This window comes from Oncorhynchus kisutch, linkage group LG15 (genome assembly GCF_002021735.2).
Source record: "Oncorhynchus kisutch isolate 150728-3 linkage group LG15, Okis_V2, whole genome shotgun sequence".
NCBI classification, from domain to species: domain Eukaryota; kingdom Metazoa; phylum Chordata; class Actinopteri; order Salmoniformes; family Salmonidae; genus Oncorhynchus; species Oncorhynchus kisutch.
Window position 1 is genome coordinate 39169343 of NC_034188.2, and position 121896 is coordinate 39291238.

General features: G+C 41.7%; 1 protein-coding gene and 1 long non-coding RNA gene across 2 annotated transcripts; one reads left to right on the plus strand and one right to left on the minus strand.

Annotated features, from left to right (window-relative positions):
- Positions 1 to 28834: 28834 nt before the first annotated feature.
- LOC116353603 (uncharacterized) lies at positions 28835 to 49691 on the minus strand. The gene is made up of 3 exons (XR_004203049.1): positions 49533 to 49691; positions 31304 to 31407; positions 28835 to 29417 (listed from the first exon to the last, which is right to left on the minus strand). It is a non-coding gene; the product is annotated as an uncharacterized LOC116353603 (long non-coding RNA).
- On the plus strand, positions 48887 to 104426 carry LOC109905283 (relaxin receptor 1). The gene is made up of 17 exons (XM_020502564.2): positions 48887 to 49000; positions 57006 to 57089; positions 73743 to 73848; positions 74461 to 74532; positions 80500 to 80571; positions 80932 to 81003; positions 81212 to 81283; positions 81686 to 81754; positions 81854 to 81925; positions 82178 to 82249; positions 83365 to 83436; positions 83619 to 83690; positions 87787 to 87858; positions 93304 to 93533; positions 101212 to 101622; positions 102951 to 103169; positions 103793 to 104426. Exons 1-17 carry the CDS (start codon positions 48976 to 48978, stop codon positions 104095 to 104097), a joined length of 2097 nt encoding a protein of 698 aa, XP_020358153.1. The 5' UTR covers positions 48887 to 48975; the 3' UTR covers positions 104098 to 104426.
- Positions 104427 to 121896: the final 17470 nt, after the last annotated feature.

Genomic DNA, 121896 nt, shown 5'->3' on the forward strand with positions numbered 1-121896 from the left:
TGGTGTGAGGCCATGCAGTCATGGTTATACAGTACAGGAAACACAGTTGGGGAATGATGATGCACCCCTGTGGGGCACCCGTGTTGAGAATCAGTGTCGAGGAGGTAATGTTGCTTACTTTGCCATCTGGGTGCAGCCCGACAGGAAGTCCAGGACCCAGTTGCCTGTTTGGGCTAGGCGTCCCGCTAGCGGGACAACTTCCGGTGAACCTGGAGGGCCTGCAATTCAAATAAATAATTTATGTACATACAAGTGTCTTATATCGGTTGAAGGTTTAAATTCTTGTTAATCTAACTGCACTGTCCGATTTACAGTAGCCATTGCAGTGAAAGCATGCCATGCGATTGTTTGAGGACGGCGCCCCACGTGTAACATGCAGTGTCGTTTTGTTAGATAAAATCCTTCTTTATATCCCAAAAAGTCTGTTTAGTTGGCACCATCGATTTGAGTAATCCACTCGTTCAACATGCAAAGAAAGGAATCCAAAGATCTACATCTAAACTTTAAAACAAGTCAAAATATTTCCAAGACTGTGTCCCCGTAGTAAAACGTATAATTCTTACTCGTTTTGGAAAAAACAAGTCTGAAACCTTGAACATTGAGTGCTGAGACCCAGTGGAAGCCATAGGAATTGCATACTGGGAGCGAGATTTAATTATTTCCCTATACTTTGCATTGTAAGAGCATGGGCTCTCAACAACAACAACAAAAATATATTTGGGGGGGATTTTCTCCTACCATATCTATTGTGTTATAGTCTCCAACATTATTTTAACATTTCTACGAACTTCAAAGGGTCTTCTTTCCAATGGTACCAATTATATGCATATCCTGGCTTCAGGGCCTGAACAACAGGCAGTTTACTTTGGGCACGTCAGTCAGGCGGAAATTGAGAAAAAAGGCCCCTTGCCTGAAGCAGGAAGTCCAAGACCCAGTTGCACAGGGAAGAGTTCAGACCCAGGGCCGTGAGCTTGGTAATGAGTTTATAGGGCACTATGGTATTAAAGGCCACACTGTAGTCGATGAACAGCATCCTCACATATGCATCCTTGTGACGGTTAAAACGTTCTAATGACTTGTATACGTCCTCAGTGGAGTCTGTGAGTATGTAGCCCACGTTGTCATCAGGGGCTCTCCTCGGCAGCTCGGGGTCATTGTATGGAAATCTGAAGTGCACATTTGGGCCCACGGGCATTTGGTTTGCTTATATGACATCAAAGCAGTTGGCCTATTTATTATAATCTTCAACACCTCATCTTTCAAAATAGATAGAGTCATTTTAACTTACAGCATTTCCCAGTCACACTTTATTTTGTGGAAACCCGTTGCCTAGAACCATTCAAGTAATTGTACATCAATTAGCCACAAAATCCCTAGCTTGAAAGCGACTTTTTCTGGAAGCTGTGCTGCTCCAAGCCCCCTAGCTTTTTGAGTTCTAGCCAATGACCTTCAGCCCCTTGCCATTTGACTGACAGCTGGCAAGATCAACACATAGCAGAGTGAAAGAGAGTGAGCAATGAGGTGCTGCACATATCTGCAATTTTCGGTGACCACTTTTGGCTCATGAGTGCTACTTTTAGAACTACTGGATCAAAAGTATACAAAAGTACCGGAGAATCTCATTAATGGGCACTTGCTTTCAGAAATGTTTTTAAAGTTGAACATGTGCTTTTATTGTCAGGTAAGAAGGTAATCATTAAATTGCTGGTTGTGTCAAAATACAACTCTATAAGCAAACTTATTTTAAGCAATATACGGCTAAACTGCATTCATTTTGAGTACAAGGCACAGTATGATTTCCAACCTAAGCAACTTTTCCATTTGAATAAAATCATGTATTTTCTTTAAAAAAAAATCCCTGTCCAATTTCATGCAGGTCTGGGAGCCACTTAATAAAAGGGAAGGAATATTGAAAGTGCAGTCAAAATTCTGTTTTTCCTGTGTTTTATATCATGTAGTACAACAGCACTGTAAAAGTGTAAAATAAATGTGTTTTTTCCTGATCGTTTCTGGTTGAAAATACAATCTACACAGGAGCTTTTAACCTGTTGGGTTGACTGACAACCTGATCCGGGTTGTAGGCACTGGTTACAGTATGAATTTTTTTTCCTGAGCTTGATGATAGCCAGTCAATATTTAAATCACCCAGAAAATATACTTCTCTGTTGATATCATATACGTTATCAAGCATTTCACACAAATTATCCAGATACTGACTGTTAGAACTTGGTGGTCTATAGCAGCTTCCCACAAGAATGGGCTTTAAGTGAGGCAGATAAACCTGTAGCCATATTACTTCAACACTATTCAACATTAGATCGTCTCTAAGCTTTACAGGAATGTGGTTCTGAAAATAGACCGCAACACCGACTCCGTTGGCATTTCTTTTCGGTAGATGTTATAATCATGTATTGCTACCACTGTATCATCAAAGGTATTATCTAAGTGAGTTTCAGAAATAGTCAGACTATGAATGTAATCTGTTATACGAAAGTTATTGACTTCATGGACCTTGTTTCTTAGGCTACAAATGTTCATATGGGCTATTTTTAGCACTTTTCTGGGTTGCTTGATTGTTTTTAATGCTTTACTGGAAAACTTATCAGAGGTAGACTTACTCATGTTATTTACATTGGAGCTGAAAGTGCAGGGTGAGCTGCAAAAAGTGGTCTTACTACTATTGCACACTGCCTCAGTGCTAACAGTGTAAATCTGGTTTATAGGCTCATCATTACTGCTTCCAATAGCTGTAGGACAAACAGATGTATTCGGCGCAGATGGGGGTACATACATTAATCTTGGAACTACCCATCCCGGATCTTGGAGAATTGTCATCAACTGACACTAATTAGCATAGTTGATGATTACGTGTAACGGATGTGAAACGGCTAGCTTAGTTAGCGGTGGTTTGCGCTAAAATAGCGTTTCAATCGGTGACGTCACTTGCTCTGAGACCTTGAAGTAGTGGTTCCCCTTGCTCTGCAAGGGCCACGACTTTTGTGGAGCGATGGGTAACAATGCTTCGTGGGTGACTGTTGTTGATGTGTGCAGAGGGTCCCTGGTTTGCGCCCGGGTATGGGCAAAATCAAAATCAAATCAATCAAATCAAATCAAATTTTATTTGTCACATACACATGGTTAGCAGATGTTAATGCGAGTGTAGCGAAATGCTTGTGCTTCTAGTTCCGACAATGCAGTAATAACGAACAAGTAATCTAACTAACAATTCCAAAACTACTGTTTTATACACAGTGTAAGGGGATAAAGAATATGTACATAAGGATATATGAATGAGTGATGGTACAGAGCAGCATAGGCAAGATACAGTAGATGGTATCGAGTACAGTATATACATATGAGATGAGTATGTAAACAAAGTGGCATAGTTAAAGTGGCTAGTGATACATGTATTACATAAGGATGCAGTCGATGATATAGAGTACAGTATATACGTATGCATATGAGATGAATAATGTAGGGTAAGTAACATTATATAAGGTAGCATTGTTTAAAGTGGCTAGTGATATATTTACATCATTTCCCATCAATTCCCATTATTAAAGTGGCTGGAGTTGAGTCAGTGTCAGTGTCAGTGTGTTGGCAGCAGCCACTCAATGTTAGTGGTGGCTGTTTAACAGTCTGATGGCCTTGAGATAGAAGCTGTTTTTCAGTCTCTCGGTCCCAGCTTTGATGCACCTGTACTGACCTCGCCTTCTGGATGATAGCGGGGTGAACAGGCAGTGGCTCGGGTGGTTGATGTCCTTGATGATCTTTATGGCCTTCCTGTAACATCGGGTGGTGTAGGTGTCCTGGAGGGCAGGTAGTTTGCCCCCGGTGATGCGTTGTGCAGACCTCACTACCCTCTGGAGAGCCTTACGGTTGAGGGCGGAGCAGTTGCCGTATCAGGCGGTGATACAGCCCGCCAGGATGCTCTCGATTGTGCATCTGTAGAAGTTTGTGAGTGCTTTTGGTGACAAGCCGAATTTCTTCAGCCTCCTGAGGTTGAAGAGGCGCTGCTGCGCCTTCTTCACGATGCTGTCTGTGTGAGTGGACCAATTCAGTTTGTCTGTGATGTGTATGCCGAGGAACTTAAAACTTGCTACCCTCTCCACTACTGTTCCATCGATGTGGATAGGGGGGTGTTCCCTCTGCTGTTTCCTGAAGTCCACAATCATCTCCTTAGTTTTGTTGATGTTGAGTGTGAGGTTATTTTCCTGACACCACACTCCGAGGGCCCTCACCTCCTCCCTGTAGGCCGTCTCGTCGTTGTTGGTAATCAAGCCTACCACTGTTGTGTCGTCCGCAAACTTGATGATTGAGTTGGAGGCGTGCGTGGCCACGCAGTCGTGGGTGAACAGGGAGTACAGGAGAGGGCTCAGAACGCACCCTTGTGGGGCCCCAGTGTTGAGGATCAGCGGGGAGGAGATGTTATTGCCTACCCTCACCACCTGGGGGCGGCCCATCAGGAAGTCCAGTACCCAGGGCGGGGTCGAGACCCAGGGTCTCGAGCTTGATGACGAGCTTGGAGGGTACTATGGTGTTGAATGCCGAGCTGTAGTCGATGAACAGCATTCTCACATAGGTATTCCTCTTGTCCAGATGGGTTAGGGCAGTGTGCAGTGTGGTTGAGATTGCATCGTCTGTGGACCTGTTTGGGCGGTAAGCAAATTGGAGTGGGTCTAGGGTGTCAGGTAGGGTGGAGGTGATATGGTCCTTGACTAGTCTCTCAAAGCACTTCATGATGACGGAAGTGAGTGCTACGGGGCGGTAGTCGTTTAGCTCAGTTACCTTAGCTTTCTTGGGAACAGGAACAATGGTGGCCCTCTTGAAGCATGTGGGAACAGCAGACTGGTATAGGGATTGATTGAATATGTCCGTAAACACATCGGCCAGCTGGTCTGCGCATGCTCTGAGGGCGCGGCTGGGGATGCCGTCTGGGCCTGCAGCCTTGCGAGGGTTAACACGTTTAAATGTCTTACTCGCCTCGGCTGCAGTGAAGGAGAGACCGCATGTTTTCGTTGCAGGCCGTGTCAGTGGCACTGTATTGTCCTCAAAGCGGGCAAAAAAGTTATTTAGTCTGCCTGGGAGCAAGACATCCTGGTCCGTGACTGGGCTGGATTTCTTCCTGTAGTCCGTGATTGACTGTAGACCCTGCCACATGCCTCTTGTGTCTGAGCCGTTGAATTGAGATTCTACTTTGTCTCTGTACTGATGCTTAGCTTGTTTGATAGCCTTGCGGAGGGAATAGCTGCACTGTTTGTATTCGGTCATGTTACCAGACACCTTGCCCTGATTAAAAGCAGTGGTTCGCGCTTTCAGTTTCACGCGAATGCTGCCATCAATCCAAGGTTTCTGGTTAGGGAATGTTTTAATCGTTGCTATGGGAACGACATCTTCAACGCACGTTCTAATGAACTCGCACACCGAATCAGCGTATTCGTCAATATTGTTATCTGACGCAATACGAAACATATCCCAGTCCACGTGATGGAAGCAGTCTTGGAGTGTGGAGTCAGCTTGGACGGACCAGCGCTGGACAGACCTCAGCGTGGGAGCCTCTTGTTTTAGTTTCTGTCTGTAGGCAGGGATCAACAAAATGGAGTCGTGGTCAGCTTTTCCGAAAGGGGGGCGGGGCAGGGCCTTATATGCGTCGCGGAAGTTAGAGTTACAATGATCCAAGGTCTTTCCATCCCTGGTTGCACAATCGATATGCTGATAAAATTTAGGGAGTCTTGTTTTCAGATTAGCCTTGTTAAAATCCCCAGCTACAATGAATGCAGCCTCCGGATAAATGGTTTCCAGTTTGCAAAGAGTTAAATAAAGTTCGTTCAGAGCCATCGATGTGTCTGCTTGGGGGGGGATATATACGGCTGTGATTATAATGGAAGAGAATTCTCTTGGTAGATAATGCGGTCTACATTTGATTGTGAGGAATTCTAAATCAGGTGAACAGAAGGATTTGAGTTCCTGTATGTTTCTTTCATCACACCATGTCTCGTTAGCCATAAGGCATACGCCCCCGCCCCTCTTCTTACCAGAAAGATGTTTGTTTCTGTCGGCGCGATGCGTGGAGAAACCCGTTGGCTGCACCGCCTCGGATAGCGTCTCTCCGGTGAGCCATGTTTCCGTGAAGCAAAGAACGTTACAGTCTCTGATGTCCCTCTGGAATGCCACCCTTGCTCGGATTTCATCAACCTTGTTGTCAAGAGACTGGACATTGGCAAGAAGAATGCTAGGGAGTGGTGCACGGTGTGCCCGTCTCCGGAGTCTGACCAGAAGACCGCCTCGTTTCCCTCTTTTTCGGAGTCGTTTTTTGGGGTCGCTGCATGGGATCCACTCCGTTGTCCTGTTTGTAAGGCAGAACACAGGATCCGCGTCGCGAAAAACATATTCTTGGTCGTACTGATGGTGAGTTGACGCTGATCTTATATTCAGTAGTTCTTCTCGACTGTATGTAATGAAACCTAAGATGACCTGGGGTACTAATGTAAGAAATAACACGTAAAAAAACAAAAAACTGCATAGTTTCCTAGGAACGCGAAGCGAGGCGGCCATCTCTGTCGGCGCCGGACGTTATACTGTTACATACGCACCCGGACCCAGGATGGGTAGTATCAAGAGGTTAATCAGCAGTTTTGAAAGGGCGAGAGTTTTGACATCACCACGCGGTAAATTGGTTAATAGACCATGCTGCATTGGAACTTTAAGATGCAAATACTGCCAATTTAATCTATGTCAAGACTTCAGCAATGAATTCCTGACAGAAAAGTATATTAGAAAGTCAGTGGTTGGCTATACGTATACAACGAGCCGAAGGACAGGGACTCAGTGGTGGGGACTGTGACTGTGTGGATAAAATTCTAGAATTGAATCAACATAGGTTTATCAGAAAGAAAATAAACCTTTTCAGTGTATTCTTAACATACTCTCAATGCAGTGCAGCCATATGGAGTCCAAATGGCAATGGAAATAAATTCATTGTATTGCAGCTAGGCTACATAAGAGAAGTAGAGAATTCAAGTGACCTCAAATGTACAGTACTCAATGTTGTGTGAGAGGAGAGATACCGCGGAAAAGTTCACGACCCCAATCAGTAATGAGGCGAGCTCAAAAAGAAGACGATTGTGTTGGCAAGTTTGGCAGCGCCCATGCCGTGGCATGTGACACTGCCCTCATGGCCCACATAAGAGAGTTAGAGAATTCAAGTGACCTCAGATGAGATACGGCACAAAAGTTCACGACCCCAATCAGTAATGAGGCGAGCTAAAAAGAAGACAATTGTGTTGGCAAGGTTGGCAGCGGGTGACACTGCCTTCATGGCCCAGCGCCATTGTCATAGCACAAAGACCAACCAGTATTTACTGTCATACTCTAAGCCTCCCCTATGTCAACTGTTATCAAAACTCTTCAATTCAAATATGTTCCTATGAATTCATATGTACTTCATATCACAATCTGTAATCACACTTTTATCTACTAAGACAGCGTGAGAGGCAACTTTTCTCATTCGATTTCCTATGTTTAATGTTTGACGCTGAGCGAGACAATACCCACACTTTTAGCTTGAGCTGAAGCTGAATTTGGAATTTACAAAATAGGAGCTATGGAATCCTTGCAATTAAAAAAAAATGTGGACATTTTTTATCTCACAGGATTTACAGTAAGTTGCACTGTGAATACACTCCAAATTCCTATTTCCTTAGGTCAAAAAATCCCACTTGCCTGGTTACACTGCCTGATAGTGACACCTGAAAAATATTGGGTTCACACCATTCACATTGTAGCCTACTGTTTGTTTCTGTCGATTACATAACAAGCATGTTGATAATGTATGTCTGATGGACCATATCAACATTCGACTTCAATCAATCTTACCACACACAATCTTGATGACACTTTCTGGTTGTACTTTACTTCCTGTTACCCCAAATGTTCCTAACAAGTTAAACATAGCAAAAGGTTGACACAAGGACACACGTGATGGTCACGTGAAATTACATGTAAATTCATAGCAACGAGACTCATTTCACAGGTACCTTTGAAGCTGCTGGAGAGAGGGTGATAAGATGGACACACAAGCTGCATGGCAGATAGCAGGCATAGTTCACTCTGTCCTGCCAAAACCCCTAGGCCAGGAGTAAGCAACTAGATTTAGTTGAGGGCTGATTTTTGTCGGAGAGGATAGTCGTCAGGCCGGAACGTAAATGTAATACATTTGGATACTGCTAATTGACCACAACTAAGCTCAAAAATAGATTGTATTTGAACATAAAAATAATTGTATATCTTGATTACATTGAGACACGATCACATGCACTGAGTCGACAAAACATTAAGAACATCTGCTCTTTCCATGACACAGACTGACCAGGTGAATCTAGGTGAAAACTATGATCCCTTATCGATGTCCCTTGTTACATCCACTTCAAATCGGTGTAGATGATGGGGAGGAGACAGGTTAAAGTAGGATTTTTAAGCCTTCAGACAATTGAGAGATGGATTGTTTATGTATGTCATTCAGAAGGTGGATGGGCAAGACAAAATATTTATGTGCATTTTAACGGGGCACGGTAGTATGTGCCAGGCGCAACGGTTTTGGTGAAGAACTGCAACGCTGTTGGTTTTTTTTCACGTTCAACAGTTTCCCATGTGTGTCAAGAATGGTCCACCACCCAAAGGACATCCAGCCAACTTGATACAACTGTGGGAAGCATTGGAGTCAAAATGGGCTAGCATCCCTGTGGAACGCTTTGACAGCTTGTAGAGCCCATGCCCTGACAAAGTGAGGCTGTTCTGAGGGCAAAAGTGGTTGTGCAACTCAATATTAGGAAGTTGTTCCTCATGTTTGGTATACTCAGTATATGTCTCTTTTTTTATGCGTGGGAATACTTGGTGAACAGATTTCCCCCCCCAAAAAAATATAAATCTTAATTCCTTGTGATGTTAGTATTTTTTTATTTCCAAAAACTCAATCTCCCCCCAAGCAAAAAAAGTATTAACTATATATATATTTTTCTTTATCTGAAAAATGTTGGAGTAAAAAACAAACACTTGCAGGATGGTTTTCGAGGAGCGGGCCACCTGTTGCCGACCCCTGCCCTAGGCCATAGCAGAACACAGGCCCCAAGGAATGAATGGTAATGCTTAGTCACAGAAACCCTTACTGACAATAATACATGTTTTGCTGTCACACCTTGATCTGTTTCACCTGTCCTTGTGCTTGTCTCTACCCCCCTCCAGGTGTCACCCATCTTCCCCACTCATCCCCTGGGTATTTATACCTGTGTTTTCTGTCTGTCTGTGCCGGTTTGTCTTGTTTGCCAAGTCAACCAGTGGTTTTCTCTCAGCTCCTGCTTTTCCCAGTCTCTCTTTTTCTCATCCTCCTGGTTTTGACCCTTGCCTGTCCTGACTCTGAGCCCGCTTGCCTGACCATTCTGCCTGCCCCTGGCCTCGAGCCTGCCTGCCACCCTGTACCGTTTTGGACTCTGCCCTGGCTATGAACGCTTGACTGTATAATAAAAACCAGAGCTCAAACCATCTGCCTCCTGTGTCTGCATCTGGGTCTCGCCTAGTGTCGTGATAATAGCAATCCTCCTTCCCTATGTGAGCCCAATACATTGACGTAATTCAACGTTGTTTTGAGGATTCCATGCCCTACTTAAGCAATATAATTAAGGCTTGAGAACCAGATAACTGCCGACTATGAGGCCTGTTCCTTAGGCCCAATGCAAAGAGGGCAGCGGAAACAGCACTTAGGAGGGTGTTATTATCGATCATTTCCAGGTTTGAGGGCCTTATTGCGTTTTTATACAACGGCGGGGTCTCATCCTGAATGCTGATTGGTTAAAACCGCATTCCAGCCAGTGTCTATTCCACAAGCTACCACCAGCTAAATCTATGATGTTAAAATGCCTATTTGCTCTGTTCCATCTGATTGTGCAATCCACGGTCTCATCAGCCCAGCACTTTATAAACTTGATCTCCTCTAGAAAAAGCATCTAGAAATGATCTCACATTTCTTTTAGACTAACTGTCACGATCGTTTAGAGAGGGATTGGACCAAGGTACAGTGTGGTAGGCTTTCATTACTTTTATTACTTTTATTTAAATGACACCAAAAAAACTACAAAGTACAAACACGAACGTAACTCTACATGCAGTGCAGAAAGCAACTACACACAAACAAGATCCCACAAATCTAAAGTGGGGAAAAGGGCTGCCTAAGTATGATCCCCAATCAGAGACAATGATAAACAGCTGCCTCTGATTGGGAACCATACCAGGCCAACAAAGAAATAGAAACATAGATTTGCTCACCCAAGTCACACCCTGCCCTAACCAAATAGAGAATAAAAAAGGCTCTCTAAGGCTCTCGCTAGTAAAACCAAATGCATGCTTTTCAACCGTTCGCTGCCTGCACCCGCACGCCTGACCAGCATCACCACCCTGGATGGTTCCGACCTTGAATATGTGGACATCTATAAGTACCTAGGTGTCTGGCTAGACTGTAAACTCTCCTTCCAGACTCATATCAAACATCTCCAATCGAAAATCAAATCAAGAGTCGGCTTTCTATTCCGCAACAAAGCCTCCTTCACTCACGACGCCAAACTTACCCTGGTAAAACTGACTATCCTACCGATCCTCGACTTCGGCGATGTCATCTACAAAATTGCTTCCAACACTCTACTCAGCAAACTGGATGCAGTTTATCACAGTGCCATCCGTTTTGTCACTAAAGCACCTTATACCACCCACCACTGCGACTTGTATGCTCTAGTCGGCTGGCCCTCGCTACATATTCGGCGCCAGACCCACTGGCTCCAGGTCATCTACAAGTCCATTCTAGGTAAAGCTCCACCTTATCTCAGTTCACTCAGTTCACTCAGTTCACACACCCATCCGTAGCACGCGCTCCAGCAGGTGTATCTCACTGATCATCCCTAAAGCCAACACCTCATTTGGCCGCCTTTCGTTCCAGTTCTCTGCTGCCTGTGACTGGAACGAATTGCAAAAATCGCTGAAGTTGGAGACTTTTATCTCCCTCACCAACTTCAAACATCTGCTATCTGAGCAGCTAACCGATCGCTGCAGCTGTACATAGTCTATCGGTAAATAGCCCACCCATTTTTACCTACCTCATCCCCATACTGCTTTTATTTATTTACTTTTCTGCTCTTTGGCACACCAATATCTCTACCTGTACATGACCATCTGATCATTTATCACTCCAGTGTTAATCTGCAAAATTGTAATCATTCGCCTACCTCCTCATGCCTTTTGCACACAATGTATATAGTGTATGTGCACTTTCATTTGTTTTACCTTTGTTTATATTGCCATTTCTTTTGGACTTCACCTAGTTCCCACAGCCACAAAGTCAAAATTGTCTATATTGTAAAAATTCATGAAAATTAAATGTTGCTTTATGGTCTTAATTAAATTTAGGGTTAAGCATAAGGTTAGCAGTGTGGTTAAGGCTAGGGTTAGGGACAGGGTTAGGGTTGAAATAATAAGAGAGATTGTAGATATGGGCGGGGTTGATAACTTTGTGGCTGCAGTAACTAATAATGACCATTATAATGATCCTGATAAAATTATTTTCCTGGCTCAGAGAAGCTGTCAGTCTCATCAAGTTATATATGCATGCCATGGTGGTGATGTAAAAAAAAATGCAACATTGTTTCACAGTTTGGAGGGGCTGACAGCAAGGTTTAGAGTTTAGACAAACCCCGACTGTTGTAAACCAAATGTTAGCCTAGTTGCATGGGGAATATTTATCGAGACGCTTTTTTCCCGGGAAGATTAAGTTTATAAATTGACTGACTGGGCTGTGGGACAGTGGATGCGCATTGATAAATCTAATGGAGCTATTAACAGGCTTTACCCGTATAATGCGGGGATTGCTGGGATATAGCTCCCTGCTATCAACCATTCAGCATCCAGAATACAAACAACACATTTTACAATTCAGCATTAGAACGTCATTGTGCCACTCTATACAGCTAATTGACTCTGCTCTCATGACTTGGTAACAAGCAGTCCTTTAGTTGTCAATACAGTACAGGTTTGATGTATTGGAGTGATGGACTGAAGCTTTGTTGAGAATACAAATAAGGTGGAAGGGGAGTAAGTAGCCTTCATTCGATCGCACGTCAGCCTCCCACGCTCTAGGCTAGCACTGTCAGTAAAGACAAAAACAGGTATATCTAGTTTTGCTCCAATGTTCAGCAGATTCTGTTTTGAAGATTGAAGGTGCTGTCCACATATATTTCTAACTCTTGTTCTACATGAACACAGCAAGAAAAGAAACATACTCTCACTGTCAACTGCATTTATTTTCAGCAAACTTAACATGTGTAAATATTTGCCAGATTTGCCTGTTCTTGCTGTGAGATGTTACCCCACTCTTCCACCAAGGCACCTGCAAGTTGCCAGACATTTCTGGTGGGAATGGCCCTAGCCCTCACCCTCTGATCCAACAGGTCCCAGACGTGCTCAATGGGATTGAGATCCGGGCTCTACGCTGGCCATGGCAGAACACTGACATTCCTGTCTTACACGAAATAACGCACAGAACGAGCAGTATGGCTGGTAGCACTGTCATGCTGGTAGCACTGTCATCGTCGTCATTCCTTCGACGATAAACGCGAATCTGACCCTCACCCCTAGTGAGACAAAACTGTAACTCATCAGTGAAGATTTTACTTTTTGCCAGTCCTGTCCGGTCCAGCACTGATGGAGGGATTGTGCATTCATGGTGTAACTCAGGCAGTTGTTGTTGCCATCCTGTACCTGTCCCGCAGGTATGATGTTCGGATGTACCGATCCTGTTGCAGTTGTTGTTACACATGGTCTGCCATTGCGAGGATGATCAGCTGTCCGTCCTGTCTCCCTGTAGCACTGTCTTAGGGGTCTCACAGTACGGACATTGCAATTTATTGCCCTGGAGTCCTGCAGTCCTCATGCCTCCTTGAAGCATGCCTAAGGCACATTCATGCAGATGAGCAAGGGACCATGGACATCTTTCATTTGGTGTTTCTTCAGAGTCAGTAGAAAGGTCTCTTTAGTGTTCTAAGTTTTCACAACTGTGACCTTAATTGTCTACCGTCTGTAAGCTGTTAGTGTCTTAATGACCGTTCCACAGGTGCATGTTCTTTAAATGTTTATGGTTCATTGAACAAGCATGGGAAACAGTGTTTAAACCCTTTACAATGAAGATCTGTGAAGTTATTTGGATTTTTACGAATTATCTTTGAAAGACAGGTCCCTTTTTATTTTCAGAGTTAATCTACGGTGTAATGTATATCCTTGTGTGCAAATGTAGGCCTACTGTACTGTATCTACCTTTAACACCCCCTAGCAACCTTATCAAGAGGTCCAGACCTCCTGGTGCCATTTCTAAGGGGTTGGACCGGATCTGAGTCTAAGGCCCAGTTGGTCTACCCCCCCCCCTCCCATATTCGCTACAGGTCATTGCTGAGTCAGTTTTCCGTGCACCATCAATGCCACTCAACAAGTATGTTACTGAACAAAAAAATTACAGAAATGAACTGGAGCAAGCTTATCAATGTCAGAGTGTGAAGTGTGAGAAATGGCATAATTGAAAACCATAGCTCAGCACTGTTTCTGATGTTAATCAAATAATTGTTTGGTTCTAAATGAATTGTGTCTGACCTGAAGCTATTTCAGTATTATTGCCTTATCAGCATTTTCTACACAATGGGTTGAAATATTAAACTCATGGCCCAGGAAAAAGGTTTGTACCTGTTCTATACTGTTTTTCTCTCTACCATATAACACAGGAGGAAGAACAAATAAGGAAAATAAGAAGGCATTGTAGACAAGTGTAAATTAAACCCGTTTGTGGGTTTTAACCCCTGCTGTAAAAACCAGGCACCACCTGGTGCAAATATTTTGTAAATCTGCAATTATGTTTTCATCTGTCAGCAAACAGCTTTCCAGCTGAGACAAAAAATTGCCACGTTTTTGGTTAGAGCATGGTAGGTAATCGACCAAAACAGCTAAGAAGTTCATTCTCATGCTTCAACGCTTAGTTATTGTGGAAATTGACCCACTATGCTGTTTACTTTGTGCACCTACATCATATCGCTGAGTCTACCCTTAGTAAGGAACTTTTTTTTTACATCAAACATCTTCATTGCTGTGGTAAAAATGCATTTATGGAAACTGTTTTCATCGTTTTACCTGCAGACACAAACTACAGTATGGCCACAGCCTGTAATCTTCCTCTCTGTCTCACACGCGCTCTCTCTCTCTCTGTATATGTATATATATATATTTATGTATGTCTCTCTCTCACTCTCCCCTGTCTCCCTCTTCCTCTGTCGATGACAAACGGTTCGCACTCGCCCTAGAGTAGCAGTGGAGATTTCAGCGCTCCAGTTGATGGCAATTGATTCTCTGGAGCAGTTGCGAATCGTTTTCTCTCCTGCTGGCACAAGACACGCCACTTACCTTGCTTGCCAACCTCATCTTGATTGACATTATTTCTCAACTACCAAGTAGCCTAGCCCATCATGGTAACAGCAGTTCTTGGTCTACCGTTTTTACGCATTGGGGGCTTGCAAGAAAACTAAAACTTCTTTTTTTCTCGTGTTTGCTGTTACAGTTAAATATGCAAGCTTATGTCGCTTGGATCCTCATGTATGGAGTGACAGGTATGTTTATTCTAATTATATGTTGCACATAAGTTTGTTAAATGTGAAATGTATCAATATTGATTGATACTATGGTTTCTAGTATAGTCTCTGTTTTCCCCTCCAATTCTGACATTGTTTGCATTTAATTTTGATAGGCTTTCTGGAAGTTTGCTTAGATCCAATTTCTTAGACTTGCAATAAGTGCAGCCTATATTGCAATAGAAGCAGCTAAATGCATCATATACTATATACCTTGCTATCGGAAATACTGTGGGACACTTGACAGATGAAATGACTTGTAAATGCCCTATTATGACATTGACGGACGAAATAAGAAAACTTGCTGTGCATATGGTCCAATCCAGACTCCAGACTTAGCACACACCCCCACGAGTTTTGTGAAACCCCAACCCCCAGATAGCATACGAACATGTCATAAACCATTCATGGAAATTAGCTTTAAAACGGTAACACTTTCTCAGTCTCATAACAACAATAATTATAATATATTCAGCTTCTATAGTGCTTTTCAGTACAGAAAGAATCTCAAAGCACTTGAAAATAATAATAAATAAGCCTAAAAAAAAATATATATATATATGTATGTATGTAGCTTCATAACAGAGAGTAGGTCTGGACTACAAACATTTTCAGCTAGAGAGTGAGATGATTTTCAGACGGAAACAAATATAGGTGATCAATATTTATTTCTAGGCAGTGTAATGAGTGTGTTTGAATAATGTGACAAAGGTGTGCTCTTAATACAATAGATAGGTTAACGCATACAAAGCAGATCAAATATTTTCTGCCCAAAATTGCCTGTCTGACCCCCACTCTCCACCGTAGCATGAAAAGTGCTTTTTGGCATGGGTACGGTTTTGGTTTAGATTATTTAAAACATAATCACGGTTTTCGGTTTCAATTCTTTAAAAAAAAAACATTAAACCCATTACGAAATAATGACCGTAACATGATTAGAGCTTTTTAAATGCAATGCCAAAACATTGAAAATACGAAATTTTCTCTCTAAGGTTCACATAGAAAAATAGGAAAGTACTATTAAATAATAAAATATATTCCACTATTTAGTTTTATATGACGACTTTTATAATGTTTTATTCCTTCAAGTCATCATCTCATCTCTGCTCAGGCAGTAACAGCCAGCCAGACAACCATATAATGTTATTTCGGTTCTCCACATACTGTACATCCTATTTATCTAGACTAGCCTGCCTAAGTATACTGCAGCGCTGTCTGAATTTTTTTTCTTCTCTTTCTTCAAAGTAGAGAAGGCATTCTTTCATAAACTCTCTATCCCTCTTCTCATCGTTGTGTTGTGTACCTTCCTCTCTTATGTGGTATCGTATGCAGTCTGTGTGTATCTAATCTAACATAGCAGGCTAAACGTCTATCCATCTGTGTCCCAGCCGGAAAAGAACAGGCGCAATAGAATATGGTCATTGTAGTTTATTACCACGTTTCTGCACTGAACTAGGTTGAATATTTGCTTAATGAAAATTACAACTCCCTTCAGCCCAGCGTCCCAATATAGATCTTGACTTCATTTATCTGGTGAATGATTTGATTTCTCTCTAGAGAAACGACATGTTTGGCTTACAAAAAAACACAGAACTAAATAAATAGAATTCAAGTAAATGTTGGTCAGTTAGTTATTATATAACCAAAACAATGCATTTAATCTCTCAGTACTACAGGAATGCAGCCCTCTAGACCAAACTCTTTGGTCCTTTAAAAACCTGCTGCATGTTGTGTGCTTTAGCTTGGAAAATAAGTAACTGTGACTCTAGATGACAACATAATGACGTTTGTTTCCAACATTAGGACTGTTTTCCTATAGAAGTAAAAATCCGCTTTGTGTTTTGTTTCCTTGACACGATACTAGCGAGTCCCATCCCTAATAATTGTCATGTTGTTTTATATGTTGACTTGTAAAAAACAATGTAAAACCTATAAAGGAAACCATTTCTTTTGTAGAGGTTACATTGTCAAAACATAAATGTTTCTCATAATATTATATACTGTATCTTTGTAGTAAATGGCCACAAGCATGTTTTCAATTGTGTATGTCATATAAGGCATATAAATTAACACATACTGTATACCACAGGCATACCATAGGCATATAAGGAAAACCAGACAAAACTTTATATTAGGAGGGACGTCTACCGTGCATCGCTAAAATAATGATTATATTCACATTTCCTCAATTTAAGTATTAGGCCTATGGGGACACCTATACATTTTTTGGCAAGCACAAGTGATCAGTGTAGCCCTTCTTACAGTGCATTCGGAAAGTATTCAGACCCCTTGACCTTTTCCACATTTTGTTCTGTTACAGCCTTATTCTAAAATGGATGAAACTGTATCCCCCCTCATCAATGTACACACAATGCCCCACAATGACAAAGCAAAAACAGGTTTCAGAAAAAAATACATAAGTATTCAGACCCTTTACTCGGTACTTTGTTGAAGCAACTTTGGCAGCGGTTACAGCCTTGAGTCTTCTTGGGTATGAAGCTACAAGCTTGGAACACCTGTATTTGGGGAGTTTCTCCAATTCTTCTCTGCAGATCTGTCAGGTTGGATGGGGAGCATAGCTGCACAGCTATTTTTAAGTCTCTCCAGAGATGTTCGATCATGTTCAAGTCCAGACTGGGCCACTCAAGGACATTCAGAGACTTGTCACAAAGCCACTCCTGCATTGTGTGCTTAGGGTTGTTGTTCTGTTGGAAGGATCACCCCAGTCTGAGGGCCTGAATGCTCTGGAGCAGATTTTCATCAAGGATCTCTCTGTTCTTGGCTCCGTTCATCTTTCCCTCGATCCTGACGAGCATCCCAGTCCCTGTCGCTGAAAAACATCCCCACAGCATGATGCTGCCACCACCATGCTTCACCAGAGGGATGGTGCCAGGTTTCCTCCAGAGGTGAAGCTTGGTATTCAGGCCAAAGATTTAAATCTTGGTTTTATCAGACCAGAGAATCTTGTTTCTCACTGTCTGAGAGTTCTTTAGGTGCTTTTTAGCAAACTACAAGCTGGCTGTCATGTGCCTTTTACTAAGGAGTGGCTTCCATCTGGCCACTGCAGAGATGGTTGTCCTTCTGGAAACTCTGGAGCTCTGTCAGAGTGACCATTGGGTTCTTGGTCAAGGTCTGACCAAGGCCCTTCTCCCCGATTGCTCAGTTTGGCGGGCGGCCAGCTCTAGGAAGAGTCTTGGTGGTTCCAAACTTCTTCCAATTAAGAATGATAGAGGTGTTCTTTGGGACCTTCAATGCTAATATTTGGTACCCTTCCAGAGATCTGTGCCTCGGCACAATCCTGTCTCTGAGATCTACGGACAATTTTTTCAACATCAAGGCTTAAAAAAAAAAAACACACCCTGTTAAGAACTCTTTTTATTTATTTAAATATTTTGATATATATTGACTTTCAATGTAGCAAGTGTGCCTTTCCAAATCATGTCCAATCAATTGAATTTACCACATGTGGACTCCAAGTTGTAGCAACATCTCAATGATGATCAATGGAAACAAGATGCACCTGAGCTCAATTTTGAGTATCTTAGCAAAGGGTCTGGACACTTATGCAAGGTGTAAAGTATTTCTGTTTTGTATTTTTAATACATTTGCAAACATTTCTAATATCTTGTTTTTGATTTGCCATTATGGGGTATTGTGTGTAGATTAATGAGGGAATATGTATTTAATCAATTTTAGAATGAGGTTGTAACGTAGCAAAATGTGTGAAACGTCAAGGGGTCTGAATACTTTCTGAATGCACTGTCATTGGTGTAGCCTTGTATCACCTAGACATGATGTTGTAATATCTTCACATCTAGAATAAAGAACATCAGGCCTCCGTCATAAACTCAATTTAATGAAAAAATAAAGGTGGCAATTTGGAAAAACGAAGGTCCATTCAGAAGGTATCCTAAAGTATCCTGTCTGGACTCCATCTTTAAATAAGAGAGGAGGGACAAATAGTATAACCGAAAAGAGCATAAACAAATCATTGTGATCAGTAAGTGCGGGAAATAATGACAGGTGCCAGTTTTGCGTTTCTTTCCTCTCATTAATGGAATGCAACTGAAGCAAACGTAGCACGATTATTTCTAAATAAAAATGTCTAGGTTGGATCCATTCCAGTGCCCACATGCATACATGGCACCGGAGGAGGAGGAGATGGCTGCCGTTTTACGGTCCCTTATCCATTTGCGCTATTGTGTGTGTTTTTAAAAAGGTTATTTGTAACTTATTTTGTATATAATGTTTATGACCGAAAAGAGCTTCTAGATATCAGGACAGTGATTACTCACCCCATTACTGGAAGAAGATTTTTTCTTTAATGAGTCGGATGCAAAGGATTTACTTTGGACATCCGACAAGGCCCTCATCCCCGTCATTCGCAGGAGAAAGAGACGGAAATGTCGGGGAAGTAGGTCTGGGTACCTTGTAAGGATCCGGGGGCGAGTGGGTAATCTGCCTTTACCATCGGTTCTATTAACCAACGTACAATCATTGGATAATAAAATAGATCAACTACGAGCACGCAAATCCTACCAACGGGACATTAAAACTGTAATATCTATTTCCCTGAGATGTGGCAGAATGACGACATGAATAACATACAGCTGCTGGTTTCACACTTTTTCGTCAGGATAGAACAGTTGTCCCCGGTAAGACAAGGGGTGACAGTCTGTGTAAATTTATAAACTACAGCTGTTGCACAAAATCTAAGGAAGTCTCAAGGTTTTGCTCACCTATCTCATGACAAGCTGTAGACCACACTATTTACCAAGAAAGCTTTCATCTACATTCTTCGTAGCTGTCTGTTTACCACCACAAACCGATGTTGGCACTAGGACCGCACTCAATGAGCTTTATACGGCCATAAGCAAACAGGAAAATGCTCATCCAGAGGTGGCGCTCCTGGTGGCTGGGGACCTTAATGCAGGGAAAATGTAATCAGTTTTACCTACTTTCTACCAGCATGTTAAATGTGCAACCAGAGAGAAAAAAACTCTTGACCACCTTTACTCCACACACAGAGACGTGTAGAAAGCTCTCCTACGCCCTCCATTTGGCAAATCTAACCATAATTCTATCCTCCTGCTTACAAGCAAAAACTAAAGCAGGAAGCACCAGTGACTCGGTCAATAAAAAAGTGGTCAGATGAAGCAGATGCTAAACTACAGAACTATTTTGCTTGCACAGACTGGAATATGTTCTGGGATTCTTCTGATGGCATTGAGAAGTACACCACATCAGTCACTGGCTTCATCAATAAGTGCATCAATGACGTTGTCCCCATAGTGACTGTATGTACATACCCCAACCAGAAGCCATGGATTACAGGCAACATTCGTATTGAGCTAAAGGGTAGAGCTGCCGCTTTCAAGGAGTGGAACTCTAACTCGGAAGCTTATAAGAAATTCCGCTATGCCCTCAGACGAAAATGTGCAAACAGGCAAAGTGTCAATACAGGACTAAGATTGAATCCTACTACACCAGCTTAGACGCTCGTCGGATGTGGAAGGGCTTGCAAACTATTACAGACTACAAAGGGAAGCACAGCCGCGAGCTTCCCAGTGACACGAGCCTACCAGACGAGCTAATTTACTTCTATGCTTGCTTCGAGGCAAGTAACACTGAAACATGCATGAGAGCATCAGCTGTTCCGGATGACTGTGTGGTCACGCTCTCTGTAGCCGGAACCGCCTGGTGCTACCACACAGCAAGCGATACCGGAACGCCAAGTCTAGGTTCAAAAGGCTTCTTAACAGATAACAGCTTCTACCACCAAGCCATAAGACTCCTGAACAGCTAATCAAATGGCTACCCAGACTATTTGCATTGCCCCCACCCCCTCTTGTACACTGCTGCTACTCTATGTTTATTATCTATGCATAGTCATTTTAACTCTACCTACATGTACATATTACCTCAATTACCTCGACTAACCAGTGTCCCCGCACATTGACTCTGTACCAGCACCCCCTGTATATAGCCTCGCTATTGTTATTTTATTGCTGCTCTTTAATTATATGTTTTATTTTTTTTAAATATACTTATCTATTTTGACTTTAAACATTTTTTTAAACCGCATTGTTGGTTAAGGGCTTGTGAGTAAGCATTTCAGTCTGTAAGGTCTACTACACCTATTGTATTCGGCACGTGACATAATTTGATATGATTTGCCCATTCAACATAAGCTACCATGAAATTGAATCATCTGGTGGGAATTGTTGTGCTCTATTATCCAACTATTATGGACAGGCATACTGAGCAGTGAGCACATAAAGTGAAAGATAACATTGCTTCAGTATAACCCTTTAAAAATACATATAATAACCTAGTTAAATCAAGTAACCTTTAAAATACATATCACCTAGTTAAGTCAAGTAAGGTTAAACAACACACACTGTGCAGATGTTGATTTGCTATCCCTCCTGCATATAGATATGGGGGCAAAGGGAATTTGTATTGCCTTAATGACTGCTGGCTGCTTGTAACGGGTTTCCTCCTCTTCTTCTGAGGAGTATGAAGGATCGGACCAATATGCAGCGTGGTATGTGTCCATGTTAATATTTATTTAAACTGAACACAAAACAAAATAACAAGAGAACGAACGAAAACGAAACAGTTCTGTCTGGTGCAGACACAGAGACAGAAAACAACTACCCACAAATCATAGTGGGAACACAGGCTGCCTAAGTATGGTTCTCAATCAGAGACAACGATTGACAGCTGCCTCTGATTGGGAACCGTAGCAGGCCAAAAGCAGAAAAACAAAACATAGAAGAAAAACATAGAATGCCCACCCCAACTCACGCCCTGACCAAACTATAATAGAGACATAAAAATGAAACTAAGGTCAGGACGTGACAGTACCCCACCCCAGAAAGGTGCGGACTCCGGCCGCAAAACCTAAACCCTCTGGGGAGGGTCTGGGTGGGCATCTGTCCGTGGTGGCGGCTCTGGCGCGGGACGTGGACCCCACTCCACCATAGTCTTAGCCCACTTAAGTGGCACCTTTGGAGCGGTGACCCTCGCCGCCGACCTCGGACTGGGGAGCCTTGCAGCGGGCCCCGAATATACGGGAGACTCTGGCAGCGCCGGACAGGCGGGAGACTCCGGCTGCACTCCGGCGGCTCCTGACTGACGGGCGGTTCCGGCAGCTCCTGACTTACGGCGGCTCCGGCAGCTCCTGACTGACGGGCGGCTCCGGCAGCTCCTGACTTACGGGCGGCTCCGGCAGCTCCTGACTGACGGGCGGTTCCGGGAGCTCCTGACTTACGGGCGGCTCCGGCAGCTCCTGACTGACGGGCGGCTCCGGCAGCTCCTGACTAACGGGCGGCTCCGGCAGCTCCTGACTGACGGGAGGCTCCGGCAGCTCCTGACTTACGGGCGGCTCCGGCAGCTCCTGACTGACGGGCGGCTCCGGCAGCTCCTGACTGACGGGAGGCTCCGGCAGCTCCTGACTTACGGGCGGCTCCGGCAGCGGGCCCCGAATAGACGGGAGACTCCGGCAGCGCCTTAGTGAAGGGCGACTCCGGCAGCTCCTGACTGACGGGCATCTCCGGCAGCTCCTGACTGACGGGCGGCTCCGGCAGCTCCTGACTGGCGGGCGGCTCCGGCAGCTCCTGACAGACGGGCGGCTCCGGCAGCTCCTGACAGACAGGCTTCTCCGGCAGCTCCTGACAGACAGGCTTCTCCGGCAGCTCCTGACAGACAGGCTTCTCCGACAGACGGGCGGCTCTGGCAGCTCTGGACAGACGGGAGAACCTGGAGGGAGGAGACGTAAAGACAGCCTGGTGTGTGGGGCTGCCACAGGCTGGGGAGACCTACAGGAGACCTGGTGCGTGGAGGAGGCACCGGATGGACCAGGCTGTGGGGGAGCACTGGAGCTCTGAACATCAGTAGAGAGTCAATGATATAGAAATCATCTCCTTCATGATGCTCATACCATAGAGATACATATATGTTGCTCATACATTAAATCTAACATGTTTTAGTCTTGCACTGTGCTTTCCTCAAATTGGCAAGAGTCATGCTTAAATAACATTGTCAACACTTTCAGATATCAAACATATATTGACTAGAAAAATCAATAATTTAACATACTGTATTAGCATTACACATATTGTAAGACACATCCAAGAAAATGTTTGGCAGAGCACAAGGTTGCTCTGCGGCTCGGTGCTGGAAAGGGTCCACATTGACAGATGGACTGAGAAACGGATCAACATCAGTCTTAGTCAACATCAGCAGACCAAAATAACTTTCATTTGCATGGATTTTGTACACAGATCAAGAGATGTTTTTTGTATTGATTCAGATTTATTTGGCATTGTTAGGTTCTGAACAAACAGAGTAAAAACTCAAACGGACGACTAGGAAAAGCTCAAAGTAAGTTTCCTCACCCACTAGGTCATACAGCTGCAAAGACTAAAAAAATTATGCTCTGTCCCTTTACACAACACATATATTTATAACCTCCTACTAGGCAGGGTCAACTCCTTACACATCTAGACAGCCAATACATCTCTGTTGCTAGGAAGGAACTTAATTGGTTCATCTCACTGGTGTAGTCATGGCCCTGTCTGATGCTCGAACCTCCGTGTGGCTTGGAAGTGTATCCATGTGAAATAGGACTGAAGTGGGAGGGTCATTGGGTTGGGCCCCTCCGGCCCCCCCTTCCAGAGGTTTCTTGTCACTTCAAGTGTTGACTTGAATTCCTCGCTTCTCCCTAGTTCCGCAGCTGGCCTGCGTTATCAGAAACTGAAACCAGACAGTTGACCTTTGCCTCCCTCCTTCGTAACAAAATAACATGTTCAAACAGAATATTAACTTTCTGCACTTCCCCTACCTCAAGCTTCTATCCACCCTTCATTGTCCCCAATATATACATTCCTTATACATGTGAAGTAATCAATAAGTCCTAGTATTGTAACATGAATAAGTATATTTCAAGCTAGAATCCAACAGCATGAAAAAGTCATTGAGCACACAGGCTACATGAAAGGAAAATGTATTTTAAAGTGTCCCATGCAAACTAATTTAAAGTGCTACTTCATTCCAAAATCATTGTGGCAGATGTTTCTTCTTTCTTCAAACGTTATCAAATGTCACCATGAGTCAGCTTTCCCATTCATTTGGGGCTGATCTGGAACTTTATTGTAACAGATGGCATGGAAGGTGGACTCATCTCAGCATCGGGCCACTTTAAATATTGGAAAATGCCTGACAAACCTTGATTTCTGGAGTGGACTAGGACTTTAGTTGGGAAGCTGTCCTAATTTGGACACCATAGGGGTAAGAAGGGGCAAGTGAAGGTACACATGATTATGTGGTATTTATGTGATTGATATCGATTGCAGATGTCAGAGAGGATTAAACGCCAAATGCTATCAAATAGTCAGCCACCAACTAAAAAGTGAAAATTGTAGCAATTGCATCCCATGACATTTACAAATAGAACTTGGCTTCTATGATATACTGTATCGGGAATGTACTGCATCTGGAATGACACGGCTCTGTAAATGCGGTGGATATTTTATGTCAATTACCCTAACTTGAAATGGAAACAATATGCGGATCTCCCTTTTGACCCTTGTAGAGACACTGATTGATCGCTCTTTCCCTTCAACTTTTCAGAGCAACTACTGTATATGACATGCTTACGTCTCGGAGGGAGAATGTTGGAAAAAGGTTGTCAGTGTTACCAATTCCATCTTGACTGGCATTTACCTTTATCCCTGGTGAAGAGGACTTTTAATGTGCTGAGGTCAAATGCAATTATCTGGGATGGTCAGCCAGTATGACTAGACTGGAGCGAGGCTTTTGAGGTTGTAGTTGATGACATAGCCCACGTGCAACCATGCAATTTAACTGACATGATTGTGTGGCTTTACAACATTGGCATAGGCCGTTCACTGCATCACCTGCTATGGTGGGAACAGATGTTCGATAAATAGCTTTGCAAATATCTTTTGAAAGATGTTACACAAGAGAGATGGTTTAAAGATTTGTTAAGGAAACACACACGCAGCTCTTATTAGGATGGATGAGCAAGGACTTCTGAAAGATAATTGATGTATCTCTTCTCTACATCTGGTAATCCTTGGTGGTAAAATATGAACGTTCAGAACCAGTGAGGCATGCAGATCATTTTTTAAGGTCTTCGGGAAAGGTGTTCGTTCTGTCTTCGAAAAGATGAGAGATGAGTTTTGAAAGATAATCCATACATTTTATACCAGTGACAATCTAAGAAGGTTAAGTGCTCCTTTGGTCTGAAAAATAAAACTTAACTGAATGATGTAATCCCACTGTGAAAGGAGAAAATGAGAAAATGTTTCACTGATGTCTTATCAGGCATAAGTGTTACATTGACAACCACTTGGTATAATATAATACAGTATATCAGGAAAAATAAGAAATCTTTATTCATACCCTTTGGTTATCATGAGAGATGTATAGTAACTAGATTCCACAAGCTGTGCTCATTAGCTTAAAGGTGAACTATGTCAACACCTAAGGAGAAATCTCAATTATTTTCTAAACAGCAAAGCATTCTGTATAATGATGCAGGTCAATCAATGTTGTACACATATACCATTGCGTATAAAGTTTGGAATGACACAATTTCGTGTGTACAACATCTTAAGACCTGCAACGCTATATTGAGAGCTTTGCCATTTCTAAAAGGACGTACTTGGGTGTTTTTGGAGCCTTGGTTAATGTTTTTCCAGTGCCACCATACTGCAGAACAAGTATGAGAAAGTGATTTGCTCTTTGGGGTAAATGATATCACAAAAAGGTATCTGGATCCTTCTATAACATGCCATTTACATAAAAATATTTAGTTGTAAGAAAAACGTATCCTTTAAATTAAAGCAATATGACATCATACTTTATAGCTGGGCAATTTCCTTCTTACAGAATTTGACCACAGCAGAATAGAAATTTGCCAAGACTGCCATTGGCTCTTCCTAATGTAGCCACGCCTCTAGGGAAGGTACAAATACAGTAGATCAGCCTCTCCATTGGATACCAAGCAGTTAGACTTGCTAATGCTACCCAGCATTAATGCTCCATTAATCCCTAGAAACTGTGGGATGTGGAACGAGCATTCATCAGAACAGCCATTGGCGAGGGGTTGACCAAGTGCCATGGAACTGCTGCTACCAGTAATTGCGGTTTTTCACTTTGGCCGCTGATGCTAATTCATCCTGTCAATAACTGCCTGAGACAACCATTTTACCAAATTAGCATTGTCTGGGAAACCCTGTTCTAGAGCATCAAATAATGACAGAAGAGAAGCTGCTTGTATCTAATTATATGACAAGTTGACTAACAAATAGCCTATCAAATGTTGGAACGTATAAGCAGAATAATATCTAATTGAGGCTTAAAAACGTTCAGAGTTTTCCGGTGCTACATTTCCTAATCGGTTTGTTGATCGGTTTTAAGGAAATTAAAAACTGTGAAAACGATCCACCACTCTTCTGATAGTATTTCAATAAATTTTGGATGCATATTTTATGTGGTTAAAAGTCAAAAAACTGTCAAACTTTATGTTGCCTGAATTTTTTTCTATTTTAGGCTACACAGAACTTTTTATTGTCAGTGCACATTCGCACATCCTCAAGATGAAATTCATTTATATTTTTTTCACTTCTGCTTCCGAGACAAATGTATATTTGGTTTATAGTTTTACTGCAAGAAACACAGTTCTTATAATAGCATTTGTACATGTGAGTCCTACAGTCAGTTACCATTCCAACCATTACTGTTCCCATCTGAACTTCAAAGGTGATACTAAGCGAAACTGAGCCTGCACAGACTGCGAAAAACAACAGTAAGTAGCATAAGATGTTTACGTTCCACAGTATCTCGTCTAAGATCAGCAGATCCAAGGATCTGCAGTTCTTCTTGGTTTCTTGGTGGCTATAGTTTACAGCCGGCAGACTGGTTTTCCTTAGGTGAGCTTGTGTATAAGCTCAGATGGATGGTTGGAATCATCCTTCTCCTGATACTGTATTACACAACATCAGAACCTGCGTGGTTGAGAGGTTAATTTTTTAGAGCGATTGTGACTCTAGGTCCCTCACTCATGTCACATTTGTGATTGAGTGCATGGCTGTGATTTGTCAAAGCCCTTAGGTCCTTAGGTTTGCAAATGACTTACCATGGCCCTTAACCATGTTCATCTTTACAATAAGCACGGCATTGTCACTATCAGCTGTTACACACCCTTAGTCTTCATAATCTCAGTGAGAAAATGTGTCATTTTAATTTTCTGATTGGAGAGGCATTGGATAACCAGGTAAAGATGTCTTTTCATGATGACATCAAGACAACTGGGAAATATGTCCTATTGTTTATTGTAATCTAGTCAGTAAACCATGATGACCATGTGTCAACTAGGGCCAGGAATTCCCAGGGACCTCACAATACAATATTATCATGATACTTAGGTGCCGATACGATATGTATTGCAATTCTCTCAATTCTATATGTATTGTAACTCGAAAACCGCATTTTTTTTGCGATTCAATGTTCAAAACATACTGCTAACCAGGGTCAAGCGATAGACATGAGAAAATGAGTTTTGATCAGTTATGGAAATAAAAGTGCTCATCTCCAAGTGATTTTAATTTTGGAAATCTGTACCAAAGAGAGAGATATATGTGATCGTATACAAATTTAAGCAAGATAAGAAGTTGATATTTTAGTCAATATTTTATCTGTTTGGGATTAATTCTTGTCATCACTAAGTAGTCTAAAAATTATTTGTAATTATCTTCCAGCCCCATGACCATCCTCTCAAGAAAAAAATGGTCCAAGGCTGAATCTGGTTGATGACGCCAGGCCTAGAGGTTAGAGACAGACCAGCAGCCCCGGGCCGGGCGACACAAAACATGGTAATGGAACTGAACTGGCAGCTGCTGGTCTCTGTCCCATGTGCCCTTGACCAAGGCACTTAACCCCCCACAATTGCTCTCCATCCGGGGGTGCTTTACCATGGCTGACCCTGTGCCTCTCAGTGTGTATGTGCGCATGCGTGTATGTGGGGGTGTTGGGAAAGGTAGAAGACACATTTCTGTTCTAACCAATGGACAATTAAGTATATGGTCCATTGGTTGAATATGGATTAATATTCCATACTCAACCAGTCAGCAGCTTTGCATTGGTTTTTGATTATTTTGTGGAAGTTGGGATGGAAACTGAGGTTCAATCCCGTAAGCAGTCAGACCTGTGTGCTTCAGAAACAGATAACCAACTACAGTATGATATGTAGGTATATTTCAGGAACATATAGGCAGTGGGTGGCCTTTGTATGTGAATGTACACCCGTTTAGTTTGATATCATGAAAGCAGATGCAATTAACCTATCCTCCAGAGAGCACATAAACACTCTGAACGGTGAATAAATCAACTCTGTGAACGGTACACCATGGGAGTCCTGTTAATACTTCATGTTTCACAAATTTTCATAATTGACTGCTAATTGAAACATTGCTAGAAAAACGCTGAAGTGTTTTGGATAAACACATCCAGAGCTCACTGACTGATTTATGTACAGCTAGCTCCCCTTGAGTGGACGATACTGTGAGATGTTTACGTGTATAATTTTTAGAGGGGCCCTTTAATATTTAAATGTGCTCCCACTCAGGAAATACACCCATTTTAAAATGGTCAACCACTCTTTAATTTTCTGTGGTGTTATGGGTTCCTACTCCTCACTTATATACTGAACAAAAATATGAACACAATATGCCACAATTTAAACATTTTTTCTGATTTACAGTTCATATAAGGAAATAAGTAAAATGAAAGAAATGAATTAGGCCCTAATCAATGGATTTCACATCTGGGCAGGGGTGTAGCCATGGGTTGGCCTTGGGGGCATAGGCCCACCCACTTGGCACCCGAGCCCACCCACTGGGGAGTCAGGCCCAGCCAATCAGAATTATTTTTTTTCCCCACAAAAGGGCTTTATTACAGACAGAAATACTCTTCAGCACTCCCCCCACACCCACCCACCCACATCTCCCCCTCAGACGATCCCGCAGGTGAAGAAGCCGGATTTGAAGGTCCTGGGCTGGCATGGTTAAACGTGGTCTGCGGTTGTGAGGCTGGTTGGACGTACTGCCAATTTCTCTAAAATGACTTTGGAGGCAGTTTATCATAGAGAAATTAACATAAAATTCTCTAGCTACAGCTCTGTTGGACATTCATGCAGTCAGCGTGCCAATTGCAGGCTCCCTCAAAACTATACACATCTGTGGCATTGTCCCCAGCACAAGATGCACCTGTGTAATGATCATGCTGTGCAATCAGCTTCTTGATATTCCATACCTGTCAGGTGGATGGATTATCTTGGCAAAGGAGAAATGCTCACTAACAGGGATGTAAACAAATGTGTTCACAAAGTTTGAAAGAAATAAGTAGGGAAAATCCCTGAGATTTTTATTTCAGCTCATAAAACATTTCAGCTCATAAAACACAACATGTACTTAACATGTTGTGTTTATATTTTTGTTCAGTATAGTATGTGTTCACCCTCATCGAGAGACACCAACTTTGATATTGAAACACAGCTCTTGAATTTTCAGCAGGAACTTCGTTCAACGTCTCAGAGGAGAAGACGAACTGCCCCCTAGGATATTTTCCTTGTGGCAACCTGAGCATGTGCCTGCCCCAGCTCATGCACTGCAACGGTGTCGATGACTGTGGAAATGAAGCAGATGAGGAGAACTGTGGTGAGTTGTCAGTTTATTCATTTATATATTTAGTTATTGCACGTGTCAAACTCCAGTCCTGGAAAGACGAGTGTCTGGGGGTTTTATTCCTCCTTTATAGTTGATTAATTGATTCGGTAGGAACGACCCTAACCTGGTTGTCTAGGTCTTAATTGGCCACCAATTAAAAGGAAATAGCCAAAACCAGTAGACACACAGCCCTCCAGGAATTGAGTTTGACACCCCTGATTTACTTGCTCATTTATTATGTTCGCAAGTATTCTGACTGTGCAGGAACATACCCCACCAGGATACATTTTTTGTAGCACTGTGGAAAAGTCAGTTGTTTATTTAATCAACTGTTTTATTATACAGTATGTTCAAAAAGTAGGCTGAATAAATCATTAGACAACTAATAATTAGATTGTCAATGCACAGAAGGTCAGTTCTGTTGATTTTTTTAAAAGGACATTCTACTCTAAAATGCAGACAGTAACGGAGTGTAGTCCGTGGCTGTGGTGATCGGGGTCCTTGGTGATGTCTCCAGCGATGCACTGGGCAGTCTTCACCACACTCTGAAGGGCCTTGTGGTCATGAACAGAGCAGTTTCCATACCAGGCCATGATGCAGCTGGTCAGGACACTTTTGACCAGGGCAGTGGTGTCAGTCCATGTGTGGTGATGTGTACACCAAGGAACCTGAAGCTGTTGACTCTTTCCACCGAAGTCCCGTTGATGTAAATCAGGGCATGTCCTCCTCCCTGCTTCCTGAAGTCAACAATCAACTCAACTTCATTTTGCTGACATTGAGGGAGAGGCTGTTGTTTTGGCACCACATTGCCTGGTCTCTGACTTCCTCCCTTTAGGCTGACTTGTTGTTGTCAGTGATCAGGCCTACCACCGCGGTGTCATCTGCAAACTTGATGATGGGGTTGGTGTCATGCTTCACACACAGTCATGTTACAGGGAGTAGAGCAGTGGGCTGAGGACACATCCCTGGTGGGCCCCTGTGTTGAGAGTCAGAGTAGGGGAGGTGCTGTTGCCAATCATCACAGCCTGTGGCCTGCCCGTCAGGTAGTCCAGGATCCAGTTGCAGAAGGTGAGAGTAGTTTGGAGATCCAGGGTCCTGAGCTTGGTGACAAGCTTGGAGGGAACAATGGTGTTGAATGTTGACCTTTTGTCAATGAACAACATTCTTACATAGGTGTTACTTTTGTCCAGGTGTGATAAAGCCATGTGGATAGCAATGGAAATGGCATCTTCCATGGATCTGCTGGAATGGTAGGTGAATTGGAGTGGGTCCAGTGGGTCTGGCATGCTGGCTTTGAAGTGGGTCTTGACTAACGTTGGCCATAACCAGCCTCTCGAAGCACTTCATGTTGAAAAAACGCCTCAAACAATTTTTTTTTATTACATCCACCCGAGACATGAACTGTTCTCCATGTTCCCGTCCGGCAGGTGGTACTGGTGCATCATGGCTCAGACCAATATAATCTGTTTAAGAGTCTATCACCTGGCTGCTGCTATACTGTTTACTATTATTATTATTTATCCTTCTACCAGTCACTTTCTCCTAATCCCTGCCTATATGTACATATCTACCTCAATACTCCAGTATCCCTGCACATTGTCATTTTGGTACTGGCACTGACCCAGTATATAGTTTCCTCTCTTATTTATTATTTCTCGTGATTTAAAACAAATGTATATTTTTTTCTTATTAGTTATACTTTTTCAATATCAGATACTGCACTTTTGCAAAGGTAATCTGAGTTAAGCATTTCACTGTACTTGTGCATGTGATAAAACAAAACTTGAACTTGAATTTGAACTTGACGGTGAGTACAATGGGGTGATAGTCATGTAAGCATGTCACCTTGGTGTTCTTCGACACTGGAACGATGGTGGTTGTAGCATGTGGGGACTACAGCCTGGGATAGGGACATGTTGACGCCTGCCAGCTAGTAAGGAAACACCCCCCTGAAATGGACAAAAATTAATGGGAAGTCATTGGCACTGGACAAACCATATACACGGTGTCCAATACCACTCAATTCGGCGTCGTTTCGTTCAAAGTTGATTGCAAATGCAATATGGCAAATGCCAGTTGTAACACTTTGAAAATCCAACAGGTGGCGAGTGAGCTCCACCATGGTTTTTCATATTGCAAATGCAACACAAGTCAACATCCAAAAGCAAAATTTTGAAAAAGTGAAAAAATGTTTAAAAAAACCTAGTAACCCCTTTAAAAAAGTGCTTTCTGGACCGTTTTCCGGAATTCTTTCGATTTTTTTTGTCAATTACACATGTGTAAGAACTATATGAATATACTTTTGTCCAATTTTATTATCATAATTTTTTTACATTTTTTTAACTTGTGCATAAGGCTATGTTTTCTCCATTTGCAATATGATTTCATAGGAAGTCAAAAGTTAAAAGACAAAAATAGCAACAATTTTGAAAAAGCTTCACACACCCTTAATGCCACACGGTCATTGTTAGGCTTGCACAGATCGGGAGGTCGAATTGTGCTTCTCACCCTAACAGTTCTCTCACTGTCACCCAAAAGCAAATGACATTTAGGGCCAGGCTTAATTTTGGGCCTACTTTTTTTCACGGTCGCTGCACTCTGAGCGAGCTACGGTCAAGCGGGGCATCTCGTTGAACTCGGCACAGCCTAGAGAATATGGAAATGCCATTGCAGGCTCTGTGTGTCTTTAAGCACCGCACTTTGTCACTCCATCCTTGCTGTGTGTGTGTGAGAGAACTTTTCTTTGACATCTGTTGGGACATTGTACGATTTCTCAAAAATGACGATAGATAAATGGCTGGTTCTTTTTTTATTGACACCAGAGGCTCCTTGACTTTGACGTGAAGCGGAAAAATTATTGCTCTATTTTCGTTTTGGACCTTTAATCCCAGAAAAATGGCCATAACTCAAAAACCGTTGAGGCCGAGATGCCATCTTGTTCGGGGCCAACTGCCCATTGTGCCAAACCTACGCTCACCAAGTTTCGGGCTTCGAAATATTTTCCGTTTAGGAGATAAGGCCACGTCGTGATTCGTGATGTTTTGTACATTTGCAATATGATTGCTTATGTGGGATTTACCGGGACATTTTCTAAAATGGAAACCGAATGTCCGAGAGAGTTTGTTTGATGACTTCCTAGTAGATCCGGCCCTGCCGCACGGCCCGACGCGGTCTGAGAATTTTAAAAACGTTTTCGGATCTGGTAAGGGACCGTACATTTGCAATATGGACTTTCTCACTAACCATATGGCGAATGGCAAAATGTTCCCTTAAGGTATGTTGAGGTATGTTGAGGACAAAGCCAGGGATGCCATCTAGGCCGGCAGCATTGTGATTATTCACTCTCTTGAGAATATTCGTCAGAGTCAGCCTTGGAGAGCAGTGGGAACCCTACTGAATGGCTCGGTGTTGGTCACCTCAAAGCGAGCATAGAATGTGTTGAGCCCATCTGGGAGGGAGGACTCCAAGGCTGACTAGAGTTAGCCTACAAGTTTGATTTGTAAGTTAGTTCGTAGCTCATACAAATGTATTTTGTATTGTTTAGGGCAAAACTAAATAATGGATGCAGCTATGGTGGTAGCTAACTCCTGTCTGAGTTGGACTAATACAGTGAACTAGGAGCAACAAACTGTAATGGCATCACCAGCCTGAATCTAATCCAATCTGGAACTACAGTCAGTCTACATCTGTAAAGTATAGAATTAGGGGTTTCCACTAGTTACCACAGCCACAAAATCCAAATGGGCTATATTGTCAAAATTCATGAAAACAAAAATGTGCTTTTTGGTCTTAATTTAAGGTTAGGGTTAGGCATAATGTTAGCAGTGTGGTTTAGGTTAAGGTTAGGTTTAAAATCACAAGCTTTTTCTTTCTTTATAACAAATTGCAATTTACCACCTGGCTGTATCACCCTGTCACAGGCCCTCCCAGTTAACACCACCTCAGAAGATGAAGAAGTGCATTGTTTTTGAGGATTGCCTGCCGCAGGTGTTCGAGAGATAGTCCAGTTTTCAGCCAAACATGCAACATAGTGAAGGCCAGCAAGGGGACCCTCAGGATCAAACAAACATGAACCCGCTGTGAGCATTCCTATAAATGGAACAGGGAGAATCCTTGAATCAGGTTGGTGATACCTGACCAAAACAGTTTTGCGTTTTACCGCAATTCACCTTAACCTACGTAGCCTGGTGGAACCAGCCTGATCATTACGTTTACCTTTTCATCAGTTGGCCTGCCTAGGCTATCTGGACAGAGTAGGCCGTAGTGTTGTCGAATAATGCAAACTTTGTAACGGCAGTTAAACTAAAGTCGAATGGCCAAAGTTGCTAAACTTGCTAGATAACCACCAACAAATGACAGAATTTCTCCCATTTGGCTAAATTGAGTTGATAATTATACATATAGCAGATCAGCTCATGAATAACAAGGAGATGAAGAGAGGAAATTGTTTAAATATCAAGGTATCTTATCGGGGGGCCAACTCTGTTTAAAAAAATATCCATATCTACCCTCATACCATTTGTTGATCACAGATTCTCTACCGAAGCTCAATGCAAGACGGCACAGAGAAGCGGGTGACATGTCTCGCCTATGCATGTCAAAATACCGCGATGACGTGCTTTGATCATGACAGAATGACAGAATAAAGTTAGGAATTTTCATACAAGACAGGAGTCCGGATTTTGGGTATCAGTGGGATTGGGATGATGGGAAAGTAGCCTTAGCTTTATATAAGGCTATATAAGGCTACTACGTGAGTCATTAGAAAAATAATACACTTTATTTAGGCTACAAAGCGAGTGATGAGCAACATCCACTTGTATAGCATGCTAGCAAAATGGTATGATCAGCTAATATATGAGTAAAGATGATAATTAGCACTCACCTCAACTTAGCTAACATTTCCCCAGCCTAATTGATACCAAACATCCAAACTGAGATTTTGTGAAATCAAAGATCTGACATTGATTGATTTGATATATCCCAAAGGAGTGCGATGGCACTGTCCCAACCGAAACAGTGATGTAAATATATATGTTGCTTTAACAGTTGTATATGACTTTGGGAGTTTCAATATAAGCAACAATTTGATACATGCATTACATTGCATTAGCCTACTTTATTCCAATATTTTCTTCATTCAGTTGATCAGAACTAATATGAGTTTCTCTCTTTGCATTTTTTTATTTATTTTTTATTTTAAATTCACTCCGCTGCCGCCACATTGTTCTCAACACCAATTTAAATCAATCATTTTCTGTGATGTCGGACTAGGCCGTGGCTCAGGCTTCAGCTCACCGGGCTTGGGTCAGACCGGGATTGAATTTTGATGAAAACTCTTAACTGCATTTTGTTCTCGGGTGCAATCTGGCAGTGTCAATTATGTGTGTGCTTTGAATTTATGCCGACTTTGTATAAAGTAAATAAATACTAAAAACTAGGAGAAAAGGCTGTTGGCAGCCTGCTGTGGTGCTGTGGCACATGTTTTCACGGGAAAACTTTCAAGGAACCAGAGTCAAATGTTCTCAACCTCCCTGAAACCTAAAGATAAACATTCCAACAATTTTCACTTCAGTTCTCAGAAAAAAAACGTTATATGTATGACTCGTTTTCCCAACCATTGTGATACCAAAAACATACATCCCACAACATCCAAGAAACCAAATGTGCTAGCTAGGTCATGAAAGAGGGGCATGGGAGTTTTAACCTTAATGTCAAGCTTGTAGTAAACATATTTACAGACGTACAGGCAAACTCCACTTGCTTGTATACAGAGCCCTTTATTGCAACCTGATAGTATAGTAGGCTATGTGGCATTGTTTAGACACCGCAGTAAGAGGTTGTAGGGGCCATGCTGAACAGACCTCCCATAATGGTATGACTGTGTGGCTGGTAGCCTAGTGGTTAGAGTGTTGGTCCAGTAACTGAAAGGTTGCTAGAGCAAATCCCTGAACTGACAAGGTAAAAATCGGTTGTTTTTCCCCCTTACTAGGCTGTCATTGTAAATAAAAAAATTTTAAATGAACTGTCTTGCCTAGTAAAATAAAAGTTATTTAAAAAAAAACTCCCACCGTTCTTTAATTCCCCATTAAGTTAATATCAGTAATGAAACCATATTTGTATGTGTAATGTCCAATAGAAAGGGCTGTCCAGTTGCAGTGACATGTGGCTGGCTTCTTCGCTCACCTGTGCTAGCTAGTTAATCCATTAGGCTATTGTTAACATTTGATATAAAAAAGCAGGCAGCAGGCTACAAGGCAAAGAAGCATTTTAGAAATGCTGAAGCGAGGAGGCGGTGATGGCCCATCATCATCCTCAAACAAAAGATCCAGAGCGCAGCATGAAGAGGCAACCACCAGCGGAGAGACAGCGGGACTGTTATTGGCCACGGTGGGGATGGAGCAGGGGAGGAGCGGGCTGCTGTTTTGGTGGGAAACACGTCTAGGGCAACTAGCAGTGTGGATGCTGTAAATAGTAGACACAGAGGGAACCACTGAAAATGGCATGGGGATGAACAGTACCCAGGTATTCCCGTCTGGTTGGTCATGTACCCAATATGAGCAGTTCAAGAAAGAAAAAAAACACATGGCTCTCTGCGTCGGAGGGGGAAAATGGGCTGCGCGACCTGCCTTGAGCTGCAGGTGTAACGGATGTGAAACGGCTAGCTTAGTTAGTGTGCGCTAAATAGCGTTTCAATCGGTGACGTCACTTGCTCTGAGACCTTGAAGTAGTGGTTCCCCTTGCTCTGCAAGGGCCGCGGCTTTTGTGGAGCGATGGGTAACGATGCTTCGAGGGTGACTGTTGATGTGTGCAGAGAGTCCCTGGTTCGCGCCCGGGTATGGGCGAGGGAACGGTTTAAAATTATACTGTTACATTGATGCACTGTTACACAGGCTCCAAATTGTTTTCTGCCAGGGGTGTCAACATTACAGTGCAGTGGGCTGACTGCAAAATAGCACCCTGTGGTAAAACGAAAGAGACCCACATAGAATCGACGAGCACAAAAACAGCATTGAACACTAGGAGACCACTAGGCTTTTAGGTACAGCCAAAAAAGTACTCTTTAACGTAAACACCAACAGTGAGGAGGCAACATTTCAGTCAACTTCCAATGTTTTTCGGCACGGCATATTGCGTTGCAAAACAGAATACACAGATTTCGAAAGTCTTCTTGGCATGCAGGCTGCAAATGGGGTAGATATAGGGTGACTGCTACACGGCAAAACTGTGTGCGGGGAAATAATTGATCATCGCCGCTGACATGCGGGAAAAAAACTTGCTTGTTGATGAGTCCACCATCTTGTTTAAAAAAAAAAAATCAACCCTCATAATTGTCCTGAGAGTGTTGATGGTATCATGGAGCTCCTTACTTTCCCCCTGGACCTCGTAGAGCTCCAAAGCATGAGTGGAGCCCACTTAAAATAACAGATTACTATCCTGTCTCATGCGTAACGACTTCACTGAGTTCTTGGGGGAATTGCTCATTGGCTTGGTGGCTACAGGGGGAACTAATGACTAAGTCATTCCTCGACTCGCTTTACACGCAATAAAAATAACAGGGAGATAGGTGCAATAGCTAGACACCTTGCTTAATAAAATAGGGAGGGTATTTAGTGTGAGGTGGGTTGCATCATCTTGGAGAGCTGTTAGGGCAGTATGGAGATTCTTCCCTGCTCTCGCCAAGCACTTCGAAGAGGCTTCCCAGGATCAACAGCAAGACCGCAAAGACAGAGCCAAGTTCCAAGGTATGCTCTCCAAACTGTGCTCCGTGAACTTTGTGAATGACCCTTGGTCAGTGGTGGAAAAAGTGCCCAACTGTCATACTTGAGTAAAAGTAAAGAAGCTTGAATAGAAAATGACTCAAGTAAAAGTTAAGTATCAAAAGTAAAAGTATAAATCATTTCAAATTCCTTATATTAAGCAAACCAGATTTTGAAATTTTATTTACAGGGGCACACTCCAACACTCAGACATCATTTATGAAAAAAGCATTTTGGTTTAGTGAGTCTGCCAGATCAGAGGCAGAGGCATGGATGATCCTAGATGTGTGTGAATTGGACTATTTTCCTGTCCTGCTAAGCATTCAAAATGTAATGAGTACTTTTGGGTGTCAATGAAAATTTATGGAGCAAAAAGTAGAATATTTTCTTAAGGAATGTAGTAAAGTAAAAGTAGTCAAAAATATAAATAGTAAAGTACAGATAACACAAAACGACTTAAGTAGTATTTTAAAGTATTTTTACTTAAGTACTTTACACCACTGCCTTTGGTTGATGCTATATGTGCTGACCGAACTTAAGAACCTGCCTGAACTTCCACAGCAGAGGCAGATGATCATCCCCAGGGCAGACCGCCTGATGAACACGTACATACGGAGAATACATAGTGTAGACAGATATCCTGGGTCAAACAAAGAGGAGGCCCAACGAACCACAGCAAAAACACAGAGTTGCAAGGAAAAGGAAGGAGTCCCATCATCAATTCGGCCCAGTCCATCCAGGCATTGGTGGGAAACATGAACTGCAAACTGTTTACCACCACATCCAACAAAGCTGACCGTAGGATGACTGAAAGCAGGGAAGAAGAGTACCGCACTCGGATACACCAGCTGACTGTGCTGGACCCTGAGAGCTGGCATGAACAAACCAAAAACCCATGATTTGGAATGGGAGAGACCAGTGCGATTTGCGAGAGGCTATTGGTAGATCACCTGTATGCACAACTGGAGTTTGTGGAGTTCAAGTCCTGCGCAGGGCGAAATGTGCCTGAAAAGTTGAAAAAAACTCCTTGCAGTGGGCACACTTTCTGCAAGCAACACCGACTGTGAGCGTGGGTTCAGTACAATGAACATTATTGTCACTGACCTACGAAGCCAACTGACCATCCCACACGTCTCTGACCTTCTGTTGATCTCAACCGTTGGTACTCCCTGCCAAAAATGGAACCCATCACCCCACGTTAGGTCCCGGTTGGGTAAGCTCATTCAATTGCTGGCATGGAGAAAAAGAAGAAGAAAAAATATGTAAAAAGTCTGCTAAACTTAATATTTGGAATGGGGGAGGTGTTATCTGTTTGATAGGCTATGTTGATGCCATTAATAATGGCATAATGGCTACGTGAAGTGGATCGAACTAATGAGAAGTTATACGATTAACTAATTTAGGAGTTTTTTCTTTGAGTTTTAAAGGTTACATATACACATATATATATATATACATATATATATATACATATATATATATATATATACATATATATATATATATATATATATATATATATATATATGTGTGTGTGTTTTTTGACTGGTACTGTATGTATATATATATACACAGTACCAGTCAAAAGTTTGGACACACGTACTCAGTCAAGGGTTGTTCTTTAATTTTACTATTTTCTAAATTGTAGAATAATAGTGAAGAAATCAAAACTAATAAATAACACATATTGAATCATGTAGTAACCAAAACAATGTTATTATATTAAAATAGATTTATATTAAAATGGCTTGATGACAGCTTTGCCCTATTTGGTAAAATGCCATCTTCTGTATATCACTCCTACCATGTCACAACACAACTGATTGGCTCAAACGCATTAAGAAGGAAAGAAATTCCACAAATTAACAAGGCACACCGGTTAATTGAAATGTATTCCAATGAAGCTGGTTGAGAGAATGCCAAGATTGCGCAAAGCTGTCATCAAGGCACCTTTTTTACAATGACCCCCTACACCGGCCAAACCTGGACAACATTGGGCCAATTGTGCACCGCCCAATGAGACTCCCAATCACAGCTGGTTGTGATACAGCCTGGAATCAAACCAGGGTATGTGGTGACGCTAGTACTGACATGCAGTGACTTAGACCGCTGCGCCACTCGGGAGCCCAAAGGGTGGCTACTTTGAACAATCTAAAATATGAAATATATATTTGTTGAAAATTTTTTGGGTTACTACATGATTCCATATGTGTTATTTCATAGTTTTGATGTCTTCGCCATTATTCTACAATGTAGAAAATAGTCAAACTAAAGAAAAACCCTTGAATGAGTAGGTGTGTCCACACTTTTGACTGGTACTGTAAATATATTGAAAGATGATATTTTGAATGTTTCCAATGTTCAAAACGATTCATCTTTGAATGTGATGTAATGGTGAGCACCACAGCGCTCTCCACCTCTTTCCTCTGGCCACAGCGCTCTCCACCTCTTTCCTCTGGCCACAGCGCTCTCCACCTCTTTCCTCTGGCCACAGCGCTCTCCACCTCTTTCCTCTGGCCACAGCGCTCTCCACCTCTTTCCTCTGGCCACAGCGCTCTCCACCTCTTTCCTCTGGCCACAGCGCTCTCCACCTCTTTCCTCTGGCCACAGCGCTCTCCACCTCTTTCCTCTGGCCACAGCGCTCTCCACCTCTTTCCTTTGGCCACAGCGCTCTCCACCTCTTTCCTCTGGCCACAGCGCTCTCCACCTCTTTCCTCTGGCCACAGCGCTCTCCACCTCTTTCCTCTGGCCACAGCGCTCTCCACCTCTTTCCTCTGGCCACAGCGCTCTCCACCTCTTTCCTCTGGCCACAGCGCTCTCCACCTCTTTCCTCTGGCCACAGCGCCAGGCCGCCGCCCACACACAAAGTTCTATAGGAAATACCTTTTGTTAAATAGTTGGCCTATTTGTTATGTTGACAGGACTTGAGGTACTCTGTGTCCGTTAAACATTTGCTTGATAAAGTCTATTCCCGTCTTAATTTTCTATTGGCTTATTGTGTGTGTGTGGGGGGGGGTACTTGCTATTGTGTGTGAGACTAGAGTTCACTGAAATATTGACAAAGCAGAGACGACCGGCCGAGACCAAGACTCAAGAGGATGCATCAACCTGAACACAATCCAGGTTACCAGAAGTGTATCAAAAACGCTACGCTACGACTGGTTCTGCTAAGCGGTATATTAAAAGGTAATACATTTTCAAAATGAAAAGACAGACCATCAAAAATGCTTGTGCACTCGCAAGTGCGTGCGTAGATAGGAGAATTTGTGTCTACTTTCACCCCTGTCCATTCCATTGATTCCATTACCAGCCATTACAATGAGCCCATCCTCCTATAGCCTCTCCTATAGCCACCAGCCTCCACTGGTATAAGTATGGTGTTAGCAGAAGTAGAGTGTTTAGTCTCATCTGTAAAACGTTGTGCTGACAAATGGTAGCCATGCACTGTGAGCTGTCATGTACCATCTCTGTGGTTCTGCTACTGCTAAATCAGAGTCTCACATTTCACTGCAACATCGTAGCAGAATTCCAGAAATGCGTCCTGTTTAAACTAGTGGCAATATTGGAGGAGCTGCGGGGGACAGGCCGACTCACGGACCTGGACAACTCAACCTTCTGTTTCAGGAGACTAGAAACTCTGGAGGACTATCTGGAGGAGTATTTGAGCCTCCCGAGTGGTGCAACGGTCTAAGGCACTGCATCGCAGTGCTTTAGGTGTCACTACAGACACCCTGGTTCGATTCCAGGCTGTATCACAACCAGACGTGATTAAGAGTCCCATAGGGAGGCGCACAATTGGCCCGCCGTCGTCTGGGTTTGGCCGGTGTAGGCCGTCATTGGCCTGCCGGGCTAGGGTGAGGATCCAGCCAGGGCAGATGGTGCCAGCCCTGCTCTCCAGACAGCCAGTGTGTCTCCTCGGGCCAGGATATCCTGCGCCGGCGTTGCGCACTGTGTCTCCCGTATGTCTGCACAACCCAGTGCGTCCTGTGCCTGCGCCCCGCACGTGCCGGGCTAGTCTCACCATCCAGCCAGGACGGGTTGTGCAGGCCATTAGCTCGAGACCTCCAGTGCGTCTTCACGGTCCGGTCTATCCAGTACCACCAGTGCGCCTCCAGGGTCCAGTACTCCCTGTTCCTCCTCCCCGCACTCGCCCTGAGGTGCGTGTCCTCGGCCCAGTGCCAGCACCGCGCACCAGGCCACTAGTGCGCCTCCAGGGTCCAGTACTCCCTGTTCCTGCTCCTCGCACTCGCCCTGAGGTGCGTGTCCCCAGCCCGGCACCACGCACCAGGACCATAGTGCGCCTCGGCAGTCCAGTACGCCCTGTTCCTCCTCCCCGCACTCGCCCTGAGGTGCGTGTCCTCGGCCCTGTACCACCAGTACCGGCACCACGCACCATGCCTACAGTGTGTCTCGCCAGTCCAGAGTGTCCGGCAACGGTACCCAGTCCAGAGCGTCTGCCTACAGTACCCAGTCCAGAGCGTCCGGCTACAGTCTACAGACCGGAACCTCCTACGATGGGTGGCAGACCGGAACCTCCAGCCAGGACGGGCCGCAGTCCGGAACCTATCACGACGGGTCGCAGTCCGGAACCTACCACGACGGGTCGCAGTCCGGAACCTACCACGACAGGCCGCAGTCCGGAACCTACCACAACGGGTCGCAGTCCGGAACCTACCACGACGGGTCACAGTGCGGAACCTTCCAGTCCGGATCCGCCAGAGTCTCCCTCCAGTCCGGATCCGCCAGAGTCTCCCTCCAGTCCGGATCCGCCAGAGTCTCCCTCCAGTCCGGTTCCGCCAGAATCTCCCTCCAATCCAGAGGTTCAACTCACTCCAGACTCGACCATCAGTCCAGTGGCGTCCTCTAGTCCGTGGTCGGCGGTGAGGGTTCCCGCTCCAGAGACATTAATTAAGGGTGAAGTGGAGTGGGGTCTACGTCCTGAGCCAGAACCGCCACCTCGGAGTCATGCCCACCCACACCCTCCCATATAGGTTTAGGTGTGCGGCCAGGAGTCCACATCTTTGGGGGGGTACTGTCACGCCCTGACCTTAGTATTCTTTGTTTTCTTTATTGTTTTGGTTAGGTCAGGGTGTGACATGGGTGATGTATGTGTATTTTTACTGTCTAGGGGTTTTGTAGGTTTATGGGGTCGTTTACTATCTAGGTGTTTGTATGTCTATGGTTGCCTAGATTGGTTCTCAATTAGATACAACGATAAACAGCTGCCTCTAATTATCTAATTGGGAACCATATTTAGGCAGCCATCTTCTTTGGGTATTTTGTGGGTTATTGTCTATGTCTAGTTGCCTGTCTCTGCACTAGTATTATTATAACGGCACGTTTGTTGTTTTTGTAGTTTGTTTAGTGTCCGTCTTTATTAAAATATATAACATGTATTCTAATCACGCTGCGCTTTGGTCTCCTCACTTCGACGAACGTGACACCCGACACAAACTATTGCCGCATAAATACTGGAGGCTGAGACAGGAGGGGTCGGGAGACACTGTAGCCCCGGCCGACGATACCCCCGGACAGGGTGAAGTGTTGTCCTATATTTACATATATATATATATTTATTTATTTATCCCAGCCCCAGTCCCCACAGGAGGCCTTTTGCCTTTTGGTAGGCCGTCATTGTAAATAAATTGTTCTTAACTGAATTGCCTAGTTAAATAAAAGTTAAAAATTAAAAATACAAAAAACAAGTATAGTTTCCTCATCTTTTCTATTCATTTTCAGGAATCTGTCCAAAGTACCCTTCTTAAACACCATCTGCTCTGTAGTGAACAAAAACTACCACCATTTTCCATTGTTTTGTGAAATGACACTTGCATTGATTGCATTCTTATCAAGATATGTTTTACAGCTACGATGTGTCTTGCTACATTTATGGTGATGTTACTTTGCAATAGAACCGTGGGATCTATTACGCACTTCTCCTTTATGGTAGCAATAATTCAAGCCATTGTTTTAGCCATTTCCGTACTCATGAGTGCATATTTCCCTGTTAATGTGGCAGGTGCAGTAAAGAAGTGGGACCTGAAGGCCCTTGAGGTAGAAATCAATGGTGTCATGGCAGAGCACTTAAAACTGGTCTGCTCTATTAACATTTTTTTGTATGTATCAACGACATGATTTAACATTTGATTATTAGTTATCAAATACTTGAATACTTTGTTTATTTTAGCATATTAAATTAAAGTGGCCAGTATCAACTACTTCTACTGTTAAGTGATTCCCTTAAAAAGCCCACACATTTGAAAGTATTTTCAAATGGTTAATTCCAAGTACATTATTTCACTTCCACCCCAGTAGTAAATTGAGGAGCTTGCTGTCTATCATATTTGAGATTTAGCACTAAGTTCCGATATTCTTTTTTTGAAACAATTTTACGAGAAGTCAGTACCTCCTCTCTATCACACTGAATCTGATCACCAAACATTTCGCTCCCTACTTTTACATGACCATCCATTGTGGTCTGGATTGTAGCAATTTTTATTACCGTTCTGGTTAATGATTATACCACCTTCATGGTTTTGTTTTCGCCCAACGGTTATTTTATCATTCTACAGTGGTTCCTCAATTAAAAGTTTTAAAATGAGGATTTAGAGGTAATTTGTGGTTTAGTACATTACCCTGCATCATTGCTTCATTGCTCCAGACCACCGCAAGGGGGAGTTACGCTTCGAACACACCGACAGTGTCATTGCATATTGATACCAATAAAACAGACAGTTGCAGCATGTTCAGTGTGGAGAATACATTGGATTTATCGAACGTATGCTTCAAACTGTATGCTTAGACGTTTGGACAGAAATGGTAGCAGAAGGTGAATGTTGAACTTTTGTTGCATACATACCCAGATGATGCTGCTTACTATTTTGTGCAATGGCACTGTCAGTGTGTTCGAAGTGTTCGAGCACTGATAATGCTTCTGGGTCCTAAGGCGCTAATGTGTCTCTATCTCAACGAATGCTGTCAATGGATGGACGATATAAACCAAATAGAAAAGGATAATGGTGCACGACTTCAAAATGAGAATTTCAATGAACTGAATGATGATGGTGATTTAATTTAGAACAAGGGTGTAAGAATTACTATTCCTCTGTCCTGCACGCACACCCGAAACAAATACACTTATTCTTTTGTTTCTACTTGGTCTGAAGAAGCTGAAACCGGACTGTAGAGTATTACTTACTAAAACTGTTGTTTATGCTAAGGTTTTTATTCTAAGAGAAATTAAAATGTTCAATTATATTCCACGATATTCTTAAAATATACAGTTGAAGTTGGAAGTTTGCACACGCCTTAACCAAATACACTTAAACTCAGTTTTTTAAAAACATTTCCTGACATTTGATCCTAGTAAAAAATTCCCTGTCTTAGGTCAGTTAGCATCACCACTTTATTTTTAAAATGTGAAGTGTCAGAATAATAGTAGAGAGAATGATTTATTTATTTCATTTCACATTCCCAGTGGGTCAGAAGTTTACATAAACAATTTAAAGACAATTTGAGTGTAACTTGGGTCAAACATTTCGGGTAGCCTTGCACAAGCTTCCCACAATAAGTTGGGTGAATTTTGGCCCATTCGTCCTGACAGAGCTGGTGTAACTGAGTCAGGTTTGTAGGCCTCCTTGCACGCATGCACATTTTCAGTTCTGCCCACAAGTGTTCTATAGGATTGCGGTTAGGGCTTTGTGATGGCCACTTCAACACCTTGATTTTGTTGTCCTTAAGCCATTTTGCCACAACTTTGGACGTATGCTTGGGGTCATTGTCTATTTGGAGGACCCATTTGCGACCAATCTTTAACTTCCTGACTGATGTCTTAAGATATTGCTTCAAAATATGCACATCATTTTCCTCCCTCGTGATGTCATCTATTTTGTGAAGTGCACCAGTCCCTCCTGCAGCAAAGCAACCCCACAACATGATGCTGCCACCCCCGTGCTTCATGGTTGGGATGGTGTTCTTCGGCTTGCAAGCCTCCCCCTTTTCCTCCAAACATAACGATGGTCATTATGGCCAAACAGTACTATTTTTTGTTTCATCAGACCAGAGGATATTTCTCCAAAAAGTACGATCTTTGTCCCCATGTGCAGTTGCAAACCGTAGTCTGGCTTTTTTTTATGGCGGTTTTGGAGAAGTGGCTTCTTCCTTGCTGAGCGGCCTTTCAGGTTATGTCGACATAGGACGCGTTTTACTGTGGATATAGATACTCTTGTACCTGTTTCCTCCAGCATCTTCACAAGGTCCTTTGCTGTTGTTCTGGGATTGATTTGCACTTTTCGCACCAAAGTACGTTCATCTCTAGGAGAAAGAATGCGTCTCCTTCCTGAGTGGTATGATGGCTGTGTGGTCCCATGGTGTTTATACTTGTGTACTATTGTTTGTACAGATGAACGTGGCACCTTAAGACATTTGGAAATTGTTCCCAAGGATGAACCAGACTTGTGGAGGTCTACAATTTTTTTTCTGAGGTCTTAGCTGATTTCTTTTGATTCTTTGAGACTTTCCAAGCTGTTTAAAGGCACAGTCAACATAGTGTATGTAAACTTCTGACTCACTGGAATTGTGATACAGCGAATTACAAGTGAAATAATATGTTGTTAGAAAAATTACTTGTGTGATGCACAAAGTAGATGTCCTAACCGACTTGCCAAAACTATAGTTTGTTCACAAGAAATTTGTGGAGTGTTTGAAAAATGAGTTTTAATGACTCCAACCTAAGTGTATGTAAACTTCCAACTTCAACTGTATCTGGCCAGACTCAAGCAGGTTTTCCTTTAGGATTTTGCCCGTACTTAGCTCCATACTGTTTCATCCTGAAAGTCTCCCCGGTCTTTGCCGATATCAAGCATACCCGTACCATGATGCAGCTACCACCATGCTTGAAAATCAGGAGTGATGTGTTGTGTTGGATTTGCCCCAAACACAAGGTATTCCTTTGCCATTTAGATTTTTTGCAGTATTACTTGTTGCATACAGGATGCATGTTTAGAAATATTTTGTATTCGGTATAATTGTATTTTTTTTACTGTCATTTACAGTAGATTATTAGTGTGGAGTCACTACAATGTTATTGATCCATCCTCAGTTTCCTTCCTGCCCTGCAGCTCAGTTCTAAAGGATGTCTCAGCCTCCAGTATTTATGCTGCAGTAGTTTATGTGTCGGGGGGCTGGGGTCAGTTTGTTATATCTGGAGTACTTCTCCTGTCCTATTCGGTGTCCTGTGTGAATCTAAGTGTGCGTTCTCTAATTCTCTCCTTCTCTCTTTCTTTCTCTCTCTCGGAGGACCTGAGCCCTAGGACCATGCCCCAGGACTACCTGACATGATGACTCCTTGCTGTCCCCAGTCCACCTGGCCATGCTGCTGTTCCAGTTTCAACTGACCTGAGCCCTAGGACCATGCCCCAGGACTACCTGACATGATGACTCCTTGCTGTCCCCAGTCTACCTGGCCATGCTGCTGCTCCAGTTTCAACTTCCACCTGACTGTGCTGCTGCTCTAGTTTCAACTGTTCTGCCTTATTATTATTCGACCATGCTGGTCATTTATGAACATTGAACATCTTGACCATGTTCTGTTATAATCTCCACCCGGCACAGCCAGAAGAGGACTGGCCACCCCACATAGCCTGGTTCCTCTCTAGGTTTCTTCCTAGGTATTGGCCTTTCTAGGGAGTTTTTCCTAGCCACCGTGCTTCTCCACCTGCATTGCTTGCTGTTTGGGGTTTTAGGCTGGGTTTCTGTACAGCACTTTGAGATATCAGCTGATGTACGAAGGGCTATATAAATAAATTTGATTTGATTTGACTATCTTTGATGTGTCTGGGTGGTTTAATACGTCATCCACAGCATAATTATTAACTTGACCATGCTTAATGTGATATTCAATGTCTAATTTGTTCTTGTTACTCATCTACCAATCATTGTCCTTCTTTATGAGGCTTCGAAATGCTCCCTGGTCTTTGCAGTTGAATATGTTCTTTAAATTCAATACTTCACTGAACAAATCATTCAAAATTCACGTCAAGCCCAAATGATTTAACACAGTGAGCCCATGTATCTTATGTCATTTGTTATGCCAAACCTTACTCCTAAACTAATTTTGGCTTGCCTAAACATAAAGTGGTGAATACTTGTACTTATGAAACTACTATTTTAGGACACATTTGTATAATGTTCTTTTCACTTTGACAAAAAAAAAATCACAATGAAATCTATTTCAATCCCATTTTGTAATGCAACAAAATCCAAGGGAGGTGAATATTTATGATACCAACTGTAAGCAGCTATTTTCGGGCTTCTAGGGAGATTCAGTTTGGTAAATGAGAGGGAAGGCTGCTGAGCCTGGTACACCCCTAACCTGGTCTCTTTGGAATAGACAGGTTTGCTTGCTACTAAGTATTGTGAGAAATTTGTAAATATACATTTTTTGACCAGTGGGTCAATATTGCTCATTGGACCATCTGATTCATCTGCAAATAAAAAGCACTATGAATTCTACAAGGTCCCTATTTTACGGACCAACAAAAACGGCTATCTAGATCCGCTGTCATTGCACCATTCCCACCTGCTCTCAAATCCACTTCTCTAACTCCCCTCCTCCATATTCTAAGCCCCTCTCACTCCCCCCTTTCAGAGAAGTAGTGTTCCTCCAGCTCTACAGAATCCTAATGGGCAGTGGAAGGGGTGTCCCAATTGTTTGCAACATCTGGAGATACTGTATAGAGTAAGTTAACACCAGAAGCCACGTTTGTTTTAGAAGCTGACCACCTGGGCCTACCTTTCAGCTAAGTAGCTGAGCCTCCTGGGCTGATCCAGCTTCTATTGCTAGTCTGCCAGACTTATCACCATCTGGTCCAGGTAGAGTGGGATTGTTGGCAAACCTAGACCCTAGACCCTGCCATACTGAATGAGCCAAGATGTCCGACAATCGTTTCGACCTAAGAATTTGCACGCAACGTGGAAATGTTGTCTGGGAAGGCAAAATCGTGGCATAAGATGACTCATACAGTCTACGCGAACCTTTATCTCCCAAACAAGATGGGATTGATTTGAGATCGGCGCATGATTGTCGAAATTCCTCCCCTTTGCTCATTGATGAGTCCGAACCAAATTGGAAGAAGGCAGGCAGGGGAGCCTTCTTTCTATATTTTGCGAACATACTCCTGCATAATTGCAAAGCTGAATCACCCTTTTCCCTTGAACCTCATCCTCTTCTTTCAAGTTGTTTTCATCTCCCCTTTCTTCTCTGTGCTGTACTCTCTCATCCTAGCCGCCAGAGAGCCTCTCATCCTAGCCGCCAGAGAGCCTCAAGGAGGTAGAGTGCATATAATCATAATTTGTCAAATGGTGGCTCGCATCGGCGGATAGATACTAGATCATTATGGTTCACGTCTGGTGGCTATTTGTCTCTGCAAGTATCATAAAAATATTTCGGTTTTGCTTAATGCATGCTGGTATTCTTTGACAAATGTGCTTGGGAAATGTCTCGTCAGTGCAGAGGACTATGAGGCTTAGGAGGCGACCATCTGCGCGACACAGATAGATGGTCTTGTTCCTAACAGTTGGGGAAAGTAGATAAGTCATCGCCATTGCGGTTGGGTGTATACGTGTACGTGTTCATGAAAGTGTGTGTGTGTGTGTGTGAGTGTGATTGAGTGTGTGTATCCTGTGTTTGTTTGCAAGAGGCAGACACCTTGAGGGTGACAACATTTTTTGAGCTTTTTCAGACCTGAACAGTTATTCATGTTGGACTTCAGCCATCGAAATGGTAAGAGGCCATCTGCAATCTTAAAAGAGCCATTAACCCTCTAGAATCTAAGCCCTATCTAAGCGGCGGGGGGGTTCTACATAAATATCTTTCCCTGGACTTTGCGCTCTCGCTCTCTCTGCAAACTTAATAGGACACAATAATACAGTCGCTGTTTGTAGGGCCCCATAAATTCTGAGATACGGAGAGCACGGACGGAATCACGGAATCCAGACATTCAAACAGAATTAACAATATAAAAACAACTTTTGGAACTTTGTAGGAAATCAACTAAATTGAACTTATTGGAACATTTATAAATGTGCCCAAGATAAACATGACATGAACGAAATGGATCAGTGATTTGTATTTTCCCTCAACTTTCTGAAGAAGCAATGGCACAGGAATGCCCCTGTCTGTGTAAGCGCATTTGCCTACCAATTTGTGTAATCCGTAGCGATGATGCTAATAACAACCATCTTCTGATAGATGGAAACACTTTCCCAAAAACATTCTCAATTAAAATGTTAACTACAAAGTAGTCTATGCCTACCTGGCAGAATATCATGAGTATCTGTATCAATCCATTGTTTAGCATACCAATTCCATTTACTCGTCAATCAGGTGCAATCCTTTTGAGATATGAATTTCCATGACCTCTGTTACTAATAACTTGGTCTGAGTGCTTAAGCGTTAACAACTACCGTATGCAATGTGAAATATAAGTAAACATACTACTCCCATCAGTCAAATGATTCATAACCTGTGGGTAGCAACCAAATATTTACTTGATAATAGATAATAGATACTTCTATTTACTTGATAATAGATAATAGATAATAGATAATAGATACTTTGGTCACAAATTTGGTCACAAATTTGTCACAAATTTGTGGAGAATTGGAAAGTCTGAAAATCCATTTTTGGAGTGGATTTTATTATATGCAAATGAACCCAACTTGACACTACTCTAGACAACATCAAAGCAACCGGGATAATCTCGCTTTTCTAAAGAGAAGAGCATAAAAAAGTGGATTTTTACAGGATTAAATTAAACAGTACTATAAAACAGTTATTGAATAGTGGCCTTTGTCTGCCATTAAAGCATTACGGCAAAAGTTCATATCATTACCTTGTCAATTGATTATTTCAAGAAACACATGATCTGCATGCTAATATGTTCGATAGTTTTGCCCGGCACCATACAGGAGAATGTCAGGAGAACAAAATGTGTTGTTGGCCCATTTTATGTGGGCCAGATGTAGCCAACTACTGTTTTTGCCGAAATGAAAGAGGACCCAAACCAACTCATTTTGGGTCTGGTTGGGTTCCGCATTGTCTGCCTGTAGTTAATGTACTGTATTTTACTCATAAACAGCTCCTATGAGCATTGTAATAGCCTAGTCTGAGCAAAGGAAGTGTGTGTGTGTGTGTGTGTGTGTGGAATTGTTTTCCTACCTTATCAGGACCCCAATGCCCTAACAATTCACCCAAATGTCCTGACAAGTAAGGAAAAAAACAATGTGTATATCTGTGCATCCAAGATATGAGTCACATTCATATTTCACCCAAAATAGAATGCAGATAAAACTTTGAAATGACAAAGAGAATTACCCGCAAACTCTTCTTGGGGCCATTTGTTATGCTCTTAATATATAAACTAGGTTGGAAAAGTTTGGGGTCATTTAGAAATGTCCTTGCAATAACATCAAATTGATCAGAAATACAGTGCAGACATTGTTAATGTTGAAAATGAATTATGTAGCTGTCAACTGCTGTTTTTTGTTATTTTAATTACATTTTTTAATGGAATATCTACATAGGTGTACAGTGGGGTGGCAGCATCATGTTGTTGGGGTGCTTTGCTGCAGGAGGGACTGGTGCACTTTACAAAATAGATGGCATCATGAGGATGGACAATTATGTGGATATATTGAAGCAACATCTCAAGACATCAGTCAGGAAGTTAAAGCTTGGGACTTCCAAATGGACAACGACCCCAAGCATACTTCCAAAGTTGTGGAAAAATGGCTTAAGGACAACAAAGTCGAGGTATTGGATTGGCCATCACAAAGCCCTAACCTCAATCCTATAGAAAAGTTGTGGGCAGGAACTGAAAAAGTGTGTGTGAGCAAGGAGGTCTACAAACCTGACTCAGTTACACTTAGCTCTGTCATGGAGGAATGGGCCAAAATTCAACCAACTTATTGTGGGAAGCTTAATGATGGCCACCCGAAACATTTGACCCAAGTTAAACAATTTAAAGGCAATACTTAATACTAATTGAGTGTATGTAAACTTCTGACCCACTGGGAATGTGATGAAATAAATAAAAGCGGTAATAAATCATTATACTATTATTCTGACATTTCATATTTTTTAAATAAAGTGGTGACCCTAACTGACCTAAGACAGGGACTTTTGACTAGGATTAAATGTCAGGAATTGTGAAAAACTGAGTTTCAATGTATTTGGGCTATAGTGTATGTAAACTTCCGACTTGTATTTACATGTTGGCAGGGATAAGGAGAAAGTGACTGGTAGCAGGATTAATAATAAAGCAACTGGTAGCAGGATTCCTGCTGCAGGAATGTATAAATACTCATGGTAATATACTAATGATAAAATATGCATTTAAACAGAAGTAATAGTGACAAATAAATGGATACTCATGGTAATGGATATCAATAATAATTTAACAGCATCGTAGTGGTAGTAATACATCTAAACAATAATAATTTTAGCAGCAGCGTAGGTGTGTGTGGATGGGCATAGTCAGTGAGGATAGTCTGTGGGAGAGGTAGAGCAGTAGTTGTTAGCCATTTAACAGTCTTATGGCCAGGGAATAGAGTCTTCTGCAAATGCTTTGGCATTTCTCAGACATTGCCTGGCATGCATCTTGGATGGCTGGAAGCTCACTCCCAGTGATGTGCTGGGCCGTCCTCACCACCCTTTGTTGTGTCTTCTGAGCGAGTGCGGTGCAGTTGCCATACCAGATGGTGATACATCCAGTCAGCTCAGCTCAGCTCTCAATGATGCAGCTGTAAACGTTCCTGAGGATCTGAGCGGCCATGTCAAATGGTTTCCGCTTCATGAGGGAGAAGAGGCGCTGCCATGCTTTCTTCACGGCGCAGAGGAACTTGAAGCTTTTGAACCTCTCCATTGCAGCCATAATTGCTTCCCGTGGCATATAATATTAAAACAACGCAGATTATGGAGAGTCTTACACACATCCAAACTTTTCACATTAGCTGGACAAAGATCCAATATAAAAATAAAGGGAGAATATCCACTCAATGGCCTCCCAAGTGGCGGTCTAAGGTACTGTACTGCTAGAGGCTGTCGCATCCCAGGCTATCGCAGCCGTTCGCGACCGGGAGACCCATGAGGCGGTGCACAATTTTCCCAGAATTGTCCGGGTTAGTGGAGGGTTTGGCCGGCCGGGATGTATTTGTCCCATCAACCTCTAGCGACTCCTTGTGGCAGGCCGGGCGCATGCATGCTGACTTCGGTTGCCAGTTGTATGGTGTTTCCCCTGACACATTGGTGCGGCTGGCTTCCGGGTTAAGCGAGCAGTGTGTCGAAGCAGTGTGGCTTGGCAGGGTCGTGTTTTCGAGGACGAGTGGCTCTCGAACTTCACCTCTCCCGAGTCCATATGGGAGTTGCAGTGATGGGACAAGACTAACTACCGATTGGATATCACAAAATAGGGGAAAACCATCTTACAGATCACATTCACACTTCTCCCGAAGTTGCATGGTATGCGTGCCATGGATGTTCTCACCACAAAACCAGGACAGTGATTCATACTAGTAAATTTGGTTTTAATAAGAAGAAATCTGTTTTATTAACAATAAAAACATGTGAAATGTAATGATATCATTAAATCGCCAGCATAAAAAAGACAATGCATTGCCTTCATTATAGTAGGCCTAGCGTAAGGGTAGCCTACAGAGGGTTTGGGTTTTAAAAATATGAAACGGAAATCAAACAATTGTTACAGGAGAATACGAGGTTCACCGGTATTCACTGATGTTCTCATCTCTTGTTTCATGATGGGCATGGACACATTTAGCCTACATCATGGAGGGGTTTGACGCATGTCCAAGGCATGGCTAAAATAATGTAGGCCTGCCTACAATACATAGATAAAAAGGGAATGTCAGCTCACTGTTTTGCTCCTCTCAAATGTTATATTTTAATATAGCTTGACCCAAACACTTTATCAACCGTCTTGACTAGCCTACTTGATTACATTGGGCAGGACAAAAAAGGAAGACTTCATTGAGAGAAGGGGAAGCTATGCTTGGTTTTAATCAAATAAAACGAAAATACTAGCACTGCCTGACATTAGCACTTTGGATCATGTTTTTAAGTACACGCTTAAAATATTTCTACCCTTCCCATCAGAGCGCGAGCTTGCTGATTTTACACAGGTAAATTGCCGAACATGGCATTAGGGCTGGAAATTGCCAGTGCGACAGTTTTTACGTGACAGAATTGCAAACTAACGTGCGTTTGACACTAGTGTCGCCTTAACGCCAGACGAAAATAGAGTCCCCAAAGTCATATCAAACTATTATGCCAATTTAAACCAATAGTGGTGTGTGGTCACCGAGATTATCATTTCAGCACCATTAGATTGGGACAGCGCCATCGCACAGCTTTGAGACAATCGATGTCCGATTTTAATTTTCACTGAATTTCCGTTTGGATATTTGGAAACAATATGGCTAAGTTAAAGTGAGTGCTCATGATCATCTTTATTCCCTAGTGGCACAGCAGTCTAAGGTGCTACATCTCAGTGCAAGAGGTGTCACTGCAGTCCCTGGTTCAAATCCAGGCTGCATCACATCCAGCCTTGATTGGGAGTCCCATAGGGCGGCGCACAATTGGCCCAGCATCGTCCGGGTTTGGCCGGGGTAGGCTGTCATTGTAAATAAGAATTTGTTCTTAACTGACTTGCCGAGTTAAATAAAAAAAAAATATAGTTTACTCATATATTAGCCTATCAGAACATTTTGTTAGCATGTTATGTAGCTTAACAACTGAATGTTGCTCTTCACTCACATAGTAGCCTGTCCTACTCCTGACCAAAAGCCTGTGACATGTCTGAATCAATGTGATTTTGTTTCACTGAATCGGTCTGTATATTTGGTTAATTGATCTCTGGCTGGGCAAATGGAGGTGGTAGCTCATTTATTTGTGTGCTCATCTATCACTGACCAGAAACATTTAGCTTGCAATAATGTAGCCTAAATCAAGTGTATTATTTTGATCTGGACTCTAGTTGCCTAATACAATCTGTCCATCATCAAGCTGTGAGTGTGTGTCCTGTTTTATCTATAACGTAACTTTGCCTTCTTTAATATAATCAAACACTCATTCATTCATGTCATGATGCAACACGAGTCATTCATGCCTTTAAGTAAAATCAAGCAGAGAGAGAGCCGTAGTAGGCTAAAAGGTGCGCAGACACATAGTTCATGTTTTATTCACATAGCACGGCAAGCCCGAGTCCCGCCCTGCGCGACTCAATTCACAGAATTGTGTTTGGGCTGAAAATGAGAACTCTAGTGGGGATTACAGACTGGGACAAGAACAAGTTGAAAGTGACTGTGGAGATGAGTGTCTGTGCGTGTGTGTTTGGTCTTAAACCAGAAGTCCTCACAAGGATGATAAAACAAGGAACATTTGGACAAGCGGCTACATTTCGCAGGTCAGCACAAGGCTATTTTAAGGCTTAGAGGTTAGGTTAAGGGTTACAACTGGAGTTAGGGGTTAGGGAAAACAAGACTTTGAATAGGAATAAATCAGGTCCGCGCAGGGATAGTAAAACAAACGTGTGTGTGTGTGTATACTGTATGTTTTGGTGTATGTATGTTTGGGTATGTGCCTGGGGCTGTGAGTATGTGTGTTTGCACTATATGGTGTTAAAAGGCCCTAACTTCTACAGAAGTAGAATCTTAATTTGATCACCCTGTTGGAAATGTTTTACTTTGAAATGTCAGACTTAATTTACTGAAAATGTATCAACCCCTACAAAAATGTCCATTAATTATAATGCGCATAATAATTCACATTTCCTGTTCTTGAAGGATTATTTTCCTGCTGTAGCAAACTGGCTCAAATTACGATCCCACATCCATGCTATACTTTTGAAATATGTGACAGTCGTGACTGATGATGCTGCAGTAGGTTGAAGGGCAGCAAAAACAGCATAACCATTTGCACTAGTAATAGGGGAGCTGTTAGAAAGGACAATTTATTCCTTGTTAACATAATAACTTCTTTTTGTGTCTAAGGAAGTAAAAAATGTTTTACAAAAATTAATCTATTGAGATGGTTTGTCCTAAAAGCTTGTAGTATTTATACTGAACAAAGATAGAAATGCAACAATTTCTAAGATTTTACAGAGTTACAGTTCATATAAGGAAATCAGTCAATGGAAATAAATAAATTAGGCCCTGATCTATGGGTTTCACATGACTGGGAATACAGATATGCATCTGTTGGTCACAGATACCATAAAAAGAAAAGGTTGAGGCGTGGATCAGAAAACCAGTCAGTATTTGATGTGACCACCATTTGCCTCATGCAGCTTCGACACATCTTCTTCACATAGAGTTGATCACGCTGTTGATTGTGGCCTGTGGAATTTTGTCCCACTCCTCTTCAATGGCTGTGCAAAGTTGATAGATATTTTGGCGGGAACTGGAATGCACTGTCGTACACGTTGATCCAGAGCATCCCAAACATGCTCAATGGGTGACATGTATGGTGAGTATGCAGACCATGGGAGAATTGGAACATTTTCAGCTTCCAGGAATTGTGTACATATCCTTGCGACATGGGGTCGTGCATTATCATGCTGAAACTTGAGGTGATGGCGGTGGATGAATGGCACAACAATGTGCCTTAGGTTCTCGTCATGGATTCTCTGTGCATTCAAATTGCCACCGATAAAATCCAATTGTGCTCGTTGTGTGTAGTTTATGCATGCCCATACCATAACCCCACCGCCACCATGGGGCACTCTGTTTACTATGTTGACATCAGCAAACTGCTCGCCCACACAAAGCCATACATGTGGTCTGCGGCTTGAGGCCAGGTGGACATACTGCCAAATTGTCTAAAATGACATTGGAAGTGGCTTATGGTAGAGAAATTAACATTCAGTTCTCTGGCAACCGCTCTGGAGGACATTTCTACCGTCTGCATGCCAATTCCACACTCCCTCAAAACTTGAGACATCTGTGGCATTGTGTTGTGTGGCAAAACGGCTCATTTTAGAGGGGCTTTTTATCCCCAGCACAAGGTTCACCTGTGTAATGATCATGCTGTTTAATCCTCTTCTTGGTATGCCACACCTGTCAGGTGGATGGATTATCTTGGCAAAGGAGAAATGCTCACTGACAGGAATGAAAGCACATTTGTGCACAACATTTTTGAGAAATAAGCTTTTTGTGCGTATGGAAAATGTCTGGGATTTTTTATTTCAGCTCATGAAACAAGGGACATACACTTTATATGTTGCGTTTCAATTTTTTTTCAGTGTATATTGGCAAACCCAAACTTAATTCCAGATTGATCTACCAAAAATAGGCAATCTATTTATCTTTTCATGGTTCAAAGAATGAGCCCTAGAAAGCCTGGTCCCATATCTTGTAGTGCTCCTGCCAACTCCATTGCTGTTATTGTCAAGCCAAACATAATAATTCCATAAGGAGTTGGCAAGAGAGCAGAAACCGATTGGCACCTAGTCTAAGCCCTAGACTTCTTGAGTAAGAATCTGCCGTGTCAAAACTTGAGGCCTACTGGCTGGTTAATGGATGTCAAGCTGATGTCAGGCAAAAAAAAATAGATTGTTCCTGCTGTGTTGTAGAAGGTATTAATTGACACCTTGGCATGTATCTAAATTATTAATAAAGTATGATAGAATGTTGATGTTTGCTCTGTGGAAGATGGACATAAGGATGTACTATTTCTGACCAGTAAAATAATATGTTTATATTTTGTTTCCTAGGAGATAACAATGGATGGCCCCATCTTTTTGACAAGTATTTTGGGATGCCCAACATCGACATCGGGACCAAGTCCGATAAATGTTGTAAGTACTGTATATGAAATTTCATAAATGTACTGTCTCCCCTTTCTCCAATAACTATTATGCTTATTACAGGTAAGTTGAGTCAAATGTTTTCAAAGAACCAATAAGCAAGTGCATTAGTGCAGAAAGACAACCATTCTGCCTACTGGATCAGTACTTTGAATTCTTTTTTTTAATCCATCCTTTTTGGCAGTTCTATAACTTCGCTACTCACAAGCAGTAATAGGGGAAAATTTCTTCAAGTCTTCTTGAGAGAAATACACCAAGCAAATGCAGTGCCTTCAGAAACTTTTCATACCCCTTGACTTATTCAACATTTTGATTTGTTACAACCTGAATTCAAAATTGGTGAAATTGATTGCTTTTCGCACCCATCTATCTACACACAATACCTACGCCCAATCCACAATGGCACAAAAGCCAAAACACAGGTACTCACACGCACCAACAAACATAGTAACAATAATGGACAGCCCAATGGAAAATAAAGGGCACATATATACAAATACTAATCAGTGGGAATAGGGGACAGGTGTGCGTGATGAAAGTTCCGTAGGGATCATGACAACAGCCTTATTGTCACGCCTTGGTCTTAGGTTTTTGTGTTTTCGTTATATATTTTGGTCAGGCCAGGGTGTGACATGGGTTTACGTGTTGTATTTCGTATTGGGGTTTGTAGTATTTGGGATCGCGGCTGATTAGGGGTGTTGTATAGGCTTGGCTGCCTGAGGCGGTTCTCAATCAGCTGTCAGGTGATTCTCGTTGCCTCTGATTGGGAACCGTATTTAGGTAGCCTGAGTTCGCTTTGTCTTTCGTGGGTGATTGTTCCTGTCTCTGTGTAGTTTCACCAGATAGGCTGTAATTAGGTTTCACGTTCCGTTTGTTGTTTTTGTATTTATTAGTTATTTCATGTATCGTCACCATTTCCTCATTAAAGATCATGATTAACCACCACGCTGCATTTCGGTCCGACTCTCTTTCGACAAACGAAGAACGCCGTTACACTTATTCTAAAATGTATTAAATCATATTTTTCCCTCGTCAATCAACACACAATACCACATAATGAAATTGTAGCAAATGTATACAAAAAAATAATATTATGACATTTACATAAGTATTCAGACCTTTTACTCAGAACTTTGTTGAAGCACCTTCGTCAGCGATTACAGCCTTGAGTCTTCTTGGGTATGACGCTACAAGCTTGGCACACCTGTATTTGGGAATTTCCCCCATTCTTCTCTGCCGTTCCACTTAAGCTCTGTGAAGTTGGATGGGGAGCGTTGCAGCACAACTATTTTTAGGTCTCTCCAGAAATGTTCAATCAGTTTCAAGTCCGGGCTCTGGCCGGGCCACTCAAGGACATTCAGAGACTTGTCCCGAAGCCAGTCCTGCGTTGACTTGGCTGTGTGCTTAGGGTTGTTGTCCTGTTGGAAGGTGAATATTCGCCCCAGTCGGAGGTCCTGAGCGCTCTGGAGCAGGTTTTCGTCAAGGATCTCGATGTACTTTGCTCCGTTCATCTTTCACACGATCTTGACTAGTCTCCGGTCCCTGCTTCTGAAAAACATCCCCACAACATGATGCTGCCACCACCATGCTTAACCGTAGGGATGATGGCACGCATGGCATTCAGGTCAAAGAGTTCAATCGTGGTTTCATCAGACCAGAGAATCTTGCTTCTCATGGTCTGAGAGTCCTTTAGGTGTCTTTTGGCAAACTCCAAGCGGGCTGTCATGTGCATTTCACTGAGGAGTGACTTCCGTCTGGCCACTCTACCGTAAAGGCCTGATTGGTGGAGTGCTGCAGAGATGGTTGTCCTTTTGGACGGTTCTCCCATCTCTACGGAGGAACTCTGGAGCTCTGTCAGAATAACCATCGGGTTCTTGGTCACCTCCCTGACCAAGGACCTTCTCCCCTGATTGCTCAATTTGGCCAGGCAGCCAGCTCTAGGAAGAATGTTGGTGGTTCCTAACCTATTCAATTTAAGAATGATGTAGGCCACTGTGTTCTTGGGGACCTTCAATGTTGCAGAAATGGTATCCTTTCCTAGATCTGTGCCCCGACACAATCCTCTCATAGCTTGGTTACTGCACTGACATGCACAATCAACTTTTGGACCTTATATAGGCATGTGCCTTTCCAAATCATGCCCAATTAATTGAACTTACCACAGGTGGACTCCAATCAAGTTGCAGAATCATCTCAAGAATGGTCAATGGAAAAATACAAACCTCCAAACTAGCTTCAATGCCATACAACACTCTTTCAATGGCCTCCAAATGTTCTTAAATGCTAGTAAAACTAAATGCATGCTCTTCAACCGATCGCTGCCCGCACATCCACCCGCCCGACTAGCATTACTACTCTGGACAGTTCTGACTTAGAAAATGTGGACAACTACAATTATCTAGGTGTCTGGTTAGACACTAGTTAATGTGAGTCCTTCCAGACTCACATTAAGCATCTCCAATCCGAAATGATGTCTAGAATCTGCTTCCTATTTCGCAACAAAGCCTCCTTCACTCATGCTGCCAAACATACCCTCTAAAACTGACTATCCTACCGATCCTGACTTCGGCGATGTCATTTACAAAATAGCCTCCAACACTCTACTCAGCAAATTGGATGTAGTCTATCACAGTGCCATCCGTTTTGTCACTAAGGCCCCATATACTACCCACCACTGCGACCTGTATGCTCTCGTTGGCTGGCCCTCGCTACATATCCGTCGCCAAACTCACTGGCTCCAGGTTATCTATAAGTCTTTGCTAGGTAAAGCCCCACCTTATCTCAGCTCACCGGTCACCATAGCAACACCCACCCGTAGCACGCACTCCAGCAGGTATATTTCACTGGTCATCCCCAAAGCCTTTCCTTCCAGTTCTCTGCTGCCAATGACTGTAACGAATTGTGAAAGTCACTGAAACTGGAGACTTATATCTCCCTCACTAACTATAAGCATCAGCTGTCAGAGCAGATTACCTTTCACTACACCTGTACACAGCCCATCTGTAAATAGCCCACCCAACTACCTCATCCCCATATATATATTTTTGTTGTTGCTCTTTTGCACCCCAGTATCTCTACTTACACATCATAATCTGCACATCTATCACTCCAGTGTTAACGCTAAATTGTAATTATTTCGCCACTATGGCCTATTTATCACCTTACCTCCTTAATCTTACTACATTTTCACAGACTGTATATAGATTTTTCTATTGCCTTATAGACTGTACGTCTGTTTATCCCATGTGTAACTCTGTTGTTTTTGTCGCACTGCTTTGCTTTATCTTGGCCAGGTCGTAGTTGTAAATTAGAACTTGTTCTCAACTGGCCTACCTGGTTATATAAAGGTGAAATAATAAAAAATGGAAAGAAACAGGATGCACCTGAGCTTGAATCCATTTTAGAATAAGGCTAACAAAATGTGGGAAAAGTAAATGTTAGATGTCCGAATGTTAGAATAAACTTTGACAGCAATTACAGCTTTATGTCTTTCTGGGTAAGTCTCTAAGAGAGATCTGGATTGTACACTTATTTAACTAGGCAAGTCAGTTAAGAACAAATTCCTATTTATAATGACATCCTAGGAACAGTGGGTTAACTGCCTTGTTCAGGGGCAGAACAACAGATTGTTTGTTATCTTGTCAGGTAAGGGATTTGATCTTGCAACCTTTCGGTTACTGGCCCAACGCTCTAATCACTAGGCTACCTGCAGCCCCAATATTTGCACCTTATTATTTTTTTAATTCTTCGAGCTCTGTCAAGTTGGTTGTTGATCATTGGTAGACAGCTATTTAAGTTTTCCCATAGATTTAAAAGCCGATTTAAGACACAACAAACTTGGCCACTCGGGAACATTCAATGTCGTCTTGGTAGTCTAGGAGGAAGGCCATAAAAGGTAGGCCAGCCGATAGAGATTTGTCTTAAGGTCTGTTTTAATAGCAACCTGAGTTTATCAGGAAATTAGTTCCATGGGCGTGGGAGGAAAAAGCACGGCCCCCCGTTATTCGGAGCTTGGTCCTGGGGGCATGGAGCAGTTTTGCATGGCTTGAACGGAGGGTGCGTGGAGGTTCATAGGGGGAGAGTAGGTCTGACAGGTAGGTGGGGCTGACGCCATTTAGGGCTTTGTAGACAAGGAGGATAATTTTATAGTCAATTATTTGAGGAACAGGTAGCCAATGGAGAACAGCAAGGATAGGGGTGATGTGAGTAGACTTTTTAGTTTGTGTCAGAATCCAAGAGGCACTGTTTTGGATGAGCTGTAGTTTATGAATTGAATTTGAAGGCAGGCCCCCCAAGTACTGTGTTCCCATAATTCTGGAGAAAATGAATGCATGGCTTAGCCTTTCTGCGTCAGATGTGGTGAGAGATTTAGGTGGGAGATGTTCTTCAAGTGAAAGAATGACGTTTTAAAGACGTGACTACTGTGGGCATTGAAATAGAGTGTGGGGTCAAATTTCATACCCAAATTAGTGATGGCTGAGGAGAGGGGGATGATGTGTCCATGTAGTGGGGTAATAATTATCATATATGCATATTATATACACCTCACATGCGACTCGTAATGAGACTATGCAATTAATGTTAACAAAGTCTATTAAATGAGGTATGATTGGGGGTTGGAGAGACAATACAGAGATGGCTGAATTCCTGAGAAGAAAACAACTTTTTTTATAAGTGCTGATAAGAAGAGTCACTTTTGGGGCTGCCCTACAGCCATCCATGACAGGCGGATGCTGCAGGAGTTGGTGGTCTGCTGGGTGGTGCCTATCAGCCTCTGTCGTGCTGCTGCTGAGTTGGAGGAAGCTGTTCTGAATCCAATATTTTACTTCTTCCAGTCAGTTGGACAATGTTGACAGAGCAGATGTTGTGTCAGGCTTTGTTTCAACGTACACCTGTGTGTCGTCTGCATAGCAGTGGAATTGGACACTGTGCTGTCTGAAGATCTGGATAAGTGGGAGCAAGTAAAGCAGGAAGAGGACAGGTCCCAATACCGACCCCTTGTGGGACACTGCAGGTTAAGGTGGACTCCTCTGATTTTGCCTCACCTAGGGTGATGTACTGCTTGCGGTTTGAGAGGTAGGAGGTGAACCAGTTAAGTGCAGTCCCACAAATGGCAGTGTGCTCTCTGATGCACCGAGGTCCAGAATAATCAAGATGGTGGAGGATCCTGTATCTGCAGCATTGAGCATTTCATTTACAACCTTCACCAGGGCTGTCTCAGTACTGAACATGAGTGTAAAGCCAGATGGGAGAGCCTGATAAAGCTTGTAAGCACTGAGGTGCAAGTGAAGCCGTGGGTTATGAGCCAGCGTGGGGTTGGGGGATACAATGTTTTGTTGAATTGCGTTGATTTTAGCCTTGAATAACTGCATTGTTCGGTACTTGTTCTGGGAGGGCGTCTGTAGGGTGGAGGAGGCGACTGATGGTAGAAAACAAGGTCCTGGGATTTCCTCAGTCATAGTCTTTAATGGCAGAGTGGTCTTCTTTTAGTGATTTGAAATACATGACATGTTATCTCATTTAGCAGACACCCTTATCCAGAGCAACTTATAGTAGTGAGTGCATACATATTCATACTGATCCCCTGTGGGAATCAAACCCACAATCCTGTCGTTGCAAGCGCGATGCTCAACCAACTGAGCCACACAGGAAATAGCATGCTTGGTGGTCATTATAGGCCAGTAGGTGGACAGTAAGGCCAGTACTTCTCAACAGACGTTCTAAACTGAGGCCGTGGGTCTTCATGCTGCGCAGCTCTTCTGGGAACCATGGGGAGGACCATTGGAAGGGTGCTTTACATGTTTTTTCAGGGGCAAGGCTGTTGCTTTGAGTGCTATTATATAGGTAGACCATTTCATCAGGGGTGGAGTCAAGGCAGTCAGTCAGCCAGTCTCCTGGAAGAGGGATGTGTCAAGGGACTTGATGTTTCTGAATTTAATATTGTGCTTGGGGCTGAAGTGAAGGAGTACTCACAGACATCGTCACGGCCCTTTGGTCAGATACACCTAGCTCATGTACATCTAGGACTTCTCCAGTGATGAGGTTTAGTTGTATAACTGTTGGGTTCACCTTGGGGCCATGGTAGGGGCTGTACCAAATGTTGCTGTATTATAATAATTGATTATGCTTATGTTGTATTAATAGAAGGGGGAGAGTTATAAGACCCCTCCCTCTTTAAATTTATCGGGTCCTAGACTACAGATGAACAGAATATATATATATATATATATATATATATATATATATATATATATATATATATATATATATTCATTATAAGGTTTAATATTGTTCCACAATTATTTTCTAGTCTCTTCTTCTTATGAAGAAATGGTCTGGGGGATGTGTGAATTATGGCAGTCAATACAGGGTGTCTGTGACGAAAGAACCCTGCAGGGGAGTGAAAGAGAAAGGAGACTAGTCAGACATTCCACTATAAATCAACTTGGGGAGTGGACATTTACTGCTGAGCCTTTAGATAACACTGAATTGTGTGTATGGATGGGATTGGTCTCATGAGTAGAAGGTAATGATGTAGGCATTGACATCACTAAGGCTGGGCTTTGGGATTAATAAAATAACTTGGACCCTTGACTATTTTCCAGAACTTACTCGGAAACATGCGTGCTATGTTCCTGTTGTCAACTTCTGTCTGTAATTGCATTAATAAAGATGATTGATTTAATTGATTGATTTAATTAAAGATATTGTCTGAATGCTAATTTCACCAATGAGCCAATAATTGACAAGGAACAAGGAACAAACCCCAACATAACCACGATTGTGTGTGGGGACATTGACATGCTGTACCAGTCAAACACGTTCAGGAAGTCAGTAGCAGAGGAGCATTTTGTTGAATCAATGTGAACGAAATCACCTAGGATTACAACATTGGAGAGGGAAGGACACAGAGGTGATCAGCTCAGAAAACTCTGTTACAAGATAAGTATCACAGTGAGAGAACTGGGAGTCTTCATTCTAAAAGCCATGTACTCACTTAATAAAGGCTGCAGGGGCAGGCAACATTTTCAGATCAAAACAGTTGGTGGACAACAGCAAGACCACCACCCCTGCCATGGGCACAAGCTGTTTCAAGATATTTAGTTTCATTGAGTAGGTTTAAATGACCATTTCTGTGCCATGTTTTCCCGTCAAACATATTAGTCCCAGGTCATTGTCAGTGATAAACTATTGTACTAGTAGAGACTTATTTGTTAGAGACTATACATTCAACAGTGCCTAGTCTTAAAAGGGCCTCCGATAGAGGTGGTACATGGACTTTTTTAACAGGCCGCAGAGTCAGAATCTATGCTGTATAGAGAAAGGGAGACATACAGTTCTGTGTGGACTGTTTTATGGATGGATTCGTACCAGCCTGTGAGCTTTTCTGTACTATAGAAATTGAAAAAGTCACTTTTTTTTGCTACATACTCAGGGTTTGTTTAATCCTCTTGAGTAAAATATGCGAGTGAGTGTCCCCCATTTCTGTACTTTGTAGTCCTCAGGAGATAGTAGGTGAGACACTTCAATGCAGGTATTAAAAATAAAACAAAAAATATATACTTTGTTGGTGGCAGGAAAGTCCAATTGCTTAACTGATTTTAACATTGAGGTTCATAATTACTACATTAAAATGATCAGTACTTGATTAGCTACTCAAAAACAAAAGGTTATTCAGGAAAAAAATTCACATTTTAAATTGTGTTAGTTTAAATTTAAACTAAATTGCAACTAAAATAGCAGAGCAATACTGCCCTACAAAGGCAAAACGCAGTAACTACTAATTTGGTTAAAAGTATTTCATCTGTTCTAATAGCCAGGTATATTATCTGATTAATGTGGTATTCCTGACACTAGAACAAGCCAGGTGATAAGAATATATCATTAAGTATCAGAAATTGCTGTCTGCCTAGACAGAAAAAGACTTTGAAGTCAGATTTTGCTTAAAAGAAAATTACGCAGTGCTGCATTTTCCCTTTGTACGGCAGAATAAGCCTAAATTGCCATAAAGGCACCATGGCAACCATGGAATCAAATGGACAATAAGAGTATCACATTTATATAGTCCCAGTCGGTATTAGATACGGTGCCTTCAGAAAGTATTCATACCCCTTGACTTATTCTACATTTTGTTGTTGTGTTGTTATGTGTTAATAACATTTAGACTACGTTACCCAGCAGGCTATGTGTGCGCGGGAGTTGGTTAAAGAATGCCTTGCATGGCTAAACATGGACTTTTCTAGCTGAAGTACATGTTCATTAAACGTAGTTAAACCTACGCCCCTGTTTGTCATTATATAAGGAACAAACATAACAGTTGTGACAGCCTGAATTTAAAATGGATTAAATCATTTTTTTCTCTCACCCATCTACACATAATACTCTATAATGATAAAGTGAAAATATGTTTTTAGAAATGTTTGCAAATCTATAAAAATGTAATGGATATATATCTAATTTACATAAGTATTCACACCACTGAGTCAATACATGTTAGAATCACCTTAGCACACCTGGATTATACAATATTTGCACATTATACTTAAAACAAATTAGTCTAGCTCTGTCGAGGTGTTTGTTGTTCATTTCTAGTCAACCATTTTCAAGTCTTGCCATAGATTTTCAAGCAAATTTAAGACAAAACTAACTCGGCCAATGGGGAACATTCAATGCCGTCTTGGTAAGCAACTGTATAGTTTGCCTTGTGTTTTAAGTTATTGTTTGTACTGAAAGGTGAATTTGTCTTCCACTGCAGACTGAACCAGGTTTTTGCATGTGCTTAGCTCTAGTCCATTTCATTTTTATCCTAAAATAGTCCCTAGTCCTTGCTGATGACAAGCATACCCATAACATGATGCAGCCACCACTAGGCTTGAAAATATGATGTAGAACTTGGCGTGTGTTGGATTTGCCCCAAACATAATGCTTTGTATTCAGCTTTTTTTCAGTTTTACTTAATGCCTTAATGCAAACAGGATGTATGTTTTGGAATATTTTTTATTTTGTACAGGCTTCCTTCTTTTCACTAAATAATTTAGGTTAGTATTGTGGAGCAACTAAAATGTTGTTGATCCATCCTCTCCTATCACATACATTAAACTCAAACTGTTTTAAAGTCACCAGTGGCCTCATGGTGAAATCCCTGAGCGTTTTCCTTCCTCTCCGGCAAATGAGTTAGGAAGGACACCTGTATCTTTGCAGTGACTGGGTGTATTGATACACCATCCGAAGTATAATTACAAACTTCACTATGCTCAAAGGGATATTCAATGTCTGCATTTTTTTTTACCCATCTACCAATAAGTGCCCTTCTCTGCAAGGCTTCGGAAAACCTCCCTGGCCTTTGTGGTTGACTCTGTGTTTGAAATGTACTGCTCGACTGAGGGACCTTACAGATAATTGTATGTGTGGGGTACAGAGATGAGGTAGTTATTCAAAAATCATGTTAAACACTATTATTGCACACATAGTGAGTCCATGTAACGTGTGACATTTTTACTCATTAACTGATTTAGGTTTGCCACAACAAAGGGGTTGAATACTTATTAGTTCAAGACAGCTTTTCATTTTTTCTTAAAATTGTAAAAAATCCTTAACATCAATTCCACATTATGGGGTATTGTGTATTGTGTGACACAAAATCTAAATTTAATCAATTTTAAATTCACACTAAACACCAAACTGTGGAAAAGGTCTAGAGGTTTGAATACTTTCAGAAGGCACTGTAGAACGCCGCGTCCCGCCTGCCTGTGGCTCAAAAGCAAATACTTGACCTTTTTCAAACAATATTTTTGTTGACTTTTATTTTTTATTTAGTTACAAAACTACATTTACGGAAAGTACACATCTAAAGATTAGTTTTCAACATTGCCTGCTCCTGAGCATTCTCACTACTTCGAAAAAAACGTAATTCGAAAAAAGTAATATTGTAGGGCTTCTCTCATGGCCCTTCTCATGACAGTGCTGGCAGCCACGTGAATGAGTGCTAGCTAGCTACTGACCGGAACATTAAGCAAGCCAAGACCAACACCACAAAAAAACTGAATATATACAGTAGCTACAAGTAGTGAGTGGAGTTACAAACAGACTATACTAAACAAGTTAAATGTCTTACCTGTATTTAATGTTTTCCACACACATAGCTACTTGTAGCCTACTTGGACACATTTCACACTCTCTCATGCCGAATAGACTGAAGCCACAGGGCTCTTCTTGCATGCTCTATTTCCTTTCGTGGGAGCATTGAGAAACTGTGGGTCCGGATTTTTTACCTGGTTACATGTACAGTCGTGGCCAAAAGTTTTGAGAATGACACAAATATTAATTTCCACAAAGTTTGCTGCTTCAGTGTCTTTAGATATTTTTTGTCAGATGTTACTATGGAATACTGAAGTATAATTACAAGCATTTCATAAGTGTCAAAGGGTTTTATTGACAATTACATGAAGTTGATGCAAAGAGTCAATATTTGCAGTGTTGACCCTTCTTTTTCAAGACCTCTGCAATCCGCCCTGGCATGCTGTCAATTAACTTCTAAACCACATCCTGACTGATGGCAGCCCATTCTTGCATAATCAATGCTTGGAGTTTGTCAGAATTTGTGGGGTTTTGTTTGTCCACCCACCTCTTGAGGATTGACCAAAAGTTCTCAATTGGATTAAGGTATGGGGAGTATCCTTGACCTTGGACCCCAAAAAAATCTATATTTTGTTCCACGAGCCACTTAGTTATCATTTTCTTCCTTATGGCAAGGTGCTCCATCATGCTGGAAATGGCATTGTTCGTCACCAAACTGTTCCTAGAGGGTTGGAAGAAGTTGCTCTCGGAGGATGTGTTGGTACCATTCTTTATTCATGTCTGTGTTCTTAGGAAAGATTGTGAGTGGGCCCACTCCCTTGGCTGAGAAGCAACCCCACACATGAGTAGTCTCAGGATGCTGTACTGTTGGCATGACACAGGACTGATGGTAGGGATCACCTAGTCTTCTCCGGACAAGCTTTTTTCCAGATGCCCCAAACAATCGGAAAGGGGGTTCATCAGAGAAAATGACTTTACCCCAGTCCTCAGCAGTCCAATCCCTGTACCTTTTGCAGAATATCAGTCTGTCCCTGATGTTTTTCCTGGAGAGAAGTGGCTTCTTTGCTGCCCTTCTTGACACCAGGCCATACTCCAAATGTCTTCGCCTCACTGTGCGTGCAGATGGACTCACAACTGCCTGCTGCCATTCCTGAGCAAGCTCTGTACTTGTGGTGCCCCTATTCCGCAGCTGAATAAACTTTAGGAGACTGTCCTGGCACTTGCTGGACTTCCTTGGGTGCCCTGAAGCCTTCTTCCCAACAATTGAACCACTCTCCTTGAAGTTCTTGAAGATCCGATAAATGGTTGATTTAGGTGCAATCTTACTGGCAGCGATATCCTTGCCTGTGTAGCCCTTTTGTCCAAACCAATGATGACGGAACGTGTTTCTTTGCAGGTAACCATGGTTGACAGAGGAAGAACAATGATTCCAAGCACCATCCTCCTTTTGAAGCTTCCAGTCTGTTATTCAAACTCAATCAGCATGACAGAGTGATCTCCAGCCTTGTCCTCGTCAACACTCACACCTGTGTTAATGAGAGAATCACTGACATGATGTCAGCTGGTCCTTTTTTAGCAGGGCTGAAATGCTGTGGAAATGTTTTTGGGGGATTCAGTTCATTTGCATGGCAAAGAGGGACTTTGTAATTAATTGCAATTCAACAATTACCCTTCATAACATTCTGGAGTATATGCAAATTGCCATCATACAAACTGAGTCAGCAGACTTTGTGAAAATTAATATTTGTGTAATTCTCAACACTTTTGGCCACGTCTGTACATTGAACAACATCAGCTTTTCTGAAAATATTATATTATTACAAAAATGTACGAAGTTTGCTCTTTAACAATGGGGTTCAATAGGAAAGAATGTTTCTTTTCTCTAATTTGTGGGCGTGGTCGAGGGGAATTACGTGAATATCGCCTTGGAGTATTGGACCTTTCATCGAATGTGCATATAGCACTCTGTGTAGGATGTGGGTCGTGCTTATGCTCAATTGGTACTCTTCAAAAGTATTGGACCCAAAAACACAATCCCAGTCCATTTGCTATCATTAACGTTTAGATTAAAAAAATGAATAGATTTGGTGGATAGTTATTTTGACCTCCCCACATTAGAATTGGAAGAGGAAGTGTAAACTAACATAGCCTATTAGATAGAAAGCTAACTCCATTTTCACTAAGAGCAGCTGATTAGATGGTTAAACAAAGGTTAGCCATGTGTTGGCAAAAATGAATGTCCAAGCCAGTGCTTGTCTATTCATGGGTGCTTTTTCAAAGCCTACAGTGCAGTCGAGAAGTATTCAGACCTCTTGACTTTTTTTGTTACGTTACAGCCTTATTCTAAAATTGATTTTTTTTTTAAATTCCCCTCAATCTACACACAATACCCCATAATGACAAAGCAAAAACTGTTTACATTTTTTTGCTAATTTATTTAAATTACAAACAGAAATACCTTACATACAGTACCAGTCAAATGTTTGGACACACCTACTTATTCCAGGGTTTCTTTACTATTGTATAATAATAGTGAAGACATCAACACTAGGAAATAACACATATGAAATAATTTAGTAATGAAAAAAGTGTTAAACAAATCTAAACATATTTTATATTTGAGATTCTTCAAAGTAGCCACGATGAGAGCATTGCACACTCTTGGTATTCTCTCAACCAGCTTCCTGAGGTAGTCACCTGGAATGCATTTTAATTAACAGGTGTGCCTTGTTAAAAGTTAATTTGGGGAATTTATTGTTCTTAACGCATTTGAGCCAATCAGTTGCGTTGTGACATTTTTTGGGTTGTATAGAGAAGATAGCCCTATTTGGTAAAAGACCAAGGCCATATTATGGCAAGAACAGCTCAAATAAGCAAAGAGAAACAACATTCTATCATTACTTTAAGACGTGAAGGTCAGTCAATCCGGAAAATGTCAAGAACTTTGAAAGTTTCTTCAAGTGCAGTTGCAAAAATCATCAAGCACTATGATGAAACTGGCTCTCCTGAGGACCGCCACAGGAAAGAACGACCCAAAGTTACCTCTGCTGCAGAGGATAAATTCATTAGAGTTAGCAGCCCAAATAAATGCTTCACAGAATTCAAGTAACAGACAGATCTCAACATCAACTGTTCATGGGAGATTGCGTGAAATCAGGCCTTCATGGTTGAATTGCAGCAAAGAAGCCACCACTAAAGAACACCAATAAGAAGAAGAGACTTGTTTGGGCCATGAAACGCGAGCAATGGACATTAGATCGGTGGAAATCTGTCCTTTAGTCTGATGAGTCCAAATCTGAGATTTATGGTTCCAACCTCTGTCTTTGTGAGATGCAGAGTAGGTGAACGGATGATCTCTGCATGTGTGGTTCCTTATTTCATAGTTTGTCTAAACTATTATTCTACAATAAAAATAAAGAAAACCCCTTGAATGAGTAGGTGTGTCCAAACTTTTGACTGGAAATGTAAGTATTCAGACCCTTTGCTATGAGACTTGAAATTGAGCTCAGGTGCATCCTGTTTCCATTGCTCATCCTTGAGATGTTTCTACAACTTGATTTGAGTCCACCTGTGGTAAATTCAATTGATTGGACATGATTTGGAAAGGCACACACCTATTTATACGTATAAGGTCCCAGAGTTGACAGTGTATGGCATAGCCAAAACCAAGACATGAGATTGAAGGAATTGTCTGGGAAAATTCTGCAGCATTGAAGGTCCACAAGAACACAGTGGACTCCATCATTCTTAAATGGAAGAAGCTTGGAACCACTAAAACTCTTCCAAGAGCTGGTCACCCAGCCAAACTGAGCAATTGGGGAACAAGGGTCTTGGTCAGGGAGATGACCAAGAACCCGATGGTCACTCTGACAGAACTCCAGAGTTCCTCTGTGGAAATGGGAGAACCTTCCAGAAGGACAACCATATCTGCAGCCCTCCACCAATCAGGCATTTATGGTAGAGTGGCCAGACGGAAGCCACTCATCAGTAAAAAGGCACATGATAGCCCGCTTGGAGTTTGCCAAACGACACCTACAGTAAAGGGCTCTCAGACCATGAGAAACAAGATTCTTTGGTGTGATGTGATAAAACCAAGATTGAACTCTTTGGCCTGAATGCCAAGCATCACATCTACAGGAAAACTGGCACCATGGTGGTGGGAGCAGCATCATGCTGTGGGGATGATTTTCAGTGGCAGAGACTGGGAGACTAATCTGGATTGAAGGAAAGATGAACGGAGCAAAGTACAGAGAGATTCTTGATGAAAAACCTCCTCCAGAGCGCTCACGACCTCAGACTGGGGCGAAGGTTCAACTTCAGGCCTTCCAAGTGGCGCAGTGGTCTAAGGCCCTGTATCGCAGTGCTAGCTGTGCCACTAGAGATTCTGGGCTCGAGTCCAGGCTCTGTCGCAGCCAGTCTAGACCGGGAGACCCATGGGGTGGCGCACAATTGGCCCAGGATCGTCCAGGTGAGAGGAGGGATTGGCCGGCAGGGATATCCTAGTCCTATCGTGCACTAGCGACTCCTGTGCCGGGTGCAGTGCACGCTGACACGGTTGCCAGGTGTACGGTGTTTCCTCAAACACATTGGTGCGCCTGGCTTCCGGGTTAAGTGGGCATTGTGTCAAGAAGCAGTGCGGCTTGGTTGGGTTTCGGAGGACGCACGGCTCTCGACCTTCGCCTCTCCTGAGTCCGTATGGGAGTTGCAGCAATGAGACAAGACTAACTACCAATTGGATACAACTGGCCCTAAGCACACAGCCATGACAATGCACTGTATGTCAGCTACTACAGTGAGTATAATTGGCTCAATATTAGGAGTTGATCATTAAAATTGACATTATTAGAAAGAAGATACTCTCCTCTCTTCGACTGTGGGTATGTAATTTAGCAATATTCATAAAAACATTGCGGGGAAAATATGCGGACCCCCGGTTGAATACCCCTGCAGTAGATGCATATTAGCATATACGCTAATATGCTCAATTATATCCACTCAACACTGATTGCACATAAAGGAAGAGAATTACATAGGAACAGAGTGTTTGCTTTGTTATCCAACTGATCTTGTGTCCTTCGGTCAGCCTGTTCATTGCTGCTCGCAGCTATGTTTTAAGTTTGTGGATCTGAATTAAACAGACCAGATGGAAATCGAGTGGTTTTGAACAGTCCATTTGTGCTGCCTCCCCCGAGGCATTAAAGGAAAACTCTGCCCCAAAACAATCTTTTTGTATTTGTTTCATTAGTCCATTGTTGATATACACTGAGTATACCACACATTGGGAACACCTTCCTAATATTGAGTTGCAACTTTCCCTATTTGGAGTTTCTAAATAACGCATCTTCATATTAAACCACGACTGACATGGTATCAAATGACAAGCAATAAACAATTCCTTATTGAATAAACAGGTTTCTTTTCTTCCACGTTTGTGCATATAATCCTTTGATTATGTCCAATGTTTTCTCAATTGTCCTTGGCAGAATCAGATGTTTTCAATTCATTAGTAACTTTATTCTGAGTACAACAGAGGTCACTGACAAGGATATTCAAATTGCAAATTACCCATCTTTCAAAAACACTTTTGAAATGAGTGACGAGTATAGGATTTCACACTTTAGGTCAAATACAAATCTTGGATTCAATTTAGTCATTAGACATGCATTGCATTAGATGTCAGATGTACAGAAGATGATTCTTTCTTCATATATTTCATTCTTTGAATATCAGCACGATTCAAATTTGTCCTCAAATATGTCCCCATCAGAACATCGATATTCAAAACCAGATTGCTGATTTCCATTCTTCCCCTTTAGTCAGGACCCAATGAGTGTATTCGATGATCAATTAACTTGCAAGGAAAATGGAAATCAACACTACAGAACTTTGAATACCATTGATATTTTAGTATTTCCATGGAGTCTTATCATTTCCTTTATGCCTGATTATAAATCCCCTCAGATACAGCATAAAGGAATTATTTCTGATGCCCACTTTACTGAATGCTATTATCATTTTACACATTTCCTGTCGGAACCTGGACTTATTGAATTTGAAAAGAATAATTGTCTTTTCCTCTGGCATGAGGCCCCAATTCAATAGATTGCTGCTTCAATTAAATTCTCTGTGGTCGTGTGCAACAGTGTTGAGATTGTGCAGTAACCTCATTTCACATCTTGAAATGTCTCCACTCCTGCTAACGAAATGGTCACTTTCGGTGTCGTAACGGGCAACGACGTTGTCAAGCGGGTGGTAACGTGTTTGCGAAGCAGAGGGTACCTGGAGCCTTTGCAAGGACATTGTGCCGAGACAGGGAAGAAAGCAAAACTGCAAAGCAGTCACATCCGTCACGTGTGGCGCCACTGTACATATGCAGTGATTGAGGTTGGTCCCTGACACTCTCCTATGTCTCCGTGTAATCTTAAGTAAAGCTTGTTCTACAACAACAGTGTTGTCCAAAGACCTTGTTGACATTTATTTTCATAGCTATTTTTTTTTTGTCCAGCTCCTACGTGGATCTGCGTCAGTCATTGATATCCTCTTTCCCTCCCTCTCTTCCTCATCCAGTGCTGGTGGCTGTTCCAGAGCTGTGTCAGTGCAGAGATCTGGAGCTGGACTGTGACGGTGCCCAGTTTCACCATGTCCCAGCCGTGTCCGTTAACGTCACCATGATGTGAGTTGCCGCACACATTTCGAATAGATACATTTGCATCTGACTGGAAGTGTGCAGATACTTTTTCCTGTTTCTCCTATGAATTGGAAGAGAAAAACAACTAAAACAAAGTGTGTTTCTCGCGCTTAGCTAATGAGTCCCTCGATGGAGGTTTCATTGAGGTCCTGTAGACTGCTGCGGCACGCTCCGCATTGCTAACTTTCAATTAAATTACTTTCTTCACTAATTCAAACCTTATCTCCATAACCTCAGGTAACATGGCCACCGTGGTAATCGAGGTGGAATGAGCTTAGATAATGACTAAAATGGCAAAATTATGCATTCTCTGTCACAATATAAAGAAAGATGCTCCTTCTGTTTGGAATAATGATATGTTCCATCACCAATTCTATTTCCAATGTAATTGGAAGATTTTCCCGAATACACACAATGTGGTCACATAGAAATGTGATTAGTTCCAACCTCAAACAGACAATGAGCCGAGAACCTAGTAATTCAAATGAAAAGGTTTTTACTTTTTTAAATTCACACAGTATTGTTTGGTGGCACAATGTTGTGTTTGTTGTTTTTTTATTTATCTGGTCGACCTTATGAACTAATCACATCCCATAGGTCCCTGCAAAGGAACCGACTTCGGATATTGAACGGTGACATATTCTATAAGTACCAGAGTCTTCAGAAACTGTAAGTTGTCGTTGAATTATTGATTGCATTTTTTTAAATGTCTTCAGGCGAGAGAAGTCACTTGATTAAGTTGTAGTCGGCAAGTAAATATTTTGATAGCACTTCAAAAACACTCTCTAATAGACTAACCACTCAAGGCCTCTGTGACAGCCACAGACAATATCAAAGCATTTCCCGTCCCACTTTGATGGTTGTGATGGCCAAAACAAGCTTACATTGGCTGTGTTTAACATTCATTCAGCAAGACTTACCTTCAGATGATGGTTGTTAGGAAAAACAAACTTTCAAGATTGTCATTCAGTCTTGTTGTGCTATCACATTTGAGGCCAGATTACTAGATTATTCTTTTTTTTTGGTCGGGGGCCACATCGATAACATATGAACACGTCATAAGCAATGCCAAAATGTGTAGAATTGCAGGGAATTCGCTTTAAAACAGCTACTTTTTTTGGCAAAATGTATTAAGTCATTCAAAAGGACTCTGTTATGGACTTTATGCAGCTTGTCAGACCGTGTAATGGTTGCTGCAGGCATTAATTCACTGACTCCATCATCAATATGATTATTAATTGAAAGATCTTTTGATATAGGGGCTTCCCGAGTGGATCAGCGGTCTAAGGCACTGCATTGCAGTGTTAGAGGCATCACTACAGACCAGTTCAATCCCGGGTTGTATCACAACAGGCTGTGATTGGGAGTCCCATAGGGTGGCTCACGATTGGCCCAGCATCATCTGGTTTAGGAGAGGGTTTGCCCGGGGAGGCTTTCCTTGACTCATTGCGCTCTAGCAGCTCCTTGTGGTGGGCCGGGCGCCTGCAGGCTGACCTCAGTCATCAGGTGAATGGTGTTTCGTCAGACACATTGGTGCGTCTGGCTTTCGGGTTAAGAGGGCGGGTGTTAAGAAGCGCGGTTTGGCAGGGAATGTTTCGGAGGACACATGACTCGACCTTCACCTCCTGAGCCCGTTGGGGAGTTGCAGCGATGTAACAAGATCAAAATTGGGGAGGAAAAAGGTGGTAAAAAATAATATATAAAGCAGGGCTGCTTTTGAATGCCAGAGACTGTAAGTTGGCGAGTGTGGAGCAGATTTAAAGAATTGTCTTCTCTTCCACTCTGGTACTGCTCTGCCTAGCAATTTTTATTTCCTGTATCACAATTTTTTAAATTAGGCCTATTCTGTAATAATTATTTAGCCTACCCCACCCACAGTAGCCTATACAGTGCATTCGGAAAGTATTCAGACACCTTTACTTTTTCCACATTTTGTTATGTTGCTTCCTTATTCTAAAATGGATTAAATTGTTTTTTCCCCCTCATCAATCTACACACAATACACCATAACTACAAAGTGGAAAACTTTATAAAAACAGATCCCTTCAATCCCTTCACAGCACGTTCGTATTGATAAGTGAGTGTTAATATCCAGTTCTCTCTTTTAAGTTCAGTTTTATACAACTCCTCAACAATTTGAAACATAGTTTTTCTACCATGGAATGGCGGTAGCTCTTCATGTTCCTTTTAAGCTTTTATTTTTAGCATGTTGGCGCCAACTGGTGTATAACGTGAGGTTAGGACAGAGACTAAGAGAATATTGAGTTTTGATTGGCTCAAAATAAACTGCTCGTCATGCAGCTTCTAACAGCTGATTTGTAATAGCTGTCAATTTAAACATATCACTAGCAATATAGTATAATATGATTGGTTACTGGAATCTCACTGATAAGTACTGATAAGTATTCAACATTAGTTGACCTGCGTTACATGTGCAATCAATGTAGGGAGGTAAACATGATACATGAAGGGGATTGCTTAGACCACACTTACCGATAAGACTAGTTATCTCACATAATCTGGCAGAGAAGTAGCCTATGTGAGTGCTTTAATAACAGTAACCTAAACGCACAGTTAAAGTATCCATCACTAATACATGAATGACCTTCAGAAATAACAATAGTTTATGCTGCGAACAACATGCTTTTATTAGCCTACCAGAATCACCTACAAAAAGAGGATTGTGATAGGCCTTTACTTCAAAAGGTAACAGGAAAAAATACATGTAATTACTGAAATAAAATGAAGAGAAAGTAAACGTTCATGATGACACTGTTAAATGTTTGAAGTGTTGGCTAATGGTTTACAGAAACATAAGTAATCTATACGATTTTCAGTCGCACCCATGACAACAATCTTTTCATTTGATGATAAGGCAAAGAAAAAGTCATGTTTTGAAAGCATCCTGAAATGGAGTACTTCATCGGGAGAACCTTGCGTAATGGATAGATTTGGAGAAAGGGTTTCAAAATAAATCTTTGCATTGCAGGGATCAACTTCCTGTTGCAGTTTTATAGCCTCATGCATTAATAGCAGTAATAATAATAATCAATTACTACCTTACTATTCTGCGCAGGCTGACGTAGACCGATTTAAGCTATTTCAGACACTTCAAGCTACCAGGAGTCAAAAGCCACCTACTGGGCAAAACATGTCTGGTTATTTGGACAACAATGTTGTGGGAAGTTGTTTTTATTCGCAGAAAGAAGTTTAACTAATGCCTAATTGTGGGGTCTTTGGTAAACAAAATTGTCACAATTACATAGTGGCATTTTTATCAATCAGGGCATTTGAAGCAGAGCAGTGATCTTCATGCCTTCTGCCACACCTGGTCTGAAATCACAAAGAAGATTTGTCCCTTTGGTGATTTAGATAATTCATTTGTATTTTAAGGGCTGAAGGTTACCAGCACGGATTTGATTTAACGCATCAATAAGCTGTCCTCTTTTGGTGATATCACCATTGCGCATGCCCTCGGTGACTAAAACACCAGTCTCAAGGTCAACAGTGAAGAGGCGAGTCCGGGATGCTGGCCTTCTAGGCAGAGTTCCTCTGTCCAGTGTCTGTGTTCTTTTTCCCATCTTAATCTTTTCTTTTTATTGGCCAGTCTGAGATATGGCTTTTCCCTTGCAACTCTGCCTAGAAGGCCAGCATCCCAGAGTCGCCTCTTCACTATTGACGATGAGACTGGTGTTTTAGCAGGTACTATTTAATGAATCTGCCAGTTGAGGACTTGTGAGGCGTCTGTTTCTCAAACTAGACACTCTAATGTACTTGTCCTCTTGCTCAGTTGTACACTGGGGCCTCCCACTCCTCTTTCTATTCTGGATAGAGCCGTTTGCGCTGTTCTGTAAAGGGAGTAGCACACAGCGTTGTACGAGATCTTCAGTTTCTTGGCAATTTGTTGCATGGAATAGAATCACTTCTCAGAACAAGAATAGACTGACGAGTTTCAGAAGAAAGTTCTTTGTTTCTGGCCATTTTGAGCCTGTAATCGAACCCACAAATGCTGATGCTCCAAATACTCAACTAGTCTAAAGAAGGCCAGTTATATGGCTTCTTTAATCAGCTCAACAGTTTTCAGCTGTGCTAACATAATTGCAAAAGTGTTTTCTAAAGATCAATTAGCCTTTTAAAATTATAAACTTAGGTTAGCTAACACAGCGTGCCATTGGAACACAGGAGTGATGGTTGCGGATAATGGGCCTCTGTATGCCTATGTAGATATTCCATTAAAAATCTGCCATTTCCAGCTACAATAATCATTTACAACATTAACATTGTCTACACTGTATTTCTGATCAATTTGATGTTATTTCAATGTACAAAAACTGTGGTTTTCTTTCAAAAACAAGGAAATGTCTAAGTGACTGTAATGTTTTAATACCCAATTAAAATTAAACACTCTGTCAATTCCTAAGAATTTGTAAGACTCTTATTTGCATAAAATGGACAGAGACCAGTCTCAAAATAAACCAGCAGCGTTTATTCTCGAGAGTACTGAACACCACAGATTATAAACTGAAAATGGCGTCATTAGTTTTCGTACTACCCCGGCTCATCAACCAGCAGTACAATGGCTGTATAGTTCTCAAGCCTTCCCACATCGTCTCTCCCTACTATGATAATTTACGACCCAAGCCATGGTCTGCCTGTGTAGATAAGCATTCTAGCCTGGCTAGTCTGGCTAAAAGTTCATTCATTTATACCAAGGAACAGACAGTCATTGTTCTAATTCTTAATTATATTTACACATATTATATTCAGTACTAAGGTTAAAAGAAAATTCATACATCTATACAGTAACATAATAGTTTTCTGATTAGTCAGTCCTGATTGAAATGTATACATAATTAGTCATTATTGATAAAAAATCCCTTAACAGTGACCCCAAACTTTTGAATGGTAGTGTATATATATATATATTTAAATAGCATACAGGGTGGCTTCATCTCAATGTATTTTAAAATGTTAGGCTTTTCAAATATATTCCATTCTCCTTTCTCTTGTTTATATTGGGACAATATTCCCACTAATATTCCTACATGTACAGTTGAAGTCGGAAGTTTACATACACCTTAGCCAAGTACATTTAAACTCAGTTTTTCACAATTCTTGACATTTAATCCCAGCAAAAAATCCCTGTCTTAGGTCAGTTAGGAAAACCACTTTATTTAAAAAACGTGAAATGTCAGAATAATAGTAGAGAATTATTTATTTCAGCTATCATTTCTTTCATCACATTCCCAGTGGGTCAGACGTTTACATACACTCATTGCCTTTAAATTATTTAACTTGGGTCAAACGTTTCAGGTAGCCTTCCACAAGCTTCCCACAATAAGTTGGGTGAATTTTGGCCCATTCCTCCTGACAGAGCTGGTGTAACGGAGTCAGGTTTGTAGACCTCCTTGCTCGCACATGCTTTTTAAGTTCTGCCCACAAATTTTCTATAGGATTGAGGTCAGGGCTTTGTGATGGCCACTTCAATTCCTTGACTTTGTTGTCCCATTTTTTCACAACTTTGGAAGTATGTTTGGGGTCATTGTCCATTTGGAAGACCCATTTGCGACCAAGCTTTAACTCAAGACTGATGTCTTGAGATGTTGCTTCAATATATCCACATAATTGTCCTCCTTGTGATGTCATCTACTTTGTGAAGCGCATCAGTTCCTCCTGCAGCAAAGCACCCCCACAACATGATGCTGCCACCCCCGTGCTTCACGGTTGGGATGGTGTGCTTCACGGTTGGGATGGTGTTCTTCGGCTTGCACGCCTTCCCCTTTTTCCTCCAAACATAACGATGGTCATTATGGCCAAACAGTTCTATTTTTGTTTCATCAGACCAGAGGACATTTTCCAAAAAGTATGATCTTTCACCTCATGTACAGTTGCAAACCGTAGTCTGGATTTTTTATGTAGGTTTTGAGTGACCTTTCAGGTTATGTCAATATAGGACTCATTTTACTGTGGATATAGATACTTTTGTACCTTTTGTAACAAGTATCTTGTTTGAATTACTTAATATCTATTTTGAATGACTTAACGAAATTAACTATAAAACAGCACAGGGGTGGGGGGGGGGCTCTGGAGGTAGGAACAGCACAGGAAGGAGGAGGGGGTGGGGGGCTCTGGAGGTAGGTGCCCCGGGGACCCAAATGCAGTAGTCTGGATCACATTGGCCTTGAAACATATTGGCAGCATGGAAGTAGTAGCAAGATGAGGAGACTAAAAACATGCCTCATTGACTGCCAAGAACTATCTCTCGAATAAAGTAAACTATGCAAATATTGTTTGGGTAATTTTCTTCTTCTAAAAAACTAATCAAGCCACATACTATGAAAGTATCTACCAATTGGTGTTTTTATTTTGTTCTACAGGGACCCGTTTATATTTAGGTCTTTAATGTATAAATGTGAGGCTTCTATACTTGTTATAAATCATTTTCACTTGTTAGTCATCGTGGCAATTGTTCTCCTGAACACACAAATTAATGTAAGACTAAAAATAGTATTTTGAACACAATGTACTATTAGTACACAATGTTTAGTTTTAGTAAGTAGTACATATTTTGGACACAGCAAATGTTAAATTAAACAAGATATTTTTTTAACATACTTCTAACATACTACTTTTCAGATATCTACAACATAACAGAATTCGAGCTGTGAGTCCTAACGCATTCAGAGGACTATACAATCTAACAAGACTGTAAGTTCATAATATTCATACATCGATGCGTGCACTTGACAGAGTTAAGTTGGACTTTATAATGAAAAGGAAAAGGGGGATAAAAAGTCAGTTGTAGAACTGAATGCCTTCAACTGAAATGTGTCTTTCGCATTTAACCCAACCCCTCTGAATCAGGGAGGTGAGGGGGGCTGCCTTAACCGACATCCACATCTTCGGCACCCGGGGAACAGTGGGTTAACTGCCTTGCTCAGGGGCAGAACGACAGATTTTTTACCTTGCATGTTGTTGATTTAAGTTTTCCTTATCAAGTTGCTTATGTTTGAAATAAATGGTAAATAATTCAATGTGCATATTTAAAATCTGAATTTTCTGCTTCAGATATTTAAGCTATAACAAGATATCCATCCTGATGCCCGGGGTGTTCCAAGATCTACACAAGCTGGAGTGGTTGTAGGTTATCCTTACTGACACAGTCTGTATATCCTGTTTGCATATATAGACATACTGTTAACACAATGGGTACAAAGACGACATTTTTAGACAGCCTTCAGAACTATCGCACAAAGCTTGTATCGCTGCAGTTTCCTTTCAACCAACATTCAACCAAACACTTAATTCAATAAGAGAGCTGAAAATAAACTCTACCCTTTGGTTGTAGGATCCTTGAAAACAACAGTATCCATCAGATATCCCCCATGACCTTTTCAGGCTTGCGTTCCTTGGTACTCCTGTGAGTTTCATTTCTACCTTTACCTTCTTGAGTTGGGCTTGTTTAGCTTTTTCCATCAAATAAGTTATTTCATACGTAGCAGTGGGAAGTAGTGGTGCTGAGGGTGCTGCACTGAAAAAATCTGAATAAAAAATAATACTATAATTTGTATTTATTTTTTTATTTTTTAAGAAATAAATAATTCACAAAAGTATTGCACTGGACCTTTAATACTGCTGTAGTACTGCAGCACCCCCACCCCCAAACTACTTCCCAAGTCTATGCTTTCATATGCACTTTATTGAAGTGCTCTGGTATTATTAAAGGGCCAATGTGATATGCTAAAGTATTTTGGCAGTGAGTGTTGTTTTCTTTGAATGGCACACAAATCAGACCGCTCTTGTTTTGTTTTTTTGTTCGCAGGGTTTTGTTGAACAACGCTCTGACAAAGCTGGATGACATCTGCCTGGAAATGCCAAGACTAAACTGGCTGTACGTTTGGAAGTCAACAAATCAAAGAGCTGTGTTATCAGCATGATATTACTTTCAAAATATTTCAAAATATTTTTGTGCGCTTGTGTGTCTCTCCAGGGACATGGAGGGAAATCAAATTGAAAGTGTTGGAAACGTAACATTCTGGTCGTGCAACATGATGACTGTGCTGTAAGTGTGACTTAATTTGTTTCGTTTTCCTCATTTTTATTGTTGTGTCCTTGGCTTTCTCACTAGGCTATAACCATTACAATTCCAAATATCAACATCTATTTGTTTCCCTAAGGGATTCTAAATAGTGGAGGCCAAAACAACAATCTTGTTAAATTGCTTTTAGAACCAACAGAGAAGATAATAAAGTGAGAAAATGTCTGTCTGTTTTATAATTCTTGTTTTGACAGTCCTTCCTGAACTCTTTCTTAGTGTCCTACAGAAGAACAGAATCAGTCGCATACATGAACAGGCGTTCTCATTTCTAAAGAAACTTGGGGAATTGTAAGTTGTGTTTTGTATGCCTCAAGACATGAAATTGCTTGACATTTTCCTCTGTCATACCCAGACACAGTTAATTTTGAGTCCCAGACACAGCAATATCTTCACCTATTCCACTGACTTTTAAAAAAATTATTCAGATAATACCATATAAATCAGTACAGACTGCACTATAAATATACAACATGTTCCCAGGCCAAGATGTTGATTATGATTGATATTTTATGAGTTTTGGTGAATCCAAACAATTATTCTGACATGCATTTACACTTGTTTCTGGATTTGCAGAACAGGTGGTCATGTAAACCTTGTGTAAGTTTCATCCACCGCATAAGTACTGGATAAATGCCTCCGTTCTGTACATTACCTTTGAAAAATTGACTCCATTATTTCAAAGGTAATGTACAGAATGGGGGTGTCTATCCTGCTTATACAACAGTTGCCAAAGAAAACAGTACTAAAGCACACATTTACCGGTAGAAATAACTTCTTTAAAAAAATATATATATATTTTTTAGAAACAAATTCATACTTTATTATTGCATCCACGACAGTGCGTGTGCTTGGCCGGTGAGCGCGTTCCTGTAAGACGTAGAGTCCCAAGCAAGCGCGAGGACGCGCTCTTTGAAAGGAGGGAGCAGTGTAACGACCCTGGGTTTATATGCGCGGAAATCGACCCTGCCGCACGAGCATGCTTTTGCAGCACAGTCGATAGCGCGCCGGACCTCGGGCTCGGAGGTCGATGGTTTGAGACCTGATCCCTGCTGTTTCATTACAGTATGTTCATCACTCACCATTTTAGGTCATCAGATGCTCAAAAAAAACATGTCCAGCTAGCTACGTTTGTCGTTGGACCTGCGTTTACAATGTATCCAATGTTGGTTTGTGTAGTTGTTGGTTTAGCTTTCTGTAGCTTTGTAGCAAGTATGGTCTGCATGTGTCGCCTTATATTGCGTCATGATTGCATGATCTCCCGATACCTTTTCCAACTGTCCCGTTATCTGGTTTTAATGCTCATTCTAGAATGCCCTTCTGGCCAGTCATAAATGAGTATTCAACAATGCTGTGGTATATTGGTTCTTGTAGTTTGTTTCCAGTAAATAGCTTTGTCTCCACAGAGATCTGTCCAGCAACAGACTCGTGGCAATCCCTCCCAATCTCTTTGTTCATCTGGGAGATTTACTACAGCTGTGAGTTAGAGCCACACTCGGATCTATGCACAAACATTCTTTGAATATGTTATGTGTTTGTTGCTCTAACGTTGAAAGACATTGTTATACGGCTATGGTGCTATAGTTCTTGTTAAATATTATGTCTCATAATTGATGCTGTTACTGGAGCTCTGATGTCAATGCTTTTACATGTTTTTTAGGAACATCTCGTGTAACCCTATCGTGGATCTCCAAGTTGACCACTTTGATAACTTGCATAAATTGAAATCCTTGTAAGTAGCCATTGTTTGTTTTACTGCTCACTTTGTGCATGCATGTTACACTTGAAAGGGAAAAGCATCAGTAGAGTAGTTTGTTTATCATTTATGAATCATTACTCCCACGTGTTAATGTTAGTAATCTAGTTATTCACACATAAATAAAACACTTTTAAAGTATGTAATAATAATTTGAGAGATCATTCATAGTGCCCGGACTGGATTTCTACTAAGCTAACATATGAAAATGTTTTAAGATTTTCTTACCAAGGATCCTATTGTTAATATTAGGACCCCTGTAGGTATAAAACATATATATATACACACACACACATACATATATATATATACACACACACATATACACACACATACATATATATATATACACACACACATATACACACACATACATACATACATACATACATACATACATACATACATACATACATACATACATACATACATACATACATACATATATATATATATATAAATATGTAAAATATGTAGTGAATTTGGCCTTACTGCCATTAGCCCATAAACAATCATTGAATAATATACAGTCGAAGTCGGAAGTTTACATACACTTAGGTTGGAGTCATTACAACTCGTTTTTCAACCACTCCACAAATTTTTTGTTAACAAACTATAGTTTTGGTAAGTCGGTTAGGACATCTACTTTGTGCATGACACAAGTCATTTTCCCACAATTGTTTACAGACAGATTATTTCACTTATAATTCACTGCTTCACAATTCCAGTGGGTCAGAAGTTTACATACACTAAATTGACTGTGCCTTTAAACAGCTTGGAAAATTCCAGAAAATGATGTCATGGCTTTAGAAGCTTCTGATAGGCTAATTGACATCATTTGAGTCAATTGGCGGTGTACCTGTGGATGTATTTCAAGGCCTACCTTCAACCTCAGTGCCTCTTTCCTTGAAATCATGGGAAAATCAAAAGAAATCAGCCAAGGTCTCTGAAAAAAAATGGTAGACCTCCACAAGTCTGGTTCATCCTTGGAAGCAATTTCCAAACGCCTGAAGGTACCATGTTCATATGCACAAACAATAGTACGCAAGTATAAACACCATGGGACCACGCAGCTTTCATAACGCTCAGGAAGGAAACGCGTTCTGTCTCCTGGAGATAAACGTACTTTGGTGCGAAAAGTGCAATTCAATCCCAGAACAACAGCAAAGGACCTTGTGAAGATTCTGGAGGAAACAGATACAAAAGTATCCATATCCACAGTAAAACGAGTCCTATATCATTATAACCTGAAAGGCCGCTCAGCAAGGAAGAAGCCACTGTTCCAAAACTGACATAAAAAAAGCCAGACTACGGTTTGCAACTGCAGATGGGGACAAAGATCATACTTTTTGGAGAAATGTCCTCTGGTCTGATGAAACAAAAGTAGAATTGTTTGGCCATAATGACCATCGTTATGTTTGGAGGAAAAGGGGGAGGCTTGCAAGCCAAAGAACACCATCCCAACCGTGAAGCACGGGGGTGGCAGCATCATGTTGTGGAGGTGCTTTGATGCAGGAGGGACTGGTGCACTTTACAAAATAGATGGCATCATAAAGATGGAAAATTATGTGGATATATTGAAGCAACATCTCAAGACATCAGTCAGAAAGTTAAAGCTTGGTTGCAAATGGGTCTTCCAAAAGGACAATGACCCCAAGCATACTTCCAAAGTTGTGGCAAAATGGCTCAAGGTCAACAAAGTCAAGGTATTGGAGTGGCCATCACAAAGCCCTGACCTCAATCCCATAGAACATTTGTTAGCAGAACAGAAAAAGCATGTGCGAGCAAGGAGGCCTACAAACCTGGCTCAGTTAACCCAGCTCTGTCAGGAGGATTGGGCCAAAATTCACCCAACTTACTGTGGGAAGCTTGTGAAAGGCTACCCGAAACATTTGACTCAAGTTCAAGAATATAAAAGCAATGCTACCAAATACTAATTGAGTGTATGTAAACTTCTGACCTACTGGGAATGTAATGAAAGAAATACAAGCTGAAATAAATAATTCTCTCTACTCTTATTCTGACATTTCACATTCTTAAAATAAAGTTGTGATCCTAACTGACCTAAAAACAAGGATTTTTTTTTATACAAGGATTAAATGTCAGGAATTGTGAAAAACTGAGTTTAAATGTATTTGGCTTCCAACTTCAACTGTATATACAAAAGTACGTAGACTTCTGCCCTGCTAGAGCTGCCCCGATCAACTGTAAGTGCTGTTATTGGGAAGTGGAAACATCTACGTCAACAACGGCTTAGCCGTGAAGTGGTAGGCAACACAAGCTGACAGAACCGGACTTTTAGTGCTGAAGCTCAGAAAATAAATCTGTCCTCGGTTGCAACGCTCTCTACCGAGAGTTCCAAACTGCATCTGGAGGCAACGTCAGCACAAGAACTGTTCTTTGGGAGCTTCATGAAGCCTAAGATCACCATGCGCAATGCTAAGCGATGGCTGGAGTGGAGTAAAGCTCACCACCATTGGACTCTGGAGCTGTGGAAACACGTTCTCTGGAGTGATGAATCACGCTTCACCATCTGGCAGATGCAAGGAGAATGCTACCATACCGAAAGCATAGTGCTAACTGTAAAGTTTGGAGGAACAATGGTCTGGGGCTGTTTTTTATGATTCGGGCTAGGCCCCTTAGTTCCATTGAAGGGAACAGTTTGGGGAAGGCATGACACGGCCCCTTGCACAAAGCTAGTTCCACACAGAATTGGTTGGTCGAGATCGGTGTGGAAGAACTTGACTGGCCTGCACAGAGCCCTGACCTCAACCCCATCGAACACCTTTGGGATGAATTGGAACGCTGACTGCAAGCCAGGCCTAAATCACCCAAAGTCCCCACAGCAATGTTCCGACATCTAGTGGAAAGCCTTCCAAGAAGAGTGGAGGCAGTTATAGCAGCGAAAGGGGACCAACTCCATATTAATGCTCATGATTTTGGAATAAGATGTTTGACGAGCAGGTGTCCACATACTTTTGGTGATGTAGTGTTTTTTTTTCCTTACCTCTTAAGCAGTCAATGGACTGCTCTAAACCATGAAATGGCAATGCTCCTCAGTGGCCGACAACTATACTTAAAGCCAATCAGAGAGCAAGGTGACAGGAGTGACAACAAAAGGGAGAAAATATGTTGTGCAAGCAAGCAAATAATATATATATATATATATATATATATAATTAAATGGGATTATGAAGATTGAATTAAATTGTTCCTTTGTCTGGCTAGTAACAACAAGGGTTTTCTATAACAATAGCAACATTATCACAGCTAGCTAGTTAGCTAACATTGGATACCTACAAATCAAAATACACAGGGACTAGCATTGCCAAACTAAACTTAAAAATGCCATTCTACTAATGTTAGCACTTCACTCAGCATAGTCACACATCATACTCTTACAACAGTTTGGCTGTTTTTGGAATAAAATGCTCAATATATGTTCTTAACTTTTACTGCAGTGGGCTAAATCAGGGTCACACAGTTGCTTGGTAGTTTTAAACAAATGTACTTTTAAACAAAAGTATGGTTATGGACTTAAATAAAGAAGACAACTGTACCATGTCAGATATAGAGTTGAAATATTGTTATATTGGGATGCAAACTCAAAATGTATGTTGTGTAGAGTTAGTACATCTTCTCTATACATCCATTTCTGTGGCCCTTTCAGACTTACGAGAAACCCATGATCTATTCCATGCAATTTCACATATAATCATAGCTTGCATCATGCCCAGACCAAAAGGCACGTGAACTTACAATGTGCACCCTTTTATCATACAATACAATTATGTGGCTACATAACATGCTATGTGTTTTATGTGTTATCCTATTGGAACAGAGTGCACTCACTGGCCCACACATGAGGAATACCCTAATTCACACATATCAGGAAAGAAAACAAATAGCATTTTAGGTCATACATCAAAGCTTTCCCCCCAAAAAAGGTGTAAAATACCAACAATTTTGGGGGAAAGAGTGTTACAAAGAGGGTCTCTGAAATTCAAATATTTTGTTTAGTTTGTTTTTCTGTGAGCTCCTAAGGGAAAGAACGTTTGTTTGTGTTTTTTAGGAGCATAGAGGGAATCGAGATTGGGAACATACAGAGAAGGATGTTTGAACCACTCAAACAATTGACCCACATGTGAGTAGTTTGTTCATTTTGTTTTGTCAAATTCATTTGATGATCAAACCCGAAATTACACTTTGAACAAAATCTTTTGCACCTGGCAAAAAAATATTTGAGTTTAATGATTTTTATTTAAAAAGTTCTTATCCCTCATCCCAACATTTACTTTAACTTTTGCTCTTCCTTTTATCTTTTAAACCATTGCAGTTGCAAACTTTACCACCACTATTGTAAAAGATTCCTAGTCAATCTGGCCCCAGGTCCTTATCTGAAGCTTCAAGATGTTCACTCCCAACTGTGTGATCACTAGCTGTGCAATACATAATTGATCTGACTGTGAGTAAGGTCATCCCAAAACACTGTTGGTCCATGATGAGATGAATTTGAAACCAAATACTTGTCCTCTCACTATATGCTGCACAACTTTGTATCTCGCTTCTATGCAACCTTTGGATGTGCATCCTATCCAGATAGGTGCCCTGAAACAATTCCTTACCCCTACACACTAGGGACTTGAGTAGATCTGAAAGGACATAATAGATGTAAGCAATATGGCAGAAATACCACCTAGCCTATCAGAGGTAAAGGTAGAGCTTACTCACATATTGCTTCAGATCATGAACTGCCTAGAGCAGTGGTCACCAACCGGTCGAATCCGATCGAGAGGTCGATCTCCAAGCCATTCCTCCTCGATCACCAAACATTTCTGTAAAAAACCCGATGATAAAGCCTTTGCGTTCCTATTTTATTTATTCGTTTCGCAGTGTTGCCTGTAGGTGCACTTAATTCAGCAGCCCCCAGTGCCAGAAGTCCAAAAGTTTTCAGATTTTGATCGGTTTCATGTGTCTGAAGATGGAACTCTATCTATCCGGCAGGCCCAGAGAGCAAATCAAGTACACCTATAGGCAATGTTCCCTCTAAACTGTGCTCGTGGGAACTTCCTCCAGGACTGCTGCAGAGAATAAATGCAATTCTGCACAGAGATGCAAGAGATTGAAATTCCACGAGTTTGCCCCATTAGTTTGCACTATATATTTAAAAAAATTCTGTGAGCGAATCAACATCATATCAGGCCCTTTTCAATGCAACAAACCAAAACAAATTTAACTTTGCAAGACTGAGTCTGTGATTTTGGTATAGGCAGAGCAAGAGTGCAACGGAATTCTATTGGAGCGCGTGCAACTGGCGGTAGCCCACGAGCGAAGCTTTCAATCCCTGCGAGTAAATGGACTTTTCAGATCAGTTTAGATCAGAGCCAAATGTGCACATTTGTTGATATTCATTGCAGGTTAGCGAGTTATTAGCCCAGTTATATAAGTACAGGTCAACAATGCTTCCTATAAGAGCACAAAACGTGTAGGCTACATTTCAAATCAAATCAAACTTTGTCACATGCACCGAATACAAGAAGTGGAGACCTTACCGCTTTCTTACAAGCGCTTAACCAACAGTGCAGTTCAAGGAGAGTTCAGAAAAGATTTACCAAATAAACTAAAGTAAAAAATAATAAAAAAGTAACACAATAAATACAGCCTTTTCCTGTAGTCCACGATCAGCTCCTTTGTCTTGCTCACATTGAGGGAGAGGCTGTTGTCCTGGCACCACACTGACAGGTCTCTGACCTCCTCCCTATAGGCTGTCTCATCATTGTCGGTGATCAGGCCTACCACTGTTGTGTCGTCAGCAAACTTAATGGTGTTGGAGTTGTGTTTGGCCACGCAGTCGTGGGTGAACAGGGAGTACAGGAGGAGACTAAGTACACACTCCTCAGGGGCCCCAGTATTGAGGATCAGCGTGGCAGACGTGTTGTTGCCTACCCTTACCACCTGGGGGCGGCCCGTCAGAAATTCCAAGATCCAGTTGCAGAGGGAGGTGTTTAGTCCCAGAGTCCTTAGAAATGGCAGTATGGTGTTGAACGCTGAGTTGTAGTCAATGAACAGCATTCTCACATAGGTGTTCCTTTTGTCCAGGTGTGAAAGGGCAGTGTGGAGTGCGATTGAGATTGCGTCATCTGTGGATTTGTTGGGGCGGTATGGGAACTGGATTGGATCTAGGGTATGCGGGAGGATGCTGTTGATGTGAGCCATGACCAGCCTTTCATGGCTATCAATGTGAGTGCTACAGGGTGGTAATCACTTAGGCAGGTTACCTTCGCTTCCTTGGGAACAGGACTCGGTCAGGGAGAAGTTGAAAATGTCAGTGAAGACACTTGTCAGTTGGTCCGCGCATGCTTTGAGTACACGTCCTGGTAATCCGACTGGCCCCACGGCTTTGACCTGTTTAAAGGTCTTGCTCACATTGGCTACCGAGAGTGTTATCACACAGTCATCCAGAACAGCTGGTACTCTCGTGCATGCTTCAGTGTTGCTTGCCTCGAAGCAAGCATACAAGGTATTTCAAATCAAAATCAAATCAAATTTATTTGTCACATACACATGGTTAGCAGATGTTAATGCGAGTGTAGCGAAATGCTTGTGCTTCTAGTTCCGACAATGCAGTAATAACCAATGAGTAATCTAACCTAACACTTCCAAAACTACTACCTTATACACACAAGTGTAAAGGGATAAAGAATATGTACATAAAGATATATGAATGAGTGATGGTAGGCTAGCGTCACTGGGCAGCTCGCGTCTGGGTTTCCCTTTGCAGTCCATAATAGTTTTCGGAGCTGGTGTGGTAGGATTCAATTTTAATCCTGTAATGACGCTTTGCTTGTTTCATGGTTCATCTGAGGGCATAGTGTCCCTCTCCTTGAAAGCGGCAGCTCTAGCCTTTAGCTCAATGCAGATGTTGCCTGTAATCCCTGGCTTCTGTTTGGGATATGTACGTGCGGTCATTGTGGGGACGACGTCGTCGATGCAATTATTGATGAAGCCGGTGACTGAGGTGGTATACTCCTCAATGCCATTGGATGAATCCCGGAATATATTCCAGTCTGTGCTAGCAAAACAGTCCTGTAGCGTAGCATCTGCGTCATCTGACCACTTCCGTATTGAGCGAGTCACTGGTACTTCCTGCATTCGTTTTTCCTTTTAAGCAGGAATCAGGAGGATGGAACGATGGTCAGATTTGCCAAATGGAATGTGAGGGAGAGCTTTGTATGTATCTGTGTGTGGAGAAAAGGTGGTCTAGAGATGTTTTGCCTCTGGTTGCACATATGACATGCTGGTAGAAATTAGGTAAAAAGGATTTAAGTTTGCCTGCATTAAAGTCCCCAGGCCACTAGAAGCGCAGCTTCTAGATTAGCATTTTCTTGTTTGCTTATGGCCTTATAGAGTTGGTTGAGTGCAGTCTTAGTGCCAGCATTGGTCTGTGGTGGTTAATAGACGGCTACGAATAATATAGATGAGAACGCTCTTGGTAGATAGTGTGGTCTACAGATTCTCATAAGGTATTCTACCTCTGGCGAGCAATACCTCGAGACTTCTTTAATATTAGACATCGCGCACCAGCTGTTATTGACAAAATAGACACATACCCCCAACCCTCGTCTTATCAGACATAGCTTCTCTGTTCTGCCGGTGCACGGAAAAACCCTCCAGCTCTATATTATCCGTGTCGTCGTTCAGCCATGACTCTGTGAAACATAAGATATTACAGTTTTTAATGTCTTGTTTTCTCCGTCTTTTCTTCATAAGAGACGGTAGCAGCAACATTACATTAAAAAAAAGTTGGTTAGGAGGATGTAAAACGTCGCCCATCCTCTCCGGCGCCATTTTCAAGCTGTCTTTGAAAAACCAGTCCAGTAAATCTTAGCTTATGTCTTAATTAAAGGGGCAGTGTTGTATTTTGAGACAGGCTTGAATATGTAACTAAGCCAATAGGAAAGGGGTATCCTACATTGTCTAATTCTCTGTATGGCAATAATAATTTATTTTATTTTGTAAAGTGGTTTCTTGCATCATACAATACAATTTACAGTCACCTACTTGACCCATGATTTTACAGAAAATCATTAATTCATGTCAACCCCTTCATAATGTAGAAACTTTAAAAGTCGCAATGTAGGCCTGCATTGAACACCACATATACAGTAGGCTACTGTAGGCCCTAGAAATCAAAAGCTATTCCCATGTGAAAATGTTATGGGATTTGCTCCATTGGTTTTGTTGGTAGACCTACATTATGCACAAATAGCTTCCTGAGTGGCGCAGCGGTCTAAGGCACTGCATCTCAGTGCTTGAGGCGTCACTACCGCTGCACTGGTTCGAATCCAGGCTGTATCACAACCGTCCATGATTGGGAGTCCCATAGGGCGATGCACAATTGGCCCAGTGTCACCCGGGTTTGGCCTGTGTAGGCCGTCATTGTAAATAAGAATGTGTTCTTAACTGATTTGCCTAGTTAAATAAAAATATAATAATTGGCTACTGCCTAAAACTGTAAATGCACACCAGAAGTTGCACAAAATTCTCACAATGTTCAAGTTCCCACTCACAAGACCTACAATTTGCTCAGTGCCCCCAAAAATTTAAGGGAACATTGCCTATAGACCTACCGCTGACCAATAGTTCAGATCACAGTGTCTGCACAGTTTCCTTGCGCCACAGTCTGTAAAAAGAAGCCTCAAGCGCACAGCAGTTTATAATGTGAGATTTCCTTTTTCCAATTTTGTATTTATTTTTTAAACATGACTAGAGAGAGACTCAATGAATACAGCATAGAGCTGCTGTTTATATGAGTAAGTTCATGTTTAAGTTGTTATTCAGAACTGTCAACCATTTTATAAGCCATAAAATGTGTGTTACCAGCACTGCAGCTGTAATGAATGAGTAGCCTTTAGCAAACTATTTCGATAAACTTACGTTATTATTTGCGTCTTGTGTCTTTTTTTTTTAATATCGAGGAAGATATCACTTTTTCTGGTCATGGAGTAACACCATGAATTGATGTATGAGGCAGAAATAAGGCAGTGCAGTGCGACTTAAGTTTCACCATCAGCTGGAAGACTGTGTACCCTTTTCACAGTGCAGGGATGGTTAGTTGGGTGAGCAGGATCCTCACTGCTGCTCCCTGCCCCCAGACTGACCATCAGATGCAGGCCATCAGTCCAGTAAAAAACAAATAAATTATTACACTCCCTCAGCTGTGCCTCACAAGTAATACAACAAATTATATATTACCAGTGTGATCAAATAGGCTACCTACAATTTTGAAATATAATTTCTAAATGGTCTGAGAACAACATTGGCAGGGCAATTCAAGCTGAGCCAATATGCAGTGCTAATGTATGGGGCCTATAACCTACTGGACAAACCTCAGTTTTAGAGAACTGTTTCGAACTGGTTAATGATGAATATGCTTACGTTTTCTTAACAGTAGATCTCGGCTTGCATTTTGACTCAAAATGAACTTGACTCAGAAAAGGTTGGTGACCACTGGCCTAGAGGCTAGGGATGGTATCTGGAGTCTCCTGCTTCCATCCTGGTAATTGATTTCCCTCCTCTTTGTGTTTAGTTACTTTAAGAAGTTCCAGTACTGCGGCTACGCCCCTCACGTGCGCAGCTGCAAGCCCAACACGGACGGCATCTCGTCCTTCGAGGACCTCCTGGCCAACATCGTCCTGAGGGTTTTCGTCTGGGTGGTGTCGGCCACCACGTGCTTCGGCAACATCTTCGTCATCTGCATGCGCTCCTACATCCGATCGGAGAACAAGCTCCATGCCATGTGTATCATCTCCCTATGTTGTAAGAGACATCTTTCATATCAATTCAACTCAGGTCCCGATTCAATTGATTTAGGGCTGGCCCCAAATATTCGACAGGTCGAATATTCGGCTGTTGGTCGACCGAATGTTTTTTTTGTTGTCAAGCAGTAGCAAATAAATAAATAAACAAATATAGTAGCAGTCAAAAGATTGGACACACTTACTCGTTCCAGGGTTTTTCTTTATTTTTTATTATTTTCTACATTGTAGAATAATAGTTAAGACATCAAAACTAAGAAATAACACATATGGAATCATGTAGTAACAAAAAAAGTGTTAAAAAAATCCAAATATATTTTATCTTTGAGATTCTTCAAAGTAGCCACCCATTGCCTTAACGACAGCTTTGCACACTTTTGACATTCTCTCAACCAGCTTCATGAGGTAGTCACCTGGAATGCATTTTAACAGGTGTGCCTTGTTAAAAGTTAATTTGCTGCAAAAGAAACCACTACTAAAGGACACAAATGAAAAAGAAGAGACTTTCTTGGACAAAGAAACACGAGGAATGGACGTTGGACCGGTGAAAATCTGTTCATTGGTCTGATGAGTCCAAATTTGAGATTTTTGGGTTCCAACCTCCTTGTCTTTGTGAGACGCAGAGTAGGTGAACGGATGATCTCTGCATGTGTGGTTCCCACCGTGAAGCATGGAGGAGGAGGAGGTATGATGGTGCTCTGCTGGTGACACTGTCAGTGATTTATTTAGAATTCAAGGGACACTTAACCAGCATGGCTACCACAGCATTCTGCAGCGATACGCCATCCCATCTGGTTTAAGTTTAGTGGGAATATAATTTGTTTTTCAACAGGACAATGACCCAAAACCCACCTCCAGGCTGTGTAAGGGCTATTTGACCAAGGAGAGTGATAGAGTGCTGCATCAGATGACCTGCCATCCACAATCACTTGACCTTAACCCAATTGAGATGGTTTGGGATGAGTTGGACTGCAGAGTGAAGAAAAAGCAGCCAATAAGTGCTCAGCATGTGTGGGAACTCCTTCAAGACTGTTGGAAAAGCATTTCTCATGAAGCTGGTTGAGAGAATGCCAAGAGTGTGCAAAGCTGTCATCAAAAGCAAAGGGTGGCTACTTTGACTCTCAAATATAAAATATATTTTGATTTGTTAAAAAAAAAAATTGGCTACTATATGATTCCATATGTATTATTTCATAGTTTTGATGTCATCACTATTATTCTACAATGTAGAAAACAGTAAAAATAAAGAAAAACTGTAATGAGTAGTTGTGCTCAAAATTTTCACTGGTACTACAGTATATATATAATTTATTGTTTTGATACACAAGATACCTTGCGTATTCACACCCATCTTAGTGAACTAATTCATTGCAGAGGCCGCAGGGATGGCACAGTCCAAGAAGAGGAGTGCAGCTGCACAATGCACGTCTCTCTCCAGAATGTGCTCTCTCCCACCAATTTGTGCACATTCAATTGTTTGCATTTGATTGTTAGTGTCTACCAAGTTCCCATTACATATATCACCAGCAGTACATTTACCGTTAATTCCTAATCTACAATGTTTGTTCGGTTACGGTAATGTCTGTTAATGCATTCAATATATTATTTTAATATATACCTGATTACGCATAGAAGTAGGCCTATAAATGTGCCCATTTGGGGATCTGATAGTATTTCGGATTGGCTTAATGGACTACCACTAATAAGCTGTGGAGCTTATCAAAGTAATGTTTTCTTCACCTTAAAAAGCAAGAAAACAACGTCCGTTTTTACATCCATTGAGAATGATAATAATTCCTCAATGTATTTGAAAAATCTTTCCAGCTCTCTCCCTATCGATAGCCACTCAGTATGAAAGGAAAAATGTAATGCTCTGATACAGTGGAAACGTCATTAAATAGACCTACCTAATTACTTACCTTGCGAAAATAGCTTACAGCTGTGTCTGTCCCGAGCTCACTGGTACAGGAAACTCTGAGGGGCCAGAATATTTTATACAATTCTGCAATGATCTATAGCCTGGACCCAAAGCTGATATAATGTTTCAAGTCTGTTGCACACAGTCCATGCGTAGCCAATGTGATTTATAGGATTTTTTCATATCAGGATATTTTCTACCTGCAGGCTACACTTTTTTGTTGTTGTTGGCTTTATGGGGCTATTTTTACATAGTTGGCAATGACAATAGAAGTGACTTTTTAGGTTTGTATAATTTTCATTTAGATTTGGATCTAATTTTAATTAACCACATGACAATGATTTAGAGATGGGAAGACGTTATTAGAAATGAAATAGTTTAATGAAAATGTGCATATGAAAACCGCAACTGGCACGCAGATCTGTAGAAATGGTAAGATAAATTGGCATTCCACATAAGAAAGTTAGCTGACTCCTCGTGTAGCCTATTACCGGCAACTTCAGGAGAGTAACTGCAGAATCTGTGAAAGCCAGTAGGAGTGGGTGGATGATGGTTGGGACAGGTTAAGATTTTTGTTCTTCTGGTTATCTCGATCTCTGGCTCCCTTTTGAGTAATGTGTGTCTTATTTCATTAAACAGTGAGGTTAAAGCATCAGACAAGCTTAATAAATATATAGATGATTTTCCTAAAACACATACAGTGCATTCGGAAAGTACTCAGACCCCTTAACTTTTACCACTTTTTTTACATTACAGCCTTATTCTAAAATGTATAACATTTCTTTTTTTCCTCATCAATCTACAAACAATACCCCATAATGACAAAGCAAAAAACAGGTTTTTGAAATTAAATTTATTTACAAAATTAAAAAAAAACTGAAATACCTTATTTACATAAGTATTCTGACTCTCTGCCATGAGCCTTGAAATTGATCTCAGGTGTATCCTGTTTCAATTGATCATTCTTGAGATGTTTCTACAACTTGGAGTTCACCTGTAGTAAATTAAATTTGATTGGACATCCGTTGGAAAGGCGCACACACTCCTGTCTATATAAGGTCCCACAATTGACAGTGCATGTCAGAGCAAAAACCAGGCGGAATTGTCCGTAGAGCTCCGAGATAGGATTGTGTCGAGGCACAGATCTGGGGAAGGGTACCAAAAATGTCTGCAGCATTGAAGGTCCCCAAGAACACAGTGGCCTCCAACATTCTTAAATGAAAGTGGTTTGGAACCACTAAGCTGAGCAATCAGGAGAGAAGAGCCTTGGTCAGGGAAGTGACCAAGCACCCAATTGTCTCTGACAAAGCTCCAGAGTTCCTCTGTGGAGATGGGAGAACATTCCAGAAGGACAACCATATCTGCAGCACTCCAGCAATCAGGCCTTTATGGTAGAGTGGCCAGACGGAAGCCACGTCTCAGTAAAAAAGCACATGACAGCCCACTTGGAGTTTGCCAAAAGGCCCCCGAAAGGACTCAGACGATGAGAAACAAGATTCTTTGGTCTGATGAATCCAGAGAAAAACCAAGTACGGAGCCAAGTACAGAGAGAGATCCTTGATGAAAGCCTGCTCCAGAGTGCTCAGGATCCAACACTGGGGTGAAGGTTCACCTTCCAACATGACAACAACCCTAAGCACACAGCCAAGACAATGCAAGAGTGGCTTCAGGACAAGTCTCCAAATGTCTTTGAGTGGCCCAGCCAGAGCCCAGACTTGAACCTGATCGAACATCTCTGGAAAGACCTGAAAAAAGCTGTGCAGAGACGCTCCCCATGCAACCTGACAGGTCACAAAGACATGAATCTGCAGAGAAGAATTGGGAGAAACTAACCAAATACAGGTGTACCAAGCTTGTAGCGTCATACACAAGAAGACTCAAGGCTGTAATCACTGCCAAAGGTGCTTCAACAAAGTACTGAGTAAAGGGTCTGAATGCTTATGTAAATGTTATATTTCCATTTTTTTTAATACATTTGCAAACATTTCTCAAAACTTTCATGGGTTTTGTCATTATGGGGTATTGTGTCGATTGATGATTAAAATAAATATTAAATAAATGTTATAAGCCTGTAACATAACAAAAGGGGAAAAAGTCAAGGGGTCTGAATACTTTCCAAATGCACTGTAGGTCGTGTCTTTATAGGGAAAAAATACAAGTTTAAAAACTGTCGACCAATTGATGGGTCGAAAGGACAACTTTTGGTATACCCCCCAAAAAAATTGTCGGGGACAGCCCTTATTGACTTCAAATAAAGAAAAACCACACTGAAGCTTCAACGCATTATTGTAAGAGAAGGTGAGAATGTGTCAATATCCAGTGGCAATGTCTGTGAGAGGGACAATGTTCTGGGTGTGTTGATTAAGACGTGGTGAACAACTCAAGAGTGAACATTCTTAGTGAACCCTCACTGCAGGTTTCTTTTCAGCAAACAAATGAATTGGGGTCTTTAGCTTTGATGTGCAGGCTTAGCTTTTGAACTGTCGACATTCACAGTGGCCACCACCAAACCATTGATACATAGTATATTTATTTCTTACTACCGTGGGAGTCGGAGAGAGAGCTACATTATCTGGCTACATAACATGTCTTTGTGCCTTTGCTACAAGCCAGGCCCACCTTTCTGCTCTATTAAACTAGCTATGTCAGATACGGTGATGCAGGGAATGAGAGAGACATGTTAATGGCTTACTTCCTTGGAAGTTAGCAGGATAGCGATATTTCTCGAATTTTCCCTGTATCTGTACCCTGCAATGTAAGACACACCTTTCTGTTCAATTTAACTAAGCTTTGATATAGAGTATGCAAGGCTTGAGGTAATATTAAAGCTGATCTGCCCACCCAAAAAAATAAAAAATCCTTGAGGTATACAGTATATCGAGAGCTTGGGACTATAAGGATCTATCTGCAAAAAGATGAATTGGCTTTAAAGTTCCGAACCCTCATTGGTTTGAATGATGTCAGCTATTTTTATCTTGTATTCTTTTGAACATAACAACATTAATTGGAGTATTAAGAGTATTATATAGGTAGAGAACATTGAACGGAACAAGGCTGTCAATAATTAAACTTTGGGAAAAATGCAGGTAGAACCCTATAGTCCCAAGCTCTTGATGTGTTTCGGACTTATCCTTGTGAAGATCAGAATGTGTTTGGCATACCCCCCACCATCCTTTACACTTTAATGTTGGCATGTTTCAGATAAAATGCTTTTTTGATTTGCACATTTGGTACCTTTCTACATCAAAGGAAGTACAATGACACGGTCTAGAGCTATGTTATAGAATGAGTCACTGAGTCATGTAAGAGACAGAGAGCCTCGTGCCATACAGAGGAAATGTGAGCGTAAATACTGTATGTTGTCTGTTTTGGCATCACCATGACTGCAGTCAAACACCAGCCAGATGAATTTGTGTTCTACCGAAATGTCATATGTATTCAATTTACGTGACATTTCTGTTTGATTTCCTTGTGCAAATATATCATCTCTAAGTTGATTGAAGGCTTACTGAAAAAGGGGACATCTCAGCAGAGTCAAACAGACTTCAAAGTTTGGCTAAAGCTTACTTGCAAATATGGAGGTTTAAGATAAAGTTAATATATTACGGAAAAAGTTTGTCATTGCTGCTCATAACATCAGTTATATTCAGTGCTTCATTTGTAACACGGGGAACAAAAAGTGAGAGTGAGAGGGGGGTGACAGGAACGCATGAGAAAAAAAGTGGCATTTTGCAGTAGAAGAGTAGAGGCACTTACAGAAGTTGCACTGAATATTTTTAGTATCCAGGAAAAATTGGGCCTTTTATAAACACCTTTCATGCAATTCCACATCATTTTACATAACGAGACTTTGGCAAAACCTTTTTTAATACCGCACAAATGATCGAAATGGCAGGTTACTTTGACACTGACAAACTGAGAATATGAGATCAATAAAAATGACCTGGTCTTGAATCCATCATTAGCCCAGGCCTAGGTGTGTGGAGACAAATATTGTAGGCTATAATATGAGGAAATTATGGTCCTAAAAACCCAATGATGTGCAGCTCACTCGCTGGTGATGGCTAATGCGCTCGTGCCAAAATCCTTTCGCGCTCTTGTTTTTAGTAAAACAATATATCGAAGTTGATCAAATACTGTATTTTGGTAGCCCTACAGCAGGAGCCATTTGCTATCCAACTTGTGATTTCCAATTTAGTTTTTTCACTGAGATATTTGCCACGCATTGTCGACTGTAAGCTATTCATTGTTATTTTGCTACAATCCACAGCTAAACTACTTTAAAAAAGAAGCTATTGATCCTCTGTGGCTAAATTATAAGCATTCTCATGGTGAAGTAGACAATTCTGAATGATTACATTTATTTCTGAACAGACAGCATAACTTTGGAAAACGTATTTAAATATATCAGTGGTGCTGCAGTTCTTTCAGAATCGTTTGCGCAATTCTATAAGGAAAATAAATGATATAGTGCAGCGCTGGAGAGATGAGATGTAGGTTCATGTCTATCAGAGCAGATAGATCATATGAAGTGAATCTCATTCTAGTTATGTAAGAGATACTGGTGCGCTTCTCACACAGCCATGGACATGTGTTGCAAACCAAGGTTACAATGTTGCTCAAACCCTAAACCATGGCCGGCCCAACCCGAATCAACTCTTAGAATATTAGGCCTGGGCTGAAAATGTACTTTTCACATCGTTTTTTTTGTGGGGCAGGTTAATTAATGAAGAGGCAACTCGAATGAACTTTGCTTCTGAAGCTAAGCAGGGTTGGTCCTGGTCAGTTCCTGGATGGGAGACCAGATGCTGCTGGAAGTGGTGTTGGAGGGCCAGTAGGAGGGACTCTTTCCTGTGGTCTAAAACAATATCCCAATGCCCCAGGGCACTGCCCTGTGTAGGGTGCCGTCTTTCGGATGGGACGTTAAACGGGTGTCCTGACTCTCTGAGGTCATTAAAGATCCCATGGCACTTATAGTAAGAGTAGGGGTGTTAACCCCAGTGTCCTGGCTAAATTCCCAATCTGGCCCTCAAACCATTACGGTCACCTAATAATCCCCAGTTTACAATTGGCTCATTCATCCCCCTCCTCTCCCCTGTAACTATTCCCCAGGTCGTTGCTGCAAATGAGAATGTGTTCTCAGTCAACTTACCTGGTAAAATAACGGATAAATAAAAAAAGATAGCTTTTGTTAGGATTTTTACATTGCAAACAGTGAAAATTATTTTTCATGGCACGAGAGGTACCGGATCTGGTCAAATAGGTTCCGGAACAAAACAGTCCAAAATGGAGAGGTGCCAGATCCTGTTCTGGCAGGATGCGGCTCAAATTAAGCACTGGTTATATTACAAGGTGTGTACATGACAATGTTATTAACCCTGAATGGATTGTTGACTCTGAAATCAATTTGTCCTTCAAATTTACACCTCAGAAGTGTCGAAGTTGAGCTGTACTTACATTCCACTTGTAGATGCTCTGAAGGCCTACTACTGAGACTAAAAGCTTGGCCCATTACAATACTGAAGTTTGCATTGCTCCAAATCTGCAGTTTCTCTTTTCTGCACTTTATGACTCTCAAATGAATGTAGAATTAATTGACTATGGAGTAAGTCCATGTAACCAAGGAGTTAGATTGAAAATAAATTAGCTTTAACCGATGTATGACGTTTCACTGTAAAAAGTTGACCAGATAGTATTAATGCACATACTGAGTTCAATTTGATAATAGTAATTACTCTAACAACTCACTTCCACCACCCAGGTGCCGACGGACTGATGGGCGTTTACCTCTTCATGATTGGTGCCTACGACCTCAAGTTCCGCGGTGAGTACAACCGCCATGCCCAGGCCTGGATGGACAGCGTCCAGTGTCAGGTGATCGGCTCCCTCGCCATGCTCTCCACCGAGGTCTCTGTCCTCCTTCTCACCTACCTCACCCTGGAGAAGTACATCTGTATCGTCTACCCCTTCCGGTATTTAACCCCCGGCTGCCGGCGCACTGTCTCAATCCTTCTGAGCATCTGGTTTATTGGCTTCATCATCGCCTTCCTCCCCCTGGTATTCAAAGGATTGTTCAGGAACTTCTATGGTACCAACGGCGTGTGTTTTCCGTTACACTCAGAGCAGCCTGAGACAACGGGGGCGCAGGTGTACTCCATCGTCATCTTCCTGGGTGGGTGTCTTATCTAATTCAAGGTCAAATTAGTCTATTTCCAATGTCATTCTGAAATGACTATTGTTCCAATGGCTCTCTGCTGCTTTTATTAGATGTAGCCTACTTTTTTTTTTATAGATGTAGCCTACATTTTATTAGACATTTTATGCCAGTAGCCGGAGGGTTGCTGCCTCGTTCAATTCCCAAGCCTGGCGACTGAACTGACACCAAGAAGGCTGCAGTATAAACTGATTGTACAAAACATTAGGAACACCTTCCTAATATTGAGTTGCACTGCCTTTTGCCCTCAGAACAGCCTCAATTTGTCGGAGCATGGACTACAAGGTGTCAGAAGCATTGGGTGGTGGAAGTGAGTTGTTAGAGTAATTACTATTACCAATGGTCCTCAATGCGTCCCACAGTTGTGTCAAGTTGGCTGGATGTCCTTTGGTTGGTAGACAATTCTTGAAAACACACAGGAAACTGTTGAGCGTGAAAAACCCAGCAGCTTTGTAGTTCTTCACACACTCAAACCCATGAGCCTGGCACCTTACTACCCTGAGGAAGCTGGTGGAAGGAGCTATAGAGGACTGGCTCATTCTAATGGCTGGAATGAAATCAATGGAACTGAGTCAAACGTGGTTTCCATACGTTTGATACCGTTCCATTAATTCCATTCCAGCCATTCCAATAAGCCTGTCCTCCTATAGCTCCTCCCATCAGCCTTCTCTGCTACTACTATACCCCGTTCAAAGGCACTTCAATCTTTTGTCTTGCCCATTCACCCTCTGAATAGCACACACACACAATCCATGTCTCAATTGTCTCAAGGCTTAAAAATCTTTCTTTAACCTGTCTCTTCCCATTCTTATACTCGGATTGAAGTGGATTTAACAGGTGACATAAATAAGGGATCATAGATTTCACCTGGATTCACCTGATCAGTCTGTCATGAAGGAGCAGGTGTTCCTAATGTTTTGTACACTCAGTGTATACTTCCATTGTGCCTTTGAGCAATTTGCCTCAGGGTTACTACACTGTAGGTGGCAGTGTTCCACTGTCAGCCTTTCAATGAGGGGTTGGTGGAGAAGACAATTTTCCATTATTGAAAATGTTTCAATTATCTATCTGTTACAAAGGAAGTACCACAAATGCATTGCTAAAACAAATGCATTGCTTTTGTCTCATTAAAGTTGCCACACTGTCTTTTATCCCATGTGTGTAAAACTGCAGTAATTATTTGAATTGTGTTGTAAAAGCAATTTCATGTTTGTATAATAATGGACCTAACATTATCTACAATTGAATACATTCCAAGGAGCTGATTCATTTATTTTCCTCAACAGGCCTGAACCTGGTTGCATTCCTTATAATCGTACTGTCCTACGGGAGTATGTTCTACAACATCCAGAGGACAGGGACACAGACGACAAAATATAGTAACCACATCAAAAAGGAGGTGACCATAGCCAAGAGGTTCTTTTCCATCGTCATCACCGACTCTCTTTGCTGGATACCCATATTTGTCCTCAAGATTCTATCACTGTTGCAGGTGGAAATTCCAGGTAGGTGTTTCAGTACTGTCATAATCTGACAATTTTTATAATTTCATACATTCTATTTGGAAACCCAGACAGGCTCAATTTGTAGCCTATAAAACGTATGTAAGCTACTATGCAGTGCCATCTTACATCAACATATAATCATTTCAATTCGTCTCTTTTACAGATGTTAAATTTGCATCATTCAGATTAGTTCCATAATCAAGCCTATTTTCTGGTTGTAAATTGAATAGCAAACTTCCAGGCGGATGGGTGTTTGCGTGTTTACAAATGGACTGGCATCACAGAACATCCTCCATCCATCATCTTCTCTTTCAGCCCACCAACCCACCTCACCCCTACTTTCTATGTATGTACTGTATACAGGAATGGAACTTTTGAGCACTAGCCCGCTGGGCTAGTAGAACATGATTTCAACTAGCCTGGGTAACATTAGGGTACACATTTGTTGCCGTGCAATGTTTGAGAAGACACCATTTCACTGGCCTGACGGGCTAGTTCTAGCTTAATTTCCATCCCTGCCTGTATGTTATGCATATTTTCTACAGGGAGAATGGGATTACAAAAAACTCATTTGCGTTGCTCATGTAGTAAATGGACAATAATGGAATTTTCTTCCCGAATAGGAACCATCAGCTCCTGGGTGGTGATCTTCATTCTGCCCATCAACAGCGCCCTCAACCCCATCCTGTACACCCTGACCACACGGCCATTCAAAGAGACCATCCTCCAGGTGTGGGCCAACTACAGGCAGAGGAGACCTCTGATGAGCAACCACACAGCCCACCAACCCTCATTCACATTGCAGGAGATGTGGCCTCTCCAAGAAAACAGCCAGACCCTGACTTCGCCTGGCGACTACCTGGCGAATCCCTCAAAAATATCCTGCACGTCTCAGCTACTGCCCGTGGAAAGAACAAACGGTGTATAATGCCCTTCGGTTTCAACCATTCATGTGGGTTCATGTGAATGGTACGTTTACAGCATGTTGACGGTTGTAGAGTCAATTAACATTTTGCACTGTGATTTGTACAGACAGAGGATCTCATTGTACACGTTGGACTATGTGCAATTCTACTCTGCTGATGCTTAGACTTTGGCTTTGTGAATGCCTTCGGTTTGATGTGATTATTAACATACTTATTCCTAAAAACATAAATCACACCCATCAGCATTCATTTCTGTATAGTAGATTGCTCCTGATGTACTGGAGCCTACAGATTGTGTACAGTATTGTATAGAATAAAGCAATCACTGTCATTCTCTGTTCTAGACTGGGATTTGTCATGTACAGTACCAGTCAAAAGTTTGAACACCTACTCGTTCAAGGGTTTTTCTTTATTCTTACAATTTTCTACATTGTAAAATAATAGTGAAGACATCAAAACTATGAAATAACACATATGGTATCATATAGTAACAAAAAAAGTGTTATATCAAAATATATTTTAGATTCTTCAAAGTAGGCACCCTTTGCCTTGATGACAGCTTTGTACCCTCTGGCTTCCACACATAGCCTACAAGCCCTTTTAAAATGTGTAATAAATCCATGTAATACAGCCTACACCTTCACAAAATGTATGTATTTTAGACAGGTCTAATGAAACATGATATGAAGAAAATCTAGTCTATTTCATAAGAAAATAATAGCATACTCTGGGTTGTCCTGATGTGGCTATGCCAAATGGCTGTGGGCTACATTAGTGGATTTAACAGACAATAGTATGAAGAATACAATAGAACAACGCTGAATAAAATATAAATATTTTCTCCAAACGATTTGAGGGAGTGTGCACATGCGGCTATTCTGTGTTGAGTGGTTAACAAAGAAATAAGTACTCCTATATGGTTAATTTAGAGTTATGAATGGAACATTAGTTGTTCTACAAACGTTCGGCTATATGTTTGGATTTTTAATACATTGTAAGGCCGCATGATGAACGTCACTTGAAAGGCATGAGCTCTGCTTTGTTTTTACGAAGGCTGTACACAAGCCAATGGTCTCTCATTCACAATTTGACAAGCACTTGATAATGCCTGGAATTTCACAGCAGCATCCCCTTTGTGACCGTATGCACCCTAAACAAATCTATGCCTTTTTCGGCCCGGAGTGCTGTGTTATGCTCTTCTCCCTGAGTGTACACGGCTTTCCGTCACGTGATCGGGTCTTTCTCACAAGTTAAGAAACACACATCGGGGACGCAACTGCACGCGTCCTTATCCAATTCCAAGGAGCATATTGAAGATATTGGATGTCCACATTTACTTTGTCAGCCAACAAGATGAGTAGGCCTAACGAACAGCAAAAGCACTAGCATATGTCAATCTACTATCCCCCATAGTACAAAGGTTGACATATTCCATTCTGTGCGATAAATAAATAGTCTGGGACAGTTGTGGGATGCGATAGATCACAAATTAATACAAACACTAGCATCAAAAAACCTTTTTTATGCAATGTGGCTGACGCAACAGATCAGAACGTTTAGCTTAAAATGTTGATAAACTATTAGGCTATTTCTTCACATTATAAGCGCAGCAATGCACACATGGCAGTAGGCTAAAAAGCGTGAATGTTGCACTAGCGAAAAACACCATTATCAAAAGTGACTGCAAATGCAAATATGCATTTAATGCTTTTATGTTCTTCCCTAAAATTGAAACTCACCCACTGCTTATATAAGCTAGTTAGGCTCTACACCCCTTGTAATCGGCTTAATGTACTTACTTTTAAGACGTTTTTTGGCCACTATAGTTGGGATACAAACCTTATCAAAACATATCAAATCAAATCAAATTTATTTATATAGCCCTTCGTACATCAGCTGATATCTCAAAGTGCTGTACAGAAACCCAGCCTAAAACCCCAAACAGCAAGCAATGCAGGTGTAGAAGCACGGTGGCTAGGAAAAACTCCCTAGAAAGGCCAATAACTAGGAAGAAACCTAGAGAGGAACCAGGCTATGTGGGGTGGCCAGTCCTCTTCTGGCTGTGCCGGGTGGAGATTATAACAGAACATGGCCAAGATGTTCAAATGTTCATAAATGACCAGCATGGTCGAATAATAATAAGGCAGAACAGTTGAAACTGGAGCAGCAGCACACTCAGGTGGAAGTTGAAACTGGAGCAGCAGCATGGCCAGGTGGACTGGGGACAGCAAGGAGTCATCATGTCAGGTAGTCCTGGGGCATGGTCCTAGGGCTCAGGTCAGTTGAAACTGGAACAGCAGCATGGCCAGGTGGACTGGGGATAGGCCTACATATAGGCCTATGGGCTAAGCTACATGTGGTGTGCGACTAAGTCGCCAAAAACGTCCGTTTCTTTTGCATTCACAAGTGATAACATATAATTCACAAGTGACAGGCTAATATTGTCACCCATCAGACTATACTTGATTTAATATACTAAATATATAAATATACTAAATAATATGTGAAACATTTGCTTTGATTTAGAATGGACCATCATCATGCACCTGTCTCAAAACGGGCAGCGGGAAAGAATACATGTCATCAATGCACTTAAATAGCGAATGGAGGACGTTTTATTTTTGGGGGGGGGTTTATTTTCATGCCAGTCAGGTAGGTTATACTCCGGTTGTAAATATAAGCAAAGTGCTTAGTATTAGGAAAGTTGAGAAATAAATATAGTAAGCCTATAGAAAGCTGAAGGGATCTTGTTTTAATTAGTGGCCATCACTCGGTTTTCTCCTGCAATTGCATAGCCTATAGAAATGTTGCGCAACATGAGCTCATGGGCTTTCATGTAGTGTTTGATTCGATTTTTTTAGAAGATATTTGCATTGATGTCAGAGTGATTAGAGAGACAATAGAATGTGGAGTACTAGGCAGTTAGCATGTTTGGTAGGCTACTAATGACCAGCAGCAGCATCAGAGCTTGGAGAAGCCTAATTACCGTGACTAAAACGGTCATGTGGAATTTGACTGCCTTCAGGACTCATGACGGCTGGTGTGGCGGTAATATGGTCACCACAACAGCCCTAGGTTCACCTTCCAACTACACTGCTCAAAAAAATAAAGGGAACACTTAAACAACACAATGTAACTCCAAGTCAATCACACTTCTGTGAAATCAAACTGTCCACTTAGGAAGCAACACTGATTGTCAAAACATTTCACATGCTGTTGTGCAAATGGAATAGACAACAGGTGGAAATTATAGGCAATTAGCAAGACACCCCCAATAAAGGAGTGGTTCTGCAGGTGGTGACCACAGACCACTTCTCAGTTCCTATGCTTCCGGGCTGATGTTTTGGTCACTTGAATGCTGGCGGTGCTTTCACTCTAGTGGTAGCATGAGACAGAGTCTACAACCCACACAAGTGGCTCAGGTAGTGCAGCTCATCCAGGATGGCACATCAATGCGAACTGTGGCAAGAAGGTTTGCTGTGTCTGTCAGCGTAGTGTCCAGAGCATGGAGGCGCTACCAGGAGACAGGCCAGTACATCAGGAGACTTGGAGGAGGCCGTAGGAGGGCAACAACCCAGTAACAGGACCGCTACCTCCGCCTTTGTGCAAGGAGGAGCAGGAGGAGCACTGCCAGAGCCCTGCAAAATGACCTCCAGCAGGGTGGTATGAAGGCCCGACGTCCACAGGTGGGGGTTGTGCTTACAGCTCAACACTGTGCAGGGCGTTTGGCATTTGCCAGAGAACACCAAGATTGGCAAATTCGCCACTGTCGCCCTGTGCTCTTCACAGATGAAAGCAGGTTCACACTGAGCACATGTGACAGACATGACAGAGTCTGGAGATGCCGTGGAGAACGTTCTGCTGCCTGCAACATCCTCCAGCATGACCGGTTTGGCGGTGGGTCAGTCATGGTGTGGGGTGGCATTTCTTTGGGGGGCCGCACAGCCCTCCATGTGCTCGCCAGAGGTAGCCTGACTGCCATTAGGTACCGAGATGAGATCCTCAGACCCCTTGTGAGACCATATGCTGGTGCGGTTGGCCCTGGGTTCCTCCTAATGCAAGACAATGCTAGACCTCATGTGGCTGGAGTGTGTCAGCAGTTCCTGCAAGAGGAAGGCATTGATGCTATGGACTGGCCCGCCCGTTCCCCAGACCTGAATCCAATTGAGCACATCTGGGACATCATGTCTCGCTCCATCCACCAACGCCACGTTGCACCACAGACTGTCCAGGAGTTGGCGGATGCTTTTAGTCCAGGTCTGGGAGAAGATCCCTCAGGAGACCATCCGCCACCTCATCAGGAGTATTCCCAGGCGTTGTAGGGAGGTCATACAGGCACGTGGAGGCCACACACACTACTGAGCCTCATTTAGACTTGTCTTAAGGACATTACATCAAAGTTGGATCAGCCTGTAGTGTGGTTTTCCACTTTCATTTTGAGTGTGACTCCAAATCCAGACCTCCATGGGTTGATAAATTTGATTTCCATTGATAATTTTTGTGTGATTTTGTTGTCAGCACATTCAATTATGTAAAGAAAAAAGTATTTAATTAGAATATTTCATTCATTCAGATCTAGGATGTGTTATTTTAGTGTTCCCTTTATTTTTTGAGCAGTGTATTTAATCCATTTTAGAATAAGGCTGTAATGTTAAAAAATATATGGAAAAAGTCAAGGGGTCTGAATACTTTTCGAATGCACTGTAATGATGAAGTCATCTATGAGAGGAGCAGTGAACTGCTGAAGGATTCATGTTTCTAATTTTAGGTACAGGCTATGCAGACTGCAGAGGTGACTTGTATTTGCCATTGTAACACAAAAGATATCTCTTGTTCCAAAGATGGTTGACCTTGGGTTTCTGACCATCTTAGAAGACAACAGGAGGCTAGAAATGACAGGATGTTCAAAGGTGTCAATTTACAGTTGCTGATAACAGTGCTACTGTGTCATTCATTCTTTGTAAGGAAGGATGAGCTATCGTAATATTTTCACTGTCTCTCCCACACTTTACAATATGTGTGTTATCATTCGATATTTTATTTGTAGTAATTATATGTAATAAAATTAACTGATGCCAGAGTTGAGTGGTCTTAAAACATTTCTGATGTATTGATTTTGTGGATATTATTTTGCAGACATATTGTTTGATTTTTGCTGAGGATGTATTTTCTTGAACTACATGACATGATAGCAAAAATAACTTTTTTTTGTTACTCTTTGGTGCTATTTTCACAAGTACAGTACCAGTCAAAAGTTTGGAAACCTACTCATTCAAAACATTTTTTAATGTTATATTTTCTACATTGTAGAAATGTGGATTCATGTAGTAAGCAAAAAAGTGTTAAACAAATAAATATATATTTTATATTTGAGATTCTTCAAAGTAGCCACCTTTTGCCTTGATGACAGCTTTGTACTCTTGGCATTCTCTCAACCAGCTTCACCTGGAATGCTTTTCCAACAGTTCTGAACGAGTTCCCACATATGCGGAGCACTTGTTGGCTGCTTTTCCTTCACTCTGCAGTCCAACTCATCCCAAACCATCTCAATTGGGTTAAAGTCAAGTGATTGTGGATGCCAGGCCATCTGAAGCTGCACTCCATCACTCTCCTTGGTCAAATAGCCTAAACACCGCCTGGAGGTGTGTTTGGTCATTGTTCTGTTGAAAAACAAATGATATTCCCACTAAGCGCAAACTAGATTGGATGGCGTATCGCTGCAGAATGCTGTGGTAGCCATGTTGGTTAAGTCTGTCTTGAATTCTAAATAAATCACAGACAGTATCACCAGCAAAGCACCATCACAAGTCCTCCTCCACAACTACTCCTCCATGCTTAACTTTGGGAACCACACATGTAGGGATCATCCGTTCACCTACTCTGTGTCTCACAAAGACATGGCATCTGGAACCAAAAATCTCAAATCTGGACTCATCAGACCAAAGGACAGATTTACAATGGTCTAATGTCCATTGCTCATGTTTCTTGGCCCAAGCAAGTCTCATATTCTTATTGGTGTCCTTTAGTGGTGGTTTATTTGCAGCAATTCAACCATGAAGGCCTGATTTCATGCTGTCTCCTCTGAACAGTTGATGTTGAGATGTGTCTGTTACTTGAACTCTGTGAAGCAGTTATTTGGGCTGCAATTTCTGAGGCTGGTAACTATGAACTTATCCTCTACAGCATAGGTAACTCTGGGTCTTCTTTTCCTGTGGCGGTCCTCATGAGAGCCAGTTCAAATCAAATTGTATTTGTCACATACACATGGTTAGCAGATGTTTAATGCGAGTGTAGTGAAATGCTTGTGCTTCTAGTTCCGACAATGCAGTAATAACCAACAAGTAGTCTAGCTAACAATTCCAAAACTACTACCTTATAGACACAAGTGTAAGGGGATAAAGAATATGTACATAAAGATATATGAATGAGTGATGGTACAGAACGGCATAGGCAAGATACAGTAGATGGTATTGAGTGCAGTATATACATATGAGATGAGTATGTAAACAAAGTGGCATAGATAAAGTGGCTAGTGATACATGTATTACATAAGATGCAGTAGATGATATAGAGTACAGTATATACGTATACATATGAGATGAATAATGTAGGGTATGTAAACATTATATTAGCTAGCATTGTTTAAAGTGGCTAGTGATATATTTTACATCAGTTCCCATCAATTCCCATTATTAAAGTGGCTGGAGTTGAGTCAGTGTGTTGGCAGCAGCCACCCAATGTTAGTGGTGGCTGTTTAACAGTCTGATGGCCTTGAGATAGAAGCTGTTTTTCAATCTCTCGGTCCCAGCTTTGATGCACCTGTACTGACCTCACCTTCTGGATGATAGCGGGGTGAACAGGCAGTGGCTCGGGTGGTTATTGTCCTTGACGATCTTTATGGCCTTCCTGTGACATCGGGTGGTGTAGGTGTCCTGGAGGTGCAGGTAGTTTGCCCCCGGTGATGCGTTGTGCAGACCTCACTACCCTCTGGAGAGCCTTACGGTTGTGGGCGGAGCAGTTGCCGTACCAGGCGGTGATACAGCCCGACAGGATGCTCTCGATTGTGCATCTGTAGGTTTGTGAGTGCTTTTGGTGACAAGCCAAATTTCTTCAGCCTCCTGAGGTTGAAGAGGCGCTGCTGCGCCTTCTTCACGATGCTGTCTGTGTGGGTGGACCAATTCAGTTTGTCTGTGATGTGTACGCCGAGGAACTTAAAACTTATTACCCTCTCCACTACTGTTCCATCGATGTGGATAGGGGGGTGTTCCCTCTGCTGTTTCCTTAAGTCCACAATCATCTTTAGTTTTGTTGACGTTGAGTGTGAGGTTATTTTCCTGACACCACACTCCGAGGGCCCTCACCTCCTCCCTGTAGGCCGTCTCGTCGTTGTTGGTAATCAAGCCTACCACTGTTGTGTCGTCCGCAAACTTGATGACTGAGTTGGAGGCGTGCGTGGCCACGCAGTCGTGGGTGAACAGGGAGTACAGGAGAGGGCTCAGAACGCACCCTTGTGGGGCCCCAGTGTTGAGGATCAGCGGGGTGGAGATGTTGTTGCTTACCCTCACCACCTGGGGGCGGCCCGTCAGGAAGTCCAGTACCCAGTTGCACAGGGCGGGGTCGAGACCCAGGGTATCGAGCTTGATGATGAGCTTGGAGGGCACTATGGTGTTAAATGCCGGAGCTGTAGTCGATGAACAGCATTCTCACATAGGTATTCCTCTTGTCCAGATGGGTTAGGGCAGTGTGCAGTGTGGTTGAGATTTCATCATAGCGCTTGATGGTTTTTGCAACTGCACTTGAAGAAACTTTCGAAGTTCTTGAAATTATCCGGATTGACTGACCTGCATGTCTTAATAACCTCAAGGATCTGACCTTTTTTTTCCTCCCAATTTTTGGCTAAAATGACCCAAATCGGACTGCCTGTAGCTCAGGACCTGAAGCAAGGATATGTATATTCTTGATACCATTTGAAAAGGAAACACTTTAAAGTTTGTGGAAATGTGAAATGTATGTAGGACAACATAACACATTAGATCTGGTATAAGATAATGAACAAAAAAACAGTTTTTTCATCTTTGAAATGCAAGAGAAAGGCCAAAACATAATATTGCAGTTTAGGCGCAACTTCAATTTTGGCCACTAGATGACATCAGTGTGTGTGCAAAGTTTCAGATTGATCCAGTGAAGCATTGCAATACTGGACAATATTTATTATCAAGTCTGCCCAAATGTGGTCCAATTGGTCAGCTGATACATTTTCAAGTACATAACATATCAAAATTATATGGTCATATTTGTTTTTAGTTTACACACTCCCAAAATGTCAAACATGATGGATCATTAGCTTACACACTAATTTTTACAGATCTAGATGGCCAGGTGGGGAGGAGGGGGAGACAGAGACAGCAGGGGTTCAAACTGTAGAACCCAGTACCTACATTTTAATATAAAAATAGATTTTATCAAACAAAACTATGCTACATTTTATCCCTGGGACCCTAAGGATAACAAATCAGAGCAAGATTACTGAATGTAAGTACATGATTTACCTTCAGAGGTGAATGTACCAAACCAGTTGCCGTGATAAAAAATGTGTTGTGGTCTCTCCTCAAACAATAGCATGATATTGTTTCACTGTAATAGCTACTGTAAATTGGTCAGTGCAGTTAGATTAAGAATAATTTAAGCTTTCTGCCCATATAAGAAATATCAATGTCCTGGGAAATGTTATTGTTACTTACGTCATGCTAATCACATTAGCTCAACCATCCCGGTATAGGGACACCAATCCCGTAAAGGACTTTAATGATGGACTTTTGTTTCTCTTTACTTATTTGAGTTGTTTGCCATAATATGTAATTGGTCTTTTACCAAATAGGGCTATCTTCTGTATACCACCCCTACCTTGTCACTGCACAACTGATTGGCTCAAACACAAACACATAAAGAAGGAAAGAAATTCCACAAATGACCTTTAAACAAGGCACACCTGTTAATTGAAATGCATTCTAGGTGACTACCTCATGAACTGGTTGAGCGAATGCCAAGAGTGTGCAAAGCTGTCATCAAGAAAAAGGGTGGCTACTTGGAAGAATCTCAAATATATTTAGATTTATTTTAACACGTTTTTGGTGACTACATGATTCCATATGTTTTTTCATAGTTTTGATGTCTTCACTATTATTCTACAATGCAGAAAATAGTAAAAAGTAAAAAAGAAAAACCCTGGAATGAGTAGGTGTGTCTAAACTTTGACTGGTATTGTATGTGGTGAGTTCTTGAAACTCTTAGTACAAAACTTCAAACTGGAACACGTAACGCAGCAAGTCTAACATTAAAAACCTTTTATTGTGCATTTAATTGTTTGGAGACGTCTTTCTCCACACGACCTTTGGCCCATATATGTTTACTGTAAAATAACATGAGAACATTGATTTAACGCTTTGACACGTATGATCACGTATTTCTGATCATTGTTGAGTGGTCCCTGAAGCGTACAATCTCAAATATGTGATTGGAACAGTAGCAACCGAACGTATTACGCAACAAACACGTCTTACACAGCATTATTGTCTGAACAGCATCTAAATATTTTTGTACGGATGGAAAATAAAGGTCTTAAACTTTATTCCTCAATTGTACCTTTTATTGTAAAAGATAAATGCTAACTTCATCATCCAAGCATCACATGGAACACATCCACAGTCAAACATTTTACTCCAAGGTGGCATAGCAGTTCAGACGTCTTTTGTCCTCATCTTGTCGTGTCCTGTATATATATATATTTACAACTTTGTTCACGTACATTTTATTTTCCATCAACTCATCTTCAAAACACTCTCCTGCAACCCGCCTCACCAATTTATATTTATAAAAAAGTATTATTTACCTCAAATCTGTAATCCAGCCTGAAACTCCAAGAAGCTAGCCTGAAACTAGCCAGAAGCTAATCCAGAAGCTAATCAGAAGCTAGTTCAGAAGCTAGTTAGCTCCTTTACTGGTAAATCGTTAGTATTCAGCTAACCACGGTTTGTGGTCATCAGCTATCCTTTAGCTCGAAAATCTATCGCCAGTTCTGTACGGCGCAGCGCGGCTCGGAACGGAACATACCGGACCAATTTTTCTCTCCATGTCCCTGGATTTCGACTGCTCTCTGGACATTCACAGCTAGCTAGCTAGCTGCTATCCGTGTGACTATCGGCCTCCGTCGATTCCGGAGCAAACATTAATTATTCCGGAGCTAGCCAGCTCCGTCAATCACTCCTGGGCTGCAGTCACCTATCCGGACCCGTTTTACTGCCTACGTGGAGCCCCACCGGGCCTTCACAACTGGACTGCCGACGTTATCTACCCGAAGGAGATCCGTCTGGCTCCTCCGTCGCGACGTTACCTGAACGCCCATCTGCGGCCTGCTAACCGTTAGCTGTCTTACCGGCTGCTATCTGAATAGACAAATCGGACAATTTATTTATTTTTATTATTATTATGTTTTCTTCTTGGGCTTCTATAACTATATCTATTGTTTTTATTTTTGTTGTTGTTGTGTGATTTGGATTAATCCCCTCTACAACACGGAACCCCACTAATCTACTGACGGAACGCAAGAGGTGGCTAACAACAGACCTCCATCCTATGCTAGCTTGCTACCGATGGCCTGGCTAGCTGTCTAAATCACCAACCAACCTCTCCACTCACTGGACCCTTTTGATCACTCGACTAAGCATGCCTCTCCTTAATGTCAATATGTCTTGTCCATTGCTGTTCTGGTTAGTGTTTATTGGCTTATTTCACTGTAGAGCCTCTAGTCCTGCTCACTATACCTTATCCAACCTATTAGTTCCACCACCCACACATGCAATGACATCTCCTGGTTTCAATGATGTTTCTAGAGACAATATCTCTCTCTTCATCACTCAATACCTAGGTTTACCTCCACTGTATTCACATCCTACCATACATTTGTCTGTACATTATACCTTGATGCTATTTTATCGCCCCCAGAAACCTCCTTTTACTCTATGTTCCAGACGTTCTAGACGACCAATTCTCATAGCTTTTAGCCGTACCCTTATTCTACTCCTCCTATGTTCCTCTGGTGATGTAGAGGTGAATCCAGGCCCTGCAGTGCCTAGCTCCACTCCTATTCCCCAGGCGCTCTCTTTTGACGACTTCTGTAACCGTAATAGCCTTGGTTTCATGCATGTTAACATTAGAAGCCTCCTCCCTAAGTTTGTTCTATTCACTGCTTTAGCACACTCTGCCAACCCGGATGTTCTAGCTGTGTCTGAATCCTGGCTTAGGAAGACCACCAAAAATTCAGACATTTTTATTCCAAACTACAACATTTTCAGACAAAATAGAACTGCCAAAGGGGGCGGTGTTACAATCTACTGCAAAGATAGCCTGCAGAGTTCTGTCCTACTATCCAGGTCTGTACCCAAACAATTTGAACTTCTACTTTTAAAAATCCACCTCTCTAAAAACAAGTCTCTCACTGTTGCCGCCTGCTATAGACCACCCTCTGCCCCCAGCTGTGCTCTGGACACCATATGTGAACTGATTGCCCCCCATCTATCTTCAGAGTTCGTGCTTCTAGGCGACCTAAACTGGAACATGCTTAACACCCCAGCCATCCTACAATCTAAACTTGATGCCCTCAATCTCACACAAATTATCAATGAACCTACCAGGTACCTCCCCAAAGCCTTAAACACGGGCACCCTCATAGATATCATCCTAACCAACTTCCCCTCTAAATACACCTCTGCTGTCTTCAACCAAGATCTCAGCGATCACTGCCTCATTGCCTGCATCCGTAATGGGTCAGCGGTCAAACGACCTCCACTCATCACTGTAAAACGCTCCCTGAAACACTTCTGCGAGCAGGCCTTTCTAATCGACCTGGCCGGGGAATCCTGGAAGGATATTGATCTCATCCCGTCAGTAGAGGATGCCTGGATATTTTTTTTAAATGCCTTCCTAACCATCTTAAATAAACATGCCCCATTCAAGAAATTTAGAACCAGGAACAGATATAGCTCTTGGTTCTCCCCAGACCTGACTGCCCTTAACCAACACAAAAACATCCTATGGCGTTCTGCATTAGCATCGATATGCAGCTGTTCAGGGAAGCTAGAAACCATTATACACAGGCAGTTAGAAAAGCCAAGGCTAGCTTTTTCAAGCAGAAATTTGCTTCCTGCAACACTAACTCAAAAAAGTTCTGGGACACTGTAAAGTCCATGGAGAATAAGAACACCTCCTCCCAGCTGCCCACTGCACTGAAGATAGGAAACACTGTCACCACTGATAAATCCACCATAATTGAGAATTTCAATAAGCATTTTTCTACGGCTGGCCATGCTTTCCACCTGGCTACTCCTACCCCGGACAACAGCACTGCACCCCCAACAGCAACTCGCCCAAGCCTTCCCCATTTCTCCTTCTCCCAAATCCATTCAGCTGATGTTCTGAAAGAGCTGCAAAATCTGGACCCCTACAAATCAGCCGGGCTAGACAATCTGGACCCTTTCTTTCTAAAATTATCTGCCGAAATTGTTGCCACCCCTATTACTAGCCTGTTCAACCTCTCTTTCGTGTCGTCTGAGATTCCCAAAGATTGGAAAGCAGCTGCGGTCATCCCCCTCTTCTCAATAGGGGGGGACACTCTTGACCCAAACTGCTACTAACCTATATCTATCCTACCGTGCCTTTCTAAGGTCTTCGAAAGCCAAGTCAACAAACAGATTACCGACCATTTCGAATCTCACCATACCTTCTCTGCTATGCAATCTGGTTTCAGAGCTGGTCATGGGTGCACCTCAGCCACGCTCAAGGTCCTAAACGATATCTTAACCGCCATCGCTAAGAAACATTACTGTGCAGCCGTATTCATTGATCTGGCCAAGGCTTTCGACTCTGTCAATCACCACATCCTCATCGGCAGACTCGACAGCCTTGGTTTCTCAAATGATTGCCTCGCCTGGTTCACCAACTACTTCTCTGATAGAGTTCAGTGTGTCAAATCGGAGGGTCTGCTGTCCGGACCTCTGGCAGTCTCTATGGGGGTGCCACAGGGTTCAATTCTTGGACCGACTCTCTTCTCTGTATACATCAATGAGGTCGCCCTTGCTGCTGGTGAGTCCCTGATCCACCTCTACGCAGATGACACCATTCTGTATACTTCTGGCCCTTCTTTGGACACTGTGTTAACAACCCTCCAGGCAAGCTTCAATGCCATACAACTCTCCTTCCGTGGCCTCCAATTGCTCTTAAATACAAGTAAAACTAAATTCATGCTCTTCAACCGATCGCTACCTGCACCTACCCGCCTGTCCAACATCACTACTCTGGACGGCTCTGACTTAGAATACATGGACAACTACAAATACTTAGGTGTCTGGTTAGACTGTAAACTCTCCTTCCAGACCCATATCAAACATCTCCAATCCAAAGTTAAATCTAGAATTGGCTTCCTATTTCGCAACAAAGCATCCTTCACTCATGCTGCCAAACATACCCTTGTAAAACTGACCATCCTACCAATCCTCGACTTTGGCGATGTCATTTACAAAATAGCCTCCAATACCCTACTCAACAAATTGGATGCAGTCTATCACAGTGCAATCCGTTTTATCAGCAAAGCCCCATATACTACCCACCATTGCGACCTGTACGCTCTCGTTGGCTGGCCCTCGCTTCATACTCGTCGCCAAACCCACTGGCTCCATGTCATCTACAAGACCCTGCTAGGTAAAGTCCCCCCTTATCTCAGCTCGCTGGTCACCATAGCATCTCCCACCTGTAGCACACGCTCCAGCAGGTATATCTCTCTGGTCACCCCCAAAACCAATTCTTTCTTTGGCCGCCTCTCCTTCCAGTTCTCTGGTGCCAATGACTGAAATGAACTACAAAAATCTCTGAAACTGGAAACACTTATCTCCCTCACTAGCTTTAAGCACCAACTGTCAGAGCAGCTCACAGATTACTGCACCTGTACATAGCCCACCTATAATTTAGCCCAAACAACTACCTCTTTCCCAAATGTATTTATTTTAAATGTATTTATTTATTTTGCTCCTTTGCACCCCATTATTTGTATTTCTACTTTGCACATTCTTCCATTGCAAAACTACCATTCCAGTGTTTTACTTGCTATATTGTATTTACTTTGCCACCATGGCCTTTTTTGCCTTTACCTCCCTTCTCACCTGATTTGCTCACATTGTATATAGACTTGTTTATACTGTATTATTGGCTGTATGTTTGTTTTACTCCATGTGTAACTCTGTGTCGTTGTATCTGTCGAACTGCTTTGCTTTATCTTGGCCAGGTCGCAATTGTAAATGAGAACTTGTTCTCAACTTGCCTACCTGGTTAAATAAAGTTTAAATAAATAAATAAATAAAAACTCATTCCATAAACCAGTCTAAATAACAGGTTGCGCTGACAAAAAAACAAAACATAGGTTAGCGACCTGACAGCTAGACTACTTTACAACGCACCGCATCTCTGGTGAGCACAAGAAACTAATATAATGTTGTTTAGAAAATAAATGCATGTCAGCAAAGCTAACAGCAACTAAATTCTATATGGTGGCAGCCATGTTTGTTTATGTTTGACCTGCCGAAAACTCCCTAATCCAAGAATGCCATTCACTATAAGACACAAATAAACAAAGTCAAAGATGGCTGCGCTCATTGCCTGAAAAATATACACTTAGTTTAGCCAATTTTCAGCATATTACAAATCGTTACAAATCGTTGATGTACTTGTTACAGTGTATAGAAGAACCGGAGCACATGACTTGACAAGTCGTTTACCATTTGACAAATCCCAAAGCAATATATATATATATATATATATATATATATATATATATATATATAAATATATATATATATATATATATAAATATACAAAATCACCTCACACCAAATACAAGCCTACTGCCTAACCTAACTGTAGTGTTGTCTTGTCTTGTTGTCAGGGATGAAACCATTTTAGGGGGGGGGGGGGGGGTTCATTTCATTTGTGGGGGGGTTTAAATCCATTGGGGGTAAAAAATGTGGGACGGTATCATGGGGTGATATGTTGCAGGAAATATGACTATTTATTTTATTTAACTAGGCAAATCAGTTAAGAACAAATTCTTATTTATAATGACGGCCTACCTATGATGGGGGATTTATCAACAAATGGGGGACAAACACAAGAGTTTATACGTTAAATACATTTTTTTTTTAACTGGAAAGGGAGGGTCTGAGCTGGCAACCCTGAGATACCAAAGTTACAATCTGATGTCGGGGGGGGGACTCTCCAAATGGGAAAAATTGTTTTGAACGCTCCAACTTGGAAGCGAAGCCTCTTTCTAGACCTCCGAATTTGAAAGCACCATAAGTCAGTTGAGCGAACTCTCTCGTTATAACATCTTTGGTCTGACAGATGCTTACGTGACAACCAGAATGCATTGTATGATGTCAACAAACATGGCGCCACACATAGCTTAGCATTAGCTCATCGTAATCAGTACAACATTCAAAAAAGTATTTTACACACATCATGTGCATCCATTACAATCTATGCAAGAATCGGAATGCATAATTTGTCACCAGAACTTTAAAACGTGAATAAAACCGTAAATACATTATGATCCATACATACATATGGTGTGCTACAGCAGAAACGATATACAGAAAATAAGCCCCTTACTTTGATTGGACATGTGTGCGTTCCGAAGTCCAATTTGTAAGGAAAACAACTATGAAGGCAATGCTGGCGCCAGTCAGATAATGTGCCGGGGGAAAATATTTGTGCAAGGACTGTTCTGACTAGATATGCACGATGTCTTCATACTTGATCTGGGAAACACAAAGGAAGTGCTTGGGCTCTTGAAGAGAGCAGTTTGTCCAGCTGAGTAAAGCCTCAAATATAAAATTGTCCGCAACAGTGAAATGGGCTTCTTCATGTGACATAACAAGGAGGCGTAACACACCTCAATTCAAACTGTTGTTAGAAAATAAAACTTGCTAGAAAATAATTTGAAATCAAAACAGCCTATAGATAATTAGCAGGCAGCATGCCTTGGTTTGAGTGCAGCGCAGGTAACTGTCCTGTTGCGTAACAATCACATTTTGGAACAATGAGATCATTCTGACCTCACGCGCATGAAAAAAACAAACTCACGCACGGGCGACAGTTAGAGATATTTGGGTTAATTACCAAAACACAACATAATGATATCTTCTCAATTTTAGTTGTTTTAACAACCAGTTAATCCAATAGCAAAAAATGCAAGATACATGTTTCAAAATTGCAATTTGAATGTAATATGCTACAGTACTGTAAATGACAGTACATTAAACTGTTTTCACATTAGGCAATACACTTGCACTACACGTCAAAATTGACCCATAAAAATGTGAAAATCCCATGTGTAATCAAAGTCGTGATCATTGAAGACATCTTTCATAATCATTGATGCAAAAAATAAATGTATTGTTCAAATATGATATCATAGGTGTACTAGAAACAAATGAAATGAATGAAGGAAACAATGTTTGCATCAAATCTGTCTTGAGCATTTGGCCGTTGGTTGTTCATTCACCTGGGGAAAACCTTTTGGCATGATGAATCCAAGCTTGACAGGTCTGGATTGATGTCATTGCATACCTCATCCAAGGCCTTGGGAGGGTGGTACGCTCAAGTGGGTGGCGATCATACACCTTCCACCTGTATTGTAATCATGTATTGTAGTCGTCCTGTGTGGCTTAATTAGTAAGAGCATTGCACTAGCAACAACATAGTGGTGGATCGCTAGTGTCAGAATTACCACTCTGCGGTCCCATACAAAAATGTGTGGACTCCCTGTTGTCACTTTGGATAAAAACACCTGTTACGTAAATGCCATATATTACAGTATTACAGTATGATATTGGCCCAAAAAATGTGTAAAGCATTACATAGCATCAAGCTTGGAAATAAAAAACGTGAGCAATGTAATATTTTATATCATTCTTGTTATATTATCCTTATCCTTCAATGTGTATAAAACATTATAAACATTATAATTATAACATTATAAAACATTGAAACTTGCATTATGAGTCAATATATAAAATACTGTACATGGCTCTGGGTCAATTGAGTACCATAGTATGAGTAATAGTCATAAGACCTAGCAGTAAAACTCAGAAATGGTTCCAATCGTTTTTCCACCATTCATTTTTCCGGAGTGGATTTTAGAACTACTTCATATATGGCCTGTTTGTGTAGGCTTTCTTTGGCATGACGTTTTGATAACTGCGGAAATCTCTCTTGGACAAGGTAACCTTTATCATTATATTCGCCTGTACCCACCAAAAATGAAATTAGCTGCCAATGTGGCTATCATACAGAACTACACATCCTGTCACAAGCTTTGATGTCATTCTTCAAGACGCAGGGTAGGAAAAACCTCCACATTTCTCCATTTGATCGTTTTCTGATCTCTGTAAGCGAGAGATGTCGCTGGAGCTGTGTGATAAGGCAAGTAAGTCCGGTTTGCTAGCTTCTAATGTTACCGGCCTCAGACTGACTTTGAAGGTGGCCTCTGAAGTGATTTTTGGCACATTCTTTATTCTCTAATATGATTTTTTAAATTAAATTCTCTCATTTCAAATATTTGGTTATCAATTAAATTTAAATTGATTGACAGTGGTGTAATGTACTTAAGTAGTACTTTGAAGTATTTTTTACTTAAGGTCGTTTTTTGGAGTATCTTTACTATTTATATTTTTGAAAACTTACTCCATACATTTTCC

What these genes read in the sequence shown, in the direction of transcription:
- LOC109905283 (XM_020502564.2), top strand. Translation starts at nt 48,976, where the DNA reads ATGTTGGACTTCAGCCATCGAAATG. An exon ending in CTGGGAGATTTACTACAGCT is followed by an intron (nt 83,437 to 83,618) that starts GTGAGTTAGAGC and finishes CATGTTTTTTAG; the next exon opens with GAACATCTCGTGTAACCCTA. An exon ending in TTGCATAAATTGAAATCCTT is followed by an intron (nt 83,691 to 87,786) that starts GTAAGTAGCCAT and finishes TGTGTTTTTTAG; the next exon opens with GAGCATAGAGGGAATCGAGA.